This window comes from Brienomyrus brachyistius, unplaced genomic scaffold (genome assembly GCF_023856365.1).
Source record: "Brienomyrus brachyistius isolate T26 unplaced genomic scaffold, BBRACH_0.4 scaffold96, whole genome shotgun sequence".
In the NCBI taxonomy this organism is placed as follows: Eukaryota; Metazoa; Chordata; class Actinopteri; order Osteoglossiformes; family Mormyridae; genus Brienomyrus; species Brienomyrus brachyistius.
The window spans coordinates 284,475-418,496 of record NW_026042371.1 but is presented as its reverse complement, the minus strand read 5'-3'; the positions used below and the strand labels follow the sequence as shown (position 1 = coordinate 418,496).

Below are 134,022 nucleotides of genomic sequence, written 5' to 3'. Positions count from 1 at the left end.
TTGTACAGCAACAAAGAATTTGAAGCGTGCTAAAACATCTTATTTTTTTGTTGCATTTTAGCATAAAGGGTACTGTCTACCATCCATTGTTCTGTTTAGGGTTGTGTCACAAATTAATGAACAAACATGAGATCAGTATTTCACTTCATTATTTGCTTCTTCAGTAGTTCACAGGATTTACAGAAGTACAGTAACAAATATAGTAACTGCCCGAGATAAAACATCTCTTTATTCATTAATGAATTATCATGACACCAGTATGTAACTAAGACTTAGTTTGTGGTTAATTAATGCATAAGTAATAACATAATATGTACTATATTATTTGTGCCCCGTCAAGTAAACTGTGTGGCTGTGAAGATGTATGTCAGAATGTTTCTGTTCTCAAAGGAGTATTTGTGAGATGTGTAACACTGGGATGCGTGAGTGGGCACTGTGCTTTACACCACGCCTGCCTGGCACTGCATGTTCAGTCCTTGCATTTTCCCCCAGTGTGACTTCTCTCACTGTCCAAAATCACAGAGATGATCGAATCAGTGTCTGCAAACCGTCCTTGTGGTATGAATGCGTGGGGTCCTGAAAAAGGCAGGCTTCCCTTCTGGGGTGTCCTCCGTGCTGCCTGAGATCCAGACACATCCCCCCGTCCTGAATGAATGGTTTTGGAAGATTGATGGATGGATTTGGGCATGTGGAAAAAAATTGCAAGGTGCAGAAGATAAGCAGACAGAAGTGCTATGAATGCATAAGTCACTGGTAACTGTTAGGCAGCTCGAAAATGAGCACAGATCCCCTAATCCTGTGTTACGGAATCCTCCCACGCGTCACATGGGGCCAGGCGGTGTGACTTCACACTCTCCCAGGAAGGAGGCAGGTTCTCCAGCTTCCCATGAGTCTATCGTCAGTGGGGGTCGCTGCCTGAGATGGGGGGCTGGCCGGGGAGGTCCCCGCTTCCTGTGGGACTTGGTGGGTCACCCACAGCGCACGTCACCTTCTCCTGTCCATCCAGACTGTGAGGATCACCCTGGCTTCCTCTTCCTGCCAGTTTAGGGTTGCCGTCCGAGCCCAGGAATCGCTCACAGGAGTCTGCGCGGCCCAGAGGATTGCCTTAAAAGAGCACGATTCTGACGTTAATCCGACTGCATTACCAGCACAGCCAACAGGAGGCGCTGCATCACATTACAACAAACACTCCCCATGTTGTTCTAGGGTTCCTTTGGTAAATTACACTGCTTGGGGTTAGCAGAAGGCTGCACCGGTACAATGAGCAGGACATGATGAGTCACTCCAGCAGCCCTTCAGCATCTGCCGCTGACCCACGTATCCCATTTCCCATCATCAATCAAAGAGCCTGACCAATGTGCATTATTAGTGTCATCGAAATGTGACACTTCATACCCACTGAAAAATGGCAGGTTACGTGGCAGGATGTAAGCGGGACATTTGCCCTTAAATCTCACCACATGGATCTGTGTTAGTGACGCGACTGTGGATTGGGGAGGTGGGCTGACTCGAGTCACCAGATCTGACCGGAAAGACGAAGCTGTAGAAGACCACGAGCATCTCCACGATGCGGGCCTGGTGCGGGTAGTCGACCAGCGAGGACAGCATGACAGTGGTCCCAGACTACTAGCAGCTTGTGGACTTTTGCCCGTTTCAGATGTTAAAAGTAGGTACTGCATTTTCGGCAAGAAATCATTTAATTTTTTTCAAACTGCAGTATTCAAATTTTGCCACAAGAGGGCAGTATAAAGAGTGGAAAAAATAAACAAAATTGCAATACTTTTGACCACGAGATGGCAGCAAGAAAATAGAAAAATTATTTTCCCACGGTCTACTAGCAGCTTTGTGTGGTAATTGTTTGTATTAAAAATAAATTGGACCAAATCAAATTATTTTAATGAAGAATTAACATTTAAAACGGGCAAAAGACCACAAGTATGGAAGTAAATTAATGACAAAAGTCGTTGATGAAAAAAAACACGTTGAATTACACTTATCAAATAAAAAAGCATTGCATTATTGATGCTTTGAATTTTTGGGGATTGTAATTTAATATGTGTATACATTTAAACATTGAACATTTCAGCTGAAAACATTTCAGTTGTAATTTCATTGTTTAAATATTCAGTACAAAAATATTCGTCTTCCAAAATTCCGTTCCAAAACATACGTATTTTAAAGTGCGTGTTTATAATTCAACCACATGAATTCAGTTAATTTAATTTCGCCTCAAAATAAATTTGAAAAGAAATTCAGTTGAAAATATTCCATGTGTTTTATTCGCATCTTTATTATTCAAGCAGTAATATTCAGTCGTCTTATTTGCGCTTTACAATATTCAGTCCCGTTATTTTCGCTGTTTCAAATACGCTGCCAGAATTTCAGCGGTTTAAAATACGGTCCTAAATTCAACCCTCTACATCCGGGACCAGCAGGATTACTAATGGACTGCCGATAGAGTTCGTCTAACTGCTGTCCAAAATGGAGCAAGCGGGAAATACAAGTACTGATTGACTTGGCAGCAGATTTTTGTTGATTGTGTTATTTATGTTTTTTGTCGTTTACTAGTCTATCCGATAACTTATTGCGCCCCCAACTAATAGGTTTTTATGCAAGTAATTCGCTAGCTGCATTAATTATTACCAAACTTATCTTGCTTAACGTTAGATGCCTGCGGGCACCTACAAGGTCCGCTAGCTTGCAAACTGGCCAGCTACTGTAAGTAGTTGGGATGGGATAGTACTCGACTTGGAGACTGACAGGTCCGCGATGTCTGCGATGACACCAGAAGGGACCTTAAAAGGACTTTTTAAAAGTATGATATGCCTAATTAATTAAGGAAAAGACGGTGAAGATGAAACGGCATCTGACTGGGCTGGATGACACTGCCTGTGTCATCTTCCATGTATGACCCGCTACCTTACTTCTGGTTGCCCGGCGATTGGAGGGAGTTTCGGCACCGGCTTGTCATCTTCCCCCTGCTCCCCGGTTGTGTCTCAAATTTTATGATTTGGACAGTATGACTCGGCACTTAGCCATCTCTCCAGTTTGACTCTCCCTGCCGGCCCCTGGAGGTTGGGCTCCCCCTTTGAGTCAAGGTTTCTTCCTTCTATGGAGTTTTTCCTTGCCACTCGCCTATGGCTTACTCACTGGGGGCTTTGGGTGGGGATGCTGTAAAGCGCTTTGAGACGATGTAATGTTGTGATAATGTGCTATACAAAAATAAATTTGTTTGTTTGTACTTGGACTTTGTCTAACCCAAACCAAAACTAGGCTTAAAGTACTTTTACGTCTTTATTGTTCAAAATTCAGCAGATAAACGACTGCAGAAATCTTAATACCTAAATAATGAAAAGAATCTGTAATAAACCTTCACAGACTTTCATTGTATTTAGTGCTCAAAATGCTGACAAGGACCTAGAAACATTACAAGGGAATTAGAGGAAGGTCACCGTGAAGAAGAAATAGCACCTATGTAATGTTATACGAATTTTTAAAGTCAGCGTAGGAGGAAGAAGCCGCGCCCCCTTCTCTGTTCGGGTGCCTCTCCTGGGAGTCCAGGCCACTGATTCCTCTCCCCAAGGCCCTCACATGCTGTTGGGGGCAGGAATGTTTCGCCTGTCCACAGAGGAAGAGTTCCCTCTCCTGCCGGGATTTTTTTGGTCTCCTTTGTTATTCCTTCCCCCCCCCCCACCGCCGCTGCCCTTGCCCCTCGCAGAATCACCCCTTCTACTCTCCCCAAATGAAATTCTTTGGAAAGTCATTTTACATCAGCCTTTGAACGTGCATTGAACTGTAAAAGCACCCCATCTGAAACAAAATAAAGGGTTTGGGGAAGGGAGGGATGGGGTGGGGGGAGCGGGAAAGGAGGAGAATTATAATTCTTTGCAGGCCTTTGGTATTAACCCAAACACCGTAGCTGTCAGCTGCTTGCAGAGGGAGGTGCGAGGGGCAAACATTCACTGTTAATTGGCACTTTGTAAGCTCAGTGCCTTCCTTTTGTGTGGACAGGGAGAGAGACAGGGAGTGAAAGAGAGGGAGAGAGAGGGAGAAACAAACAGAGAGAGAGAGAGAGAGAGAGAGAGAGAAGGGGAGGGGAGACATACAGGGAACATGGGGGAAGGCTTGGGGGGGGGGAGATGTGGGCGTTCTTGTTCTTGTGAGTTTGTTGGTCCTCGTTGAATGTTCACTGTTCACTTCTTATCCTCCCTTAACTGGACTTCCTCTGTATGAGTGAGGCTCACATGTACCCCCATCCAAAGACTCAGCACCGATCTCCCTGTGCTGTCCCTGTGCACGATGTTTATTTTGAAACAGGAGTGACTGTTGTGTGATCTTGTAACTGTGTCATAATGGAAACTGAAAATGTGGAACAAAGTTCAAACATTTTTTTATCAAGAATTAATACACTATCAGCTCATTAAATGGGAACATAAAACTAGCTATTCGTCACAGCCACTGGCATAATAACACCAGCAGAGTGTTTTTAAGGATTCAAGATGGCGGTGCAAATTAAACTGTCACAGTGTGATTTATGGTACAGCGCTCAGAAATCCGCAATCCAGCAGGGCTCTGCTACAGTGCATTTAAACAAACATGCTTGTACAGTAAGCTCAGTTAATATGCTCTGTTTATACACTTTTAAATGAGAACATTTATTTCGGTATGGCCCGGCACGTGGTGTCCTCAATAGAGTGGACTCCCAGGGAAAATGCAACCGTGTTGAATTTCCAAAATGCGGGACAAGCATAGCACACCATTATTACTAAATAGCCGAATGCTATTACAACGCATAATCCAATAAGCAGGTTTATTCACTGTGTCTTTTTCCCTTTTATATGCTGCTCGGCACATTTAGCAGGTCAGGGCTGAATGGAAAAAACGAATGGGTGCTGCTTTTGGGTCCCACTCCCTCCCTGCACTCATTTCAACAATAAGCCGATTCAATTCAGCGTGTTTCTCAAACATATGTAAATAACTCAATTGCAAATCATCCTGAGTAAATCTCTTGGCAAGTGCCTCAGCAGTAATAAGAAGCATTGGATGCTGGGGGGCAGCATGGTGGTGCAGTGGTTAGCACTGTTGCCTCACACCTCTGGGACCCGGGTTCGAGTCTCCGCCTGGGTCACATGTGTGTGGAGTTTGCATGTTCTCCCCATGTCATTGTAGGGTTTCCTCCGGTTTCCCCCCACAGTCCAAAAACATGCTGAGGCTAATTGGAGTTGCTAAATTGCCCATAGCTGTGCATGTGTGAGTGCATGGTGTGAGTGTGCCCTGCGATGGGCTGGCCCCCCATCCTGGGTTGCTCCCTGCCTCGTGCCCATTGCTTCCAGGACAATGTAGGCTCCGGACCCCCCACGACCCAGTAGGATAAGCGGTTTGGAAAATGGATGGATGGATGTAGGGGGCAGCAGGCTGTACATCAGGTGTGGCAGAGATGGCAGGCTGCAGACGGCCACGCTATTTAAGGAAATCAACACCTTCTCCTGCTCTACACACACATTCACACACATACAGGTTTGTAATTATATCTTTGTGAGGACTTTCCATTCGATTCTATGGGGAAAACTCTAATCCCAACATGACAACCTTAACCCCCCCAGCCTTAACCTTAACCATAAGTAACCAAACAAAATACGAGACTTTTTTACTTTTTTTTGATTGCACTAAACCTAAACCACACACACACACAGTTTTGCTGCTATGTCCAATGTAACAAAATACCTTTCCCCAGCCTCTTTCTGATTTGGTTTTACTAATTAATGTGGTTAAAGGGACTCGCTGAAACTCTCATTCTTCAAGCAGGTTAGAGAAAAGAAAATCTTCACCTTCCCGTAGGATAAGGGACCGTGGGGGGGACTGGGGTGGGGGGGGGACACACCAGTGGATGGGCTTCACCCCAGGCAGGGCTCCCAATCACCCCCCCCCCCGACCCCACCCCTTGACTGCACCCATTGGCTGGTGCTTTGTCGCGGGCTCGGCCAAGCTCTTTTTTTTAAATTGGGCTCTGGGGATGTGACAGCACAGAGTGCTATCTTTGGGGGGGGGGCAGAGTGGCGAGGGGATGAGGGGGTGGCCTGCGTCACAGGATTCTGGTCTCTCTTTCTCCTGGAGAAATGATGTAAGCAACAATGGTGCCATCGCTGAAAGGACACAGGTGTCAGCCTTTGTTTTGGTGTGAATGGCTGCCGAGGGGCGGAGGGGAGCCAGGGGCCAAGGGGCCACATGAGCTGCCACACGGCTTTACGGCCCCGTGAGCCACCCCCCATTCCTCACCCTGCACTTTGGCCCGACAAGCCTTTTTCTTAGCTTTTGTCCTCTCTCCTTTCCCCCTACATGCTTCCATCATGTTTCAGCCTGTGATCGCCTCAGACTCGGGACTGTGGCTCAGCATGTCTTGGAACTCTGGCCTCACACATCTAGGGACTCTAGCCCCATGTGTCATGAGATTCTGGTCCTATTTGTCTTTGAACTCTGGCCCCTGTGCGCCATGGGAGTTTGCCCTCACATGTGTCAGGACTCTGGCCCTATGCATCTTGGGACTCCGTCCCCCTAAGTATCAGCACTCTGGCCCTATGCATCTTGGGACTCCGTCCCCCTATGTGTCAGGACTCTGGCCCTATGCATCTTGGGACTCTGTCCCCCTAAGTATCAGGACTCTGACCCTATACATCTTGGGACTCCGTCCCCCTATGTGTCAGGACTCTGGCCCTATGCATCTTGGGACTCCGTCCCCCTATGTGTCAGGACTCTGGCCCTATGCATCTTGGGACTCCGTCCCCCTATGTGTCAGGACTCTGGCCCTATGCATCTTGGGACTCCGTCCCCCTAAGTATCAGCACTCTGGCCCTATGCATCTTGGGACTCCGTCCGCCTATGTGTCTGGACTCTGCCCATCTTGGTACTCTCACCCGGCGTGTCTCGAGACACTGGGCCTGGCACAGCATGGGAATCTGTCCTTGCGTGTCTTAGGACTCTAGACCCATGCACCTCGGGAGTCTGACCCCCATGTGTCTCAGGACTCTGCCTTGCTCCTTACACATGCTTCCCCGTTAACGCTGGATGATCGAAATGAGCCACTACCTTTTTTTCATCCTTAACTTCACGACATCGGTCTCTTTCTCTCAAGCTTGGCACTTCAGCTAAACGAAACCCTCACCCCAGATGAGCGCCAACGCGGTCGGTCTTGACACATGCCAGCCGACCTCGATGCATGTTGGAGTGGGGGTTAGAGTTGCCCTCCACTGTCTTGCACTCCATGCTGCACGATGATGTTAGGAGAGGGTGAGGGGATTTATTAGCGAGCATTAGGAACGCTAATCTGTTGCAGGTGTTACTGGCCGCCATCCCAGACGCGGCCTACTCCCTGCCCCAGGAGGCCCCACTATGAGGGGGGAGGGGAACAAAGCGACCACCACCTCCTCTCCCCCATCAAACTCCCTCACTCACACTTTTGCTCCTCTGAGGCTCCCCTATGATACGCCCTTTTCTTCCATTGGATCTTCTCTTGTTCAGCCCAAAGGTTCATTGCACATCTGGCTACATCAGCATGTCAGAGGCAAAATCAAACAGGACAGTAATGGATGCATGAGGTATATTTTTTTTATGGTATATATGATTAAAGTTAAATTATAAAAGAAAGACCTTCATTAGTTACTGTGCCATAACTGTGGATACTTAGTTAATGCAGTTTAAAAAGAAACATAGAAATAAATTAGCTAATTTATCCGCTGTAGTGCCAAACATTAATTATATCAGCAATAGTTATAACGCAACATCGGTGGCTGAATTTTCTGCAATGTTGAGCATATACTTTAATTACTATATATCTAAATAATCCCTTGGTTACTACTGGACTAGAAATTTTTTAATTGGTTAGATTTTTCAGATTCTTGACAAGCAGACTATTACATTAAAGTAGTTAAAGCCTGTATTGAATCTTTTTTTTTCCAGAGGCAGAACAATAATTTTGTTCTCCCTTTTATATAACAAACAGCCTAAATACTTTCCACGTATTGCAGGCAGAAACAGAGAGAAAAGCAGCCTTATTGTTATAAAGGTCCAAGTGTTTAGCATGGTCTGCTCATTTAGGGGTGTGAATTCAGTGAAATATCAACATATTATTGCTTCTTCAGGAGGCCGTCAGATTTGCACAACAAATGCATGGCTCCCTGAAACTGTGCAGAAATCAATCAGATACATTGGCAATTAATGACTAATTATAAGCTGATGAAACTGAAATGCAATCTGAATTTGTGACACTGACGTTTCGATAGACGTCATTAATTGTATCCTATATACTACAGAAAGATATTATAATATAGACTATATAATAACGTCATTCACATTTGAATCATGCACAATAAGAGATTTCATGTTTTAAGGATACGGCTGAAACAGGAAGCACCAAGTAAAAATATATATATATATGTCAGAGAAACGAGATATTATATTAATAAATTCGGTGGTAAAGTCTTGCACGTCAATTAAAATGCTGACGTTTATATATGCTCACCATATCTTAAATACGAATACAAAATAGACCTAATTTTCAGACGAATTCAGAGCGCGCATGTACCTACTTTTCTTTGGTTTGGGAACGCTGCCCCCTGGTGGATATATTTTGGTAAAATGAATAGCCACTATCATTGTGTTACGTCAGAATTATTTGCATATTGCCTTTATCTGGACGGACTTGCATCAGTTACAATTCTGCACACAGACATTGATATTCAGCAAAGTAGTTCAGGTTAAGAACCTTTCCCAAGGTTACAAGAGACAGAAGCCCAATGAGACCAAATATTTTAATTATTTCGGTATAATCGTCCAGCCCCTTCATGGACTTATACCAAGAAACGCTCGGAGTCTTTAATGCGGTATCAAGAGAATGCAGCACTTAGTTTGGAAACAAGCAAGTCGAGAAGGAAAAATAATTATCCCACTATTATATTGTCAGTACCAAACCAGCATGCAGTATATGGGCATGCAAATGCTTTCATTAGAGTATGCTTCTCAGTTAAGTGTAGTCAGGTACGGTTCATGGTCCTAATACACCTTGACCGTAATGCCACTAAAATAACATCCACAAGACCCAGACAAAAGCAGTGCGACAAATGAGGTGCTTTAGAGGGAAAATACCTGTTTCTGTTCTGATTTTCCTGTGTAAGCTTAGGCAGCCTGTCATGTGTACATTGTGCTTATAAAATTCATTTTTATATAATGTATGCATTTATATATGAGCAGATTATTGTGTTTCTCTTCTTTCAGCGAGTACAATATGCACACTGTCTTTCTTGTGGTGGATTCAAATTGTAATGTCCTACTCCAACGTCTCTCCACTGGCTCCTGGTTAAGTCCAAGGCAGACTTTGAAATTATTCTGCTTACTTACAAGGCAGTAAAGCGTCAGACCCCTGCTTAGGTTACCGATCTGATCAGTGTCTAGTCGGGAGGCAGGCAGAGGAATGCGGAATCTTACTATTCCTGACGCGAATGAAAATACTGTTGACGGTAGAGCATTTAGCTACAGGGCTTCAAATCTGCGGGACAGAGTGTCAGCAAGTGTGAGTCATGTCCTATCGATCCCAGTATTTAAATCCAAACTGAAGACCTATTACTTTAGCTCGACCCACCATAAATAAGGGCGCCGATGCTGCTGAACATGCCACCATTCTGTCCTGTGCTTTTTCTCGGTCACCTGTCATCATCGCCCCTGGCCCACTTCATCCCTCTCCCCTCCACATGGCCGGATGCCCTGTACCTGCGGTGGTCATCAGCTGAGCTCATGCCATGAACCGAGAAGACTACCTGCCGAGCTCATGGTCTGTAGAGGACTGAAGACTGGCCTGCAGAAGGCCGAAAAAAGAGCTGACCTACAAACATCATGACAGGATCTCGGCCCATGAGTTTGAATCCCCTGGCTGACAGACTGATCATATCACCCTTCAACAAGGCCCTTAACCGCAACAGCTATGACAATAAGGTACATGAGAAATGGGACACGTTCGCTTTCCCCATGCCTCTTTTCTGGCCGTGTGAGATACTTTTGGATTCCTGTCCTACTTTTTCTGCAAGTTTGGTTATAAGTTGTGCTGTGGGTTTCCCTTGAACTGGTGATCTCTCGTGTTTTCTTCGTACTGTTGTGTAGTACAATGTTTCCCAGCCTTGTCATTGGGGACCCCCAAACAGTCCATATGTGGACTGTATGCTGGGAGGGAGCAAAAACATGGACTCGGGAGTCCATGAAGTCCGGGTTGAGAAAGACTGGTGTAGTACTGTAGATTGTTGTGATCCCTGAACTTTAGGAGGTGGGTTTATGTCAGATCATTGTTTTTGTCAGATCAAAATGGACGTACATCTGAATAGAATAATAGCACTGATTTATTTAAAGGTTTGAGAATGAGACTGAGATGGTCATGCTGTCATACAGTACAGAACGTTCCCACGCAGATACAGTAGCACTGCCAGGTGTACAGCCATCTGAAATTTATTTTACATGCAATTTTTCTTCAACTTTGATCATACGTGCAAGTCATCACAAGTTGCATAGGTTGTAAGTCAAGGACAGGCTGTTCCTTGAAAATGGTGCACCCTACTGGATACCATACTGCCTCTGGCAAATACATCACAGTAGTGTATATAGTGTGCACACGTAAGACATTACCAACATTAAATACAGTAATAATAAAGTACATTGTACCTTATTATACAGTACTGTACTTTCTCAAATGAAGGTGATTCTAATGTTTTAGCCTAATTTTCAAGAGGCGATATAGCAATTTAAAAAATCATGTATCAAGTGATGATGGAGCAATGAAAATCATGCTTTTTATACCCCTCAAAGGACAAAGGAACAATAAAAAATATAGGCTACTGTTACACATTTTGCAATGAAAACTATTACATCATGTGCCAGTGTATCATCATGTACATAACCTGTAATGAGAAAAATGTATTTATCAAAACATATATTATATCTCAGCCTATTGTAGGTACTCACTGATTTACAGCCTGTACTCGCTTGGTGTGCTGTTTGAAACTAATGAACCATTTCAGGAATTGTTCAAATAATTTTTTTTCAGACTGCAGAGATAACTGAAACCGGAGATAACAGAAATTACAAATACGTGGATCCCACTGTACTTGCATCCATTCAGTGACTTTCCTGGCCATTTTATTCAAAGCGATTTACAAGTTTTATACGCTATGCCAATTTATATTTAGCTACTCATATAGCTCGGCATTTTACTAGAGAAATTGAAGCACCTCCCCCAGCTTCTCTCCTGGGACCTGAATCATTTAGGCTATGAGGCCAAGTTGTTAATCACAGCGTTACCTAGTGTTTCGCACCACTAAACCAGGAAAAGATCAGGTTTGGCTCACCTGATGCCTTCCATGGCAGACAGGGTGTCAGTCATGCCCAGCATGCAGGAGGAGAGTGAAACATCACTCCTCTCTGTACCACCTCATGCTGCACTAACCCAAAGCAGCCATTTGTCGCAAATCCATGGACCACCGCAGGCCCCCGCAAAGGTCGTGCACACCATATCTGCAGAAGCATATACTTTGGTGGGACAGCAAATTACGTTATGGTTTCTGAGACCCAGTCTTGGCTGAAAAGTGATGTAACTAACACTCTTTGACCTAATAAGGAAGACGCAATGATGACAGACTGGTGACTCTATCCATCCGTCTGTCCGTTAGTCCGTCCATCATCCATATGTTTATATATATATGAACAATAACCCACAACTCTATTAACTTAGCATTATTAAATGCATTTAACTATATGTATGCACTACACAAGGTAATATGGATTCTTTGCTGAGATTTCTGTGTCAGTGCATTGAGGCTTATATCCTGAGCATCAAACTCAGACCTCTCGTTCTTATAAAATGAATGTGTTTTAATAAGATCAGAATATGCAGATGCCTTGATAGTACTAAGTGGTAGGCAAATGGATGCTTCAAAATATATGCAATTGCAGGAAAAACTACAAAAAAAACATTGAATGTTTGCTCTCCTTGCTGTGATGACAATTTAGATTCCAAAATGTCCTTGGTAATAACTGTAGCCCTTCTCCAATACGCCTGAGTTCCCTGTGCCCTGACACCTGGCACAGACGCTTCAGACAGGACTCTCATGCATCAAACGTGCAATAATAAAAACCTTCCCGCAGTCCATTTTCAGATGGCTTCAATTTCATGCCTTGGTGCTCTGCAGTTAAGTCTCCTGCCTAAACTGACCCTGTGAAGAGAACAGCAGCTTGTGTTTGTTTTGCAGGCAAAGCTGCGATGTGCTTAGGTGACTGAGTATGAAAGGAGAGCTCTGATAAGGAGATGAGGGAGACAATGGTAGCAAGATGAACTTCGGCAGTCAGAATCCTCACACGCGTTTTTGAGGAGAAGCTAGGGGTTGAAATCAAATTAAAGGTAATTACTTCAATTGGAGAGATTGACAGATGTTTCCTTGGACTTTGATGTAGTATAAATTGCACATAAAAAAAAACAAAATAATGAAAACTTTATTTAAACAATAGCATTTCTTTGGTTGCTGGAAAAAAATCATTACTTCCTGTTCTTAGTCCTCATCACTTGTTCATTGGATAAAGCTGTTGAAAGCGGTGAGTTTCTTTGTATATTTAAATGTACCTCTTTGGGAAATTTATAGAGTATATAAGTTAATCCTTCCTTCGGGCACATCTGAACAGCAGTTAAAATCTGAACGCCATTGGGGTTCGGTAGGTGACCGGCTCGAATCCCAGAGTAAGCAGAGAGATTTCCCCGTTGGGCCCCTGAGTGAGGCCCTTAGCCTCCAATTGTTCCAGGGACTTTGTGACCCTGGTGATGTTGCTTTGGAGAAATAAGTGAATTGTAACTGAAATCAGTTTACATGCTATGATGAAAGTATTGCTATATTTAAACAGAAAGACGTGTCTTGTCCTTGCTTTCTTTCCCTTGTTAGCAGATTTGCCAAGTTTCTCTTTTTTCTCATGACTTTTACATTTTATGGAGTTTCAGAGTCTCGCAGCTGTCCTCCGCTCCACATCGCTGACACCAACACCTCACTGCAGACACCTTTGTCAGCCTGGCCCTCATTTTCTCCCTGCTACATTTATAATTGTCTTGGCAGGTAGTCCTTGTGTTGGCAGGCAGCCCTTCATAACATAGTCAAGCCAGCATAAAAATTCATGGGCATCCTTTAAAGAAAATAAAATGTCTGCACGTAATTGTGATAATGATAAAACGTGATTATGCATGAATGCAATACTGCAGCATCAGTTTGATTTGACAGATATTTGGAAAGATTAGGAGCAGCGCAATCGAGGTTCTTCCTTAAAAGCATGTGTTTTAAAATATATGCGTGTGCACATACACACACACACACACACATATATATATATATATATATATATATATATATATATATATATATAAAGAGAGAGAGAGAGTTTCACAATCTAGATTATTCTTATTAAGTGCATTTCAAATTAATTTTACGCAATCTTTTACTTTTCTGAACCGTGTTTAATTCACACTAGAGGCCATTTAATGTTTCAATAAACATAATGATGTTGTAACAGTACAGTGTCGTACATAGTTATACATTACAGCTTGCTTAATTAACAAACTCAGGTGCAGCTCTCAATAAAAATATCTCTCTTTGTATTTGCTCTGCATAAAATCTAATTCTTGCAACTTGTACAGATAAAAAGCATGTAAAGTACACTTAGCAATTAATTTCACACAGTGCTTACCAGCATAACCAGGCCAGTATAGAAAACCAATAAAGAATATTTAATAGGACTGCAGAATTTTATTGTGAACGTGCTTGCATTTCACTATATTTGAAATCCATCCATCCATCCATCCATCCAAACTGCTTATCCTACTGAGTTGTGGGGGGTCTGGAGCCTATCCTGGAAGCAATGGGCACAAGGCAGGGAACAACCCAGGATGGGGGGCCAGCCCATCGCAGGGCACACTCACACACCATTCACTCACACATGCACACCTATGGGCAATTTAGTAACTCCAATTAGCCTCAGCATGTTTTTTTGGACTGTGGGGGGAACCCGGAGTACCTGGAGGAAACCCCACGACGACATGGGGAGAACATGCAAACTCCACACACATGTGACCCAGGCGGAGACTCGAACCTGGGTCCCAGAGGTGTAAGGCAACAGTGCTAACCACTGCACCACCATGCCACCCCCAAGGTATGTTTTATATTTTAAAAATGTATGTTTTACAAGCTAAATTAAAAAATCCATTTTTAATAATATGGTTTGGCTGAGGGAAAATACTGCACCACCATGCCGCCCCTTATTTTAAATACACTACCTCAAAATTTTGATTTACAGTGTTTTTGTTGTTGAACCATGGTGATCTTCTGCCGTCTCTGAGGGAACTTCCTTCTTCACGTCTGACCCTGCAGCTGTCAGTGGTACCCATCTCCTTTTTGCCTGAATCACTGGTGTAAAGTGGTACCATAGCAATTCTGGTCATGAGACTCATAACTTGAAGGTTATTGCTCCAATACCCAGGTGACACCTTGCTGTAGCACCCTTAAGAAAATGACTTAACCTGAACTGCCTTAGTTAAAATACCATGATTTATGAACTGGTATTTCCACTCAAGGCATCATTTCTCCTAGTACATCAGTGGTAAATGAACTTGCCTTCAGTGAGAATTCAACTTATTTTTTACCAGGAAAATGCGTCTGACCAGTGTACCAGGGCTGCCCACTGTCATGCATGTGGCGTGACACACACTTTCAGACTGACACACAAGAAATCCTACAGCAAATCTATATTCTTCCATCACAAACCTAAAATAAGCTACATCAGAAGCGTTGGGGTAGGATGCGAATCATACAGACTGTTTACAAGGCAATAAAACTGTTACATACATGTAAATACGAGAGCAGATTTGTCTTAAATTTAAAATCTCACTCCAGCCAGCTGACCAAAGTTGACAATTCTGGTATAGAGAACCACAGCAACCAAGCAGGATAATGTAGTTCATTATGATTTTTGTCAAGAACAGATTAGGTTTGACTATTCTAATCATATCACTTTACTCCACTCCTTGGTCCTCCATTACCTTTGCCATTGTCCCTATCCCGTTGCCATTTGTTACCTGACCTGTGTTTGACTGCCCTTTATACAGTGCGCATTTAGTTAATCCGATTTACAAATATGTACTTTTGTCTGCTTATGCTCTTAGCTGGTGATGTCGTGTCCCTTAGTATTTGTAATTTTATAGTCTAAATTGCCTTAATTTCGCAGATTTTCTTGTTTCATACCTAAAAATGTGCTTGCTTTGCACCTAGCATTAGGTAACGCAAATAAAATTATTACAGTTGCATTACGTATATATATTTTTTTCAATCAGAGACGTAGAACTACGTTAAACGACAAAATAACCATTTAACAAAATTTTCAAGTAGACTGTATATTTAGTTATCAACAAACTGTATATTAAATATTTAATTAATACCATCGTTCGTTGTTTACATTTATTTCCAAATACGTATATACAGTGATTTCTGAATACAAAGACTGAGATATAACGCACTGTGCATAGAAATGTCTTCAAGAGTATACATTACAGGACAGTTTAGCGGATTTTTTTTAGATTGTCAGTTTGCTAAAGAACTCATTAAGACTCTCCACTACATCAACACTTTAAAAATATATTTCAATAATTTGTAATTTGACTGTCGAATCTGCTGCTCTATTCCTTAAAATCTATTTTCCGCAGCCGGTTCACATGTCATTTTGTAAAAACTTTATTGACAGCCAGCCATGGGCATTCATTGATTTGTCCTTGTGGATTATTCCTGCTGGCCAGCTAGAAACTTTCCCAAATTCAGTCTTTGTCACGTTTTCTAAAATATTAGGGTAATACTTATTATATTGCCGTAAGTGTCTCCTTTGGGGAAATTATGGCTAGTAAACTATTCCCTTTCATAAAGTAAGTATGCATTCTTTTTCTCTTTAACACATGATGTCGCCTTGTACATATGGAAATTCTCACGAGTCTCATTTACAGTAAACTTGTAGCTAGTCAGTTTCTAAAGCACACAGCGCTGTTATTAAAATTCACATTTACTGTTTGAAAGATGATGGTTATTTCAGCCTCGTAGCGATGTGGAAATATTAGCCGGCCCTTAGACTTGGGTGCAATGCAAGCCTGCGATGGTGTATCCTGTATGTGACCATTTAAACAATAGGTTATTTGAAACAGCAAATTCTGCAGCATAATTCATCAGTACATCTTATTGTCATTGTAAAAGTGGTGCAAGAGTATTAGACGTGGACTTATGCGTACAGTGTTTAACGGTGAAGTTGTTCACACTCTTCGTATACTATTATTTTACGATATGTGAGCATATTATTTTCTGTTCTCCATACTGTGCATATGTATTACAGGTTGGTGACAAAGGTGACCGTGGCTGGGGGTGCCTGCTATGTCGCCTATGACTCCGGCTTACTGGGAGAGAGTGAGAAAGGTTCTGAAATCCTCAGCAAAGCTAAAGCCGCCATTCCCCCGGCTGTGGAGGAGTGGATGAAATACTTCGGTTTTCAGGTATAGCCTTTTATAGATGGCAGTGCCATACCGTCACCTGTCAGTATAGACTGACTTAATGCTCCAGTAAAATTAATAACATTTAAAAAAATTTATTTCTCAGCTGGGGTGGTGCAGTGGTTAGCACTGTTGCCTCACACCTCTGGGACCCGGGTTCGAGTCTCCACCTGGGTCACATGTGTGGAGTTTGCATGTTCTCCCCATGTTGTCGTGGGGTTTCCTCGGGGTACTCCGGTTTCCCCCTCCCCCACAGTCCAAAATCATACTGAGGCTAATTGGAGTTACTACATTGCACATAGGAATGCCTGTGTGAGTGACTGATGCGTGAGTGTGCCCTGCGATGGGCTGGCCCCCCCATCCTGGGTTGTTCCCTGCCTCGTGCCCATTGCTTCTGGGATAGGCTCTGGACCCCCGCGACCCAGTAGGATAAGAGGTTTGGAAAATGGATGGATGGATGTTTCTCAGCTACAAATCATCTGCCTTTGCAAATTTGCCTCTATAATCAAATATATTATAGACATTTAACCAAAATTATCAGTGGCCACTTTATTAGGGAAACCAGTTTAATACCATTTAGAACCCCCATTTGGCAACAGAACACACTGAACTCTTCCAAGCATGCATTCAACAAGGTGCTGAAAACTCATGCAGATTGGTCCATTCTGACTGCCCTTGGTAACAAGGTGTCTTAGCCATCAGATATGTGTTTTTTTATTATGAAGGGAGAACATTTTAAAATGAATTTGAGGAAGCACTTCCTTACGCAGTGTGGTCGGATGAATGGATGGACGTATTACTTTGGATATTATAATTAAGTACTTTTTAATGTACTTGTGTTGACATAATTGGAAAACCAATCCTATTGAAGATTAAGTCTTAATTTGGGAAGATTTCAGAAAATGTGGACCTAATATTCTTTGTTTATACTTTTGTGTAAAATAATGTTATGTTGGTGACCGCATCTGCTGGGTTTGTACAATTTAGCTGCTGTTTGGTTTATATGTGTTTCAGCTTCCCGCTCCTCCTAAAATAGACTTCTCCCCTACGGAAACGTGGAACTTCGGTAAGAGCATCAGAAAGGCTATTAGCATTGACGGAGTAGGGACGCTTTAAGTTAGTGAAGGCCAAATGAAGCTTCCTGAATCATTTTCTGTATTTTTTGACATCACTAGATGGTGCTCTTGGTTTGTGTTGGGGCATGAATTGAGCCCTTTGTATTGAGAGCATCATCTTGTAGTGTCAGGAAATACATCAGTTGGTTTCTGAAACTTCATTTGGCCATTATTACTTGACATGTATGATGAATATATAGAAAGCTGAACTGCGCAGATTAAATTCTATGTTTGGTAACTTTATTCATAGATTTTTATAGACGTGGCTCATATAAAGTATTACTCTACATTCTTTCCCCCCGATATGTTGTCTTTAGGAGTGCAGAAGTCCATAAGCACACTTTCGATCGCCCCCACCAAAGCGTGTGAATATACCAACAAAGGCATCCAGTACCTAAAGGATTTAAGCAAGTGAGCATTTACAGCAGAAGGTCACGGACTTCTTGGTGCCACTATTATGGGTGAAGATGTCACACACAGTCAGGTTCATTCACCATTGTTTTCTAATAAAATTGGGGTGCATTTCGAAGTCTACAATTCTTGCAAAAGTTCAAAATTAAATAACAATAAACAGAGAAAGCATTCAGGACACCAATAAGATTGATGATGTGTTTGTTTATTTTATCAAAATATTTTGCTCTGTCTGGTCCGTATTATTACCTTCCTCCATACGTGAAATCCATCCTTTTGTATTTATCCTAATTCACTCTTTTGTGATACTTCAGATGTGATACCCAGGTATTATAATTGCATGGTGCACCGAATAAGACGACAATGATGTAAATTATGACAAATTAAGGAAAATTTCTTGTTTTTTTTTCCTGAAATAAAATTGCAGACCAAAATGCTTGGGTAACATTTATAATTTATGATTTTGACAATTAAACAAGTAATTTTTTTTAGTATATCTTTGTATTGAAGATTGTTGTTTCTCCTAAAAATAATAATAATAAGTAACAGTTGGTCTTCATACTGTTGTAAATTAGTCATGGTGCCAGTTCCTGGGAGCGTATTTACTGGTATAAATATACCATTGCCTGATACTTCTGGTTTTCAGTAGTCAGTATGGTGTCACTCAGCCAACCAATACTTGTATTCTTCCTTATTCCAGAATTATTTCACCACTGTCAGCATCTCACAACTTCTGTTCCTGTCTATAATATCACTCCCTCTGATTAATGTATATTGAGAAAGGTGTAATGATAAATGCTTTTTCATTTACAAAAAGCAGACAGACAAGAAGAAAACAGTGAGTTTGATACACAGTATCAAAATTCTTCATTTTAAATTCAAACGTACTACAAGATGAGTAGTGTGATAAATAAACAGAATAAGCAATGGAAAATCCTCAACTATAATCAATTTTAAAGCCTTATAATGATTAGTTTTCATTAAATCCCTTAGCTAGTTGTGAAGACTTGCTCGTATTGCTTAATATTCCAGTTGGTGTACTGCGTTGCAGAATTTGTTAGGAGAGTTCTCATAGGATACAGTGAAATGTAATGTGTTTGCTGTACATACATGCATACATATACACTACAGTAAAATCCCGTTATAGTAGACTCGCTTATAACGGAATATCGTCTACAACGGACAAGGTCCGCTGGTCCCTGCCGTGCGCCTTTAAGAACATGCAGGAAAAGCATCGGATATAGCGGACTCGCATTTAATGGTATTTCGCTAATAACGGACAAACAATGTGGTCTCCAGGGCCGCTTTTAGCTGTAGTTTTGTTCGGCTGTAACTGACATGCAGGCTCTGCCTACAAGGCGCGTGGTGTGCCGGTGATATCCAGCGCAGAACGAGGGTTTAGTTGGCTCCTTGTTCGCAGCTCCTTCACGGGTCCAGAGAGGTTTAAGGTATAACAATGGGCACGGAAACCTGGCTTCTCATCCATACCTTTGTGCATTTTAATATGACATGCCTTGTTTTCATCAGATTTTTAAAGCATTAAATCACTGTGGGCCAGGACAGTGACACTTTTTCTATATAGTGGGGTACCTGACGTGTACTGAGAAGTTCATATTTGCCTGATTGGACATATTTCCGGGCCTGATTAGGAGTGGAAAAACGTTCGCGTTTGTCTCAATTTCTGATAAAATACACACGTATTGTTACTAAAACCCATATACGTACTTTTCTCAAAGTGGTAACAAGTCAGTAGAATCGTGTTCAGTTAAAACGAATCGAAAGCCAAATGAAGTTCTGAAGATAAGCCCCGCTAAATGAGCCCCCCCGCCCATCCCCATTTGGTTAATTTCCTTTTGCAAACATAAAACTAAAACAAACCCATATCTAGTTGATCCTATCCACTAAAGCTTTATCTTTTTAGATTTTTTTACATGCCTGTCATTTTACACTGTCTCAGAAATATGAGTAAAAATATCATTTAGGAAAATAATTAAGTAATATACTGACAATATTTCTTATATTTAGAACCTGCATTTACTGTTCTAGTGTGCTGTTCTCGGAAGCCTTTCCACAGAACGCATCATCGATATGGGGGTCTTTCCGGTGAAGCTGCCATTGTGGTAACTTTCATTATTAATACAGTTAAATAATCATGCTGCAATCACATTCGCGAATGCCTCTTACAGAGCATTACGAATTTCTTCTGGTGCATAATCTGGGGTTTTTAGCAATGGCACATTTCTCTGATTGGGATTACTTCACATTGTATTGATATTTAATGATATTCAAAGTATAGTTGTTTGCTGGTGGCTATGTTGTGATACTTTGTTTAGGTACTTACGGGCTGGTCTAAATCGATTTTTCTATCTAAGCAGCTACACTGTCTACTCAGAATGCGTGGGAAAGTATTTTTACATGTGGCTTGTACTTGTCTTGAGTTTACTGATGATGCTGAGGGATTATGTGGTTTAGGTTTCAGTATGAATAATGAGCAGAGGGGGGGCGGTATGGTGGGCCAGTCATTAGCTCTGGCATCTGACACCTCTGGGAACAAGGTTTGAGTCTCCACCAGGGTTCCATGTGTGTGGAGTTTGCATGTTCTCCCCATGTCATCGTGGGGTTTCCTCCGGCTACTCCGGTCTCCCCCTACAGTCCAAAAGCATGCTGAGGTTAATTGGAGTTCCCAGACTGCCCATAGGTTTGCCTGTGTGAGTGACTGGTGTGTGAGTGTGCTCTGCGATGGGTTGGCGGCCCATCCTGGGTTGTTACCTGCCTTGGGCCCATATCTTTTTGGACAGGCTTTGGACCCCCCATGACCCAGGACAGGATGAGCAATTACAGGAAAGAGATGGATAGACTGTAATCATCGGTTTCATCACTTTTTTTATCTCCTGATATAAAGGATATACTTATTTTTCTGTTCTGGTTTAATGCATTATAAAATACAGAACATTTTAAAATGTTGCTACCAGCTTTCTGTTATAATTCCATCTATTGCTGTGTGCCTAGATAATGTAACTCTTCAGGGTGTTTTGTGATCTACCATTTTGCTTTACTTTAAACACTCCTCATAGGTGACACCTATGAATATTCACAAAACCTGACTTTGCACCCTCATTTCCCTTCATCCATGCTGATGGACAGTTTATGCTGTATGCGTGCACCTGTATGCATGTGTCCCATGCAATTAACAAAGATACGAGACGTACCAATCAATAAAACAAATGCAGCTTAATTTTATAGTTGTACTCTTGCAGTTTTTAACATTATAAAATATGTACATCAACATTGTCTCAAACATCATCATTTTCAGAGAGTAGTAAACTAAATTAATCATTTACTCACTTAAAATATATACTTTCTCAATTAGATGCATAAATTCATGCTGTCTATAGAATATAAAATGAATGCAATGTCTGTATGTATACCTGAAAATACCTGAAATGAAAATGTCAGACTATGAAGCATTTTTAATTGTTTTTCTTATCCAGGGTAAGAACTTGGAGACATTGATATAAACGTTGGGCAGGTTTGGGTAGTCACAGTTTTTATGGAAGTTGAATGAGACGATACCCCGGGCCATGCCATTGCACACCAAGGGGCCCCCTGAGTCCCCCTGCAGAAGAAAAAGTAAACATTAATCTGAGGCATTTAAGCACATTTCATATCTCTGTTTCTTGTGCATTGAGTTCATTTAGAAATGCAGGCAAATGATCTGGGCATTTTTTTTGTGTGTGATAATATCTAGAATCCTCTCATGGAGCTGACAGACACAGACCTCGCACCTCCACCAGCGCAGATTATTTTGGCTGGAAGTTCTTTACGCTGATTTCTCCATAGCTTCCGACACTCGTTCACATCAATAGTGGCAATTTTTGCAACTTGAAGAATGTCAGCGGTCTCCCCTCGCATTTTCACGGAGCCCCAGCCAGCAACGTGGCACGCAGTGTTTGCTTTTATCGTGTTGTCTGTCGTCGGGATTGCCACGTGTTTAATCGTTTTGCTGTATTTGACGGGTTTCGACAACTCGAGACACAAAAGAAGAGAAAAGGAAATCTATTAAATAGTCTGATTAACAGTCAGCCACGTGTCCAGCTCAAGAACACTAAAGAGACCAGGGAAAAAAATATGAATTTCTCTCAATATATGTGTAACTAATCCCACTTTTTTTTTTTTTTCATTTTTAGGAACATGAATTGAAATAAAACTTTAATCAATGTTTCTAAACATAGTCATTAGGATATTTATTCTTTTTAATAATAATAAACTGCATCCTACCTGCAGAAGCATGATGTCGTTACCAGAACCAGCATCTTTATAGTCTGTAGGTTTGTAGATAGAACTACACTGACCCTGATCCCCTGGTTTGATTTTATATTATGAGTACCCAGAATTACACTTATGTTGCCCCTGTATGAAGAGAACAACATGTCAGGTCACCATACAAAGAAACAGCCTATTGGAGCATTTTGGGAAGGTGACTTAGAAGAGAAAGCAACTCACGGTTTGTCACAGTGAGCTGCAGACAATATGAATTTTTCTGAAATTAAAAATCCTCCACAATAATGTTTTCCATCCAGCTGCATGGAGGCCATGTACTGTAGAGAATTCTTCACTGCTTTCTTTCCATTGATGATTTCTCCCCTGGAGAAAAAGTAAAGGTTAGGGTTTTAGAGTCATGCGTAACTCCATACCTACTGGTACGTAAATAAGGGCTTGAGGGACTTACCAGTATGCACCAGAGTAGGCAGGAGAACAGAGAGCAGAACAAGGCGTACAGAAGACATGGCCTTAAGAAACGTTTACTCTAAAACCAGGGTTTGAAGCAGCATTTTATGTAACGGGAAGGTACGGTTATTTATGCGGTTTCCTGTGTCAGTGTTTCACATGGTCACATGACCAATTGGAGGTTAAGGGTGACTTCACTCTGCCGGCCCAGGGATTCGAATGGGCGACCTTACCATCACAGGCGCCACATCCTGACCTGCTGAGTCACACACTGAATTTGCCTGCATTCTTCCCAGTCAGTGAAAAGATAAGGTTCATTCGGAGTTAAGCTTAATCAGAGAAATGCAGGGGAGGCTGATGTCAAAGACGGGGGTACAAGTACACTACAGGGTTCCTTGGAGTATGATTTTCTTGTAGCCGTTGGAAGTCCACTCTATTTTTAAACAAATCAGAATTTTTAAGTACTAGTTTCTGCTGGCAGAAGGCTACGCTGAGCAGCAGGCTGCTTCCAGGTTAAAAATGTCTAAGACAGCAGTACACAGGAAACAGGAGACACTGGGAATGACTAGAAACCACACAGGTAAAGGGCAAAAGCCACATTCTAATGCCAGAGATGACTGTGAACTTATCCAACAGTTTCTCATGAAATGTAGGATGACATCGAGTGACCTTCCAAAGGAGTGGGAAACATTAAGTGCAGGTGTGAAGTGCAATGCTAGGACAGTTCGTATCAGGCTCCTAGAAGCAGGACTGAATAAAGCAAGGAAGATGCCCTTCATCAATGAGAAGCAGAGAATAATCAGGCTTGAGTTTGCAAAAATATATATTATTAGAAATACCAATTTATTTATAGAGCACTTATAAAAACAACCACCACAGCACACTGGATCGAAAGCCAACGAGTTATAATGGGTTTTTAAGCGACATTGAAAAACACCAAGAGATGGAGCTTGTCTCACAAGCAATGGCAAATCATTCCAGAGTTTTGGTGCAGCTACCGCAAAAGCTCTATCACCTTAGTTTACGATTTGCCTTTGGTACGGATAGAAGCAGCTGGTCTGCTGATCTAAGTGATTGAATCAGAGTTCTGCTAAATATGGAGGGGCTCAGCCATTGAGGCACTTATATACGAATTTTAAAACGGATTCGAAACTAGACAGGCATCCAGTGAAGCGAGGCTAAAATTGGTGTAATATGCTCACGCACAAACCCCTAAATTGAGAAATGAGTGAAACAAAATATTGTGCAGTGGTCTCTTAAATTTTCCACGGCTGTACATGTTGCCCTAAAGCGAGTCTTTGAAGCAGCGTTTTCTGTAACTCAAACCGGAAGCTTCAGTTATTTACGTGGTTTTCTGCGCATCAATTTCTCACATTTTTATTTTTGTAGTAAAAGCGCTTATTTTTGTGGTTCTATCCAATCGCATATATTTTGTTGCGATTGTGGGATTAAGGTGGGACCAAGTTTTTGAGTCCAAGTGCCTGGCCCCTGAAGCAGTTGGGGTTACGGGCTTTGCTCAATGGCCCCAAGATGAAAGTATTACTCATGTGGCTGAAGCAGTGTTTCTCAACCCAGTCCTCATTTTTGGGTTCTCCCTGCCAGAAGATCCACGTTTTTGCTAGGATCATGTTTGAGAAACCTACACACTGTCTGTAACGAAATAATATACAATCTGGCTACCAGATTCAGAATCATGGACACCAGCTTATCCAACATCTTGTTCCAGAACCAGGAAATTAATATGAAATTGGTCCCCCCTTTGTTGCTGTGATATCTCTGTCTCTGCTGGGAAGGTATTCTGTTAGATGTTGTAACACTGCTGATGGGATTTGCTGCCGTGCAGGTCAGGTATTGATGTTTACCACGGCAGTGCTAACAGGGCAGAAATTTCGTGAACTGATTGTTGGAAGGATCCTACATTTGAGCAAAGCGGAAGGTCAGTAATTTCTCCTGTCTGTTGATTGACATTACATTGGTGTGAGCTTAATTGAGCGCCTGTGGCAGAAATGGGTGTGGCTTAATTAACCAATTGAAATTAATAGATGTTTCCATATAACAGTGATACAAGGAAGGGAAGTCTGGTTCATACACACACACACACACACACACACACACACACACACACACACACACACACACACTACCAGTCAAAAAGTTTTTGCACTCCACAGGTTTTACCACTTTTCCATTTATTTCATAAACTGCAGTTTTTTTTTATTCTTGCTAAGCATTGGAAAATTGAGTGAACAATTATAAATGAAAATTTTAATCAAATAAAACAGGTTTCCTTTATAACATGAAAAGAGTATGTGACAGGGCATGTCTGACATCCTATTTACTGGTTGTGTGGTGATGGCGTAGTCAAATTCTAGGCTGTCCTTGAACTTTACATGCACGAGTTAACTATTTCATCCCATGAAACAGAGCAGCATTTAATGTCCATTGCTGAAAGAATGCCGCACATTTTCTCTGCTGTTATGAATTGCTGGAGGAGGTTACTCAAAATCAAAACTGTGACACTTTCTTGCTAATAAAGGTACTCAAATGGTGAAGATATTGTAAGAATATTCAGTGTATGTGTAGTAAATATTAAGTGAGTAACATGTGTAACCCACTTAAAGTGAGCAGGACCAAGGGTGTCGTGGTTCTCCAGTCCCATAGATGGCACTGTCTTTAATTCGGTTGAGCTTTTTTATCGCGATCGCCCGGGTTAACTGAGTTGTTTCTCTGATCGCGGGGAAAAAAAAAAAAAGAGAGAGAGAGAGAGAGAAGCGGCTGCAGGTGAAAAAGCTGATTTATGCATCAGGTGAGAGAAGAGAAAGAAAGAAAGAAAAAAAGGGTTTATGTTTAAAAGTAAATTTTAATTATTGTCATTGATAAGTGCACCAGAAGCGCTCGTGTTGCATTATCTAGTTGGGTTAACTTTCGAGCGATTCTCCGATTGGATTTCTTTTCTTTTCTTTGTTATATTCTGCGACATGTGATGGCGAGCCACCGATTCTATGCATTAGAGCTGTGAAGTGCCCAGCTACGTTCGAAACCAGTCAGCCTACCTCCCAGTCGGCGGATGCAGTTTTCTCCTGGGCGCAGATAAGATAGATGAGATCTCCAGTCTAATACATTTCTTTGTTTTTTTTAAACTACTTGGTTAGTATTATTATATATGTATACCAGAGAATTTAAAGTGAACTGAACTGCATATGTTCTGACGGACTATTGTAGGGAGGGAGGAATTGTTTATTCTTATTTCATTCTTATTTCATTGTTCCGAACGTGATTCTCATTCTCGTGGAATATTGTTAATAAAAAATTGTTACTGTTTTTCCCTGTCGACTAGTGGTTGTGACCAATTCACTCCGAGAGTTGAACCTAGACCTAATTACTGACCCAGATATTAAAAGCCCACATTACGGCAACGTTAAAGTGTGGGGGTGATATTAACCTTGGTTACATAGAACACTTTGTGGCGAGCCAGCCAGGAGTGTTTTGGGCACAATCAAGCTAGTCATTCCCATTTCAATGTGTTGTAATAGATATTGATACGTAAGTGAATTTATTTTATTGTTTTAATTGATATATTTTTCTTTTTTTGCAAAATAATTTATCTATACTGGGTAAATTGATTCCTGTTTCAGACATGGATATTCAACGGGTGTATGGTATTAGTACAGAGCAGTCAATTGCTTTGGTTGGCACCTCCCAAACTGCTAAGGAAGATGACATCGCTGCAACTTTACAAAGCTCAGGCAACAGTAGTAGTGCTGATGACGGTGTCGATTCTGATCATAGTGTGACACCCCTGATTCAAAGATCTAAAAAGACACTTGGCTATAGAGAGCCCCTCCCACCCCGGAAGGCTCTTCCACCAGCGAAGACGGGATTAAAACCTGTAGCGAAGGAGAGTGTTGCTCCCATCAGAGCTGAAACGTTAGACGAGGAGGTGATAAACCCGCCAGAAGTGAGGCGTATTATTGTCGAACATGTAATAAAAACTGATGTCCCTACTCAAAATCAATCCAAATGGCTACGCCCCTTCTCTGGTAGATCACCTAAGCCGCCGGGGCGAGGTTGATTTTGAAACATGGCTGCTCCATATAGAGTTGATGTTCCAAGACCCCGTCCCTATAGAAGTACAGCGGAGGAAAATACTAGAGAGTTTACTTCCCCCAGCCTCAGATGTTGTGAGGCAGTTAGGCTCCTCTGCTCACCCCAGGGACTACATGAGGCTATTGGAGTCTGCTTATGGTCTCGTGGAGGATGGTGAAGAGATATTTGCCAAATTCCTGAACACAAACCAGGACCCAGGTGAGAAAGGATCTAGTTTTCTGCAGAGGTTGCAAGTATTACTCAATACTGCAGTGAAAAGGAATGGAGTAAGACCATCAGAAGTCAACCGTCACCTGATAAAGCAGTTCAAGCGTGGCTGTTGGGACCATGATCTTGTCCTTCGGCTAGAGCTGAAAACGGACGAGTCTCTTGACTTTGCTGAACTTTTGATGCAGCTGAGGACAGAGGAAGACAAAAGAGCTACTAAACTGGATCGTATGCGCCACCATTTGGGGGTTTCCAAAGCAAAGTCCTCAGTGAATACGCAATCTGTAGCTGATTTCTCGTGCCTCTCTGACCGCAATGCAGGTATACTACAAGCATACATCTCTGAGACCGAGAGCTTAAGGAAACAGGTTGCAGAGCTGAAAATTCAGCTCAATGCCAAGGTATCCAAGAGAGAGAGGAGGCGTGAAGCAATAGCCCCTGAAGCCAGCAAGGATACATGCACACCCAGTGCTGAAGCACAGACTCACCAAGTGACTCCCCAGGCTACACCTAGAGCTCAGCCCAAGGCCTGGTTCTGTTTTAGGTGTGGAGAAGATGGCCATATTGCCAGAACATGCGAAAACTCCATCAATAAGGTTGCTGTTGATCGTAAATATAAGGAACTGAAAGCCAAGCAAGGTGAGTGGAAGGCAAGGCAGGACTCCCCTTTAAACTGGACCAGGCTCCGGTAGAGGGACATACTGGGGCCTATGAGGGGAAGAATAGTCCCAGAGGTGAGTGGAAGAACCGGAAATTCAACTGTCATTCCATCAGGCCTTATAAAGATGAATTCATGAGTGGGTTAGTTGGATCTAAATCATCGGTTAATATTACTGTTGGAGGAGTCCAATGTGAGTGTCTCATTGACACGGGCTCACAAGTGACCACAATTTCCAAGTCATTTCATGACACCCATTTAGCCTCTTATCCAGTTGGCCCCTTGGGTAACCTCCTTGAAATAGAGGGAGCAGCAGGACAGAGAGTGCCCTATCTGGGCTATATTGAAATTGACATTCTTTTTCCAGAAGATTTTACAGGAAAGCCGGAGGTAGTCAGCACGCTGGCTCTCATCGTTCCTGATTCCAGAGCCACCATTCAGTTCCCTGTTCTGATTGGCACTAATGCACTGGATGTTTTGTATGAAGGTTTCGATGAAGGGACAAGTGAGTCGGTCCTTGAGAACTGCACATATGCTGTGTTGATCCAGCACCTGCGTAGCCTGTATAAGAACAAAAGTCGGGGAAATGGCAAGGTGGGTAAGGTCAAACTTCAATGCAAAAGAAGCATAGTTATCCCAGCAGGTCAGAAAATGGTGTTGGATGGATATACGAGGAATGTCAATAGTCTTCCCGGTGTTCCCTTATTGGTTGATCTCTCCACTCATTCATGCTTACCAAATGGGTTGACCTTTTACAGTTATATCATGTCAAGCCCCAGATGGACCTCATTTAAAGTACCCATTTTACTCAAGAATGAAACGACACGTGATGTGACAGTGCCAGCACAGGGTACCTTGGCAGAACTCATAGTTCCGTTCTCTGTTTGTCCACTTACCCCCTTGATGAGTGGAGATCAAGCTGAAAATCGGGCAGCACAGTCCACTAGCGCAACTACATGTTACACAGTACACTCAGTGGCTCTAGGAGACGCCATCACTTTTGATTTCAGTGAATCCCCCCTCTCACCGGAGTGGAAGCAGAGAGTTACAAGAAGGTTGAACTCAATTCCTGAAGTCTTTGCAAATGATGACCTTGACTATGGCCATACGACTGCAGTCAAGCACAAGATCCGCCTTTCAGATCCAACTCCCTTTAAGCAGAGGGCAAGACCTATCCACCCATCTGATTATGAAGCTGTGCGGCTCCACTTGAAAGAGCTGTATGATGCTAACATCATAAGGGAATCTGAAAGCCCATTTGCTTCACCAGTTGTAGTAGTGAAAAAGAAAAATGGCAAGATTCGACTTTGCATTGATTACAGGAAATTGAACGCTCAGACAATCAGGGATGCCTACGCCTTACCAAACATTGAGGAAACCTTTACAGCTCTGACAGGATCGAGGTGGTTTTCTGTCATGGACTTGAAATCGGGGTTTTATCAGGTAGAGATGGAAGAGGAGGACAAACCCAAAACAGCCTTTGTCACTCCCATGGGATTTTGGGAATTTAATAGGATGCCGCAAGGGGTAACTAATGCTCCAAGCACATTTCAGAGGGTTATGGAAAAATGTATGGGCTCCTCAAATTTCAAGGAAGTTTTAGTTTTCCTAGATGACCTCATTGTGTTCTCTGCTACCCTTGAGGAACATGAGGAGAGGCTCATGCGAGTCCTGAACCAACTAAAAGAGTTTGGTCTCAAGTTGTCACCTGAAAAATGTCATTTCTTTATGAAGTCAGTAAGATACTTGGGACATGTTGTCTCGGAAAATGGTGTAGAAACTGACCCTGACAAGATTTCTGCGCTCACCACTTGGCCCAGGCCCAACAACATCAAGGAGCTGAAGTCCTTCCTTGGGTTTGCAGGGTATTATCGAAGATTTATCAGGGACTTCTCTAAAATTGTGAGGCCTCTTAATGATCTAACTGCTGGTTATATTCCTGCAAGAAGAAAATGCAAAACTAAGTCTTTCCTTAACACTGACCTTAAGTCACCATTTGCTGAGAGGTGGACAGCTGAGTGCGAGCAGGCATTCAGAATTCTCATTGAGAAGCTCACAACTGCTCCAATCCTCGGTTTTGCCAATCCTAAGCTGCCATATATTTTACATACAGATGCCAGTCTTAGTGGCCTTGGGGCGGCTCTGTATCAGCAACAAGATGGGAAGATGAGGGTCATTGCTTATGCCAGTAGGGGGTTATCAAATTGTGAGAGGAGGTACCCTACTCACAAGCTGGAGTTTCTTGCCCTTAAGTGGGCAATTACTGACAAATTATCTGACTATCTTTATGGGGCTGAGTTTGTTGTCATTACTGATAACAACCCCTTGACCTACGTGTTAACATCTGCCAAACTTGATGCTGCAGGCCATCGGTGGCTAGCAGCCCTGTCCAATTTCAATTTCAGCATCCAGTATAGGGCTGGTAAAAGAAATCAAGATGCAGATGGCTTATCTAGGCGCCCGCATGACTTGGATGAGACAGACTACAGTGTTAAAGCTGAAGATGATAGGGTGCTCCAGTTCTTGTCAAAGTTCCTACAGGAGGAGAGTGGGGCCACTTTTCCAAAAGAAGCGATCAATGCTGTTTGCCAGAGACACGAGGTTAGACAAGGCTTTCAGTACAGAGGACAAGAATAATCACTCATCCGTTACTGTCGAATCCCTTGCCATGGATGTAAGTGCCATCCCAGCTGAGTTTACCCATGCTGATTTACTTTCAGGGTCCAGTACCCTTCCCAGAATTTCACAGCAGGAGTGGGCTGTTGAACAGAGAGCTGATCCAGCAATCAGCAGGGTCATTGACATTATCACTACAGGAAAACGTCTGTCCTACCGTACTAGACAGAATGAAGAAAGGGAAGTCCAACTCATGCTTCGAGTCCAGGATCAACTTGTAATTGAAAATGCTGTTCTTTACAGGAGGAGGATGAATAGGGGTGAAACAATTTTCCAGCTAGTTCTCCCCAGGAAGTATCGTGAGAGAGCTTTGGAAGGTCTCCATGATCTAGTAGGACACATGGGGTTTGAGAGGACTATATATCTTGTCCGTGCGCGTTTCTATTGGCCAAAGATGTCCAAGGATGTGGATGAGAAGTTGAGGACTTGTGAAAGATGTGTACGACGTAAGGCTAAGGCTGAGAGAACTGCTCGTCTTGTAAATATTAGGACCAGCAGACCACTTGAGCTGGTCTGCATGGACTACCTGACTTTGGAACCTGATAGTCATGGCACAAAGAACATCCTGGTCATAACCGACCATTTTACTAAATATGCTATCGCAGTTCCCACCTCAGACCAGAAGGCCAAGACGGTAGCTAAGACATTATGGAACAGCTTCTTTATTCACTATGGCATACCCGAACGACTACATAGTGACCAAGGACGAGATTTTGAGTCGGCTGTAATCAAAGACCTGTGTCAGTTGTTGGGAATTAAGAAAACGAGGACTACTCCTTACCACCCACGTGGCAATCCTGTGGAGAGGTTTAACCGAACACTCTTGGAAATGCTTGGGACTCTTGAGGAGGAGAATAAAGTCAGGTGGCGGGACTACGTACAACCTTTGGTTCACGCTTATAATTGCACCAAAAATGATACTACAGGCTTTTCTCCTTATCAATTAATGTTTGGAAGACAGCCAAGCCTTCCTATCGATGTGCCAAGGTATCCTATCGGACTCAACCCAGAAAGACAGAGTAGGGTTACTCACACTGATTTTGTGAAGAGGCTCAAGGAACGTCTACGTGAGAGCTACAAGCTTGCAGTAGAGCATAGTGATAGAACCGCTCAGAAAAACAAGGAGAGGTATGACCTGAAGGTAAGAGAGACTATCCTGGATGAGGGAGACCGTGTCCTTGTCAAAAATGTTGGGGTACGGGGTAAACACAAGATAGCTGATCGTTGGAGTCGAACTGTGTACAGAATAGTTAAACGTATCAATGATTCTCCTGTCTATGTCATCACTCCTGTTAATGCTGATGGCCCTATTAGGACATTGCATCGTGACCTGCTCTTGCCTTGTGGCTTCTTAACTTCATCCACTGAAGCTGAAGTAGCTCAGCCAAAGCAGAAGAGAGAGACAGTGAAACCTGCTCAGAGTTCAACACCTGAGGGGAATGAAGAACATCCACGTGAGAGTGAGGAAGATGATTACTACTGTCCAGGGGACGTGTGGAAGGAGATGACGTTCCCGACAGTTACTGTTGTACATGAAATCCCTCAAACGTACGCCACATCCTCTTCACGTGGACAGTGGACCACACTGAGCCATGGGGACTCCAGATTGAGCCCGGAAGCTGAGGTGTTCCAACCCTCAAGGGACTGGCAATTGGAATGTCGTGAGGGCGAGGTTCCTAACTCCTCTGGAAGGAAGCCTGAAGGAGGTGGCGTTCCATCGGTTCGAGGATTCACCCGCCAGGATGAGCTCTGGAGTAGAGGATAATGCTGTGACTCAAGTCATACCTGAAGGCGAGATCACAAAAGTTTATGTGCATGGAGACGGAAAGGAGCTGGTGGGAGAAGAAGGACTTAACGACCTACTTAAAGGACATGAGCCTGAAGATACCAGAGGGAGCTTTACTGAAGAGCAGGGAGCAACGACAGTGAGGAGATCAACCAGATGTAGGGTAGAACCCGATCGACTTACTTACCAATCACTAGGAAATCCCTTGACCTTAGTCATGCACTCCATATTGAATGGTCTTGACCAGGCCTTTGCAAAGGTTTTAGACCTACCACAGACATTTCAGTTTTCGCCGCCTTTAGAGGTTGGTCGAGTGACTACTGTGTAAGTGGATAATGAGTACATGCCGGGACGCATGCACATTTAGAGGGGGTGGATGTAACCCACTTAAAGTGAGCAGGACCAAGGGTGTCGTGGTTCTCCAGTCCCATAGATGGCACTGTCTTTAATTCGGTTGAACTTTTTTATCGCGATCGCCCGGGTTAACTGAGTTGTCTCTCGCGGGGAAAAAAAAAAAAGAGAGAGAGAGAGAGAGAAGCGGCTGCAGGTGAAAAAGCTGATTTATGCATCAGGTGAGAGAAGAGAAAGAAAGAAAGAAAAAAAGGGTTTATGTTTAAAAGTAAATTTTAATTATTGTCATTGATAAGTGCACCAGAAGCGCTCGTGTTGCATTATCTAGTTGGGTTAACTTTCGAGCGATTCTCCGATTGGATTTCTTTTCTTTTCTTTGTTATATTCTGCGACATGTGATGGCGAGCCACCGATTCTATGCATCAGAGCTGTGAAGTGCCCAGCTACGTTCGAAACCAGTCAGCCTACCTCCCAGTCGGCGGATGCAGTTTTCTCCTGGGCGCAGATAAGATAGATGAGATCTCCAGTCTAATACATTTCTTTGTTTTTTTTTAAACTACTTGGTTAGTATTATTATATATGTATACCAGAGAATTTAAAGTGAACTGAACTGCATATGTTCTGACGGACTATTGTAGGGAGGGAGGAATTGTTTATTCTTATTTCATTCTTATTTCATTGTTCCGAACGTGATTCTCATTCTCGTGGAATATTGTTAATAAAAAATTGTTACTGTTTTTCCCTGTCGACTAGTGGTTGTGACCAATTCACTCCGAGAGTTGAACCTAGACCTAATTACTGACCCAGATATTAAAAGCCCACATTACGGCAACGTTAAAGTGTGGGGGTGATATTAACCTTGGTTACACATGCAAATGTAGATAATCTCACTGTGTGCAAAAACTTTTGATTGGTATATACGTGTGTGTGTGTGTGTGAGTGTATATATATCCATCCATCCATTTTCCAAACCGCTTATCCTACTGGGTCATGGGGGGTCCGGAGCCTATCCCGGAAGCAATGGGCATGAGGCAGGGAACAACCCAGGATAGGGGGCCAGCCCATCACAGACAAAAAGGACCAATGTAGTGATATTAAAAAGTTTATTTGCTTTTCAGTTCCTTTTAATCAAAACCATTTCACAAATTTCAGCAACATCTAACAATTTCTAGAAGCAGTTTGAGCTAAATTCTGCATTTGGGGACACTGTGGTTTGATTCTCTAATTCCCAGTCACTTGTTACGTGATCTGCTGCTCTGTAAGAAGATGCGGAGAAGTCGGAGGACAATGATTACGCTCCACGTAGCACATTGACGGCTGTGTGGTCTTATCACACAGAGCGAAACAGTGACAATCATGTCTTCCTCTCACAGTAAGAAAGCTGCAAGTTTGTATTGCAGCTACAAGCCTTGTACAATACACAGCAGCTTGGCCCCATGGATGCGCAGTACTGACAAAATCTCGCAGGCCGAAGATAGATACAAATGAGACAAAATTCACCTTTTGATGAGGTGGCACCGATAAAGGTTTTTTTTCCTTTCATGGGTATTTGTCCACGAGAGAGCAGCGATAACTGCCCTAATGCATAATACCATAAGATAATGATTTTCATGTCACCTTTAGTGATGGGACAAAGGCTGACTAAGAACATGTCGTTATCTACCATGTGCACGGCTGACCGCTGTTAGTCAGCAAGGCTGGTTTCACGTTGCACAGAACAAGCACGCCCTCTGCGGTTATGCACCACGGGTCTGACACGTACAGGCTCACAGCGTTTTGGCCTCTGCTTGATTAAAAAAAAAATCCCTTCATATGATTAGGCGAGATGCTCGTGACGCTGCTACAAAAGAGTGGTTTTGTGAGTAATAAACACCAATCTGCTGTGTGCGGTTTTGGAGTTAAACCACAAACTGTCTGAGATGGTTTCGCAGTGGCTTTATATGGGCTTATAGCACATGTTTACTGTCGTTTACACCATTCAAAGCTTTGCTCTCATATCCTCTCCCTTGTTAGATACTTTTGATGATGCATTTGATCCATGATAAGTACTTGGACACTTGAGTGTAGACATTGGGTATTGTGGGCGAGTTGCATTTTTTTTGCTGGTAGAATTTCACGATCCCCAAGGCTTTCTTCTTACACACCAACGGACCTCCAGAATCTCCCTGAAATGAGGAAATCACAAGAAGGACTCAAACCTCATGACTAGAATTATACAGCAAAGCTACTTTCTCAGTCAAACTGTCAAAGGGCCCAGCACTTTAGAGGGACCCCAAAACACAGTACAGGGGCCTGATCGGCAGCATCCCTGACATACCTGACAGATTCCCTTTCTATCTTTATTTCCCCCTGCACACAGCATTCGGTTTGATATAGTTTTCCATGCGCTTCTGCATGCCCTGTATGATTCGGTGGTCACGTTGGCCTCCATTAGATGTGGCTCACCACGTCCGCCATCTTCAGATAGCCCCCAACCAGCCACGCTGCACAGAGACCCACCCTTGACTTCCTGATCTTTCTTGGGGATTGCAATCTCCTGGATCGTCCTACTCCACTCAACGGCCTTCTCCAGCTACAGTCAAAAACATTACCGTCCCACCGAACCTCAGCCGAATTGCCACTCTTATCAATGTAAAAGTGTAGAGTTAACAAACATTTGATCTACACATCAAACGTGACAAAGCTGGCTAGGTTACATACCTGCAGTAGCATAATATCATTGTCTAAAGTTTTGTGGTCGTACCCAGGGTGGATGTGGTAAAACTTCACAGGTATTCTGACCGTATTTTCTTTCTTGGTAATGTCATGTGCACCAAGCACAGCAGTCAGATTGACTTGCCTTTGCAAAAAGCAAAAAATATATCACCTTACTACTAAGCATTGAACTTCGATGTGAGATCACTCACGTTACCAGAATCCCCTTACATTTCATATTGTTTCTAAGCTTATTTGGATGGTTAGTTTAAGAATTAGATTGAGAATAACTAATTGTTGGCAAATGCCATTGCCTTGACTTGCGAATTTGCCAACTCTGTGTACCTTTCCACGGTGCAGGCTCCTACCACGTGAAGCAGTGTGCCGCAGTCATCACGAAGGACTTGGACACCAAGAAACCCCTGCAGGTGTGATGGCTCCCAACTTGCAAGGAGACCATGTAGGGCCTGGAATGTGGCACAGCCTCTCTGCCATTGACAATGCCGAAATTGTTTTGGGCTGGAAGAAGCACAGCTCTTTACTTGCTTGCCGCAAAGCTGGGATCGCAAGTAGGCGACTTCACTGCTTCAACCGGAAATACTCATCAAAGGGAGACAAATGCAGTGGTACCCAATACAGACTGCCAATAGATGTATTTTATCCACACACGTTGTCTGTAAGCATGTACAGTACTGTGGAAAAGCCTTAGGTAGTCAAAGAAAGTTTGTAAAGCTATGTTTCTGGGGACTAAGGGTATATTAGTTAAGAAAATAAAACATTGGAACATATGCAAATGTACAGTAAAGCGTGTAGGATCACACATGCACATATCACAAAGCTTAAATTCCAGGTGGCCTGAGACAAGGCCTACCCTGGTACGAGAAGGCACACATCGACCTAGGCCCCAAAGGGGGGTTTGTGACCCCACACACATAGATAACCAGGGAGGCCAGCACTCCAACTTTTATTGCTCAAAGTTTAATGACCTACAGATAGCAGAGTGGATCCCCAGGGACAGGGGCCCCTCGACTTGGCACACAACCCCATCCCCCGACATCCTGCCTTACATACCACTCACCCAGCACCCCACAGAAAGTTTCTGTTAAGTTTGGTTTTGTATACCCTATGTAGTATGATGCTTATGTCTCAATATGCAAATCATGTTTGTGTGTGTGTGTCCTTAGACAGTCTCAGTTTTGTGTGCTACCCTTATAACCATGTTCACAGAGTATCAATTATTTTACCCCTCACACTTAAACACTTTTATAAATTTGAATAAATAAATAGGTATAGCTACCACTGCATATATGTTATACCAGAATAATCTTGGAAATTGAATAGTCTAACCAGGGATCTTAGTGTGCCCTAACTTTCGAAGATTCTTTTCCTTTGTCTGACAAACCTTCCCCCCCCCTTTTTTTTGCTTTGCCACATTCCTCAGCAACCCTTATCTGATCTTTGTATTCTACCATGCCTATCTAAGGGTAAGATGTGCTGATGACAAGAGAATGTCATATAATGTCGGTATAAAGGGTATACATCTGTTGAGGTGTAACCTATACTGTATACCATATATACCACATACTAGTGTGAGTAATAGAACATAACATAATAGCATAATATAAGTAATCATTAATTAATCATCACAGATGGTATTTGGTGTGAACCGCTAGGCTGGTACGGCATGTTTGGTATCAAACCGAAGGAAAATCACTCCAGTTTCCAAATCTGGTCAATGGTTACCACAAAAGTGGACATATCAAAAGTTACACCAGCCTAATGAAAATCACCATTACCAGAGAAGTCAGTCTGGTCATAAATCCCAAAAGGACTGATACCGACCCCCTTCCGAAGCCCGCCAAATGGATGGTCAGCCATTGGTCCAGGACTCGAATTCCTGGTCACTCCTAATCACGAACCTTATGCTATAAAACCTGGCACCTCAGAACAAAGCAGCGGAGAAAAAGGGAAGAAAAAGGAGAAACAAGCAGCGTTCTTGAAGCCCGTCGGTGAAGACCCAAAGAACTGCAACTCAGCCCAAGCTTCACCAGAAGAAAGAACCGGAGGGACTCCACTCCAACAACCGCTGCAAACACCGCGCCTCCCTGAGAGCCATCACCCATCAGCTCATCAGCCACTGCAACCAACTGCAAAGACCTCCCTCTTTCCTGCATCCAAGTAAACCAACTTCCTTTCCTTTCTAACAACCTAAACTGTCCTATTCACCTGCTATATTCCTTTAGGTTTATATTCCTACAAACTGCTTGCTTTGCAGAACAGTTTTTCCCTTTTCAGGTTAATCATTTTTAATCTGGTCACTGCATTTTCATGATTACATCGTTTGTGTCTTTTCCGTTATTTCATGTTTATTGTTTGTTAGGTGTAATGTCTGTCTTATGTTAGTTGTAGGAATAAATGCATGTCTTTTTACACAACTTCAGCCTCCGTCATTGAGTGCTCACAATAGTCCCTGCCTCTGTGCGATCTGGCTACTACGCTCTGGAACCTCTAAACTCGCCTGAAATATCGCGAGACTCTCTCTCATCGGCCGTGAGGGGAGCTTCGCTACCGATCGTTTACATTACCTGGTGACGCAGCTCGCTGGACGGGCCTACTAACCCAGGTTATTAAGCGATACTGGTTATTAATTAAGTCTCACATTAACAGATATCGGGGATTCGCAATTGAGTTTGGAGGAGCCGACCATTCGGCATAACAATTGGTTAATAATCAGCATTAAATAATAATTAATTAAAAGTTAATTAATTTCAAAACATATTGATGGAGATATTAAAATTTACCTGAGCTAATAATTCCTACAAGCGATAAAAGACAACAAGAATTTCTTCTGTTTTCTGAAATGGTGTAGATATCTTGTTAGATGGCTAGAACAACATCACTTCAGTTCCTAAACCTCTCTTCGGGCATAGTATTGACTAACCAAAAATCGTATGCATGTGGTCAGATCAATAAATACATGGGTTTGTTATATGGTTACGGCAAATACCGGAGTTCCTTTAGGAGAAATGGTTAAGCTAGCACACTTTGATAGACATTATCTCATAGTTTAACATCAGCGTGAAGAACATTTCAGTACACTGCCTAAGGCCTTTGTCCAATGCATGTGTGCATCTCAGTAACACAGCATCATCATAAACTGCAAACAGCGTCTTAGCCCTTGTTATTACCGATTTTGCACATCTGTTGTCCTCCAAGTAACTGAAAGGTCATCTCAAAAAAATCTAGTGCTGGGAAGCTATTGTGAGTCTAGATTGTGGTGATCGGAGAGAGATGGAACTTATGAGAACTTACCAGAAAATCCCAGTGAATGCAGCAGAGTGGTCAGCAGAATCAGACCTGTGGCCAGCATGATGTCAATGCGATTCTGAGATCGGATCCTCACACTGCAAGGAAGTGCAGGGTCTCTATCCGCCCCCACTGGAAACTATGTGTGGTTTTTGCAAGCCCTCCTGTGCAAGGTGAGAATGCAGAGAATGTCTGCACTAAGGTACATATCTTACAGCATGATGCTGTTGCAGTATGAATTTTCCTGGCAAATAAGCCATAGAGTATTGGCTTTGCCAAGATGATTAGACATGTAGACTTATTTTTCGCATGGTATAAAACGTTGCATTAGTGTATGAAATGTTTATCCTATGTCCATAATGAACATGTTGCCAACAAAGTTTTATAAGCTTTAGGAATATTCTTTGACGAAACGTCTTTCCTTAATGTAAATGAAAAAACAGCAACCTGATCTAAAAGGGAGGATGAGCTGATATTCATGGAAAATGCTTGTATTTCGTGACCCATGTCGACTCATCCCTCTCGTTTTTTTTTTTTTTTTTACTCTTTAGCTCTGCATTATTTTACTAGCTAACTAGGGTCCCGCATGCATTACGTAATGCAGTCTTTTCCAGGTATATCTACCTTCACACCTAGCCGTTCTGTCAATGGGTGGCATTTTCTCTCTGGGCGTAGCTACAGTCTGTGGCCACGGGGTGACACTGTTGCACTCAAAGCCTCACATCGCACTGCTGAGTATATGCCTGTAGTATGTGTGGGTTGTGTTTTTGAGGAAACGAAGAAAGCCACTCTAGACAGGGATGGATTATGGGTTGTGTGGGCCCCTGGCCAAAACGTTTGCGAGCCCCCCCCCCCCCCCCCCCCACCACCACCACCACCAGCACCACCACCACAACCACCACAATTCAAGGGCCCTTGGCAGCCAAACGCCCTCCCTATAGGGTCAAGGGCCCTTGTAGGCAGAGGATCAAAGAATGTAGGCCCTCTAAAATAGACAAACGAAAATATATTGTTGATAAGTGTTGCAAATTGTTTTGGGCTAGGGGCCCCATGGGCCCCCTGCACCCCAAGGGCCCCTGGGCAGCGGCCCCGCTGGCCCGGTCCGTAATCCGTCCCTGACTGTAGAGGACTATAATGTAACAAAACTTTGTTTTGGTTGGATTTCTCTGACCTCAGCAATGGCTCAGAATTTTAACAAAGTGCATAATTGTGTGCCGATTGCTCACGTACTCACCTAATTTGTCCATCTACACGACTTGGGTCTGTCCCACTTAGGCGCACGCATGGTCGGTTCCTTTCCACCTTAAAGCCTGGGAAACTTTACCGAATGCTCGTAAAACGAAAACCGGCAGACTTGTACAGATAAATGGCAGCCTGAAATATCCATTCGTAAATATACTGAGGAATTTTACGGCACACTCGCATGCATGCCACTAAAACTGCGGTGAGACAGCATTTCCCTGTTAAAAAGACAGGCGTAGGGCATCTCACAATTAGGCTGTCTTAACAGTGGAAACTGGCAGGCCGCAACAATAAGCCACAATGGCTCTATCTCCCAAAGCACTTGGCTGTCACCAGTTGTCTTGTCAATGAGTACTGTGACACATTTAATGGAATATTAATGCAATGAAGTCATGACGAAGACGGAAGTTGCAGACTGCTTGTGGACCAGCTCTCTGCAGAGCCAGTCTTCAGGCTTGTGGGTCACTGCGTATTTTCTGCAAGCAGAGCTTCACCTTATGTTACTGTTAGCCTACTGATGTACCGTTTGGCTGTATATTCAAAACAATTACCTTCGCACAACATTTTATTTTTGTTTTTGGCATATACAGTGCTCACACAAAGTCTTGGGACGCTTGCTTAATTTTGTAGAAATGTTGAGAATTTATGTGTAACATATCTGCGCTTATCTTCCTCAAAGACATTTTCTTATTGTTATAATTTTTCTGACTGACTCATTCAGGTCTGTTCTTGCCATTTTGCCATTAATTGCAATTGTAGTCACTGGCCCCCAAAAGGACACTAAACACAAATGTTTGGTGTTTTATGTAATTGCACAGGTGTTACTAATTAAAAAGCACCCAATGAAGCTGCTTGTCCATTAACTTTTTAACTCAGAACAGCTCTTTTAGAACTATGATCTGAGTTTCAATTTATTTCTACTTGAAAAGAATGTTTACTTTAAAACTTCCGATATATGTGATACAAATGTTTTCCTAAACAAATCAATGAAGTAATGATTTTCATTATAAATAACTCAGGTTATTTACGTAGATCATGTAAGCCCACATGTACAGCATTTAAGCCCATTTAGATGTGCAATATATTCACCAATTTTCTGTTTTTAGTACTTGCTATTTTGTAGAAGATGCCCCAGTTTAGACCGCAGAAGAAGAGCTGTGGGCTTAGACCGATATAACACAAGATAATTTTGACATTAATCGGCCCATCCAATTGTCCACACGGACCATGACATTAAACCGATCCGTTACAGAGTGCAGTTTCAGACTCGGCTGTTTTCCTGCTTTGTGTGTGCATGGATTGCGTCAAAGATGGGAACATGGGTGGGGTCGAAAGACCGGGAACTCTGGATGGGAGTGCTTGCTGGCGTTGGGCTATGTCTTCAGCACCATCTTTGTTCCACTGCTCAAGAAAACCTGTCTCCGTAAGATAAAGAGCTGCTAAGCCACACTAAGAATATAATTGATTTGTCTCCCGACGCCTTTTCGTCTGTAACAGGTACCAGTGGTCGAGGTCTCCGTGTGATATTGCTGTATGCAGCCGCTATAAAAGTCCTTCCATTTAGGCAGCCAGTCTCGACTAACCAAGCTTATTTAGACTTGAGGTTGTGAATCTGTCATTACCCCCTTTGATTACCCAGTCTGTCTCGAACCTTATTTTCCTGAGGAAAAAAATTATTTATGGCAACCTAATGTAGTTAGGGGAGCATGATGAGGGCCCCTATATTCTGATCACGTTTGGGCCATCGCACTTCGATCTTTGCGACCCTTAGGAGCGGCAATGAGGCGTCGTTGAAATTCTCAGTAATAAAAGGCAGAAACAATCATATTAATTGCATCTATAAAAAATATTAGACCTTTTTGAAAAGTATGATGTGTATTCTTGCAACCATTCTGAAAAAAAAGGTGTCCAGCTGATGAATAAAGAGGCACAGCGTTTTAAGAACAAACAGACGGTAACAAAAGACATCAAAAGATTTTTTCACATTTCCATGCACACATACTGGAGCTCAGTGTGGACGGATTCTGCCCTGGACCCAGCTCTGCATGAACCCATCCTGACTTCTGTTTTTTCCAGTCGCCGCAAGCCAAAGACAACCTTACGATGCTGACTGGTATCCGTCCAAAGTCTGGCCTGCTTCAATTGGCCACACTGTCTGGCCATGAGCAGCCTCCAGTGCGCTCACCACCCCCAATCCCCCCGACCCCCGCACCCCCCCCCCCCCAGCTCCTTGATTCCAAAAGGCCTTTGACACACCCGATGGCATGCGGAGAATGCCATGGGCAGATAAGCCCGGTTGTAGATCCAGTGCTACCACATACCTCCGAAGTGTCATGCATGGTTTTGGGGGGGCATGAGGCGCGTGTCCACTCGGGTCCCTGCTCTCATGTGCGTCCAGTCGCTTCAGACGAGCAGGCTAATCCACAACGTGATGAGAAGCCTGCCGCCGTTGGCCAAGGCCCCGGGAAGGTTGCGCCAAGCGCTCCCAGAGAAAAGAGTTTTTCTCTGTGAGGACAAGGGATTTTCTGAAACCTGCCATACTCAGTCGCTCTTACTGCTGTTTTCCACAGAGCTACGAGGAGTGCTTAACCTTCTTTTTAGTGTGGAATCTCAAGGTTAAAGTGCATCGATTAGCATTAAGCCGACTGACTACTAAATAAATTGCTAATGTTATCCAGTTAAACATGAAGGATTTTAATAGTATTTTAGGGATCAGCATCAATCTTTGCATGTACGCTAGTGGCCAAAATTGCAGAAGCATTTTTGGCATTATGCTTTATAAATTACTACAGGAATATTGGAGGTAATTTTTATAAACGATCAAAGAATATTACAAATATCATACATTGGATGATTAAATAAGTAACTGGAGTAACTGGAATAAAGTTCTGCAAATTGTAAGTGTTTCCACAATTTTGGACACTAGTGTATAGGACATAGTTCATGCTGTGTTCTTGCTGCTAAGAATAGGACTGTATTTGTAAAATCCCAGAAGCCTCTAGTCATTTATGCTTCAATCGTCCATCCTTCTTCCTTCTCCAATGCAGATGACTAATTTTCAGATTTAATATGGAAAATATGACACCTGTGCATGGAAGGCACTCGTATAAATGTCCTCGCTATGGTTAATTCATTATGCTGAATTATGTAGCAGGAATATTGTCCGACATGTTCTCACCTCTGACCTGACAGATAACGAGGTTCAAGGTGTACCACGCCTCATAGCAGCGGGAAAACGCCATCAAGTCAAGTCGCACCCACAACGCGGGAAGCACCGGGAAGACTCAGTACCTCTCATTACCTTTCACTGGGTTCTGAGTGTGGGTGCCCTCTGTCGTCCGGCCTGGCTCATCAGAGTGAGCAGAAAGCCATTACGTGTTGCCAGTCTGTCTACAGTTTTGGAAATGCAGCATGAGGCTGGAAATGTGCCGTACTTTTCACGGGCATGCTGGGTAATATGGCATCTAATTGCCCTTGTCAAATCTCTTATCTCCTCTCAGATGAGGGAATGCGGTGTCATTATGGCCGTCAAAATCGACAGTTATGAATGATTCATTCTTGGAAAATCCTGAAAGATTTAATCATAAACATAATTCAAATTGCAAATACGCAAAAGAAAACTTTTGTTCTAATGGTGTATTAGATAAATCTTCTCATATATTGTATTTACTTATTTATATTCATTAAAATTTCAGTTGCAGAACTAATTCATGAATTAAGGCAGATAGGTGGTCCTATCCCCTAACTCTTACCTCCCCCATCTTGACGTACGCATATGCAGATATGCATCTCCCAATTCCCTCCTCGTCTGTCCCTCAGCCTCCATTCATTCAAATAACTCAGGCTGTTTTTGTAACAAAACAAGGCCTAATCCCAAATTCAGGCAGCTGTGAATAGCCCTGGACAAATGCTGGACAAATGAGAGGGATTAGGGTAGGCCTGTGAAGGAGCGAAGCGTCCTGTTGATCTTCGGTGGTCCTGTGCTCTTTCAAGGGCGTTCGCTCTGAAAGCCCCACTGAGTAAGAGCATGCAGAGGCTGCTCTGGCACTCATTGGGCCGCAGAATGCCGGCGAACAGCCGCAATTACCCCCGTGAGCTTCAACAGCAATTTTGTACTTTCTACTCGCATGCTCACCCTCTACTCCTCACATGCAGATCTGTAGTGTGGGTGAGAGCAGTGGCCCCCATTTGAAGGGACTCAAAAGTTTTTGATTGTGCAACTTGTGGCTCCAGTACTTTTTTGTTCCAGTTGGGTCCCTCCCCAGTGGTCACTGTTTTCCCCGATTACAATAAAACAGAGTAATAGTGTTTTGCTATATTTTGCGGTACAAAGTATTACAATGACTGTCTGCACCTGGACAGGTGTACCTTGGTTTCAGGTTGCCCAGTAAAAGTCTATTAATGCTCATGTCAAGGTGTTAACTTGTTTTAATTGAGACTAGTGGCTAAGCAAAGCTACGTTAAGCATAGGGCAGAGAGTATAAGGGCAAGCAAGAGGGTAAATGGGTTTGAAAGTAACTTGTGTGTAGGAAGAGTGGTGCTGAAACCTCTCCTTCTGAAGACCCCCATTCCCACTTTCTCTCTGTGCCGCGAGACATTCCTCCTTGATTTTCTGCACTGTTTTAGGGTTTTGCTGTGATCAAAGACAGTTGCTTTGATCTTCTCTGCCAAGGGATTGCTCTTCCCCGGCTCTCTGGCGAGCGAACTGACAGGACAGTAGAGCAACAATGATAATTACAGCCTCCTATTTTGTTTCGCTGCTTTTTATTTTGAGCTGGACGCGGCCTAAATGAGCCTGCCTGTCTTAAGGCCAAGAAGTTTCGGGACGTTTTATGGCAAACAGAGCAGTGGCCGCCCACTGACGCCATTTATAGGAAGGGGCATGAAATGGGATTAATTCACAGCTTCACAGCTTTAAAGATGCCTCTGCAGTGAGGATTTTAAAAAAAAATTATACATGCAAGCAAATGAAAAATGTATGCGGTCGTCTCATGAATTTTATCTGGAAAACCAGTGTGCGTGTTGTCTTCGGTATTTTTTATTAGTTATTTGTTTTGATACTCTAAAATATTGATGGTTGTTAAGTGAGTCATTCTGACTATTCTTACTGGTATGAGTTTCTGACAAATAGCCAGTGTGAATAAATATAGGTTTAATTGGTGTTACGCTCAGATGCTCCTAAACAAAGCAGACCAAAAAACTGTTTCTGTTTTTATTTCTGGTGCAGGTTCACCGAACCCCCCTGCTGGTTCCCATCATGCCTAGCTGTCCGTCTGCTCTGGATGGAGTGCAGCTGCGCAGTTCTGAGCTGCGTCTGCGTGCAGCTCTGCTGGCTGCGAGCTCAGCCCGGGGGTCCTCTAGATGAGGGGGGAACTGCTGAATGTCACTGAGGACATGCAGGCAAACGCAAATACCTTATGTATCTTTTCCATTGTTTAATTATTGAGAACCTGATGTGTACGTCTCATGTTCACCTCAATTATAGTAACGGAAATGACCATGTTGCCCAGTTGTGTTGCTGGATCGGCATTGATTTTCTAGATAGACCATGTAATTAACCATATTTCCCCCCATTTTGGATATTCTTGATATTTTGTAGTATTGACCAGCTGCAATGCGAGTATATTTCAGTTTTCACTTTGCACAATAGCATTTTTTCTATGCACAGAATACTTTTAAGCAGCGACAGACCTATTATTAATTTTGGATGAACGTAATGTCTTACAGACCCATTTTGGACCAAGATGATAAATTTCCTTCCTTAAAGACAACAGACAAGCAAAAACATCTATTACTGTGTTTTTTTTTTCAGGCAGGTGCTGTGCTGTAGCCATACGGCATTCCTATAAAGCCTTGTAAAATGAATCCACACATAAAAATGAATTTAACCAATAATGAGGAAGTGGGTAGGTCTTGATCTCATTAACTCGGTGACATTAGGAACAGCTGAAATGCCATAAATTAAAAACAGAATGTGCATTTATCTTTTCATTTAAATAAAAATCAGATACAGCGTATTACTTGCAGTCTACATAAATAGGTACATTTTGACAGAATAATCTCAAATGGATGCATGTAGAACTCATCTTAGGTATGGCATATACTGAGTGGCCACTTTATTAGGTACACCTGCTCGTTAATGCACACAGCCTGCCCCACAAACAGCCAGTCATGGGGCTGTAACTGAACATGCAGACAATGTCAAGAGGTTCACTAACTGTGCAGCTCAGCATTTTAATAGCTCAGATGCATGATGTAAGCATTTTTTTTTTCTTTTTAACGTGGGGTGATTGCCGGTGGTCCCAGCATCTCAGCCACCCCCCTGGGATTCTCATGCACGACATCATCTGGGGTTTATAGAGAACGGTGTGACGATCCAGTTAGGGGCAGTTATGCGGCTGAAATCTCCTTGTCAAAGAATGAAGTTAGAGGAAATCGAGCCGAGTCACATGAAGTCCGTAAGTGCAAATAAATCAGCACGGTGTCAGAGTGGTGAGAAGTATGGCTTCACACAATCAAACCTGGAAGTGGTTCAGGAAACAAGAGCATGTCCTAACAAAGTCGTCACTCACTGCATATTCTTTGTTTTTATTGAAAAACGGATAAATCCACAGGGCGGCATGGTGGTGCAGTGGTTAGCACTATTGCCTCACACCTCTGGGACCCGGGTTCGAGTCTCCGCCTGGGTTCCATGTGTGTGGAGTTTGCATGTTCTCCCCATGTCGTCGTGGGGTTTCCTCCGGGTACTCCGGTTTCCCCCCCACAGTCCAAAAACATGCTGAGGGTAATTGGACTTGCTAAGTTGCCCATGTGTGAGTGCATGGTGTGTGAGTGTGCCCTGCGATGGGCTGGCCCCCCATCCTGGTTTGTTCCCTGCCTCGTGCCCATTGCTTCCAGTATAGGCTCCAGACCCCCCACGACCCAGTACGATAAGCGGTTTGAAAGATGGATGGATAAATCCACATTCAGTTTGACTGCTACTAATTCTATGTGTTCCAGTCCAGAAATATTTATTTTTAATGTTTAATGAAATACCGACACTCTCCGGATAACAATGGGGTTACGTTCCGATAAACCTATCGTAAGGTGAAAATATCATAAAAATGCATTTTAATACAGTACACCTAAGCTAACAGACACCATAGCCTAGCCTAGCCTAGCTTAAACATGCTTAGAACACTTACATGAGCCGGCAGTTGGGCAAAATCATTAACAGAAATCCAATTGTATAATAAAGTGTTGAATATCTCATGTAATTTATTGAACAACTATACACATAATAAAGTTGAAATATCGTAACACGAACCATCATAACCCGGGGAGCGTCTGTATTGCGATTGTGTCTACATGTACCCCTTGGATCTTTTGTAATGTACAACCAACATTACAGACATTTTTTTTCATCTTTTGCATACATAAAAAATGTTGTTACCTATTAAATGTTAATGTGTTGGTGGTCTTTGTCATAGTTACTAATACAGTTATTTTTTTTTTACTGGCCTCTTTTTCCCAAATCTATATGTAAATATATATCTGAAGGGAGAGTAAAATCCACTAAGTAGATTCGGTATAAAGAAATACTATATTTAATGCAGGACGATTTTGTTCAGCAGGGGCCTAAAAACAAAACCAAATAAAATGCCTGAATGTTTGTTTGTCCCATCCTACAATGAACTTGCTACTTTCCTGTCTGCCCTTGTCTGACCTCGCTTGTATATGGATCCATTCAGTTTGAACCTCTAGATTTTCCTCTTGAATTTTGAGGTATTGCAAAGGGCAGATGGTGACTTGTGTTTGTACCGCAACACCGTACCAAGGGAACAAGACAAATGAAGAGGAAAGGTAGAGTTAGAAATGGTCAGTGACATATAGAAATGGGACACGGTACAAAACAGATTGAAGTATATTAAAAGTTCTATTTGCAGCAGCTGTTTGAAAAAGGTTAGAAGAAGCTACTGATAGTGGCGATGTGGTGTAAGACGTTACATAGAAGCACCAGTGAAGTCTATGTTGGGACAAGTGACGAGTGTCCCAATCTGCAAAGTGCACAGAGGGTCTCAAAGAGGCAGGTCTAGGTTCAGGGTGGATCCCTTGATGCGGAATTATCGTGGAATACAAATCCAGAGCAGTTGGGTTACAGGGAGGCCACTGTACATTCATGTCCAGAGGTAACAGTGCACAATGTCTATTCTGGGCACACGTGGGTCACTCGTGTACCTCTGGCCTGTTCAAAAGTGGAGCAGACTCCCCGCACGTGTGTTACCTGTCTGTCTCCATGGAAGAAGAAAACTGTTGATCCAACCTTTCACAGAAAAGAAAAAAAAAAAGCAGAGCATTGATTTTGCACAAAAAGAAAAAAATCCCACCACTGCATTGCATTTATGGAATGTCGACAGACAGGCTCCCGTTTCCTTTCGATGAATGTGTCCAAGTCAAGCTTCGCCATGACTGTCTGTGACCCGGGACCCAGACTGGTACAGTCCAAAGCCCCAGGTAGACCAGTCTAGTGCAAACTTCAAGATCCCACGAAAATCTGGTATAAAACGGCCCAAAAGAATGTTACTTGTTCGCTTTCATGCGTCATGGGTCACACCCAAATCATCTGTCCTGTGCTATACTGCTGATTGACAGGACGCTTAAAAAGGAGCCATTGTCTCCTGAAAAGTAAAACCAAGACATTAATAACAACCTGTATACCCTTCATGTTCTTCAATGCTCCACTCCACTAATTATCCATTTACCATCTATTTTTACCCTTTATTATAGGGGTTTTTCGTTGTCGCTGAGCTTCACTGTCAATAACAATAGTAGACGAACTATATTTACATAATATTAGCAGCTTCTTTTGGACCATAAGCTAATGTGGAAGAAAAAAATAATTTATTTTGCCCCCAAATCTCACAAACAAATTTGTATATAAAACCCCTACAAATGTACACATATGGGTAAAGTTTGTAATAATAATAATAATAATAATAATCATAATAATCATAATGACAGTAACAATCATAATAATGACAATAACAATAATAATAACACTCGTATTAGTTAACGCTAGTAGCTGCTGAGTCTGTAGTTTGAGCTATGAAGGCAACATGGGCAGAAAATGCGTGGATGGGTGTCTCCTTCGCGCCTTGTGACCTCTCCGCGGCTTCCCCCGTCCGTTTAGCGAGACGAACATCTGCCTCCCGCCGTGTTTCCAGCGCAAGGAAGCATACGTGTTGTAGCCGTTTTCCTCAATCCGCTCCTTGAACTTGCAGTTGGAGCTGTATTTCACCTGGAAGGGGGGGGGGGTGTTAAAGTCAGGTGCGTGACTGATGCTGCGAGATACAGGTGCCAGAGGAAAAGAAAGCAAAGGCTTTGGCAGGAAAGACTGACGGAGGAATCGCAGGCAAACTGACGTATTGATTTAGCGACTCTCATGTAAAAAAAAAAATGGAAGGGGAGACTTTTTTATTTAGTGCAGTGGTTGCCAGTGGGCTAATAGTATCTCGCTGGAAGCCAGTGAATGTTGGAGGGGGGTGAAATGCAATAAGCTATTTAGCTATTTAGATTATTGAATCTATGAAATATATATCCACAATCTCAATACAGTGACAACAAAGTTGATCGTGTTTACCTTACCCTGTCAGGGGAGAGTGTCTTATCAGAACTGAAGAATGAATCGCAGGCTGATGTCACAGCAGCAAGAGACCATATCCTAACCCTAAATTAGACACTTCAGTCCAATGGACGTGGCTGAGGATCAGTGTGGGATGATGAAAAGCCAACACCGCGATAGCGTGACTCTGTCAATCGTCATTAACGTATTATTCAAAGGGAAAAGTAACAGGTTATTTCCTGATTCCGGACTCATCATCAAGCTATCCTGTTTTCCCCCGTACAGCTTAAAAATGAGAGTCTGTAACCAGTCTTATCGTTGCTTAGAGACTGATTTCCAGGAAGAGATCTCAGAGTTGTAAAACGTCCAGACGCCTGACCAGGGGCGAGCTTGTTATTCGGTGGGAAGGCATTTCTGAACAACAACTGCTAGAAAGCACGCGACGTCTTCCCCATGTCCCTTATCCACCGTGACGGAACGTATCGTTCTTCTGATTGTGGCTTTTTATTATAAGTGCTAAGAGATGAAGGGTGCAGCTCTGTCGAATTCTCACGCAACTTTACGGTACAATGCAGGCTTTAGAATTCAACAGTTATTTAATTGCACATAGTGTTTTATACTCATAAGGGTGAAAGCTAAGCACCTCTCACACATTATATATACACATCGCTGTGTTGATACATATTTCCTAGATTCGATAAACTTGGGTTTTGATAAGGGTGGAGGTAACTAAGAAGGTTATTGCATTTCATCTCCCCGCTCATATTCTATCCTTCTATGCTGTACAAGGTCTCACTTTTAGTTCACTACGCTATACGTACACATAGCATGTAAAGGCAGTTTTTCTTTAAGCACGAATAACCCAAATCTCAGATGCACTATTAACAGCTGGAGGTGCAGCTATGCCCCTGCAGCTTGGGGGGGGGTTTACCTACCGATCCGAAGAGTGTGCCTCTTTTTGACATAGCCAGGTAAAGGCCAGTGCTGACGGATTTGATTGCAACGACTCCAACGCTGACAGATCGTATTTCCATGAGACCTGAAACAAAAATGGGACGAGGGCTTAAGAACACAGTTTCACCATCAAACGACAGCCGATCATAACCACTGGACAAGTCCGTGAACAGGCAGCTTTGTGATTTCCTGAGAGAAAGTTTCAAAGAAAAAAAATGACTTTCTTTTAGAGACCACTGACACTAAGGTCTGGACACTTAGGTGCGACAGAAATCAGGCAACAAGAATGCAGCTAATATATATATTTATATATATATAGGTATAGCTAAAAACCCAAATTAAAAAGCTACTTTTTTTTTGTGAAGGACTATAACTCTGCTTTTAGATTCACACCACCATTCAAACAATACTTCTATTCTGTTGTGAAAAAAGAACAGGCTTTATATTATAGGTACTTTTTCTACAATAAAAAAAATAGATTTTTTAAAATTTGTATAGAGACACTTTACTACATCCACATCAAAAAGTGCAGTCTTTCTTGCCTGCGCCTAAAAGCGGGGTTTCTGTACTCAGAACATGGACTGTCGCGCTATTCCAGGGATCTTTCAGACCTGACAGCCCTTCCTGATGATGTGCAGGTTTGTTTACCTGGAGGCAGAACACAGCGCAAAGGAAAACTCCGCACAGTCTCGCTCACTTGGCCGGCAGCGGAGCTGTTGTTGCCGTGCCTCATTCTTTCCTGCAGGCCCTGATTGCGAACCGGTCCCAAATGTGCGGATTCCAGAAAGCCCGGCTTCATTATTGTGACAATAGGCAAAATTGTTCCTCTGATGAGTTATATGCTTATTTATTGCCTTGGAGCTCCAAAGTGAAGGTAAGTGCTTTACATAGCAAGATCTCCCACAGAAAGCCATCTGGCATGACTTGTGGAGCCTTGTTTTCTGAAGGACATTGGTTGTAGAGTCAAGTGGACCTTGAGAAAGCAACAAATTCAGTTTGAAGGGAAATTATTATTATTATTATTATTATTATTATTATTATTCGGCAAGCCTGTACTGGATACACAGTTGGAATTAATGGATAGATAATAATAACCATAATAGTACCACCCTGAATGTCACAGCTCTTCTCATAAATAGTTTTCTTGTGCTTTACCGAAAATGGAAATAAGTCTTTCAAATGGAGTGCTTCCCTCGGAGCGCCACAACTGCGCCAAGGTGCTGAGTGAGGCGCGGACAGGACGCCAGTAGGAAATGAAGCAGCAGTCTCGGGCACGAACCCCCGACTCGGAAAGCCCGGCCGGCATGGTGAAGAAACGCAGCTGTTTGCGGTGGCACTGAAGTCGTTTCCGAGCTTGGATGCTGCTGAAATCTGTTTGGGGGCGAAAAACCGAAGGTGTCCCCTCCTCCCCGTCTTCCTCTCTTTTTCATCTTTTCCCTGCTTATTTAGTTGCTGTCTTTCGCTTATTGTAACTGTCTGGCACAAGAAAAGTCACATTTTATTACAATACAGCTGACCATTTACTGAACAAACTGTAATTAACATAAGTACTAACTACTTTTTTTATGGGTAAGATTAAGGAAAACTCTTTGGTCATTAGCCTTAATGCTACCTGGTGCATTCTCTCTGTTCGTCTGTCTTCAAAATGTTCATCCTGGTCAGGGTTGGTTGGTTTTAGACAGTTAACGGCACAATTCCTGTGTACACAGGAGAATCAATGCCAGCACTTCACAGGGCACAAACACTATGGGTAATCTGGAGATGCTAATTATCCTGACAGTACATCTTTGCCAGAAAACCCACACGACACAGAGCATAGATTCTATCTCCCAGCCCTGGAGATGTAAGGTTGGACGCTAATCACTGGCCCTCCACACTGACCCGATGCATAACCTAATTTTTTAAAGCATCCTTGGACTTTGGAAATGGATTTTGTGAATGAAGTAAAACCTGCATACTGCATATCACTCTAGCGCAGAAACCAAACAAGCAAAGTCCCTCATTCCACTCTCATAAAAAGTTAGGATCAATATCTAACTCACTCTCTGGATGATTGTTACAGGCTGGTTGCATAAGAGTCATCATGTTGCTTTATTGAGAAGCAGGGCTATTGAAGCTCTGTGTGGAGACAAGGGGTGTTTTTCAATATGCGTACTTGACTGTACTTGTGTTCTTGCGTACCATCATCTTCCATTGCTGAAGTCCAGTTTCAATACCAAGAGCAAAAATACAGAGGACAGTAAAAATCCTTGGATTTCGTTCTTCCTCTGCCCTAAATTTCAAGGGTACATCAGTTGCATCCTCGCCAAACAAGACCAATTCCATGATTAACTTCGCCTCAAGTTCAGTCTTGGAAGGCAAGTTAAAGACCAGTCTTACCAAGAATGCAGTTACAATTTTTGTGTCCTTGGTATTGAGAAACATTTAATGTTTGTGATTGGTTGGGTTTGGCGTTCTTAAATCAAAAGCAAACAGATCTCCTATTGTTTTTACTTATTGATTCCTTTGTTCAATGCATTCAATGGATCTTCTATGTATGTCTGCTACAGTATGGTTCGGATGCCAAGCGCTTAGATCATCATCTTCAGTGGAACGTGGATAGCAGGTAATACAGCTCGCCGAGTGCGTCTCTCTTTTGACGTGCATTGGTAAGTGGGCCCCGTTATTTGTAAGAAATTGGGCATGAAGGTACATTCCAGCTGCACGGTGGACTTTCTGATCTTTATCCTATGGCCACAGGGCTCCAATGGCAACACTAGCTATGTTTACAAATACCGGGAGTTCGCACCGTGAGCGTGCAAACCACTAATAAGCAATTAAGCTTATCTCGCAACAGACATGTGTCCGTTGTGGTTTTATGGGGAGGGGGGGGGGTCTGTCAAGTCGAACAAAAACCACCAGGGCCTGTAAGTGTCATTAACCATAATTGTCATGCAATGTAGCTTTGAAGTTTACAGTAAACTGTGCTTCGCGTACAGTAAGTACAGGGAGACATGTGGGTTTTATTCTGCTCGGACATGTGGAGAGGATTAAATATTTTGCCAAACGAAAAATTACCCACTTGTGCCAGAGATGATAGTGTTATATGGTACACATTCTTCTTAAATTGTTGTACTGGTATTTTCCTTATTAGGCATTCCGATGATCCTGTAATTAGTCAAAACGTTTTTAGATAAAGTTCTTGCATTTCGGAACATTGAAGAGGTCACTGCTATTCACGCAACAGTCATTGAAATAATCAGTCAAGTAATGATTTCAAAGGCTGTCTTCTATATTACAAGATTTTTACAGCACTGAACGCAATGAATTTTTGCATACAGATCCAGAGAAGACTAAAAGACAACTGGACTAATAAATTAAAACAGAATCGTTAATCAGACATTTTGACCGACTAAATTGTTGGTAGTGTTTTTCTACCTTCTGCTCTTTGATTAAGGAAATTGATAATGAATATACATTTTGCCCTATCCTGTCCTTGGCAAACGCCGGTAGCCTTTGACCTTGTTTTGGCCTAAGCCACGGTGAGGCAGCTATCACACGCAAATCCCACTCTATAGATGTGTAGTCAAGTGTGGACTGACCATTTTCCCATCTTCTATGGGATTTAAAAAAAAGCACAGGACAAGTCCTTTGCCTGGTCTTTTTTGTTTTCTTTTTTTACTCTTTCACTTCTTTCTTTCTCCTTTTTTGGAAGTGAGCCCATCGTCAGATCATTCAGCCTTTCTGACCTTGAGGAAAGCAAAAGGAAGGCGGGGGGGGGGGGGGAGAGGAGCTTCACAGGCATTCTATTGTCGCGGTCGTGGTACAGGGAGGCCGTGGGGCCAGGGCATGGGGGGGGGGGGGTGGCGATGGGTTGCAGGCCTGAAGGTGGTTGTAATAAGGATGGGGGGAGGTCAGAAGACTAGGTCACCTCCGATCACCCCCCCCCCCCTGCCCCCCACTCTCCCAACAGGCTTTGTTACTTACCTGAAAGGCGGAGATACAATTGCAGAACAGAAGGAGACAAGATCTTATTAATGACCATCCTTGTGCACCTCCCCCCCCCCCCCCCCCCCCCCATTGCATCACAATTAAGACGAGAAAAAAAAATGAGTGGGAGACTAAGCTAAGATTTTTTAACCCCCACCCACCCCCCCCCCCACTCTATTCGTCCTTTTTCTCTCTAGTTTTTAATTTCTCTGCCACACCCCTGCAGCGTCCACCCTGAGTCTGGTCCTTTACCAAGGGGAGGGCTGGGAATGGCTGTGCCCCCACTGGGCGGCAGCTCCTGATTGACATACCTTTTCAATTATTTCACAGTTTGCTCGCCTTTTAAATGGAGAGGCCCTGTTGTTTTTTTTGCTCTAACCCCTCCTATTCAAAACACAAGCTTTTCATGTTGGGTCTTTTCTACTGAGGCTAATGGCTGTGACCAGCACCTTTGATCTGATCTGACCCCCCTCGGCCTACTCAGACACAGGCGAAGGGTGTGTGTGTGTGTGTGCGTGTGGGTGTGTGCGGCGTGCATCAGCGTGAAAGACAAAGCGTGCATCGGTCAAAACTGTTTCAAACATGCTGGACGACTGCCATGAGAACGGGCTCCTTTCTACGCGCACGGGTGTTCACTGAGGACGCAGAAGGCTGGTTTCCCTCGAGTGACGCTGGCACTCACAAATAACAGACACACGCTGGGAACGGGTGCAGAATAATTATGGCAATTATACATAAACAAGTTCACTATCATCTGTCCAATGGATTTTTTGATACACAATAAATGAAGGATATTCAATTTTCCATTGCATTCTGTTTTGAAAATTAAAATGATACTTTATTGCTAACTCCTATGTTGGCTACGGCTCTGACTTTCTTATCATGTACGTACGCGACTGGGCTGAGGATGAGGACTGAAAGGCCTATTTGGCTTCTTAGTTGCTGTTTAATGAGTGTCTAGTGCTTCTTAGAGTTCTAAAGAGCACCCCCCCCCCCCCCCCCCCGTTTTGTCTGGACTTGGGAAGGCCGGAGCAAGAGAAAGGAAAGCTTAACTCCACATCAGGCACTCCTACCTTGTTTGCCTCTGAAATTTAAGAGGGTCGTAAGGAGGAACACACCAAATCCCCCTTAATCTCCCGCTCTTGCGTATTTGCTCTTCTTAAAAAGCCCTGAAAACACGCAATTCTTGAAATTTCCTTTTATTTTTTATGTTTTAGCGATTTAAAATTTTTTTTTTTATCTCCAGGTTTGGTGTGTTAATTCCTATTTGCCCGCAACCACGTTTGAGGCGGAATTTGCATTGAAGAGTTGAAACCGAGCAGAAAATTATGTCGATGTCATCCTTGACATTTGAGATATTGTTTAAAACTTAAAGATTATAATCTAATTTGATTTAATGTTCACTCTGTAACTTGATCGTTAAAATATCCAAGGAGATATGACCTAAGTAAGCTACATGCTAGTAGGAATATTATTACTGCGTCAGCGTTTAAGCCAGGAACAGGCTTCAGGAGATTTTGAGGAACATGTGGGAATCAAACAGGTATCTTGTCGGTCAACGTGCCGTATTTTAATATCACTATTGACGCCACAACATTACGAATGGGGAACCTGCAAATAAAGCTTGTTTAATGAGTTTATTAAGATTTCCATATGACTGAATACGGATTTCCAATCTCTAAGAGACAAAGGTTTTGCATTGTCATTCTCACAAGCAATTTAATTGTTGCCCTGGTTACATGGAGACTGTCAGGAAACATTTTGAGCAGCTCAGTTATGATGGCAAAATACGTTTAATAGTAAGGACACTGCAATAAGCTAGCCTGATTACGACACTGTTCAGGGAGGTCGAAAGATGATACGAGATAACGCCATGGTCTCGTATTACAGCACACTGGATACTGTAATCCGCTCTAGCGTCACCACTGAATAACGCTGTAAGTTTAACTCGTACCGCTTTGCTGTGTTGCGTGTCTGCAAGACGTGACTTTTATCATGAACAAACTGCAGAAATTGTACCAATAACGACAATTTCACTACTGAATAATAATGCCTAGTTTACTTGGAGAGGCTGATCATGGATGTTCACCATCTGCAGTGACATAATATGTATTGGCTATATGTGGGGCTTACAGGAAGCTTGGGGATTATGTCACAGGGATGTGATACCGCCTGTAGTTGCTATTTTAATGAGCGGCTGTCGGAAACAGAATACAGCATTAGCACCCAAATCGACCGTGTTGGGACTTGTGGGGATCACTTACAGGAGTTACTTTACAGGAGTCTGATGGAACGAATTTGCTATATCATAATGGGTCAAGCCATACATGTTCCGTGCCCAGGCGATTGCAGTGTGGTTGATGGTCAGGTCTTTCGGCTGGGATATACATGCAATCCACAGGGCCACTGGTGATGTAGACTCTAATTAATGTGAGGCAGCGGTGAACGGCTTGGAGAAAAGTTCACAAAAGCTTAAATGTGATCATACATGGGGCAACTTTTTGAGCAGTGTTGCCGGGCAACTGCTAACCGGGTGAGACAAAGGGCAACTCATCTGGATATGGGAAAAGTTGCCCAGCATCAATCAAAGATTTTTCAAAAAGAAACTTGTTGCGCAATTTCAATGGGAAATTGTCCAAGCAATATTGCCCAGTAGCATTGCTCAGGAAGTTGCCCATGGATCATCACCTTAAATCTTACAAGCATCCGCAAGATATATCCATTCCAGTGGAATTATTTCCTGCACTGGGGGCCGAAAAGAGCCATTCCCTTCTGGGTGACTCCCTCTGTCTCAATGCTTTCTTTCCACTTGGCAGGACTGGAAAAGTCTTCAGAGCATAACCTATGGAAAGCATTTTTAATAAATAAATAAATAGAATAAATAACGTATGTGTGATGGCGCCTTCGTTTCCAGCTCATAATTTTCAAAGTACATGTTGCTTTTCCCCGCATGACTACCGTTGATAGACGTTAAAAGGTGGTGCCCGGGGTAGGTCTGGCCACGTCGCACCCTTTCCTTTATGACGTAAGACCGGACCGCCCAGCCGTTACTGCTTTGATGGGTACTCACCAGTAAAATAGGCACTCGAGTCTAATTTACTGCTGTCATCCCGACACAGAAAGGGCTATTCCTCATTGTAATTAAAGTTATTATTTTAAGCAAACCAGCTGTTTTGTTTTGTAAAAAAAGAGAAAATTCAAGGGGAGGCCGCATAGCTGTACGGAGTCTGTGAAGTCACATCTGTGAGCCTGGTTCTGCAGGTGTGTGAGGCGCGGACTGCAGGCCCGTCTGCCAGAGACGCCCCAGAAAGTTACATCCCAGTCAAATCTGATGAGAGGGGACCCCCCCACCCCATCTGTTGGTACAATATACTGGAGCCCAAGGTGATCTTTCGCAAGGGAGTCACTCTGGATTCCCAGTTCACAGTTTGTCCGGTCTTCACCGCAAAGCCTGAGTACCAAATGTGCTCATGTGTTCCCTCACGTGTGGCCCAGATCGAGGTGGGGGGGTGGTCTCATGGAGCAGAGGACACAGCTAGAATACAAAAAAAGCCTGGTTGATGCGGCATCTCCCCCGACTCAGATTCCGCCTGTTGTTCCCCTCCTCTCTCCTGCTGATGGGGCTGATAAGATTATCCTCCAGCAAAGTCCTGGTTTGTCCCTCCGGGCTGTAAGGCATCCCCGCTTGGAGGACAGACACCTCCTCACCCAGGGGCGTAGGAACTGAAGGGGACGGTGGGGGACGTGTACTCGCCAATATTTAATTAGTCTTCATTCAGGCTCCCTATAAATAGACCCTTGCCTTTATATCAGGATTCCCAGAGTTTGCATGTTTTGCTGCTGAAACATACCTTAACCTTTTTGTAAACTGCCCCCTGAGAACTAGAATTAGGGAACCCTGCTTTATATTATTCTGTTGTGTGCCCCCCCTCAATATCAAACTCTCTTTCCAACACCATTGTCCTCACCGTTCCAAGACTCACACTGAGTTTATATCAGCTCTGAAACCCTGACACATATTTACCTTACTCAGCAGATGCTTTTGGCCAATGTTACGTATATGTGAGTTCCAGAGATCAGGGTCAGACAGGGTCCCTGGTGCAGCTGGGGTTACGAACACTATTGCAGTTACTCTGCTGGGATTTGAACCAACAACCTTTCAGATACAGGCACAGAACCCAAACATAAATTATTAAATTCTATTAAATTTAGAGACTATGTTGCATCATTCAAGATTATATTTTTCATTCCTATAGTTAGATGAGAGATCAAGATGATGTATATTTTTAATACTCGCATTATACCGGCACCCCATGAGGGATGTACCCCAGCTGCATGCCCTGTGCTGCCTGGGACGGGCTCCAGGCTTGCATTATGCCGCAACTGCATTTTCATTAATAATTGTTAGTTAGGTTATAACTAAATAATAACACTTTACGAACAGGGCTGCCAGCATATGCTGTGAAACTACGGTAGATAGCTCAAACTACAGCAGCAGGTCTGATACTCAGACTGGCGAAATACTCTCACATCCCATATCTTTATTCATGAACCCCATATAAATGGAGCTAAGTGCTGCACGGTGGTGCATCCCCTTGACCCTAATCCTGACCCTGATCCTGACCTTAACCATGTTCATGGAATGATACCTACTCACACCAAATCTCCCATCAGCACCTACACTCCGCCTCTCCTTCTACCATCAGAATCATCTGATGATTCCTCCACCACATGAGAACAGTAGAATTCATGGTTCTCCACAAGAAGCACCTCAGTGGTGGAATGGACTGCCCAGCTATATCTGGTCTGCAGAATCGCTCATCACCTTCGAGAAACATCACAAGATCCATTTTTTCTGAGAAACACTCCACTAACCTTACAGACAGTCTCCAGGTAACGACTGAAGCGCGTTCCCTTTAAGTCTTTAAGTCAAATTTGTCGGTAAGTTGCAAAATAGCAATACAGTAGATGATATTAATAATATTCAGTAATAATAAATGCATCTACATATGGTACTATACTGTACTTGAGCAGACAAACCACTGAAGCCACACAATTTTTTCACCAGTGTCATATACTAGTGCGTGTGTTTCTTATTATGAATGATTGTATTTTCATTTGATAGGAGATTTACGGCAGTCCATCTGTAGTTGCAAGTTGTCCGTACGTCAGGGCTTGTACTGCCTACTGTACCACTGGCCCAATTATCAGCTTTTTTGATGCTAGGTTCTAAGGTATCTTGTGCGCGCTGCCTGCCATTCGTTGGAAGCTCAGCTAATAGCTGTGTCCCGGTAACGTTTCTGCTGCGGAAATCCAGCCAGGCTCGTGTCTGTCAGGGTCAAATTAACAGTGTGCAGAAACAACATGTCAGGTTTTCACTCTAACTCTCATGCTGTCCTCGAAAGACAAAACCCTAAACATCACTTCAGTATACACTAATTTGCACAGTCATAAATCACTGTAAAAACAGTTCATAAATCATAAAGATCATTTTATGTATATCAACAAAGAACAGTAAATAACTACCAAACAAATATTAGTTTCGTGAGGAGCTTTACCAAATTGCTCTTAATACAGATCAACATTATTATAGTCATTAAAACACCCTGGGGTGTTATTTTTAATGTTTTTTTTAAGTGAATTAAACACAACTCAGGGGTCGAAATAAGGTCAGACTTGATTACTGAGTCATATTTTGACTCAAACTTGTTTTCCGTACTGGAAAGGAACGAGCACCCTGTCCATGCTAAGTCTGGCCCGCCATCTGAACACGCTTTATAGAATATTTTACGGCTCATGTGTGCTTGGCGTAACACCATCTTTTTAAACGAAAACTATTTCAACAATTTCATAGTCAATAAAGTTTAGTAGTTTTAGCACGCTATCCCGCGAAATCGCACTAAGCTTCCCTTTGCCATCGCACACCACAAGCATCATACTCCTTATCCCACTGGACACAATCTCACTCCGTCCCCCTGCCCCCCCATTCAGATTTTATCCAGAATGCTAGCTAGATGATGCCGCTCGTTAAAAATAAAATTCCCAAAAGTTGCAGCACATGCAGCGTGATTTTGAAGTAAACATTCGATGCGATGGAAATCCCAGCCGCAGCTGAGGAGCAGGTGCTGGTGTGAGCGACTCACCGAGTACATTGGGGGGGGGGGGGTCCTACTGGCCAGCCGGTGTGCCCCCCAGGCACAGACTCTGTCCTGTTCCGCCTTTGTAAGGCTCTGAAAGGGTGCTTTGGTGGGGGGAGAAAGGGAACTAGCCAGGTCTCTGTAGGCTATTAAGGCAAATTACAGGTATCTAGTTACCTCTGTGGTGTGACCGGCTGGGAGAAGACCACAAGGGGCAAGCGGCAGAGCAAGGGTCACCAGGGGACACCAGAGCCCCTCACTGCCCGCCTCCAGCTTCTCCGCAAAAGCGGCAGGTCAAACACAGAGATCCACCGCATGCATCCATCACTGGCCGACTCCGCCAGCCCCCCCACGCAATTCCATCTTACATCATATAAAGGGAAAAACAGATGTTTCCCCCGTGCTTTGTAGATATCTACCGAAGAACAAAGCCATCACACTGAAAAATGTTTCCCTGAATTACGATATGCTGACAACCGGAGAACAAACTGCGCCGACATGTTCTACATCACAGCAGAAACAAGACGCATCACAGCAAGGGGGTGGAGCCTCCATGATTAGCATTAGTATAGGAAAAATTATCTTTATCATATATATATGTGTATGTACAACATATTATACTGGACATACTCTTCATGCTGAAATTTCATACTGAGTTTGGTTTCATATTACGGGGAGCATAACAATATTGCTAGATAAACTGTCTACTGATTGTAAAAGGGAAGTGTTTGATATTTAATCGTAAGCTTGTAAGCAACATAATATCTGTGTAGTCTACCAAATATTTACTATTATGGCAGAAGGCTTGCTAGTTTAATAAACAGTGCCATTTTTGTTTGCTGTGTACTGTACATATTTAGTTAGTTATGAGTGAAATATACTTCTCCCACCGCAAGGATATTTGTAGAATATTTTAGAATAATATTTTTCAATAATTCCCGTGACCATGTAATGATTAATATATAACGATTAATATGGATGGATAGATTTTAGCTCTATATAAGATACCATATGAATCCTTAAACATCATAAAACATACTGACAAGACAGAAAGAATTAATATTATCAACCGTAATTTAAAAATGAAAAGCCAAAGCTGCAGTCTGTTATAGTCAATGGTATATTCCACTTTCAAAGAGGAAATGTGTCATTAAAGCCTACATTTCCTGTGGTGGTAATGACCAGTCAACTTGTGTTCCTGCCCCTCGACTTTCTACTTAAACCCTAAATGTGGGTCGTCATTTCCATTCTTTGTAAATCAAAGTAAGAAGGTGAATCGACCCAGGGAATGCCGTCCTTTCTGTTCGGAGGAGCGTGGAGAGAGGTCTTCGGGTGGATGGCCTTCCCCGTCCTCTCCTATCCTCTTTCCTAAGTGTTCAGTTTACTTCAGGCCCCTATGCTGGCCTGACCATCTCCAAATGAGGCAAACTTCCGCAGAAGTCTTTCATAACCAACCACCATGCTCAGATAAGAGTCAGTTTCCACAATCAACGTGCATGGAAGGTAGTGGAGCCAGAGTAATGAATGCGAGATCAGTGCAGCTGATTTACGCACCGTGAGAGAGGACAAAAGAGCAAAAACCGTGAAAAATGACACAGTCCTCTGCAGACAAGTCAACTACAAACAGCTGTGACAAACACATCTTTTATCTCAGCAACACAACTTAGAGTTCTTGTCGTAGCTAGCTAACTTGTTAGTGGCAAAATTTAGCATTGTTTTCCCTGAAACTACCAATGTAATATAAATTCTGGGCTGTAAAAACATGGCAGCGTTTTATAAGACATTCCACAAAACCAAGGAATAATGCTGGTCAAGTGCAACGACTCATTTTACAATCTGACCCCAATTCCTTCATCCAATAGCTGATTCATCATAATTCAATGTGGCAATGGAACACTAGACAAGTCATATAACCTACTTCAGTCAGACTGTAGTTACATTACCATCAGAACACAAACTCAACAGAAAAATACAGCGTATCTTAATTAAATTTACCCGTTAACTTTTGAATAGCTATAAATGCCCACTAGCTAGGGGGCGCCAGCTGATTTCTGAAGTTTCTAACTTTCTCCTAATAATTCTTCTTAAATATATTAATTTGGATTTGTCTGTTTGATACATCAGTTAAAGATTAGACAGAATTTAGAGCAAAAATAAATGTCTACATGAACAAATCCTCAGGACACAAGCTGATTGTCACTATGAAGATTCTTCCATTTCAAAAGATGTGCCTGCAATATTTCATTGCTTCTTTAAATTTATTGATATTCAGTTACACACATGTGTGACTGACATTGGAGGAGTTATTTAAGTGTTCTTGCAAAATTATCAACTGAAAATGAATGGTTCACAGTAAATGCCTGATTGGCTGGAGGTGGCTGTTGCGATAAATTTATTGTCAAACATGCACTTTGAAACAGAGGCTCCATTGATCTGGAGGTGATGAAGGGGCTGGAATTCATGCGAGAAAACATCAAGCGCACCATTGAACGTTATTTATGTGGAATATTTCAGTTTTAACTGTTGAGAAAAATCTGAATCTTTTTAGCAGTGGTGACGCTGGAACATAATTTTAAACAGTTTTCTCTCCGTTTAGTTCACGTTCTCTTTAACAGTAGACGAAAACACTAAAATGAGTTTTTAAAATCATTTTCAGTTCAAAGGCCAAAGATAATGTCTGTATGTAAACCAGCATGATCTGACATTAATATAAAGTTGTTCTAAACAATGCAGAAGCTTCCAGATGGTGGTTTGACACTTAAATATTTAAAAAGCCGGCCCAGGTGTTACATTTGAGAATGAATTTTGGTGTAATTTTGCTCCATCCTCACTCCAGACAGCCGTTACCTGAGAATGCTGTCCCACAATGTCTGACAATGCCTGACGATTCCCTTATATACCACCAAGGTATATGAGGGGAGCCATTTGTGACATAACGATAAAATTATTAATATCGTGGGCACGTTCTACTTATTTGTTCCCTAATATTGCGTTTTATTAATCTCTTTGCTTGTTTTAATTAAATGTTTTATTAATTCGTTCCCTCATTTTCCTTAAATTGTGGCCACGTTCGACTAAACCGTTCTCATAATATGTTAAAACATGTCCACCATGTATGCAACTTTTATCATAACGTCTTCAGCGGGCTTCTGTCTTTTCATATAAAAATCATATTAAAATATTTTTTATCAACGTCAGGGGCTAAAACGATTCAGATATGTAGCTTGTTAACAGAAAACGTATGATTGTTCGTTTAATTTAATAGGAGTGGCGCATAGCGTGACAGAAGTTATTCTAGAGTAACAGATTTCAGATTGGGCATTATAAGTTAGCGTTCTGTAGGAAAATTCACAGGCAATTATGTAGACGGCATCATTCGTCACATTAACTGAAATTGCTGTCACATTAACATTGTGACAATGTTGTAAATATTGTATGTTAATATATAAGCTGTATGACTATAAATAAGGTGATATTAGCTATTAACTAATGCCTTGACCCTGTGGTCGACAAGGTTTTTTTGAATGTGGGGTGGACACACTGGCATAAAACTAATATTTTATTTTAAATGTGGGGGGGCCCAAACGATTAATTATGTAATGTGAGGGGGACACATCCCCCTCAGATTTAATGATGCCGACGCCCATGAGTTAATGAAGTGCCTCTTCGGTCGGGAGTCTGTCCACGCCTGTGTGGTAGTTGTGCCCAGGGGGGTCCTCACTTTAATCATGGTGAGGGAGAGCCTCCAGAGTGGGCATCACATCCGTCATAAGCGCGCGCCATCAAAGGGCTCACAGACAGTTACGAGCGGATCCATGGGGCGCTCTTTGAGTCCACCCCCCCCCCTCCTCCATTTCCTGCACTTTACTGCTATCAAAAGACAGGCATTACAGTCTGAGACCATTCCCGAGTGCCGCTAAATTGCTCCGAGTCGCATCTGCGGCTGGTTTGCCATCCAGACGCAACCCTGAGTGGAAACAGAACCACAGAAAACCAAAACAGGCTGAGGGGACTCCAACCGCGTGTGCCTTCATCCTTTGTTGCTTGGAGGACAAATCGTACAACCTTAATTGCAACGAAATTAGATAAATCTGAATTCAACCAAATTCTGTCAGGTTATGGACTGAAAGGCTAACTGAGCTCTTTGTCACATGTCAAAAGCAAGCTGGGCCCCTGTGTTTCATGTCTTCAATGTTGAGTTTCCTCTCGTATTGTCAAGCCGTGCGGCTGTTTTTCAGTGTGGCCCTCACGCTGAAGCCAGCGAGTAATAAAAAAAGAATCCTATGGAAATCAAATGGGAAATGGAAATGTTATGCAAGCACTTAGAGGCTGGTTAAGGCTGCAGCCGGGCGGCGTGACGCGGAGCCATGATGTGAACGTGTCATTTCCATTATTGAAATCAGACTGGCAGACAGGAAGGTGATGGGCGGCTGGCCAGGCAAATCAAGTGGCTGTCAGGCTTGTCACTCGGTCCACTGGCGTGAGGTTCTGACCCTGACACAATCCACTGGACACGAGGGGGGCAGCTGGCACTCCCCACACCCCCTTTGTCGTTATGTACAATTATCCAAATGGCGTCTCTGTCAGGAGGCCCCAGTCACTGACCCCGTGTCCTCAGGTGCCTGTCCCTCTTCTGGGTGCTGGGTGTTGGATTCTGGGACGCCTCGTTACGCACCGTCACAGGGACCTGACAGGCACTGCCTTTACAGTATTTCCCCGGAGTCCTCCCTGACGCAAATGTGCGCATCCAAATTCGGAAGTCTACAATTTCACGTGCAGCCAACATGACCCCCCTCCCCCATGCACTTTCCGTTGGAACAATCACCCCCACCCCCCATGCACTTCCTGTTGGTACAATCACCCCCACCCCCCATGCACTTCCTGTTAGTACAATCACCCCCATCTTCATGTACTGCCTATTGGTACAATCACCCCCACCCCCTATGCACTTCCTGCTGGTACAATCTCCTCTCCCCCCCATGTTCTTCTTGTTGGTACAATCCCCTCTCCCCCCCCATGCACTTCTTGGTGGTACAATCCCCTCTCCCCCATACAGCCCCCAGTCCTATGCCTCTGACCACTCACTCTGCCCTAATTAGAGAGGTGGGTACAGAGCTGCTTGCAGGGGCATTTGGAGTTTGCTGGAAGGTGAGGTCTGCTTCAAATTAGACATCAGGCTATGGACACACGCAACTTTTTCAGTTCACAATGCAGCCCTTCCTCCCGCGAGGGCACCGGCATGAACAGTACAAACGCACAGCGACACGCAGCTTTCATCCTGAACAGTTCACGTAACATGAATGCACAGAGAATCGGACCCATGAGACGGTTCCCACAAGTGTGTCTGAACGGGCTGAGCAGAGCTGTCACAGATACTTTGTAGATAAAGCTCCTCACCATGTTTGGCCAAGGTTTGGTTTCAACAGCCTTGACCAAATCACTCCCCCCCCAAACGTCCACAGTACTCCCACAACATTGGTAAGGACATGTCCATACCATCCAAAACCAAATCTACGGCCCTTTATCTAGCCTGTTGATATCACCAAAAAACTACGGTAGTAGGAGACTTCAGAAAGCACCATCATTTAACTCATTATTTCCATGTGAGGAAAGGCTGAAATCTCATAACAAAGCAGAACTTCTGCAACATCAGTGATCTGAGGTCATGGTGTAGTCAGGTATCAGGATACTTATCAGCAGTAGCCTGTAATCTCTATCACCGTGCACATGAGACATAGACCTATAAAAATTTGGGATTGTTGCCATGGGAACATGCACTGGATTACCAACAAGGATTTAAATGATTGTTGTTTAGGAGTAAGACAACAATCGGGTGAATCCCGAAACGTGACAGTGACCTTGATGATAAAGCCATGATTGGCTCCTCGGAGAGTACGCGCACACATGGCAGACAACAGCCCCCTCGGACGCACATTAGCGTCCGTTTGCATAACACGGACTCATCTGGCTAAATGGACGCCATGGCGATATTCCTGCATTTCTTCACCTTCATATTTATATATCAACTGGTCCATACAAGCAGCTTTCCTTGGCTTTAAGCCTGGGGATAATTTTATATGAACCCAGTTAACAGCAAAGGGTGGGAAGACCTAGATTTGCCCGTGTCAGACTTTGTGCGCATCATGCACTGGGTTTATTGCTTCCTTTTATGACCCAGCGGAGTCATATCTGATGCTCTGTTGGGTGGGTAATCACCTGTGGGTGCGTCGGCATTCCTGGGGCTGCCACTCTGCTCATTATTCAGCTCGCCAGTCATTCACGCATGTTAGTACTATTTTTATTTTGCTGTTGACTTTATTCAATGCAGCTACCAAACTCTACGCTACTTTAAGGAGTAACTGCGATTAGAAATCACTGTACAGCATTAGGGAATCCTTTAGTCTGGGAAACCAAACACTGATTGCATTCGTAGGTATACTTTATATAGTTTTCTTTTCCCCTTGTAGGATATGTCCCAAGTCATGCTGTCTGCTTTTATTTGACTGGGAAGATAAAATGATTCATTGAACTGGTCAGTACAGAACCATTTCAAATCTAGCATACAGCCAAGGGTCTGGCTACTGCAAACGTTGTGTAATCAGTGAGTGTATGTCTGGCTTTTTCTGCCCTGCTAGGCTGTTTGAGGCACAGCAGTAAGGCTCCGATGATAGTATTTCCTTTGGCAGTTGGGCCCAAGCTTACCGCCCTGCATGACTAACTCATGTTCCCCCAGCTGATCTAATTATTACTTGTTTTACCTCCCTCACGCAAACTAATGGTCTCGGCAAAAAAGCAGCAGTAACAACTAAAGTCTTCTTATTAGGGCAAGTAGATAAAAATCTCACCTTAACATGCAAAAAAGGTCCTGGTGTGAGGAAATCACTGATGCCAAGAGAGAATGTCTTTCACCTTAGTATCGCCTAATAACTTATAATTCATGCATTTGTCGCTTTTATGTACAACTGTGCACCATGCAGGTAGCGGCAACTAAATAATAGATTATGAATCGATACATTTAGCCTGACGTTGTCGGCATGGCCTTTAAGGCCCCCTAGAACTGATTCCGTTTTTGTCAAAAGCTCCTTTTGTGGCCTTGTGATCGGCCTCCCCGGCACGAACGTGAATGGGTTCAGTATCGTTTACCACGCTTTTGAAAGGAGGCCTCATTACGGAGCTTGTGTAGCGAGCCGCTAGACACGTCCCTCTTTGGAACTCAGACGCACGGGACAAAAACGGGGAATGGGCTCTTGGAGACAAAGTCAGACTCAGTAAACCTACTGCTGAACCCCGTAAATAAGAATAAAGGGGGCAAAGAAAGGCTTGGGACCAGACTCTAGCTGTTAACCACTAATTGCTACACTTCTTGCCATTCATGATATCAAACTCTGGTGCTAAAGGCCAGGGAGGTTAGACTAATTAGAATCTTGCTGGCACACTTCCCCTGCCCTGCCGAATCCCAGAATTCCCAGGGTGTGTGTGTGTGCATTTTACTTTATTTTTTTTCTACAACTCAATGCCAGGGAACAGCTGGCAAGGGATCAATTTTCATTGTTTTCCATTAGGTCCGGAGCTGTGTCCCCCTGTTCGGAAGGATTTAAAAGACAGCATTCGTGGGATTTCCTCCCCCCGCTGGCACGATTGCCTGACGAAGACCCCTTTGCTTGGGGCTTCTATCACTAAACCTTACATAAGACCTAATGAGCCGCAGGAAACAGTCCAGGCCTCCTGTTCTCATGCCGTTCCAGGCCCAAGCCATGTGGCTAAGCCTGTTGCATCAGTGCCGGTTCCTACCTGTCTATCCTTCAGCCAATCATTTTCTTCATCTTATGCTCCATGCTGCTGGCATTAGCTCTTCGGTCCAAACGTTTGCTCAGAGTTCTAACTGCGAGTTTTAAGATCTTTATGGTCCTTAGGGCTACAAGATTGAACTGCAGCATCTACAGTACTGCGCAAAAGTCTTAGGCAGTTAAAGAAAATGATTTTTAAATGGTCATCATGTTGGTGTAGAACTGTTATACTACGTCTGTCAAGATGTGTCACCTTAGCCATTTCAAAACTTTGCCTAAAGTCACCCCAGTATTTGCACTTACCACCCAGTACACATATATTTTTTGACTGGACCACCAGCATACCATGTTTAGCTAATCAATACCTCAATGAGTCATTTAATTAATTAATCGATCAGTCAATTAATCCCCTGAGGAGAGGTTTGGGAACTGAAGCGGTGTTCATCTAGACATCCAAGAAGATAACTTTACTCAATAACTTTTTGGAGAACAGAAGAAAGTTGCGTTAATTTTTATTGGGCTACTGTTAATTTGCCAATATTATAATATTACGTTGTTTTTTCCCTATGCAAATATATACTTACAACCTAGAAAAATAGGTTTAAACATTTTCTTTGACTGCATCAGACTTTTGCACAGTACAGTAGACAGATGACGTTTGCAAAGCAGCCAAAGTTATTTATGCTCCTAGAAACTTGGAGTACAGATTTACACCTGCATCCGTCAGAACAGAAAAATGGAGAGACTTAGAAAATGTGGAACAACTGAGCAGGGATCGTGAACCATAACGATCTCAGCCACGAGGCCCGTTTTCTGTGCTTGCCGCTACTATCAACTTCACTGCTTTAAACATGTTTGAGCAACAGTGCACCTGTGAGAAGCACTGGAAAGGTAGCTGTTGAGCTATCTATTTACTCTGTGTGCTGACCTTCCCTGCTGATTTTCCAGAGAGATGGTTGCCCTTTTCAATAAATAAATATACAACTGTTTTATTTTCCTTGCATATTCCAAAGCGGTGGACCATTTTCTTCCCATGGGTGTCATCCAAGCTAAACAAGCATATGAAATCACCGAACAAAACTCATACATCCAGCGCAGGCAAGCAAAACTCGGTAAACATGACACAAGCAGCCATAAATACTGGACAAATTAAGCAGGGGGGAAAAAGTGCTCTGGCATCCGGCTGGGTGGCAATATTTTAATGCAAATGACTTCTCCGATCGTACTGCTCGCATGACCTTATTTCCGCAGGTTGCATGTCGTGTCAGTGCCTGGGTGCCAGTGAGGCTTTTGATGTGTGGAGCCACACACACACACACCCATAAATTCAACAGTGTGTCCTTTTCAAAGTGAGATGTAAAAGGCGCGTGTACTGGACAGCTCTGCCTGTAATATTTCACGACACCCCAGGAAAAATCAGATGGAAAACAACCTTTTCCGAGTGTAATCATTATAGATGGATTTTGAGTCGGACTCAGTCTGGCCAAGGTGAGGGGAGGGGGGGGCGCGGCACAAATCATTATGTTGTTATTTTCCCAGTGGCAGTTTCATTACCCTGTAATAAGGTGGCGTGACCCCTCCCAGGGTGGTGGGCCTGAAGACAGCGTGTAATTAAGGGAGCACGACCTGTGACCCCAGAGAGGATATGATGTCGCAGGGGTGGTGCGTGGATTTCCAGGTTAGGACTCTGCTCTCCTGATCGGAAGGTCACCGGTTCAAATCCCTGGGTTTGACAATTATTTTACTATCGGGCCTCTGAGCGAGGCCCCTAACTCCCAATTGCTCCAGGGGCAACTATGTCAATTGGATAAAATGATTCACTAAATAAAGGATGCATGTCTCATTTTATGATGCATTGCAGGTTTTACATTTAATATTAACAACTTAGGAAGTCATTTTCCATTCATCTACTTCTGCTAGAACGGCCCCAAAAACGTTACATTTGAACAATTCCGTGTTACACATGATACAATCAACCAGACAAGACTAAAAGATCACACAGCAGTATCTCACGCCGAGTAAGAGTGTTGTGTCACAAAGCGCTCGAGCTGCATGGCACACACACACACACACACACACACACACACACACACACACACACACACACACACATACCCATCATCAACTATGCATGACCTGCCGCTTCTGCCCGGCCTAGTAACGGAGCGTGGTAAGGAGCTGGGGGGAGGTGCCGTGCCGGACAGAACCTAACGTCGTTCCGTGGTACGATTTCATGGGCGAAATCAGTGCTGCCACTCTGGTATCATCGATTAGCTCTGTGACACTGACATCTTTTAATTTCCTCTGTACTATCCAATATGGCCGCTGATTCTCCACACCGGCCTTTAGGAAATTTGAGAAAGCCTGTTTTACTGTATATTTGGGTTACCGTCTCCATGTCCTTTGCACTGAGCTCACCTTCCCCGTTACCCCTCCCACTCATCCCGGCCATGGGCCCCGCCATGCGCTGGCTCTTCTCTCAGCGCCTCCAGACATCGACCCGCTGGGATTGATACAATATTTTCAATTAGCAAGGGCCCGTTGACTAATTTTTACTGTTTTTACACCTGAAGGGGTTGGAAGTTGGAAGTGCGGGCTGGAAAAAGTGGGCAGGGTTAGGGCAGTGTGCAGGGGCAGGGGTAGGGGCAAGAGAAGGGACAGGAACAGCACAGGAGGGGTGACTTCAGCCACCAGGTCCAAGCAGGCAAATGTCCAGCTTTGGGGTATATGAGGGTGGGTGAGTGTGTATGGGGTGTGTGACTGTGCGTGTATTTGAGTGTGCGTGAGAAGGAAGGAGTAAGCGAGGACTCTGCGAATGTTTGAATGCCGCCCCACTGTCGTTCCCACACGCACCCGCTCACACGCCATGACCCAGGTCTCCGGCTAGCCCAATATGCGGAATCATCACAGCGTGGCTCTGACGGCATCGTGCAGCAACGCATTTCACGAACCAACCGAGCCCTACACTGAAGGAAAAGGATGATAAAATGCGAATGTGTTACTTCTTCAGACCTCCTGTGGCCTGGCACTGCTGTCTATCTGTTAGTGACTCGGCATTAAAAATTTACCACTTGTTAACCTTGCTGTCAAATCTATTATGCAATGACAGTATCAATATTAATGGAAGAGGGCAACTCTAAAAGAAAATACATTGCAATTAACTTTGCAATTGGATAGATCTCAAATTGGACACAAAATTTGACACACAAATACAAAGGGGGGGTAAACCATTGTGACCAAAGAGCTCAGCCCCGAACCCCGGATGCGTACCTTATAAGGCCGATAAGCATCTTTTGCAACACTGTGCATGATGTCTATATTTCCACTGCAGTAAATGAAGAGCTAGCAGCTGCACTGCATGTACACATGTGTGGCCACAACAGTCTGAGACACGAAATTATCTAAATTACCAAAGTTTAGCACATTACAGCACCGTCCCGCACGTAAAAAAAAAACACGTTAGAGTCCCACCTGATTCCCAAATTCATTCGCACTGGTTCGTTTAGGATAAGATGACCCCGTGTGTGCGTTAAGTTTTTTTTTTTTTTCCACTCAAGTTGTCAACAGCGTCATGTCCTTTGTCTAGAAATAGGAACAATGACACCGCTGACAGCATCCTGCTGGAGAACCGTGACTCAGGGGTCAGAGTTTGCTCCGTAACGCCGGCCGCGTGCGTGCACGTCACCCAGCTGAGAGAATCCTGTCATCTAAATGACAGCGAGTGGCTACCCAGCCGAAAGACATGCGCCATGCTGAAAATGAAAAATAATAACCAAGTAATGAGTGTTGGCGTATCACTCTGCAGTCCAGCAGTCATCTAAGAGCGATAGGAACAGCCCGGTAACATGTAAAGCAAAAGTACGTGCCAGACCCTAAGCTGAGCTTATTCCCAGTTTAATATTTCTACTGCGGTACAGGGTCAAGAACAGCACCAGATGGTAAGGACATTGCCCTCAGGGAGGTGTGCAGCCGTATTAGTGAAGGCATTTCTGGGCTGATTTATCAGCCGGCTGTAAACGTACGGGCATCGGCAAACTCAAAAAGTCTCCGGCTGCAGGTGATAAATGAGTTTGCACAGTCTGGTTTTTAAACCTCGTCCATTAGAGTTTGAGACTTTCAGTTAGATTTTCATAAGCAAATTTCCCAAACTGGAAAGTTCTCCAGGACAGCATAAAATACAGTCATGAGCATCTGTATTTTAAACAGAATAAGTATGAAATATGAACTGAAATGAGCGGATGCTACATCACTTGAAAGACGTTCCGTTCGGTCTTGACAAGTTAATCCCCGTGAAACCGAAGCCTTGTCCCCCAAACTGGCGTGGGATGTCTTTGCTCAGCCCTGTGGTTAGAAGCAGTGTTTCATTCCCCCATGGGGTGTTCTGCCCAGCCGCCGACGGTTTCCTCGTGGAGCATGCCGGCAGAACGTGCGATGGGTTGGCATAGTCAACGCCAATAAAATGCCAAGGTCCAGATAAGAGGAAACATCTTTAAACCCTGCCCGTCTAATCAACCACCGCCCCCCCCCCCCCCCCCCCCCATCCCGCCAGCCACGCCAGGATCGGCAGTCCCGGCAACTTACTGTCGGCGTAGTTTTTGCGTCGAGTCCCATCCACCTTGCCCGTCTTGTCGATGCACAGGAAGAACTTGTTGGCGGAATAGAGTCTTCGCAGCCGCACGTCACCCTCCAGGTGGTTGTAGCTGCGGGTGTGGCGCTCTAGCGTCCAGGAGCAGTTTGTACCCCCCGCCAGCCCCGGCAGAGTCTCATGGCCCGTTCCCCCTTGACCCCCCAGGGGACACTCTCCCAGGACGGTCCCGGCCACCAGGAGCAATGTGAAGCATGCCAAGCAGAAGGAGGTCGCCCCAGGGAAAAAGCGTCCAGCGGAGGGGACGGCGTCCAGGACCAAGTCAGGACAGAGACGGACAACGGGGGGCGTCCATTTGCACATGATGCGTCAGGCTCCCACGATGCACTTTGCACACGCAGAGGACATGCTGCTGGTCTGGCTGATTCTGATGTAGAGATTTGTGGGATGAACTGCGGCCGGCGAGAAGAAAGCAGAACTTGTCCACCCTGGAGTAGAGGAGGAAACTTTCAACTTCAGCTTCAAGTCTTCCTGCAAGTTTTGCCAAAAGTTGCCCCTTTTGCAACGAACCAGTTTAGTTCTTTGGAAAAAGGTTATTTGTCTTTTTTATTTTATTGCTTTATTTCTTCTTGGGGATGATTGGTTTTTGTAATTCCAGTGCAGCACCAATGTCTCAGTCGTCCTAAATGTCCGGCCGGTGATCACGTCAGTACCCCCCTCCGGCTGCCGAAATTTCTCCTCTTCTCTGATGTTCACCTTGTGGGACTCGCTTGCCAGCTGTGCTGAGCCTGGACCGGGTGTCTGTCTCGCTGTCTGAATGAAAGTTGAATGAAAAGTGAGTGAGCAGGTGATTGTGTGTCTACGGATGGAGGTGTGTCTGTGTGTGTGTGGCTGTGTATCTGTGTGTGGTGTATGCGTGTGCGTTTGAGTGTGTGTGAGTTCAGGCTAGACACAGAGAGGAGAGAGAGAGAGAGAGAGAGAGAGAGAGAAAGAGTAGAGCGACAGAGAGAGAGAGAGGAGAGACAGGGAGAAACAGTCAACATGCGCGTAAATTCTTGTGTGTGGCAATGAAATGGCTTACAAGTTGCCCGCGTCCTCTCTCCAGTGTCTTTGAGGTGTCTTTGCCTGGCCTTATGTTATATCCTGAGCAGGGCAGGGCCTTAGCAGACTTGAAAAGAGATGGGCGGGGCCTGAATCATTCATAATTATTTTAAATAAATAAAGAATGGAGCCGTTCTCCAGCGCTGCAGCCCCGTGCGACTCTCCCAATTATTTTCTGAAGTCTGCTGTTCCTTTATTGTCGCCCGAATACATCATTAATCAGTTCCAGTGCTTCACAAAGTGTTTGCTGTTTAAGAAAACAGGAACGCACAATCCAGCAGGTCTAGCTCACACGGGTCGGCTTATACGGCAACAGTCGGAGGCTTTTTGACATAGCAAATAGGAAAGCAGTTTGGCAGGGCGTACTGAGTGCTGACACCTGTATCACGCGACACTGGATACGCTTGAGTAAGTGGAAGGCTCTCTTACATTTTTAATTCATGTATTTACAAAGCACAGTTAATACACTCTGCCTTCAAGTGGCCGTCTGACCGTTTCTTTCAATACACGGCAATATACCCCATCAATGGGCATTTCCTCTGCCTTTTTCTGTCTAGACACTCCTCTCCATAAACCTGTTTGTACTAAATCACTACCATCTCTGTCCAGGCAGACAGAAGGGCAGCTCTCTGCACAAACAGTCAAGCCTGAATACTCTATATTACGCAATAAATGTGAGATGGCAACCGCAATTTTGTCTTTCTAGAGAAAAAATAAGCTTCATAGTTGTAAATTGTGACTCCTGATTTTGTTTAACATAGTCAGATGAATTGAGATGTGTCTCTTTTTCAGGGATATGCACCATCTACTGGGATTAGTGAATAAGTTCTTAATTTACTTGTGATTGCAAAGGTAACTGAGTAAAACACGAACACTCCTCTGCCCCATTCATAGCTGGACCTGCGGAAACATTGCCTGTTTAACTTAATGCTGGTTCCTTCTCTCCTTAAAGTGGACCGAACTTTTACGCAGCCAGAATAGGTCACGCCGTGCTGTCATTTGAACTCCAGGGCTCACAGCAAGTGCATTTATTTCTATATTTAGACATTCTGTATATTCTTTTTCTTCTTTTCTATTCTATTCATTGCCATCTGAAATTAGTTGTTGTCATGTAAAATGTGTAATAATACATGTTGGAACTAGAAGAACGAAGAACCGTAAGACATACCTGTAAAGAGGATGTATTAATAAGGTGTCTTTACAAGTGTAACGGAATGGTGCAATGGCGTTATAATGCATTAGTAATAAGGTGGTATTATAATTGTCAATTATACTGAAAAATGAAAAATCCTTAATTTCTTTTATTGGTGCTATAGGAACATCAGTTTTCTGCAAGTGTACAACACAGAACATGGTGATGTCAAAGTTGTAATGTCTTTAAAAATGCAGTGTAACAGATAAAACTGTTGTGATGAAAAGGTCCTTATTCAGATAGATAGATAGATAGATAGAAACTTTATTAATCCCTCGGGTAGATTCCTCTGGGAAATTCGGTAATAATTCAGAATGAAATATAAAGTTGCCACAGACACCAGTTTTCTTGCTCACTCAGAGAGGCAGTAATCAGAAGCCCCTCAATTTGGTTGTTGTATAATATGCAGAGTAAATCCTTTTATCGTATGGCTGTCGTCCCCGTCCCTGAATCCATCCCTGTCCCTGAATCCATCCCCGTCCCTGATTCCATCCCTGTCCCTGACTCCATCCCTGTCCCTGACTCCATCCCTGTCCCCGTCCCTGAATCCATCCTCGTCCCTGAATCCATCCCCGTCCCTGATTCCATCCCCATCCCCGTCCCTGACTCCATCCCCGTCCCCGTCCCTGACTCCATCCCTGTCCCCATCCCTGAATCCATCCCCATCCCTGAATCCATCCCCATCCCTGATTCCATCCCTGTCCCCATCCCTGACTCCATCCCTGTCCCCGTCCCCGTCCCTGACTCCATCCCTGTCCCCGTCCCCGTCCCCGCCTCCATCCCTGTCTGTGTCCCTGACCCCATCCCTGTCCCTGTTCCTGTCCCCATCCCTGAATCCATCCCCGTCCCTGATTCCATCCCCGTCCCCATCCCTGATTCCATCCCTGTCCCCGTCCCTGACTCCATCCCCATCCCTGACTCCATCCCTGTCCCTGTTTCCAGCCGGGGCTCCCATTACATCCACCAGTTCCTCTGTCTCTGCAATAATCCATAGCTACAATCACACACAATTAAATAAGCGTGGTGTCCATCACCTCCGAAGGCCACCAAAACAGTTCCTACACTACCGTCTGCATGACCCTGCCACGCCGCATGCTGAAAGTAAAGCCCAACCAGTGACTGGGTAAGCTGCAGGACAACTGCAAGCTGCCATCCATTTACTGGACCATCTTACAGGGAGCTCCTTAATTATTCAGTGGTAGTGCATTCAACTGAGTGAGTGAAGGCACGCCATGTGGAAAAACACTCTACGGCGGGTCAGGTATCTCTCAGCGCCTGTTCCTGCTGACTTGGGCACAATTAATCCATGGCAACTGATTACAGAGAGAGAAAAATATTCTTAAAGACAGGTTTACTGTTCAGAGGACTCTTTTGGGGTAAATATTTATATTTTTGTGTAGAAAGCTTCCTATATAGTATGTAATTCAGGTTTAATATCTATGTATAGTAAATTTGGTTGAAGCTGGGGGTCTCTCTGGAATGAAACAATGACACTCTCTCCAGATTTAAAAGCAACCCCCCCCCCCCAAGTGTCTGTAAGGTGTGCTGTGAGCTGAGAAATCTCTGCATTGGGGCAGCAGAGGAGGATGTTCACAGGCAGAAGGAACCTAATCTTTCCCAGCAGGCTTCCAAGCGGCCTGTAAGTGTATGAATGGAGATAATATCTCTGTAATGAGGCCTGTTTTGTACCATCAAAGTCTTCAAAAGGGACTGAAACTCGACCTCCCTCTTAGCGTTGACAATCCACCCGTAATAGCTCCTATTATTAATTGTTTTCTCCCTCTTGCTAACTCACTGACTCACTGCTTCTTTATCATTTTTTTTTCTTTTTGGACCGTTCCCTCATTCGCGCATCTTTCCTTTCTGACCATATGCCAGCTGCTCTGGTCTCCTTTGTTCTGTCCAGTTCTCTTCAGATTACACCCCGCGATATGCATCAGATCGCCGAATCATCATAAACCGGCAAACTATCGAGGAGTTATTCGGCCGGTTCATGTGAACTATCACGGCTGACGCGGTACGGCCCAGTATGACCCGCTTTCACTGCTGATCGCAGGCTTTCTGGAACCTCCAAACCCGGAAGGTCATCCTCTGTCTTTCCTACTGCTCTTTCATATCACATGGGAACAAAAGCGACAGTCCTTGACTTCACTTTCCATCCTCTACTCGGTGAGTGCCTTCAGTGTTTGGGTTGGCCCCAGGGTGGGCCCTTGGTGAACTACGAGAGTAGGATAACCAAATTACAACACTCAGGTTTATAACTGTGAACAACAAACACTAAATACAAACCAAATACATGAGGAATTGGGTAGCAAAATTTAATCATGATTATTGTACTCACACCAAAGTAATGGTATTTGTTTTAGCAATTGCTCATAAATATATCACATTATATACTGGGAACTAAAATAAATAGTGGTTAAATTGGAACTTTTCCGGCATAAGACTAGGGTTTTATCGTGAAAATTAAGCTCATGTTCCTGTTGACCTGTGTCAGCAACTCCCAAATCTGAAATTTCTGCCTAATTTATGTTTGTGTACTTATTTTTTTTTTGCAAACTAAAAACACATTTCTATGTTGTACTCCTGGGAAGTTCTAGGGAGTTAGTTATGTGATGTTAATTCTCTTTTTGTGATTTTTTTTAGTTACATTATCATTGTGTTATTTACCAAAATAATTTCCCAGAATCTTCCATTTTGTCTCGTCTTATTTCCTTCCTAAAGTGTGTCACAGTAAAGGCAGTGGAGTAACAGTTTGGCCACGCCCACATCCTTAAATGACTGGCTTCCTACTGCCTGTTAATCATTAATGTCATGCTAAGGTCATCATATTCTACTTTTTCAGTCATGCATTTCAGTGCACAGTCATCGTGGGATCACTGGGACATTTGTCTCATAGCGTATCTCTTACAAACATTTCACTGTCACCCATGGCATCAGTGGGACAGAAGTGCAATTTCCCTGGGACTCACTGCAATTACTGTAAAATGGTACAAAACTACTTCACTATGTACTATTCACCTTGTATATATGTATTCATACAGAGGCATTCAATGTTTTATTGGTTAATCGTATTGCTTATGTTTGTACTTTGTTATGTGTGTGTGTAGCTCAACATGCAAAGCATTTGCATGTGTGGAATCTATTTGAAGATTCTTTTATTACACTGTATGGAGTATTCAGGGGACATGCGAAATTTAACTATACATCTGTGCAATGACAATAAAAGATATTCTGTTCTCTTCTGTTCTATTCTATTCTATTCTATTCTATTATATTATATTCTAACTGCAACAGTCAGGTAAATGAAAAACAATTATCAATCATCCATAATATTTTAATACGTAAGTGTATTGGGTATATTTCAAAATTAACGGTGATATCTATGCTATCAACACATCTCATATTGTGGTATCTATGCTTAACATGTCCAAATAGAATAGCAAAACATGTTTTAATTTTAAAAGGGTAATTTTAAAAGGGGTATTTTTGATAATATTGTATGGTCAAGCAACAATTAAACATGTTCATTAGAAACAACTGAGGCTCGAGCTTTTATCAGTTACTTGGTTTTATTTTAATGTAGAAACATGTTTTAGATCATTTTATTATGGAATTTATGGAAGCTAATGAGGGAATCCTTTCTTTTTACAAAAGATGCTTTTTAAACCTTGCGATTTTAGATGACCAACTACATAAATAATACATTAAATCATTCATCCATTTGAGAATTTCTTCATCGTTAATCATTGATCGTTTTGGCCCCGAATTGAAATAAAAATTAATAGAATTGTAATAATTAATAAATGAAAATGACAGAAAATACATGAAAAATTAGAAATAAACTGATTATTTTGCGCAGATAATTTCTCAGTTCTAAATGGTAAAATTTATCATATGACTTATTGTCAAAGGATTGCTGCTGCAGTGACACCCTGAGGAAAAGTGCCGAAATGCAGCTTAACTGCCTTTGACACTAGAGGCTGGAACAGGTCTACATTAATAACAACAACAGTAACAGCAACAAGAATGATGTCAACACCAATAATAACAGAGATTATCACAATTTTTAGATCTCAACCAATAACCAAGCTTACAGGGGGAGAAAAATCACACCTGTGCAATCTTTGTAATGAAATCATTTATGAAAAAAGAAAGACAAGGAAGTTATTTTCAAATAAAATTACAACTTACACATTAAATTATAGGACATCCCCTTCCATCCACTTATCCTGGGGCCTGCATCGTGAATTAGCATTTCTTGCTTAGCCTGATAACTTGTCAGATTTAAGGTGCCCCAGTTTAAATGGACTTCATCATCATTCACTTACATTTAGCCCAGATACCTTAAATCCGGCTAAGCAAGAAATCCTGCTTTGTGACACAGGCCCCTGGTCAGGATCAAACAGAGTGACACTGAGCTTATCCCAGGAAGCACAGATCACAGGGTAGGGCTGCCTTAACAATAAGTAACTAAGCAAAATACAAGACCTTTGGCATTTTTACTTTTTTCATTGCAGTGATTTTCATTGCAGAATTTTATAAAACTGGGTTTTCCTTGTGGGGACTGAAAAAATGGTCCCCACAAGGTCAACATAGCAGGATTTTATCTCATCCTTTTTATTTTATCACTCACACACACTCAGTCATAGATTATGAGCAACTAGAAATGCCAGTTCACTTAACTGCATGTGTGAACTGCAGAAGGAAGAAACCCCTCCCTCACCAGGCATGGGGGTAACATCCTAGGTCCACACAAATAACATCACAATTCGACTTTCTGTTCTTTAAATTTCACTGTATCATTACTAACACATTCCAAGCACAACATAACTCCTTTCTGAACACCCTAACCCTCTAATAGTCTGGCCAATCGATATTCAGACAGCCTATTGTCAATTATTCTGATGTCATTTGATAATGTGACATTGTATGGAAAGTCTGACATTAAGCAGGTGAAAGCGAGCAGGTCACCCTTTTATATGATGCCTCCTGTGTCACGCCCGGCTCGTACGATCCTCGTGTGTGCCACGCCCCCCTGATTATCCACGTGTGCTTCCCTGATCGTACCCAGCTGTACCCTGTTGTTTGGTCTATTTCGGTCTGTCATTGATGTTAGCCTGCGTATGATGTTTGTCGATGCCAGTGTTCCGTCTTGCCCTTACCCTTCATTAAATCCCCGTTTTGTCCCATATTCCGCCTTCCTGCCTGGTCCTTCCTTCCCGCCTGCCCGTTCGCCTTATCCGTCCACCGCGAATCGTGACATCCTGGTACTGCTGTCTCCATTTGGCCAATACACAAATGGCCAATATTGCATGAACTTCCTGGAAAGGAAGCCTGTACTACTGTAATTTTCATCAAAGCCCAGGTAACTTTTAATAAATCCATAGTGTATCATAAGAAAACACTCAAATGTTTTTTTTCCCATTTTAAAATCTATATTTGTAGATTCCTCTAAAAAAAGATAAGCAAAAAAAATATTAGCTTTATTGAATCAGCATTATGGAAATACCATTTTAGGTTTCTGTGCAGCGACGCTGTTTGTTTTTAATCGATTTTAGATGCATTTTATGTATTTCAGAATGTAACTCATTCTGTATTTTTACATTAAAAATTACATTTATATTGATATGTAAAAGAGCTTTCACAGTAAGGCTTTTTGAGAATATGGTGTATATAAAGAAGGGCAATAAGATCTTACAGTAGGAGTTAATTATATTGTACATGTCAGGGTTTGGGGGGGCAGGGTGATGCATGCTGGGCAGCACTGCATGGTCTCAGCTCCATATAAAGGCTGACTTCCTGTTGCCGGCTTCCTGTGTAAAGGCTGCGCGCTCTGATCTCAGCTCCATATAAGGGCTGACTTCCTGTTGCCGGCTTCCTGTGTAAAGGCTGCTCGCTCTGATCTCAGCTCCATATAACGGCTGACTTCCTGTTGCCGGCTTCCTGTGTAAAGGCTGCGCGCTCTGATCTCAGCTCCATATAAGGGCTGACTTCCTGTTGCCGGCTTCCTGTGTAAAGGCTGCGCGCTCTGATCTCAGCTCCCACGATCTCACACCTAGCTGAAGTGATGTCTTTAAATCACCCATAGTGTGTCCCCTGACAGACTGGCATCATCTCCAAGGTGCCAATGATCCTACTGAATTTATGGTGTCTTAAACCTACACTTTAATTAAGCATATTTTAAGTGCATTTCATAATAATGGCGCCAAAATGGGTTTCGAAGCTGTTTTGTTGTGCCGAACAGCTGTATATAATATAAGCGAACATGTAAGGGGAGAAAACTAGAAAATGCCCACGGCTGGTTAAAGGCCCCTGCTGCCAGAGAGGCAAACGAAGTTCAGTCCTCTAAGCTCCCCTTCTGCTAATGAGGCGAGCAGCTGTCTCATTAAAGCCATCAGCTCCCTTCCAACACTTCACACCTCTCACCCGTCTCCTGGGGCAGTGTTTCCCAACCCGGTCCTCAGTGACCCCCCGACAGTCCATGTTTTTAGGAGAGAGCAAAAATGTGTACTGTCCAGGGGTTCCCAAGAACCAGGGTAAGAAACACTGGCCTAGGGGTCAAAGGTCACCTATTCCTTACAATAGGTATCAAGAAATTTTCAGCATGAGTGAAACATTATATGAGTTGAGTGCTTAGAAGGTTCCTTTGCAGATACTTCAAACAAATAAATGTTCTGATACATATTTATCGCATCGGAGACCATCTATTGTAATAGGAATTTTAGTGCACCATACACAAAAAATTTAAACTTCATTCATAATTTCTAAATATATTTTATCTTATATATATATATTGGTTTTTTCATCATTTCTGTCTTTTTACTTACAAACGATACAGTTGATTATCTTTTTTTAAAAAAAAAAAAATTAATTAATTAAGACAAAGTTAGCTAACCCTTGCTTGATGTAATAGCCTGTACTCTTCTGGGAAGGCTTGGCATTAGATGTTGGAACATTGCTGGTGGGGTTTGCTGCCATTCAGACTCACTTTGGGTGATCTTTCTGTGAGTCTGTGTGGCTGCCACTTCGCAGCTGAACTTGCTCCCAGATGTTTCCACTTCACAATCACTTCACTTGTGGTTGACCAGGGCAGCTCTAGCAAGACAGAAATGTGGGGAACCGACTTGTTGGAAAGGTCTCCAATGGTGTCCAATGATGGTGCCATGTTGATTAACCTCTCCTGCATGACCAACCATTCTGCTGCCAGTGTTTGATACTGGAGATGGCATGGCTGTGTGCTTAATTATACACCTGTATGTCAGCAATGGGTGTGGCTTACGTGGCCGATTCCTGTAAATACTACGGGTGTCCCAATACTTTTGACCATGTAGTGTAACATCCCAAGTGCCAGAAAATGAGATAAGTATTTAGCAAGAAAATTGCATGTGTAACGCTTGTAGTGCTTAAAGAAAGCCATTGCTATCCTAGTAGGTGGAGGGAACAGAGAGAGTATGCTGTGTAAACATTAAAGTCGAGGAGAATGTTTACTATTGCAGTCCTATGGGAGCAGGAGTGCTGTATGGGAATAGCACACAAGACGATACGTTTGGCTTTATTTTGACTGCACAGCCTCTCTGATGTCACCGACAGCTGTTTTGTTGAGGTCAGTCTGGTAATCTTCCTCTGAAGTCAACATGAATTGCAGTTGGGCATTTTATTCTTTAACTCAACAAAATATTGCATGTGATGCTGCAGTTATGCATCTAGCTGACATTTTCCTGATACAAAGCATTGCTTTCGTTACATGTCATCCTTTCCCCCTTAACCCTCTGATGACTCTACAGAGATTAAGTTCTTGCAGGGAATTTACTTCTGTGATGATCAATGATTAACTATTAAATACTGGATTTAATCACGCAGGCCTGTGCCTAGTTATACTCTTGTTTTTAAATTATATTTAATATTTTTCATATTTCTTATTGGTACTGCAACTGCAGTTGCACACTACTAACTATACACTATATCAAATTATTTTAATGTATTTGTTATTTTGTGGAGAAAACGACTTATAGACGGTCCATGTGCGATTGTGGGTGCTTTTTGTGGTGTGATTTGCCTGCCACCTACCGGCAACATGGAGATTATAACATCAATGAACAGAATTCAAGTCCCTAAATGCATAGAAATTCAGATAGAGTATCGTTGTGCTAATACAAACGAAGTTCAGGTTTTAATTTCCGTTTTAAGACTAAAGTGAACACGGATAAAAGCTAGTTTAACACAATCTTCATGTACTGTTTTACTGTTACCTATGGTTCCATGCCCTTCTTATATGCTGAATTGCGTGCATTATTCCTATTGGCCATGATTCCTCTTAGTTTTATTACCAGATTGTGGAGAAAACTCTCGAACTATGGACTGCTGTTAAATATTGTACAACATGCTGAAAGTAAATTTACTTTTAGCAAAATAATAAATGAATGGAAATGTTCGAATTATCCGTGATCGTCTAGCTGCGCCTGTTTGATTTTCTCCAGTTCGACTAACTTGGTTTTTTTCAAAATGGCGTCGAGCATGGAAGAGTGATAATGCGGTATAATGTTCAGAAGTTTCATGTCAACATGTCGTTGTTGAGATTGTGTGCCTTTTCCAAGTGTTTGACTGGCCGCATCTCTCTAGAAAAATTCGCCGGTCATTTGCTACAGTGTAATGCGTGTCTCAGAGCGCGAAATGACATTCATAGACGAATAGCAGGTATATCACTGTCACGATTAGTTGCATGGTTTAACCCAGACATTGCCACAGAAATGAATCTGCAGGTTGTCACGTTAAGCAACATGCACGTGATTTGGTGCATAGACGCATGTGTTGATAGGCGATATATACGTGAAACTGTTATGTCGTGTGTAATATTTAAGCAATGCAGTAAAATGTGGTTGTTTCAGCTTCCCGACAAAATACATATGAAAGGAGATTTAATTGATATGTCATGACAGCAACGTTGCTGTGAATAAATTGTCGAGGTGCATGCATTTTATATGTCACAGCGTACAGTATTTTTGATAGTGTGTTCTAGACAACGTGTCTTCATTCCATGCTCATTTAAGTCTAGATACGGTGTAATCATCAGCTATTGTGTATTGGGCATGAATGTATCGAGACTGCCGGGTGAAAATCTGTTTATGCTTAATTGTTATAATTATCTCTGAACAGAGAAACCCTGGACAGTTTTCCAGAGAAATTACTGTCCTCTAATCCTAAAGAAGGACGATGACAAGACAAGAGTTTGGAAGCAATTTCAGCTCCTGGATGGTAAATATGAAAGTAAACTTCTTACTTGAATTCAGATTTTAAGAATATATAATGTATAATATTGAATAAAAGTTAATGAGTACAATATACATAAGTTCCAGTCATTAAATGTTGGGTCAGTGGTGGTTCAGATACATACATTCTCAAGGAAGTTACTGTAGTTTTTTTACAGTAAATTTTATGTTTATATGTTATGAACAATGCAGAATAAAAGGAGCATGTTCAAATGCTCTCTTCCTCTACTAATTGAGTTGCTTTGATAAATTATCCTTCCTCTGTTGTCAGTGCTGGAAGCACGGATTCAGCAGCTTCAATCTGATGCTGTCATGGACGTGAATCAGTCAGAGGTGCAACTTCTCAATGTCCCCTCCAGTGGGAAGAGGGCTTCCACTGGGACAGGACAGAAACGGGTGCCTAAACAGGGGACGGATGCCTGCAAGGAGGGTCAGGCCAAGAGAAAGACGGGAGCTGCCAATATGCCAGTCATTAAAACGTACCCAAGCCGCTGGATCGAGAAATTAAAGAGAGAGAAGAAGAAGAATAAGACGACTAAACAGCTGCAACAAGAAGCCCCGGTTAAGCAAGTGAACATCATGACAAATGTAGAGAAGCAAAAGCTTCCAAGCACCACATTTAAAACAATTTCCAAATGTAAAAAATGCCTGGCAGCCACAAAATCAGAGCCTCCCGGGTCTGCTGTGTCTCAGGCAAAACCCACGACACAGAAGTTAGCCAAATGTGCTCTTTCCAAGGAGGCTGTAAGAGAGAGCAAGGCTGACGAGTTAGTCTCCGAGCGGCCAATTGAAGAAGGCCAGAATAATCGTTATGGAGACGCCCAACTAAACGTGTGCTGCTACCTAGAGGCCTGTGTAGTGTCTGGAGATGTGGACCGAGCCCAGCGCTGCCTGTTCCACTACCACCGCCACATCCCGCGTCGTAAGCTGCTCTCCATCAGTGCCTATAACACCATGATGAGGGTGTGGGCCAAGAAGGTGAGTCTCCAAACAGACCAGAAGATCCATTCTGCTATTGTATTTCAGTACTGTGTTTATAATGATTGCTTTCATTCTCTTGTCGCATTATTGATTGAGACTGAAAACTAGAAATGAGTTAAGCGTAGTTTGAAGATTTCTTGTCAAGTATTGCAAGGAACACAGAGGAACTTCAATGCCACAGATGCAATATAGAGGGTAGGTGCATTTGGGTGTGTGATCAGAATCGGCATTTATTTGGACAAGTATGTTCGCATATACAGGGAATTTGTCTCTGGCTGTCAGTGCTCACATACATGCAGCAGGTATAGACACTGTAAAGATTAGAGAGGAAGGAAGGAAGAATGAATGAACAAAGAAATATAGAATGAAAGACAGCAAGAATGAATGAATGAATGAATGAATGAACAAAGAGAGAGAGAAGTAGAGAAAGAAAGAAAGAAAGAAAGAAAGAAAGAAAGAAAGAAAGAAAGAAAGGAGAACAATCAGTAGTGCCGTACAAGACAAAGAGTGCAATATAAGAATAAGGGAAGAATGAATAAGTTAGAAATAGGTGATGTGATGGGGATAAGTGAACTAACTTGCCTTGTCCTTTGTCCTTTGGAGGGCTCCATGAGCCAGATCGGTCGGCTCTTCATCATGGTGGAAGAAGCCGGGCTGAAGCCCAACCTCGGCACCTACAGCGCCGCCCTGGAGTGCATGGGCCGTAATGCAAGTTGCTCCTCACGAGTCATTGGCAGGTAAAACCTATCCAACAGCCATGTGTATACTAACCTGTGCTCAGTATCCTTATCTTATCTTATCTTATCTTATCTTATCTTATCTTATCTTATCTTATCTTATCTTATCTTATCTTTTCTTATCTTAACTGGTACAGCCTCCAGAATACAGTAAAATGTCACGAAGAATATGAACAAACACCAAGCATTTCCATTAGCTTGGCTACTTGTTAGGGCAAATCACTGAATTTTTGTCGTGAAGGGTCAGTACTGTTGTAAATTATATAGCTATATTTTAGTTTTACAAATGAAAAAATAGCCACAGTAATTGCAAAATAGATTACGTGCCGTGTGGCCAAACTAGAGGGTCGACGTTGGATTGAGTATGACACATTTCAGTCGGATTATGATGGTAAAAATAGCTTGCTTATCTAAATCACATTTGTGCAGTTCTTTCTCATCCCTTTGGTCAGTCTGAGACATTAGACTGAGATTCACTCCAGCGACATGTTCTGTGTTTGATTTACCAAGACATTCCCACCACTGCTGTTGAAATGTTCTTCTTATCGCATGTTATCAGTGATCGCCACCAGGGGTCAGTATCTCCCTTCATGTGCATGGGCTGTAATGCTCACTTATTAACCCCTCCTCCCCCACCATCAGAAGAGCCACAGACTATCCTAGGCAAATATTTAATTTTTAGATTGGATGTGATTGCTGTGACTTTAACATCTTAATTCCCAGAGACTAATACTCTCAGTAATAGATATTAATGACCTCAATTAGCATCACATTCTAAGTTAGTCGTGCTTAAGATAAAGAGTTTAAAATCCGCTAGAGCTTTTAAATTTTGCTACACCTGAACCCTTACAATCTTCTTTTTTTTTCCCCAAACCATGTTCCCCTGTCATCTGTATAGTAAAGATTGTGCTGTCAGTGATTGTCAGGTTTCGTCATTTATAAACGGTTCACGGTTGTACAAATGCCTGGCCGCTCCCCCGTTGCCTTCCGAAGGTCGCCGTTTGTAATCAGGAAGGTCCATCCATTCACTCGAGTGCTGCTGTCTGAGGTCATGTTCTGCACAGAGGTGGTACAAGGGGTGAGTCTTTCAATAGGGATTTGGACGTGGCAAAGACTTTTCGTCTGCCTTCGCTCTCTGGTTACCGCATAGTTACCGCGCTTAATGCCCAGAGCAGGCGAGGCGGCCTGTTTCTGGAGCGCGTTCTTGGAATCCTCTTTACCTTTTCCGAATTTCCATAATTAGCATGTTTATCATGTCGCTCCGCTTTAATAATCAGCATTTCTGCTCCTCTTTTCCTAATCACCTTTTTCCTGTAATATGACTTAAATATAAGAAGTGATGAGTAAACCTAGACTTCATGCTGCTTCAGTTACCCAGCCTTAAGTTCCTCGCCTTTCCTGTTCTTAGTCACGCTGTCTTATGTACTGTACGGCTTCAGGTTATCATAAGGCACTGTAGATTTCAAACTCAATCCTGTCCAGCATTTATTACCTTACACAATTAACCGTCCGCTGTTTTTTTTCTTTAATTCTGGTATAAAATGTTTCCGTGCTATTTTCCATTTTATGTAACTACATGATGTTGAATCAATACTAATATTAAAGTGGTATTCTGGATTGACCTTTTCTATTCTCCATCAGTTTTACATACTTGGGTCATGTTCATCTTTTATTGCCATCACGAGAGATTAGATACATTAACTCCGGTCAGTCTGTCTTTGTAGACTGACCCGTGACGACGAGGTTCCATTTGTGTCTCAGTGAGCCCACTGTCATGCTTAATGTTCTGTATGTCCTTCTTCAAAGAGCAGACGGAAAACCTGTTAGCGGGGTCGGTGTTGAGCTCTTACTGGTGCTTTGCACTGGAATGATTTCTTCCCGCTTGCATTCAGAGGAGATTTATACATGGGTAATTCAGATCCAGAGAGTAAAAATCCAGACCAAGATTTTCTTTCAACCAACCAGTTGAGCATGAAGAGTCACAGTCACAGAGCACTCAGCTGGTTGGTTGAAACAAAATCCCGGTCTGGACTTTTACTCTCTGGACTGGAATTGCACAATTAATGCATGTATTCAAGTATAGTGATAGTGCAGGACACATTGAGTTATCAGTGCAAACTGGAGCCTGTAAGAGTATTTTAGTTTCAGTTTATGGCTGTACTATTTTGGAAACATGGATTTAAAAAAGAAATGATAAAGAAAGGCTAACTGCAGTTTATTTTATTACTGCCATGTCATTTAAAGAGTAGTATTCTCAGGGGTATGTGGTGTTATTTTTAAGTAGTCTAGTTGATACCTTGGTGGAGAGCTCTCTGCTATGTCCACGTCTCCTTTCCAGGTGTTACCCGTCCACTCCATCATTTCATATATCGACAGGGATTCTTTGCCACCTGCTTGTAATTCTTCCAGATGTGCGTCTCTAGTGGGGTCAGCGTGGCTGGTGTGTATTACAAAGAGAAGTGGCCGGAAAGAAGGATCCTGGCTCCTAGGTATCCGCCCGCGATTCCCAATTATCTGGGTGTGGTGAACTTCATGGAGATGCTTAGTCCCCTGCGTGAAGATAAACGTAGCTGCTTTCAGTATCAATGGACACGCTGGTTGGTTGCAGTCTGGGCTCTGATTAAGGGAAGCCCTCACAGGCATAATCACCCAGTAATCCCTCAGCTGGGGGGTACGCTGGGGGTGAGCGCACTGCGTTGGTAATGCTCACCTGCTCATCCAGTGCAGTCAGGGTAAGCAGGCAGAGCTGTGTGCAGTGTCACTGGATCTGTGATGGTCATCGGCTCTGCTGTAATTACCCTGGTGTGACTGCAGACCTGTTTTCTGTTTGACGGTGACGCAGACGGTGTATATACAGGAGTGCACATTCATCACCATCTCATCTGCTGTTCTCATGCCTTACGTGGTTTTCAGCCATTCTTTAACCGGGCACCGTGTACCACTAATGGGTGATCACATACTGTAAACTGGGGAGCCCACCTTCGATTGTCTTTGACTTTGAACAAAAATGTTCCCCTCGATTTTTGTAATTCTGAATAGAAGACGTTTCACTCTTGAATATTTTTGTGTATTTGTTTCCATGTTTAAACTATTGATTATAACTAGAGTCTCCCAGTACAGCAGACAATGTAATAGTGGTTGATCTTGCTAATGGTAGATTGATGTCATTTAAATGTGTAAACTCGTCTCACTGAAGTTTGAAGAGCTTAGAAATAAGTCACGCGAGTCATCTTATCATTGTCAGGTCAGGGGCTGGTCCCCCTTTTTGTTCATCTTTCTACTGTGGTTATGCTGGACTTACCTTTTCTATGTACAGTCTCCCTTTTTACAGTTTATGCACGTAAAAGAAACAGTCTCTATAGATCTTAAAACATCTCTTGTCTTTAGTATGGGTCAGTTACAGTGTATATAAGAGCCGTGGTTACAAAGTTGCCTCTGTCCACTATAGATGGGTGGTACTTTGGGACAAAAATAGTCTTATCCTACATCTCAGGTTTTTTTCCCCGAAAAAGCAACGCTTCAGGTGCTGTGCGCTTGGCTGGTCAGCTTTAGGGCTGCCGCCATTAGTCAACGTAGTCAATGACATCGTCACTGAAAATGGGTCGACATCAGCATTTTAAACTGATGGATCTTTTTTTAAAAAATAAATAAAATTTGCCTTCATGATTTCTAAAACGCTTCCGTTGACTATTACAAGTGTTTTCCTTTAATATCACTACGTAATTATGGGAGTAGTTCACATCATCTGGTACGGCGTACGACGGCGGTACCAGAGCCGCGCTGCACAGGGACAGGCGCTAATCTGGATGATGGACGGAAAGAGACCATTAAAGCACCTTAAGCGCTGTCTATTCATGATTATTAAATTAGCATTGGAACGGAGAGCTTTTTAATATCTTTTGTCCTTGTAGCTAAGCCATAAAGTTATCTGCCTACTACTTAGAATCTCCGTTGACTAAGTGTTTGTGAAAATGTTTAGGCTAAATTCTGGGTTTATTCTACCTTGATTGACGGTGCCAGTCGGTGCGTTTGTGCACATTAGACTTTTTGGGACCAGTGATGTTTTTTATGAACTAAAACTGTGAAAATTGACGCTAAATTAAATAACATTTGTGAACTGAAATGAAAATGAAAATCATTTAAAAAAAAAAAAAGTGTATCGGACTCTAACCCACAAAAAGTACCACCGTACCACCAACATCTTTTTACCTTGTTTAACCACAGTATCTCCTTTTTTTAAAGGATGATGTGGCTGCTGATCTGTCCCTTCCTTCGTTGGAGCTTCAGTGTTTAGTACTTGTGTCGCGCTCCACTAACTGAATTTATTAAGCATGAGTTTGTGTCAGAATTATACAGATTGCTAACTTTTGGGCATCACAATTAGTAGGTATACTACTAATCTGCTTGTCGATTAAATAGTCAATAGATTAATCTATAGAAAAATAGCTGTTAGTGGCAGCCATAGTCAGCTTTAACTGGAGTGTTTGTTTAAGGTTATGAAATCGAGCTGTGTTGAGTCTGGATGGTTTGATATTTTCAAAGGGAGCTTAGTTTCCGTTTTTGATCTAGCTGTAACATTTTTGTTTCGCTTTGCCTCAGAAAACATAAATATTTCTAAACCTGTGGTCAATGCCATGGTGAATTCTTTAGCACACTTTGATCAAAATGCAGTTTTTAAGACAGACATGGTATCTAAAAACACAGCGTATGTAGTTATTTTTTCTGAATCAAAACATTTTGCCATGTATACAGACCCCCAATTGTAAAACCCGGGTCCCGGAAGCAATGGGCACGAGTCAGGGAACAACCAGCCCTTCGCAGGGCACACTCACACACCATTCACTCACTCATGCACTCCTATCGGCAATTTAACAACTCCATTTAGCTTCAGCATGTTTTTGGACTGTGGGGGGAAACCGGAGTACCCGGAGGAAACCCCACAACGACATGGGGAGAACATGCAAACTCCACACACATGTAACCCAGCCGGAGACTCGAACCGGGGTCTCAGAGGGGGGAGGCAACCGTGCTAAACACTGCACCACCATGCCGCCCAATCAGTATATATAATTTTAAAAATAAAAATGTGCCTGTATAAACATGGCCTTTGCATTATTCAGAGGGATAACCTTAATATGCTTCAGCATATTTTCTACACTGTGCGCTTTGTGGAGACTTAAAATACGACAAAGTCCCACAAATTATGATATTTATCCAGCCATGGTACAGGGAGGTAGGGGGTGTGCCTCAGCAGCTAATTTAAACATGTGTGGTCAACAGTGCACCTGTGGGACCGGGGCCATTGTACTAAGGACGGGGGAGTTACTCAGGCAGAAGAACAGCTCCAGCCTAGCTAGTCCACACGTATCATGCATTTCCAAATGCCTCCAGAAGGTGGCAGTGTGCAGGAGCTCAGCTGCCCTCAGCGTTTTCCATGGTGCCATAGCATGTCCCTGTCCTCCTCAGTCTCTCCGGTTCTGTCTCCAGCTCCCTCTCGTCGTCTGCCTGGGTGTCCATTCCTCATTCATAGTCCACACGGCTGTCTTGCCACCATATGCCATTTCAAGCCAAAGGCTTTGCTTCCTCGTCCTTATCTGGGTGCTCTCCATCTGCCTCATTTCTGTGTTATCTCCTGCCCTCTTTTTGTTAGTGGACACACACACACACACACACACACACACACACACACACACACACACACAAACAGAATATGGCATAATCTCTTCCTTGTAAAAGGTTTATGATATGAAATGATCTGGGATTTGATTCCACGAGCCTTCATGCTGGGATAATATTCACATTTAAACAAGTATATCTGCCTTAATTATTTGGGCTAGTAAGTGTTTTTAAAATATCCATCAACCCAATGACTAATGGTAATTTTTTTCTAGAAAGCATTAAAATATGATTTCCTATAGAAGATAATTACTTGTTTATTCACTCTGTCTTACCAAAGATATTAAGGACAGTGGATTTTTTTCCAAAGATCTCTAGAGACTGTTTCCCCACCCTTGCTTTTACATGCGTTTTGCCTGACTTACACTAGAGGGCTGTATGGATATGCGAAATACTCACTCTGAATATTCAGGAGCTCCGTGCAGGAATTCAGATCTCTTGTGTTGCAATGATCTGTAATTCAGCACATTGCATGTGTCTGTGCGTTCTTTGTTATTGCATGTAAACGCTCGGATGTCACGCACCCTTGTTTGTAGTGGGGCAATGTTACAGCACATTTGAGTTTTAATTATGATATTGCATTTTTGTACAGCGGACTCATTTAATGAACATGCTGGCCATCAATTTTAGGTCACACCTTATCATAAAGCTACAGGATCATCACTGAGCATCATCATTTAATCTGTCAGTGGATCACCTATGCAGCTTGTATAGTATATCTCCTTAATTGAGGCCTATTATTAGTCTCTGAATTTGAACTTTCCAGCTTCTCTCTAGTTTATCTTGCTTTTCGAACATCGAGAGCTTCACTGAGGCCTAGATCTCTTTTCGTCGGCTTCCTTTGCTCTTACTCTGGTATAAATGCAGCAAGAATTCACTTGCAAGTTTTTCTGATCGCAGTGGCCACTTCTTGTCACAGCTGTAGAATGTTAGCACTTGACTCATAAGAAGGATGTACATTCTTCTTGATTTGCTCAGACTGAGGTTCAGTGACTGAGTGTTGGAAGATGGATGAGCCACATCCTTATTTGGCTGACAAACGATGTACGGAACAATCTGGCATTCAGCTCGTTGTTAGGGGGCTGCAGATGACCTTGCATATTTTTGAATGAGTAACAAGCAAAGGAGACGACGGGAAAAATGAGCCCCTGTGAAACCATGGCGATAAACAAAAGCACCTTTTCGTGCTGTGATTGCAGCGTGTTATTTTCCCCTTATTTTAAGTAGCTACTGGCAGGTAGCGTCAACTGGAGGGAAGTGTAAAAACTGGCCCGAAATCGCTTCAGATTCAGTTTATCATTACTCTAGCCTGAAATGCCATCCTTCCATCCATCCATTTTCTTCTGCTAATCTTGGACTGGTTTGCGGGGGCAGCAGTTTGAACAGGAATGCCCGGATCTCTCTCTCTCCAGCCACCTCCTCCAGCTCTTCTGGGAGTATTTGTAAGGCTGAACCCAGATACTTTGCAAAGGAAATTTATTTCTGCCGTTTGTATCCATGATGTCATTCTTTCGGTCGCTACCCAAAGCTCGTGACCATATGTGAGGGTGGGAACATGGACCAACTGGTAAATCAGTAGCTCCACTCTTCCTTTATCACGACAGAACAGAATGCGGTCTGCATAACTGCTGACGCTGCACCAGTTTGCCTGTCCATCTCCTGTTCTCTTCATGACAAGACCCCGTGATACCTGAACTTCTCCTGTTGGGGCAGTAACTTATCCCTAACTTGGAGAGAGCAGCCCACCAATTTGTGGTTGATAATCATGACCTCAGACTTGGAGGTGCTGATCCTCATCCCAGCCACCTCACACTCAGCTGCAAACTGTCCCAGTGCATGTCACAGGGACACCAGCCTGATGACGGCAACAGGACCACGTCATCTGCAAAAAGCAAAGACCCTCTCTGCTCCTTGGCTACGGCTAGAAATTCAGTCCATAAAGGTCATTATCAGAATCAGTGACTAAGGGCGGCCCTAGTGGAGTCCACCATCCGTCGGGAATGAGCCTGACTTACTGGCAGCACTGCAAACCAAGCCCTCACTCTGGTTAAACAGGGACCTAATGGCACGCAACGACTGACCCTGCACAACATACTCTCAAAGCTATAATTTTTGACCTCACTAGATGGTATTTTTTGCTTGTTTTGGGGCATGCTTTGAGCCCCTTTTTTTAAAAAAAAAAAAAACAGACAGCACCATCTAGTGGGGTCAGAAAATATAGCAAGTGGTTCATGAAGCTTCATTTAGCCATCGCTAGGCTATGAGTATTCTCATAGTGTCTCTTGGGCTGAACTTGGCCCAGAGATAAAGAAAGTTAACACCTGTATTGCTAAAGGAACCAGGTTTCCAGACAATGCCTACTATACTGGTTAAGGGTTCATAGGTGAGCTGATGTCACTCTATCTAGAGCATCTTTATTCTTCCCATACAGATGTTTGCATCAGCTGAAGCAGGATGGCCTCTCCTTGGACGACCTGTTCCAGCACTGTGCCTTCCGGCAGGATGAGAGGGAAATGGTACTAAAGGCGGTCCATGTGGTCGAACCAGATTTCCGGCCCAGTACAGACACCGCCCAGCACATCTGCTCATCACCTCTGGTCCAGGACTTTTACAGCAAGGTACTGCTCCTCCACCACACCCATGGTATCACTGGTTTCTCTCTGGGAAGATTCCACATAAGCCGCTTAAGGCTCTCCTAATTTAATCCCGTAACATGGCGTCAGAATTCACTGAAGCCATTGCTGTTTGTTGCAGGAGATGATAATGGAATCACAGACCTTGGTGATGTTTACTGTGACTCAGCACTGAGGAGTAGCAACATGAATAAAACGGATTTTGCTGCTGAGTTTCCATTTATAAGGCGTATAAAAGCCTGCTTTAGGGTTCTGGGCAGGGGGGTCGGAGGGGCAGGGATACCCACCACTTCACAGGTGGGGACCCAAGGTGACATTCAGGACGCACCAGAATTTCTGTGTACGCCCCTGATTCCGGGACTCTTTGCACCTCCAATACTACATTAAATCCTGTGTAGAGCAATGCAGTCACAGAATTTTTGCTATACACTGGAAGTACCAACTGTGTTCAAGATTATGTGTTTATATGCCCCTTAGCCCCAGATATTTATTGTTATCCAGAGATTTTAAGTTCCAGGGACTGATGGGAAATGTCAAGGCTACTCACAGGTCAGTTTTGTTCCTTGATGTAGTTTGAGCAGATTGTTGAGTGGGGATCAGAGAAAGGGTGTAAGCACCACGGACAGGGAGCCCCCCGGGGCCCAGTAGCTCTGGGGAAGATCCCGGAACACCACGGAGACGTTATCGGCAGCGAGGTGAGCCCGAGTCCTTCCAGAGAGGGAGCCTGGTGCGCTGGGCCGTGCCAGCTAGTGGCTGATTGTCAGGCCTCTCACAGCGTGTTCCCAGGCTATTTTTAGCGCAGCGGTATTATCAGGGGGGGCCGCTCGCCAGGTTCGCACGATTGGCTAACGAGCCTCAAGAGCGAGTATTTTTACCCAGGTGCTCAGCACTTCTGCGAATCTTTGATTGGTTGATGGTGAATGTGGCATGGTAATGGAGGGGTAGGGGCCTCGTTTGGAGTGTGTAAACACGAGGGCGCCTGGAGACGGCGCGGGTGGTGAAAGGGAAGCCGTAGCTGTTTACGCGGAGTGGGATTTCCGTGCTGTCGGAAATCACTTGTCGTGAAGTTAATCGGTGACAGATGCATCACAGTCCAGCTTCTGAAAACAGCCATCACTGCATTCCCATGCCTGCATCAAAGCTCCTTTTTCGACATGAGAAAATTGGCGCTTGTCTGTCTTTCTGTCTGTCCTTTGAGAAAAATGTAAGAGAAAAAAGCTGCCTTTCGGTTCGCACAGTTACAGAAGTTTGCTATTTATAGTTTAGCTTCTTGGATAAATATCAAATAAATGCCATGTTTAATTAGGACATCATTTACATTTTCCATTAACATATTTAGCAGATGCCTTTGTCTAAAGCCACGTACAAGTGAGGCAAATGGCACATTGAAAATATTCATGCTGTTTAGGAGTCAACTAGGCGTAAATGCGGCTAGACTGAGCTTACAATGAATGTCCAGGTACAAGTGTACAAGTGCAGTATTGGAGCAGGAGCTACACAACAATTACAATAACATAACAATAACCATTAACCAATTAAGAAGCTAGTAAGACTATTTAAGGGCCAGTAAGTTACAATCAGGGAATGTAAAGATCATCAGGTTTGTAGAGGAATTCATGGAACAATTGGGTCTTGAGGGAGTCTGATGCCCAGATGTGGTAAAGCAGCTTATTCTACCTTCTCACGTGGTAGAGGAGCTCCAAGCATAATATTTCAGTCCCTGAACGAACAGGAAGAGATGCATAAATGAATTCGTTAAAATAATTTGGAGTTTCACACTGGTACAGTGGTTAGCACTGTCGCCTCACACCTCTGGGACCCGGGTTTGAGTCTCCACCAGGGTTCCACGTGTGTGGAGTTTGCATGTTCTCCCCATGTCATCATGGGGTTTCCCCCCTATAGTCCAAAAACATGCTGAGGTTGATTGGTGTTACCAGATTGTTCATAGGAGTGCTTGTGTGAGAGTGATGTGTGAGTGTGCCCTGTGATGGGTTGGCGCCCCATCCTGCGTTGTTCCCTGCCTTGCTCTAATAACCTGCAGACCCCCTGCGACCCTGAATTGGTCAAGCGGTTACAGAAAATGGATGGATAAAATAATTCTCAAGCCGAAATGTACGTCTGTTTATATCATCATAGTCCTGGAAAACTAACACTTGTTCATCCATCATTTTCCATACCTGTACAAATGTATAGTGCCGATTTTTGCCCGTGATTGGCAGTAGGTGAGGAGCAGTTGAAATGCAGCGAAGTCTGTGATGCCTTTTGAGGTGCCGGGGTCATGCTTCAGGTGCTCCGCTCCCACCAGCATTTTTTTCGGAAATTGGGAACAAGGGTGACCCCATCTGCTTCCCCAGCACCACCGCTGCGGGTCACCCCCCACCGTGAGACGTGACACACACTCACACACAAGTGCGTGCATTCAGCCGCATCCCAAAGCGCCACCTTCAACACCAGCAGGTTATGGCACCCAATCCGTCTTCTTGAAATCTAAAAGAAAAAATATATGAATGCATTATTCTGTTTTGTGAAAATTCGCCTTAATGAACCAACTCATTATTTTCTTCCCTAAATCAGTGGCGGCTGGAGGCCGGCACAGTTATATTTATCGAGCTTTCTGGTGCACGTTTCCTTGTGGGTGTCGGTGACGCTCCTACCCAGCCATGATACGGGATAGTGAACTAGTTTCCAGCCTAACGCTTCTGTTTATTATGGTTCTCTTCATGCCTCCTGGAGGACAAATTGTGCTTTTCTGTCTTCTTGATTAATAAGGAGCCTACAGTACAACATCAGCTGTAATTAGATGCTTTACAAAATACTAATATACACACACAGAGCGTATGGCTGAGCCGCACCAGCAGTGTCAGCAATTTCAAATCCAGGAACAACAAATCCAGACCAGGATTTTGTTTCTACCAACCAGTTGAGTACTCTGTGACTGTGACTCTCTATGCTCAACTGGTTGGTAGAAACAAAATCTTGGTCTGGAATTGTTGTTCCTGGACCTGAAATGCCCAACACTGCCGACCAGCACAAGGGTGCATCACATGACCAGCATGGGATCCTCCCCCAGTGATTTGGTAGCATTTTGTATCTTTTGGTGACTGGGGTTTTGAATTTGTAAAAACCTTTCTTAGTTTCATTCCTTCCAGTCTCTGCAGTAGTTGTATGTTGCAGTGCTTCGGCGGTTCAAGTACAGATTGACTGAAACACTAACAGAGAATGCAGAGGTCTTATGTCATATTATCATGCCTGACCTTTTGAACGTTTTTGCATATGGATTATTAAAGCTCAAATAATAGAGCAACTAAGAACACTGATGCATAGAAACCTCACAGTATCAGATATATAAGATGTTTATTGGACAGCTGTTGGCAGTAGCTCTAATTCAGTCAGTAGATAAATGGAAATTAAATAAAAATAATAGGAATTACAGTACCTTTTATGTCCTATTGTAGTATCTTTTACACCATTTGGATTTTTCCATCTTTTTTGCATAATTAGCAATTATATTTATGAATGGCTTCTTTAGTTATTCATGAAAATGACCTCTGATTCAAGACCGTTCTTGGTGGCATGTGCTGGAGGAAGCTTGCGAAAGTACACAGCTGACAGCCACTGGTCTTGATTTAGGATATGTCACATCCTGTCTAAGATGGTGTTGGGTCTCCAAATCGGTCACTGATACCAGCAGTGCAGCTTGTTTACCAGCCTCGATATAGAGAAGAGGAATGATTATTTCAGCATGTTTCTTGAAGCTAAGGAGAAGTAATAGGCCATCCCCAGCGAATGAGCAAGCAGAAGCTAAGGAGAAGTGATAGGCCGTCCCCAGCGAATGAGCAAGCAGAAGCTAAGGAGAAGTGATAGGCCGTCCCCAGCCAATGAGCAGGCAGAAGCTAAGGAGAAGTGATAGGCCGTCCCCAGCGAATGAGCAAGCAGAAGCTAAGGAGAAGTGATAGGCCGTCCCCAACCAGTGAGCAGGCAGAAGCTAAGGAGAAGTGATAGGCTGTCCCCAGCCAATGAGCAAGCAGAAGCTAAGGAGAAGTGATAGGCCATCCCCAGCGAATGAGCAAGCAGAAGCTAAGGAGGAGTAATAGGCCATCCCCAGCGAATGAGCAAGCAGAAGCTAAGGAGAAGTGATAGGCCGTCCCCAGCGAATGAGCAAGCAGAAGCTAAGGAGAAGTGATAGGCCGTCCCCAGCCAATGAGCAGGCAGAAGCTAAGGAGAAGTGATAGGCCGTCCCCAACCAGTGAGCAGGCAGAAGCTAAGGAGAAGTGATAGGCTGTCCCCAGCGAATGAGCAGGCAGAAGCTAAGGAGAAGTGATAGGCCGTCCCCAGCCAATGAGCAAGCAGAAGCTAAGGAGGAGTAATAGGCCATCCCCAGCGAATGAGCAAGCAGAAGCTAAGGAGAAGTGATAGGCCATCCCCAACCAGTGAGCAGGCAGAAGCTAAGGAGAAGTGATAGGCCGTCCCCAGCGAATGAGCAGGCAGAAGCTAAGGAGAAGTGATAGGCCGTCCCCAGCCAATGAGCAAGCAGAAGCTAAGGAGAAGTGATAGGCCGTCCCTAGCCAATGAGCAGGCAGAAGCTAAGGAGAAGTGATAGGCCGTCCCCAGCCAATGAGCAGGCAGAAGCTAAGGAGAAGTGATAGGCCGTCCCCAGCGAATGAGCAAGCAGAAGCTAAGGAGAAGTGATAGGCCGTCCTCAGCCAATGAGCAGGCAGAAGCTAAGGAGAAGTGATAGGCCGTCCCCAGCCAATGAGCAGGCAGAAGCTAAGAATCCATAGATGCCTATTTTAAAAGAATGTATATTATGACCTATATGCAGGGCCCTCCATAATGTTTGGAACAAAGACACATTTTTTCCTTAATTTACCTCTCTGCTCCACAGTTTAAAATTTCAAATCATACAGTTCAGACATGATTAAAGTGCAGACTTTAATTTAAAGTTATTTGCATACATTTCGGTTTCACCATGTAGAACTTACAACATATTTTATATATAGTTTCCCTCATTACAGCAAAGCATATTGTTTGGAACATTTGGCTTCACAGCTATTTGTGATTCACTCTGGTGTGTTTCATTGATTCTTTAGTGCAGCGATAACATACCTAGGCTTGCTTCCACCATTTGGAAATGCAGAGTCTACACTGCAAGATGCAAACCGCTAGTTAAGCACAAACACAGGATGGCCAGATTATAATTTGGACAGAAAGTACTTAAAAGAGCCTGATGTTAGCTGAAACTTTAACATTGTTTCAGCAGCCTTCTGATTACTGGTACGGATCCCTAGCCTCAGAGCGACAACTCCGCCCTGAAATTGAGGGACTATGTATAATTATATTAAAGTCTAGAATGTGCACTTTAATCATGTCTGAATAGTTTGATTTGAAATTGCACACACATACACACCCATGGTACTGTGCAAAAGTCTTAGGAGAACAAAGAAAATGAAATGATGCTTAAATGATCTTCATGTTGGTGTAAAACTGTGATATTATGCATGTCAAAGTGTGTCAGCTCAGCTCTGCTAAAATCACCCCAGTACTTCCAGCACCCATCTAATACACCCATGTATTTTTTGACTCGACCACTGGCACACCTGACTTTTCAAGTAATTAAGTTAATTAATTAAGTGAGCGGGGGCGGCATGGTGGTGCAGTGGTTAGCACTGTTGCCTCACACCTCTGGGACACCTCTGGGAGTCTCCGCCTGGGTTACATGTGTGTGGAGTTTGCATGTTCTCCCCATGTCGTCGTGGGGTTTCCTCCGGGTACTCCGGTTTCCCCCCGCAGTCCAAAAACATGCTGAGGCTAATTGGAGTTACTAAATTGCCCGTAGGAGTGCATGTGTGAGTGAATGGTATGTGAATGTGCCCTGCGATGTTGTTCCCTGCCTCGTGCCCATTGGGATCTGGGATAGGCTTAGGAACCCCCACGACCCAGTATAGGATAAGCGGTTTGGAAAATGGATGGATGGAATTAAGTGAGCTGGTGGAGAACAGAGGGAATCCTTACTAGTTTTTATTGTTACTCTTAATTTGCATATGTTCCAGTGCTGAATTGTGTTTTTGTTCTGAGCAAAAGTGCACTTACTACCCAAATAAATAACTTAAAACATTTCTTTTGACTCCCTTAAACTTTAGCACAGTACTGTGTGTGTGTGTGTGTGTGTGTGTGTGTGTGTGTATATATATATATATATATATATATATATATATATATATATATATATATATATATATATGGCTCTTTTTGTCAGTGTTTGTGTTCTTTGTTGCAGAGGGAAGAGGCCAGATTTCCTAAACTCAACTTCAGCCTGCCTGACCTGCAGGAGAGATTCCAGCGGCAGCTGGAGTTGGAGCAGGCTGCCTCGGTCACCATTGACTCGGTGGAGGCTGCCAAACCCATTACGGAGAACCAGGCGAGGATGGTAGGTGCAGTGCCTCCGGAGAAGCTCTTCCTTACAGACGCAGCCCTGCCTCCACATCTGAAGGATGCGATCCAGTACTGACTGGTGTTCGCTGTCAGCTGAGAGGTCATTTTACCAATTCTCATTTGTTCCTGTGGTTTCTCACCCAGTGAGAGTGAGAGTTTTGAGCAAGTGGATGATCCCAGGTGATAGTGCTCAGTGATCATCTATAACAGTGTTTCCCAACCCAGTTTTGGGGTACCCCGAGACATTTTCCAACACACCTGTAGCAGGTGTTTGGTGTCCCTGATTGACTGGGAGCTGGGAGGGAGCAAAAATATGGACTGTCTTGGCGTCCCCAAAGACTGGGGTGGGTGACACTGATCTATTATAATGGAGCCTCAGAGCAGGCTGTGAATCACCTTCAGCAGTAGTGGCTGTCATGTCCTCCAAGCTAAGTGACTCAAGACTGACCTACTTTCAGATTCGGGGCTTTCATTTCCCATTCTCCTCTGATCTTATTTGCACAAACACTTGTCCATCCATCTGCTTTTTGTAGACTTGTTATCCATTCAAGGCTGTAGTACTTTTGAGATAAGTAAATTAGTGTTGGTTCATGCCCGGTCTGCAGCATTGTAAAAAGATGGTTTATTTGCCAGTGGAATGAGTGAAACTTGCTATGGTCTTTTTTGAATTTTATAATTTCTCCAGCACAGTGTGTTAATTCACACCCTTCCTATGGGGCAGTACAGCTATACTCGGAACACGTGATACTGCTGGGCCTAATGTTATAATTGCTTTCCCACGTTTCGTTCCAGTTCAATATTCCAGTCTCCAGGTAGCTAATTAGTTAATCGACTAACGCGCTGTTTCAGCGGGGGTTACTGGAGGCGCTGCGTTCCCATTGGCGCAAAGGCCTCCTCCAGGCTCTCAGAGAAGCCAAAGTGGTCCTGGGCCACAGCAGCCAGAAGAGTGGGAAGATGAACCTCTACCCGTACTTGTGTCTGCTGGACAACGACGAGTACGTGGGCATCATGCTGCAGGTACGGACTGAGTTAACACCTGCCGTTGTCCGACAGGGAGGCCTCTCCACACGCTTGCGCCATCGCGGCATCTACGTTAACGTTTCCCAAATCTCTCTATTTCCAAAGGGTCTGTGCGAATTGGCGCCCAGCGGGGAAACCCTAGTGATGTTCGCCAGCTCCTTGGGCCACAAGGTCTACAACAAGTACATCATCCAGCAGAAGAACAACAGCCAGATGGTAGACAAGCTGAGGAACATCTATAATGACTATGCTGCGCTGCTGGCCAAGGACACTGAGGTGTGTCTCTCTGTGACCAGCTCTGCTATTTATCTTACCGTTGGATTCCCTCCCAGACCAGTTATTTAATGTGTTTGAGATCTGGGGGGTGGAAGATGGGCGTGAATAGGAACATTTTGTGTTTTATTTGATTTCTGTGATTTCTGCAACTGACAGTACCACTGGCTTTACTTTGTCTTTGGGCACTTTTTTCCAAAGGCCTATTTTTGTTCTCATTCTGTTTATTAGCTTAATGAGCACTTTCTGTGTTTTTTTTATATTTTCATTAGGGTCAGATAAGTGCCAATCTAACTTACAGAAAAGGTCTTTTAAGCTCTGAAAGGGCGTGTGGACATCATTTGGCTTTATTCTACTCTTTAATTTGTTTAGTCATGTGATGTGTTGCCACGGGAACGCTGGGCGGAGCTGGAGGCGGAGCTGGCAAACACGGGTTCGGCGCTGGCAAGTGATGACACCCAGTGGCCCCAGAGCCTGATGGTGCATCTGGGGACTCACCTGGTGGACCTCATGGTGCAGGAGCTCAAGGTGCACAGTGATGTTCTGAACTCGGGTCAGACGCAGAAGCTGATCCCTGTGCTCTACCACATGTACACCTTCCGCAGCAATAGGCAGGTAACTGCTACAGCGCCACCTGCGGATTCTGATGCTCAGATGAATATTGTTATGGCTTGATGCTCAGTGAGTATTGTTATTGCTTGATGCTCAAGGAGTATTGTTATTGCTTTATGCTCAGATGAATATTGTTATTGCTTGGTAAACTGAAAGGTTTTATAAGTTTGTTTAATGTAAGAAAAGAACACTGATTGCCACCATTTATCTTCTGAAAGTGATGAAAGATATCAAAACAAATGGTTTTGTTGAAAAATCTGTAGAATTTCTCGATGTAAACTTCTATATTCATACACAGAATATCAGAGGGTAACAAAACAAAGTGATTTTACCCAAAGAACAGAGAATTTATGTCAGTAAGGGATTAGGGTAACACATATTTGGCCAAAGGCCATTTCTGCGGTGGAAGTCAAAAAGTCGAGATTTGACAAAATTCTCTCTAAATAATTAATGGAATTTCTCTGTACCAGTTTCGGCATGAAAATGTACCAGATAATCATTTTCATTAGATTTTAGGGACCATAATCAAAACCTGTTTGGTTGAGATGAGTAGAAATATTCTAATATGAATAAGACATTCTGATCTGGAAATCAAAGGTGATTCTTTGCATGGTAGTGAAACCCCGAGAGAGAGGGGGGGTCAGGAGCATATGCTGACAGCACATTGCTGTACCCACCACACGACAAAACACCTCAGTGATGAGAATCTGAGTGACAGGTGATACCTCAGCACCACACTAATCTAGATGGACCAGTTCCGGATTTTCATTTGGTGGCGTGGGATTCGAACCAGCAACCTTCCGATTCCTAATGCAGATCCTTAGCCTCAGAACCACCACTCTTCCCAACCTTTAGCAGGCGAATAAAATCCATCAGCCCCTGCATGTACCTGGATGAAGAAATCGCCTGTCAGCAGTTTTGCAAGCACTTTATCCTAATAAACTTAATACTGATGTCTGCTGTGAATTGGATCCAAACCGGGAGCAGCTCCCACAAAGGCTGTTAAAATGGCAAGAGGACCTTAAGAGGCTCAAATTTTGTACAGTTACCTGGATCCGGGTGTCCGATAGAATCCGTATGGATTGTTATCAATTCCCCTAATGCAGCGTCACGTTTCTTACGAGAAAGACGGTTCTCTGTGGCAATGGGACAGTTTTAGGAGCTGGTGGTGTATTAGTATTACAAACCTGAGTTAGTCCTGACTGACAGCAGGGGACACCCTGGATGGGATGCCGGTACATTAAGGGATATTTAATACATTTACACTTATTACACACATACGCACAGCTGAGCTTCCTGTGATGGAGGCTGATGAGTGGCAGGCTTCACCTCTGTGTTTGGGATCGGAAGGTTGCCGGCTTGAGCCTGGTCTCAGCATAATCGGGGGAGGGTTGCAACCTCCCCCCCCCCCAGTAATTAAAACCCCTGGACAATCCCCTGGACCCCCTTAAATGGGTAGAGACCTCATTTTCCCCCCATATTCAACCCAAAGGTATGCCCTTACCTTCCACCTCTTGGGACATTCATGTCACCGGTTCGAGCCCACCTTCATGTCCGTGGGCCCTTCAGCGAAGCCCTTAATCTCCCAGCTCCCTGGATGACATGGCATGTGTTGCTGCTCTCCCCTACATATGTGTCTGTGTCATGGAGAGCAAGATGGGGGATGCTGAAAAGAGGGATCCCCCGCAGGGATCAAAAAAGTGTCTATTATTATTATCATATAAACATCCAGAAGTACAGGACTTCGTGGGATAGATGAGGCGCACAGTCACAGGCAGTGGGCGACGTAAAAGGGCCGATTCCCCATTTGCAGGCCAGAAGCAAAGCAGATTCCCATTTATTTGTGTACACATCCCACTCGGTGATCCCACTGTGAAGAGCGTGTTCGATAGCAGCTGAGGCGAGTGCCGCACAGACAGGCCCGACTGTGCTGTGTGCGTAATCGCCGGGGTCGTTTATTACCCCGCGAGTCGCACGTAAAGTGGAGAGAGTGTCCTTGGAGCCGCGGTGCTGACGAAAACGGAGCGTCCTCGCAGTGTAGCTCTGATGTGCGCTGACGGAGGAGGACTGGGGTTAGCGCTTGGAGCTCATCGCTCACAGCCCCTGAGGGTGGGGCTGGCGGGGGGGGGGGGGGGGGGGGGGTGACGCTGTGATCGTACCGAAGGCTGTGCCACCGTGACTCGCAGCTTGCGTTTGTGCCGAGGAGGCCATCGCTCAGCGGCTTGTGCTGATTGGCTGTATCCCACATATGCTCTCCTCCCCCACCCCCTCACTGTGTCTGTGCTCGTCTGATTGGTTAATAACCCTGGTCACTGCTGGCTGGCACTAGGCAAAGTTTTGTATTAGCTAAACCATGGGGCCTGGTTACTGTAATGGTAAAATGAAATCTTTTGAAATTAAAGAGTAAAATGAAAGCTTTTATATTATATTACATTTCTATATTGGGCACTTTTATTCAAAGCAATGTATAGTCCCTGGAGTAATTGAGGTTAAGGCCCTAACCTTAGGGCCCGATGGTGAAATCACTCTGCCAGCCCTAGGATTTGAACCAGCAACCTTCCGGTCCTCCCTTCTGAACTGTAGGTTTTGCGTATTCTCCAACTGTATATTTATTTGCATTACGGACAGTATGGCCGCATAGTGTGTAGCGTTTTTCACCACTTCTTTCCTGGCTTCAGGTGTTCACCACCAGCTTCTCTGTCACTCTGGACTTCACTTTGTGTCTCTGTATTTGCTCCTAGTTCTCTGGTTTGCTTCCACCATCCAAAGATGTGTGGTTTAGGTCTATTTGTTTCTGAATAGCTCTCTGAAGATACTCTGCACATGCCCTGTGAATTTCTGCCATTTGTGGCCGTACATTGAGTAAGTTGTTCTAGGAAATCGAGGGATATTTAAAGTGTTTTTTTTTTTTTATTGTTCTAGGTTGGATTCATCAAACCCCATCCAGTTCTGATACAGATCCTGTCAGAGTCCATGGAGACAAAGTTGAACTTTGAGTCTTATGTGATGCCCATGCTGTGCCCCCCTTTGCCCTGGACGTCTCCGAAATTCGGGACCTACCTTCTTTCGCCCACCAAGCTGATGCGTGCTGACGATGGCGCCATCCAGCACCAGCTGCTCCTGGAGAAGTGCCGCAACACCGACCTCCATGCCGTCCTCGACTCCCTCAACCAGCTGGGCAACTGCGCCTGGAAGATCAACAAGCCCCTGCTAGACGTCATCATCGGCATCTTCAACGACAAAGGCAACGAGAAGATGAAGATCCCGCCGCCCATGTCTGAGGCCCCGGAGGTCCCCCGGTTCAACTCCCAGGACCCGTCTTACTCCTCGGCGGAGCATGCCCACCTGAAGCGTGAGATGATCAAATCCAAGAAGAAGGTGGCTGAAATGCACAGCCTCCGGATGTCAGCCCTTTACACGCTATCCATCGCCAACCACATGCGAGACGAGATCTTCTGGTTCCCCCACAACATGGATTTTCGTGGACGCACTTACCCCTGCCCACCCTACTTCAATCACCTTGGGAGCGATGTGACTCGAGCCATTCTGGTGTTTGCGGAGGGCAAGCCGCTAGGCGCCCACGGACTTGACTGGCTGAAGATCCACCTGGTCAACCTCACTGGCCTGAAGAAGCGCAGTTCTTTGGCAGTCAGACTGGAGTATGCCAATAGTATCATGGACGACATCCTGGACTCGGCAGACCAGCCCCTGACTGTGAGCATCTTTCTCCATCTGCCTAATTCCTTATCCTCCCGTTAGTCTTCCTGTCTTGCTGCATTAAATAGGAAAAAAATTATACTTTAGCCCAGTGTTTCCTAATCTGGTCCTCGGACTGACCCACAGACAGTCCACATTTTTGCTCCAGAAAGGGAGCCGAGAGGGAGGAAAAACGTGGATCGCTGTAGGTCTCCAGAGACTGGGTCTGGAAATACTGCTTTAGCCAAATGAAATTAGTGCATTCAGAAAATGTTAACCTGAATAACTGCCAAACATTTGGTATTATGTAAAAATTTAGAATGCCAGCTGATAAAGTTCTGGATGTTTTGTGCTGGTTAAATAAGCCCCAGAAGCAAAATTAGCCCACAGCTGGCTTTAGCTTTAGGCAGAATAGTCCATTGCCCACGGCTCTCGAATTACCTGCATTGCGGAGGAAGTGAGATGATCTTCAGTCTTCTTGGTGGTGGAGGCCTCCCATGAAAAGGTTTGCCTAGGGCCTCTTGAGAAGTAGAGCCAGCTCTGCCTGGGCAGACTTATTACTGTAAAATTTTATCAGTGCAAAGCACAACGATTGGAAGCTTCCGGTAAGCAAATGAAAGTCTCCCGTGTCTCCAACGCAGGGCCAAAAATGGTGGATGAATGTCGACGAGCCTTGGCAAGCCCTGGCCTGCTGCATGGAGATCGCCAACGCTGCCCGGTCTCCTGACCACACGCGCTTCGTCTCGCACTTCCCCGTGCACCAGGTGCGCCCCGTCCGCTGGAGCCTGTTGCCGCGCTCCACTTGTTGGTGACTCCACGAGGTCTGTGATCGAGATTAAGCGCGTCTCGGAGTTCAGCTGGCTGGCCTACTGAACACCTCTTAATGGTATATATTACCCTGAGCATGCGGAGCAGACGCCTTGCAGGTGTAAGCAGAATCCGTGTCTCGCTTAAAATAAGGCCTTCACTACAAAGGTCCGTCTGCAGCTGCCTCTGACATATGAGCCATTGATCAATATTACTGGGTTACGGTCCTGTAATCCCTCCCCCATAAATCACATAGGGACATCAGTGAACCAGTAACAAAAAACTTAAAGCAAAGTCTGCGCCCTCCCTTCTGTTTCTTTCGGTCTGACCCCACCCCCTCCAAAAAACCAGGACGGCTCGTGTAACGGCCTGCAGCATTATGCGGCCTTGGGCCGCGACGTGATCGGCGCCACCTCCGTGAACCTGGTACCCTGCGAGGAGCCTCAGGACGTCTACAGTGTGGTGGCACTGCAGGTCAGCCCTGCGCCGATCCCCGTCCGCTCCGGCCTCCACCGGCAGCCGCGACTCCCCTCTCCTTGGCTTCAAGCCCCTAGGACCTCGATATATGATAGTCTGTTTGTCCATTGGACTTAATGGGATTCTCTTCATTTAACGAAATTTAAGAGTAGACTGGAAGAATAAACTACAGCCCTGCTTACACTTAGTTTTAAAATGCGTCTTGGGCGGTTGGATCACAGGCAGACAGCCGAGATACATCACCGTTTACGTCTGTGTCTGTCACGCATCTCCATGGTGTCTGGCTGACCACTTCTCTTCACATTTTCTTATGGTCAATGTCACTTCTGCTAGAACGCCAAATGGCCCCACACAGTTATTGATGCCCTTAGCATTTACACTACAAAGAGACCTCATTTTGTAAAGAGACCTCTACAAAAGATATGTGCTCAAAAGCATTCCAGACCACCTCGGCGAGTGGCTTGAGTGATCAGACCACGATGCGTCTTGGTGGTCGTTTGCGCTTGTATTTATCGCTGTCTGATTGCCCAAGATGCATTTTAAAACCAAGGGTTTGATCTTTTGAAAATTAAACAAGTGAGCCTAACCTTGCAGCGCTCTCTGGATTTTCCCTGCTAGTTCCTCTTTCCCTCACCAGGATCTAGACACTCGGGTTACGACCTGCTTTCTCAATCATAAATCATTCTCTGCTAGTCCTGATCTGATGTTCTCCAGGACAGCCAGCCACACGGGGGCGGTAGAGGGGATCTCCTACACTTCAGCCGCCCTCCATATGTCCTCCTTCCCCGAATAGGTGGAGGAGTTCCGTGCCCGCGATGCGGAGAAGGGTGAGAAGATCGCTGAGGTCCTGCAGGGCTTCATCAACCGCAAGGTGGTCAAGCAGACGGTGATGACCGTCGTGTACGGCGTGACACGGTACGGGGGCCGCCTGCAGATCGAGAAGCGGCTCAGGGAGACCGACGGCTTCCCCATGGTACAGCACCCCCCCATCCCCCATCATTGCCATGTGTCCTGACCTGTAACTCAAGATGATTGCTGTGATGTTTATTGCACCATAAATGCTTGTTGACATACTTTTGTAGCTGAAGGGTCCAGCTTTGGCCCTGCTGACTTCTGCAGTGGTCTGAGATATCACTGTACAAATTTCTGTAGTCGGCCACGAATTTGTTTAATGGTTCACTGAGACCCAACCATTGAGCAGAATTTACCAAGGGAGTGCCCTCCCGCCCCAAATGGGCAAAATTTGTCAACGGAGACAACACCTGATGGTGACCCAACACAGTGGGCCTCCAAAAATTTGTAATGGTCAACAGCTGAACCTTTTGGTTGAGACTCCCTCGGTTACCCAGCCTTTGTGTACTTCCAGAATGCTGCTAGCTACCACCAGCCACCTCAGTTGTGCCTCTTCCCCGGTAACCGTGTGTTTGCAGCTTCCGGCTGCTGTCGTTCCGGTGTTTAGGCTGACATGATGCTACGATTGATTCTAGGGGTGTAACGATATGCTTAGCCCACGAGATGAGACACGTCACAATACTGGGTTCGCAAGAATGACTCTAAACGATATTGTAACAATGTTTTAAGGAAAACTTCAAAGCGGAAATATATTACTGGAAAGCAGCCTTCGCAAGATCGTTTTTCCTTTTTGACTAGAAATCCCATCATGTTGTAATATCGCGAGATCTCGTGACACCCCTACTTGATTACACTTAAGAAACGTCCGATATTAGGTCATGTGATTCACTCAACGAGGGTTCCCTGAACAAAGTAACAGATTCTAATCCCTGCCCAATAATGGTGAAGGAACAAGTACTGCAGACTGGGGACCCAAACGGTAGGCCAAAGAATGGCATGAACCCAGTGACACTGGCTGCTGTTATCACTTCAGTTACAGGGGTGCAATTACCTGAGACAATTTGGCTGTAATGATAGTAATATTGTCTCAGTGATAAAATCTCTGGTATTTTCGAAAGTCTCGGTCTTTACATTTAATTTCCCTTCTACACCGTGATGCTCCCACGCTGATATTGTAGTGGCTGCCTTCTGAAGTGTTCCTGGTGCATTACAGATGCGTCCGGCGTCTTCCATGTGGGAGATGGAGGGCGGTATAAAGAGTAGTCTGCTGCCAAAGCCATCTCTGGATAAAAGCTGTTATTCTGAGCCCAGATGCTCCCTTCTGCCGGTCCCAGCACAGCGCCCTATTGCCGACATTCTAGGCAGAAACAGCTGCTGATGTGGATAAAAAAAGAATGAGATCAAAAGAAGAGTGACTCGCAAGTTTGGTCTCGTGAAAATATTCAGGATGGATAATTAAGTTCTGCGACGTTGCTGTAACACTGAGACACACCCACATGACATGGGGGGGGGGGGGGCTGTGTATTTGACGGGGGCAAAGGGACAACGGGGAAACCCACAAGGGACATGCTGGTATCAGAGCTGGGGAAGGTGTTCAGTGATTTTGCGATCAGGCTTTGGGTTTCAACATGCGGATGGAAGATCTCAGTCCCAAAGGCCCTGGTTAGAATCTGGTGAATAAGCGAATACATTTGCGTGTCACATGACTTCACCCCCATTCCCATCTTGCAGCCACTTTCTTGCATTTTAAAATGATAACATTTTGGTTGTGACGCTTGACTCTGGGGAATCTGTGAGGAAGAGCATTTAATTTTCTGTATGATTTGAGGATTTGGTGACACTGCTCTGAGCACGCGTCCGCGTCTGTGTTTATTCTCTACGCAGGAGTATGTGTGGGATGCTTCTCACTACCTGGTGAATCAGGTGTTCAACAGCTTGAAGGAAATGTTTACCGGCACCAGGGAAATACAGGTATGTGGATGCCAGTCGGCTGAATGGCGTCATACTGTTAGGAGGACAGATGGCAGGCCACAGTGAAGATAAGCCTCTGGTCCAGACGCGCGTGGTGCCTGCTCTAGGTTTTGTTCATGGCGGGCTGAGAAGGTACAATGGTTTGGCCATCTAAAGGACCTGCCGCACACTCTTGGTGGTGCACTCCGCAAATGCCCACTCAGACAGCTTGTGCTAATTTGAAATATGACCCCCTTCGGTTGGCAGGGTTAGTTAAATGGGTCAGGTCCCGCAGAGGTGCACTGCGGTGTCTCAGAATGAGCAGCAGTTGTGCGGTAGATCGTCAACCCCACCCCCATCTCAAGCCGCCCCCCACTCACCTGCTTGGGGAGGTGGAACTTGAGGTGGAGGAGAGTTGGGGGTAGCAAGGCTCTCTGATGAATGGCCTTGGTGTTGGACGGCCGCAAGCCGCATTTGTCTTGCAGTGGGGTTGCGGTGGATGTACAGCGCACAATGGCGCTTTCGTCCTCGCTAAAGTTAATGCCAGATACTGGGCACCTTGAGCAGGTGGAATTTAAGCAAATCTTTTATATTCGTTTTCTGAAATATCAGATTAGCAACAACTTAAATTATTTTGAAGCTTTCTAACAGAACTTGATGATTGTGCAGTAAGTTAACTGCCATAAATGACTGCTAGTATCTGTAATAATATGTATTATTTGCAATATGTGATGTATTGAGGTTACGCAGGTGTGCAGGATGTTAAGATATATTTAGGGTAATATATAAAATATTAACTGGAGTTTTTTTGTGTTTCTTGCATCTTCCATAAAAAAAAAATATGTCAGGTCACACAGTTTCTAGATGATTCTTTCTGCCATCGCTGTCTGCAGACCTTGACATGCTCAAGTCCACTTTTGGCCCTATCAGTTTTGCGAAAAGTGGAAAATTTTGCTGAAATTTGACCAGCTCTGCATCCCCACCATCGACGCACTTGTGACTCGACCTGTTTAGACCCCCAAGTAGAACCTGCCACCCCCTCCCTCCAAGCTGTGCCCGTCTAGGTTACATGACAATAACCATTGAACGAAAATTCTGGCAATTCATATAGCGCCCCCTACAGTAGATTGCCTGTAGATTGCTAGCAAGATTTTCATCAGTGCTGTTTCTCTATGCTTTCACTTCATCCTGTATAGTTTAGCTGGTCTGTAACACCCAGACACGTAAGTGACCATAGCGGCGTACAGCTTGAAGCAGGAATCTTGCCCCCCTCTGTTCCAGGACTGGCTGACTGAGAGCGCCCGGCTCATCGCCAAGTCCGGCAACACGGTGGAGTGGGTGACGCCCCTGGGGCTGCCCATCATCCAGCCATACCATCGCAGCAAGAAGCTGCTGGTGAGTGTGCCGCATGCCGCATGCCCCTGCATCGTGCCGGACCGCAAGAGTGGCACTGCAACACTGGAAAATGTCACATACTGCATTTTTTTGTGCCTGTTTTGGAATAATTACTCTTTAAACATACTGTATGCTTCTTTGTGTTTTTCTGGTGCATAGAAAAGTGCCACACTGCTGAGAAGTTTAAAGTCATACATAACCTTATCTGGTAACACTTTACTCAAGTCCATGTTTTAAGTCATTTATAAACACATTCATAATGTTTTATAAATGTGGCTATACATATTTATAAAAAGGCATAACACATTATAGCTATGTTTTATTATGCATTATGACTGCCTTATGAAGCTCTCATCTATAATACACTATAGATACCTTACCTTTATAATGCAGTTATAAAGCATCTTTAATGCTTTCACCGACCATTATAATGCATTATAAAGGTATCTATAGTGCATTATAGATGAGAGCTTCGTAAGGCATTCACCATCACTTGACAAGCCCCAGTGGTTCATTGGTCAGCCTGTGTGGGGTTTTTCGGGGGGTGGGGGGATGCCATCCACTTGCCCTGAAGAGAATCGGGGAGCAGCTTGGTAAAGGTCACATGCCACCTTGTGCTGAACAGTTTGGTTGGTGTGAATCCCAGCTCGCTCTGTTAGTCGGAGCCAGGCTGGGGCAGAGTCACAGCACGCACTGTCCGGTGGAGGATTATAGGAAGCTCATGAGTGGCTAGACCAAGAGCCTCCGTACAGATACAGCAAAGTGGACTGAAACTTAGGTTATTCTGAAGGAATTAAAATGCACCCTGTCCTCGACGCCCTTTGAGCCACCGCGCTCTGCGGGGGTGTTCCCTCAGTCCTTTGTGTGAGAGCCTTGCACGCTCCACTCTGCGTGTCGCCACGGCGATTCTCCGCCGAGAGCGTGACAGGCCCGCCACCCCATCCCTCCACGCTCTGCTGCCGTTTCTTAGGTTCACTGCTTCGGTAGAAACTTCTGGCAGCGCTGATGATGTCAGAGACGCCCACGGAGGAGGGAAACCTTCAGAGTCCGTGGTGCATTAACGCAGAATTTCACCGTCTGTGTACTTTTTAAATACCAAGGTGTTAAGGTGGTATTTCTAGCTGTAATACCAAATACATGGTTTGGAAATGGAAGCGTGAAACATTTAACAAAACTTATACTGTAAAATATTTAACATATCGCTGGCCGCATGAATAATGTGATCGCAGAAGGTTAAATGGATAATTGCATCTGGCAGAATTACTGTTATTTCTGGAATATGAGTCACATTCATGTTCGTTCATGGGAAGGGGGCAAATGATTTATTACGCAACTTTTTTTTTTTTTTAAATAAAGGTAATGAAACAAGTTTCTGAAGCGAGGAATATTATTATATTGACAGTGTCTTTTAATACAGAGGGCTTGACAAGCCTTTGAAATAGTGAAATTACGGTACCCTGTGAAATGTCTAACGCCACACAAAGCAGTGAGAAATTTGCATTATTAGGCCCTTGATCCAGTGACAATGCATTTCTGATTTGTGAGAAGGCAACAGTAAGGGTTGGTACTGAGCCACACATTACAGGCGGATTTCACACCAAATTTCAAATTCGCTCACTGTACATCACAAGCTCAGTGTTTATGCATATTCCAGCCATCAGCTGTGTTCTGCCTGAAATACCAGGCTTAGTCATGATATTTTGCAAGCATGTTGCTATTTTATGTAAGTAAAATGCAGTCTCAGGCTGATACCGCGGGCTACACTTCAGCATGATCATCGTGAAATCAACATAGCATATTAGCTATGTGTGAAAATTGATTTCCCTCGGGGAGGCAGTGTGGAAGAGAGGTCTTTTGTCGTACAGTATTTTGAAATGTGGCTGGGAGAAATAATTAAGATTGGATTGAAGGGAGAGGCTGTGGGACAGCGGGAGGGGGCTGGATTGTGGATCTGCCTGAAGTCTTTGGGTCGGAACTTTCGTGAGTAATGGGATGCGTGCATTTGGGGGGTGGGTGGGTGGGGAGGGGTGTTTATTGGGTTCGCCTGCTCTGGAATGCAAATAGCCTGTACTTGCAAACATCCAGTCACCAGGGGGCGATACTGGCAAACTTAGTTTTTTTTTAAATCTTTTTGTAATAGTGACCAGGTCCTTTGATTTCTAGCTCTACAGATATTTTCAGTAGCTTGTTCTTGTCACTGGTCACTCAGTAGAAGCTCAACCTAAACTCTAGAGTTTTTGAGTTGGCTCCTTGATGGCTGTTTGCTTATGGTGCATCATCTTTCTCACTAGTAGTGAAGAAGAGCACTTTCTAAATAAATCGATGTAAAGTTCACAAATGGCTAGTTGGCGGGATCGGGAGGCTCACATGCTGTTTGGTTCAGCATTAGAATAGGTTGAAGTGACTTGGTACGATAGTTGATTCCATACATGGTGGTTCCACCATCTTGGAAACATCTCCATTACTGGAATGTACATGGACCACAGTGTCTGGTGCAGAGTTTCCCAGTCCTGGTCCTCGGGTACCCACAGGTAATCCACCTCTTTGCAAAAATGTGAACTGTCCAGTAGGGAGCTGGGAGGGAGCAAAAACGTGGACCGTCTGTGGGTCCCCTAGGACTGGATTGGGAAACACCGGTATACAGAATTTCAGTAGCTGAAAGCACCTTGTTAATGAGAGAGGTCCAGGCCAATGGCCAGACTTGTTAAAGCTAACAGGGAGGCCACAAGGCCAGTAGTAAGAGCAGGAAGGCTTTTTTGAGCGCACAGCTTGGTAACCCTTGGTAATCCTTTCTGGAGGCTAATGGGTGCATCTAATGAAGTGGTGCATTTACTGTGGTCAGCATGGAATGCAGCCAAAGCCTAATGTTTTCTTGGTTTTGCCGCTTGTGATTTTTATAAGCTCATGAGAAGCCGGGGTGACGGTGGAAAGGCCATGAGGTGATGGCAGGCGGAGTGACAGCGGAGGACATGCGGCCGGCCTGCTCTGCCCTCTCACTCTGCTGCATCGATAGGAGTTTCACTCCCTGATCGCAGACTAAGGAATCAAAAGCAAAATTTGCTTCAGTGTTTAGATGCTAGTGGAACCAGATTCTTTGAAGCCAGTTCCATAAATTGGGGTTTCCCAGCCCCCATCCCCCCAATCCATGGACAGCATTTCACTGGGTTGCAGAACGCTGGGGGTTTCGCCGAGGGGGTTGCTTTCCAAAAATAAACTATATTTTCAGTTTTTTATGCCCTCTCTCGCACCTCACGTCTGCATTTGAAAAACACAGAAACCGTTAAACTTATGAAACCCCCCATTGATCCGCAAGCGCCCCCCAAAGGCTGTTTGAGCTATAAATGATTGGAGAGTGATGCATTTTTATAAAAAAAAATTTTGAGTCTTATTTATCAAAGATGAGTTGATTAGTTTATTAGACCATATTAGTTTATTTGACCACAGTTTTGTAGCATTTCTGAAGCATTGTCCTCTTTCTTGACGTGTTGAAAGAGAGTAGGTGTTCTGATCTGCCTGCATTTGAATATTTCTTAGCTGAAAAACGAATAAGATTCAAAAATTAGGCTTATTTATTTAAAAGAAAAATCAGTTTCTGGGAGGAAAAGCTATCTGTGAAATGTATCTTCGTCTTCTCTGGCCACTAAGCACAACTCTGTCTTCCTGTTTACAGGTAAAGATGACAGATGTAATGATTTTATTTTAAGAGACCCTTAAATGAGGAGGGGCGTGTCCTGTAAACACATGTAGACATCAACATGTAGCAACGGAAGAGATTCTCATGAAATGTCCTCAGAAAGAAGTGCGATAAAAATATAGCTGGTAAATACAAGCTAAAAGGACACTGGGACCGGGCGTGACATTGATACCACGTTTGTGAGTCAGAGGCAGAGCAGTCATGCGGCTGCCTGGATCATCCGGCACCTTATTCTATATATTATTTGTTCCGTTTTATTTTGGGAGGTGTGATGTGCCAAAGGAACTGGAAGTTGATTGGGGTCAGTCCACAGGTTTCGTATTTGGAAAGACACGGAGAAGACAGACCCAAAGCTGGACGATTGGGAAAGTTCCGTTACGCAACATGCAGACTTTGGGATGCCGTCGAGTGTCGGCTTGCCGGAAAATAATTGCTTTGGTCATTCCGGAAGCCAAATTTTTGAATGAGGAATTCCGGTGTATTAGCTTGGCATTAGAGCCAAGCCGCGGGACTCTGGAAGCGCCCATCTGCCAGTCTGTCTTGTAGCTACTGCCATGTTCTGTTATATACTTGGTCCCTGTGTACTTTTTAGTTCCTTGTATTGTTCCCAGCAGCGCATGAAGCCTGCAGGGTCACCTTGTCTTTCAGATCCATTTCCAGGCCATAAGTTTTTATGGGAGGTTTATGGAATCTCCGAATCCATTGGTGACTCAGGCACTGGGTCACCCCACCCCACCCCCGTGGATTCTCCATGACCCGGTCATTTTTAAACACAGGCGACCGTGGTGTGACCCCTGCCCCCCCCCCCCCCCCCTCGTTCTTGGTGCCCTCTAGTAGATCCCAGAGATCCGTGAAGGAGAGATGGACACCTAAAATAGAGAGCCCCACCGATGGTGTCCTCGGTGAGCACAGTGGGGGCACACATACCAAACCATGGCCACCACCACTAGGCAAGGAGGACCGTGTGTGAAGTGAAATTAAACTTTATCTGCCATTTGCACAGGTGCAGGTACACTGCATTCTTTAGTTTTCACATATCCAGTTTAGCTGTCCTTTGAGAGACACCCACATATACAGCACTGGTCAAAAGTCTGGACACACCTGTTTTTATTGCATTTGTCTCTATCTTAGCTATGTTATTCACCTTATAGTAAAAGGCACCAAGGCAATGAAGTAGTACATATTGAATATTTTAACCAAGAGAAGTCTTCAACATCTCTAAATTTTCTCATATTTTAGACTTTTCAAAATAACCCCCTTTTGCTTCAATGGCATCTTTGCAGACTCTTGACATTCTTTCAGCCAGCTTCCATTTGTAGTCACCTGGAAGGTTTCTTCAGCAGTCCTGAAGGAGTTTCCACAAGTTCTGGGCACAAGTTGCTACCTTGCTCTTACTCTTTGATGAAACTCACCCCAAGGCAGCTGTATAGGGTTCAGGTTGGGGGATTGTAGGGGTCAGGTCATCTGTCACAGCATTCCACCTCTTTCCTAATACTTACTACATAACCTCGAGGTGTGCTTAGGGTCGTTATCTTGTTGAAAAACAAATGATTTTCAGTTCACGTGCCTAGACTTTTGAGTGATACTGCATATACACAGTGAGAGTAAAGCCGGGGGTCCAAGTACCACACCAGCTCATTTATCTGGGGGGGGGGGGGGTGGTAGGGCTTGCTTAAGAGCCCAGCGGATTTGTGACTATTCATCTGAGGACAGGGTTTGAACTAGCGACCTCCAAATCGCAGGCACCGAGCCCTAACCTGCTGAGCCGCACACTGCCCCCCCGGAGATATTTGCCTGGTTCGCGGTGAGCCCCCACACACTCCTGACTCCCGTCAGGGTGGCATTAGTGCCAGTCTGGCCCATGCCGTGACACCCGTCCTGCAGGTATCTGACAGACCAGGCCGGAGTGACATGTGGCTCTCCGTCACTTAGACTGGCGGGTCTCCTGGAGCACGCCTGCCTTCCCGGCCGGAGCCTGAGGACGGAGGAGGCTTTAATCTCCCTTATCAGCGCTGGCCATTCCGGGATAAGTGTTCCTTATGGAAGCTTTAGCACCCTGGGGTTGCGCGCTATAAATTGCTCTTGTGTTTTTTCCATTGTATTTTATCATGTGCCCAAGGCCCTGAGGAGTCGCGGGTGAAGCCTGACATTTTTAACGCGTCTTGCTTTAGAGTGTCAGACTCTCGCTGCAGTAAACTCTATTTTTGTGCTTCTTGCAGGGACGGTGGCCGGGGTGTGGGTTTGGAGAGGAGGGACGGGATGGGAGAGTATTTATGTCCACTCCAAAATGTCTGGGTGGCCAGTTAATAGCGTAGTGTTGCGTCGGCATAATGTGTTTTGTGGAGAAACGCCATGTTGGGGTTAAGGGTTACTTACTTTCAAGAATATTAGAATATCTTAGAATATCTTATAGAGGTTCACTTACATGGTTGTCGCTTAATTTCTGAGTGGCATAATGAATATCAGAAGCATATCAAACTTATTAGAAATTGCCATACATGGTTGCATTCTTCACATAGCCTTCCCTTGAATTATGTTGCTAATTAGTTCTTGAAAAAATTGAATGAAAACAATTCAGTCGAATACAATAATTTGAAATGATAAAATTCTTAAAATGGACTTACTGTGCTAGTTGTTTCACATACTGTTTCCCTGAAAACATAATTCAAGACTTGCCATAGCAAAAAAACATAAAGTGAAGTACCATAACTAGGCTGTAATCTATTGCAATAATCTATTGCGCTGATGAAGTTGGGGGGCGTAGCTTAGGGTACATTTTGTCACTATAGCTATAGCACCTGACACCACACAGACACACCACATCTGACCTCTCACAGCTGCCAAAGTAAGAACCTCGGCCTGCTGGCTGAGGACCAGTCGCCGTTTCAGGCAGGAAAGCATCACAGCATGGTCCACAGACAATGGCGGCAAGCTAGTGATGGGCATAGTGACGTTTCATGAACCATTTGCTGTATTTTTTTCCCTCACAAGATGGTGCTATTGATATGCTTTGGGGAATGCATGGTGCCCGTTGTTGAGGGTGCCATCTAGTAGAGTAAAAAATACTGTAAATGGTTCATGAAGCGTCATTTTGTCCATTACTGCAGCAAGCCCCGCACAGTAAATCGCTATAAAAAAATTCACCTGTACTTGTCATCTTGGTCTTTAACTTAAGTTTTGGAATAAATTCATCCATCCATCTTCCAACCACTTATCCAGTACAAGGTCACAGTGGCTCATTACCCCATCCCTGGAGAGCTTATTCAGGACAGGATTACAGTCCATCAGGGCACATTCTCGCACACAATGGGCAGTTTAGCAATACAAGTCCAAGTAAACTACATGATATTGACAGCGGCAGGAAGCCCGAATGCCCAGAGGAAAACCCACTTAAACACAACTGGGGTTCAGCAATCGAACCCACAATTCCGGAAGCTACCCGCAGAGGCCCTGTGTTTTAAAAGAAACCGACATCTTAAATCTGCAGAATTCTTCACGGTCTCAGACCTGCTCAGTCGTGCGGGATATCAGCTAGAGGAAATCTGTTGTGAGCGTGACCAGCAAGACCTCATGTTTTCTTTCATTGCATTTGATCATTTTTAGAATCGGCCAGGTTTATTTTAATGGAGAATCTCTGAATTCAATAGAGACACTGGTGGTTTAATTTCGAGGTCACTGGCAGTTCAAATGCGGTTTGATGGTTGTCATTAAACAGTTATTTTGCTCCTTTCAGTTTTTAGCTGCTTTACATGACAAAAGGATGGAAAATACGGCGCATGGATACCTATTAGGGGCATGAAATGATGTCCTTTATTTTATCTACGTCTTGCCCTTTTGGTTAATAAGAAGACTCAGAGGCACCAGGCTGTGGATGTTCATCAGTGAAGCTCATTATTGTAATTGTGGCCCGCTAATCAGATTATGGGTTACTCTTGCTAGCTGGAAGAATTTCCGTCAGCCCTGAAGCAAAGCACCTTATGGCAGAGATGACCTCTGGATTGTGGGATTATATATGTTGGGAGTCATTTCCAATTGTGTCCCCGAGCAGTGAGGAAATGCTCCCTGCACCTTTTGAGAAATGAAATTTAATTTCCCTCGGGAGTCCTGGAACCTCTGAGCTGCAGGGACCCAGAGGACAGAGGGCGTCTCTTCCTCCCCGGAGACTTCCAACATGCATTCACTAAGACCTCTAACACATCTTTGACCCAACTCCCAAACTCTGCGACTAAATCCTTCCCTGGGTGTCCTGCACGCAGTCCCGCCTGATTTATAGCATCCTTACTCCCTTCCGGAACATGCCGTACCGAGTAATATCAGCACGATGTGTCCTCCTTATGCATACAAATAACGTATACATCCACACGCGTGTGGAAATGAAATCCCTCAACGGGCTGGTCTCCGTGGTTCTCTGGTGATATAATAGGTGTGACTTGAGTTTCAAAGCCATTCGGGGGGAAAATAGATGGCAACTGCAGGAGAAAAGGCCACCGGGGCTGCTGTGTGTCTCTCGCAGCAAAGTGAATAATTACCTGAGTCTCTGTATAATCACTGCGCTTGGGGTGACTCCCACTGACAGCGGCAATCAATAACAATAACGTGATTGGCAGCCCGGGCAGGGAGGGGCTCTGACAAACCCATAAGACATTCTTTCCATTCCCCCAGGTAGGTGGTGGGAGGGGGGCTGCTCATTCTTACTGGAGGATGGCAGTGCGATTCGTTTCGAACACCGAATAATGTGTTTCTGCACAACTGTGGTAATTTTTGTGTTTTGTCAGAGGATGAATTCTTCATTATGTGTCTCCTGCAGTTCCCAACCAAATGGGCATAGACCGAGTCTGTACAAAAGCAGAGTCTCTGTTTTGTTCCCAAGGTTGTCACAGGGCAAAATATATAGATTTTTTTGAAGGCTGTTTAGGACATGAAAAGTCTTTTACCTTGAGACTTTTTAACATTTTTGCTAAGAGAAAGGATTTTCTCAGTTTTGCTGTTAGTTTAAATGAAACAGGTGTAATTTTGTGCAAATATTAGCAGCAACTTTAATGCCTTATGTATATAATACATATGAGAATGTGTATGTGTGTGTGTATATATATTTGTGAATCCCCACAAAGATATACTTACCAACCTGTGTGTGTGTAATTTTTTTTAAGAGTCACACTGCATATTTTGCTTTGCAATAAAGAGGCCAGTGGTAGCCGGACACAGAGAGAGGCATTGAAGGAATGCAGACATGCACACAGAAAGTATTCTGACAGTAGTAATGAAATGTCAGCCTGAAAGAAAGAAAAACATGTATTCCAGGAATTTTAGGTTCCAAAAACGAGGGCATATGTGGTTTCCCCGTAAGCATTTAGCACGACGGGACCCCCATCTCTGTTAGTCTTCAGCTGGAATGTGGCAGCCGACGCCACTCCTGCAGTACGGCCATCGCATGCCAGCACGCAGGACGCATGCAAGGCTTGTGTCTCTGTCAGGCTGCTCTCCTGGAAGTATTTAAGTGCTGTCTGCCCCTGGTGTATATAGTCCAAAATAACACCTGCGGCCGCCGCTCGGGGTAAATGAGGAGTGAGGGGGTTTTGGAGCTATAAATTAGATCATTTGCCAGTTTGACAGGCTAAGTGACTCCTCCTCTCTCGTCACGGTCACGGTAGGTGCAAATGAAAGTTGCCAGGTGCCGAGGGTAAATTGAGTTGCGCTGCATTTTCCAAACTGCTTCAGGGTCTGTGTTATTTATCTTAGTGCGCCGTGGTGTCACGACTTGAGGCTGGGGTGAGGATTGTCATAGTCACTCTCTGTGGAACGCAGTGAACCTTACCCCCCCCTCCTACCACCTATGCGTTTGATAGAACTAGGCAGGCTTGGGTTACTGTGACTCACTGTGGAATCAGGCTTGGGTTACTGTGACTCTCAGCCACAGGTCTGGTATGGCCATGAGAGGCTGTTTGAGGACTGTAACTCACTGTGGTATCAGACTTGGGCTACTGTCACTTACTGCAGTATCAAGCTTGGGTTTCTGTGACTCTCAGCCACAGGTCTGGTATGGCCATGAGAGGCTGTTTCAGGACTGTGACTCACTGCGGAATCAGGCTTGGGTTACTGTGACTCACTGCGGTATCAGGCTTGAGTCAATGTGACTCACTGCGGTATCAGGCTTGGGTTACTGTGACTCACTGTAGTATCGGGCTTGGGTTACTGTGACTCACTGCGGAATCAGGCTTGGGTTACTGTGACTCTCAGCCACAGGTCTGGTATGGCCATGAGAGGCTGTTTGAGGACTGTGACTCACTGTGGTATCAGGCTTGGGCTACTGTGACTCACTGCCACAGGTCTGTATTGTTATCATAGCTACGTGTGGTAGAGTACAGGGAGACAGAACAGTAAGAGATCCCGGTTGTGGAGCATGAATACAGCCAGCAGATTACCCCCCCCCCCCACACACACACACACACTTTTAGCCTGTAAGACTGAGATTCTCGCGCTCTGGGGGATTTTGTGTGTGCTGGCTTTTCACAGCTAATCCTTTAATTAGACTTAATTAGATTAAATTCTAATAGTGATTTAGTCAGTTTGATTTTTTAAGTGTGTTTCTTCTGGTTGCAATATAACAATGTGCTGTTAGGCTGCCTTCTGTGATTATACCCTTCGGACACTCTTTCCTGTTCCGTTTCCTTTGTCTCATTGTGAATTAACTCTGCCGTACTAATGAGAGAAGATGTTCCATATTCCTCTGTCTTGTCCTTCTGCTGCTCCTTCCCAATGCATTCACACACTTCAGGAGTTATACATTTTTAAATACAGCAGACACTCAGAGGGTCGATCAGCCTTCAAAAGAAGAGTTTGGTATTCAAAAGTGTATTAAAAAAAGGAAAACTTTATAAAAGATTTAGCAGGTAATTTCTACTAGTAATGTGAACGTATTCTAAATGAGTGTATGTTTGCTCAGCATGTATTATTCAGTACAGAACACAGAACAGAATATTTTAATGTACAGTAACTCCACACCCAATCCTGTAGAAAGTAGTTCTCTTTACAGCAGAGTATCCTGTGCATCCTGGGAGTTTCCTCACTCGGCCGTATCCTTCCTCTTCTCTGCAGCTCAAGAGTAACATGCAGTCTGTGCAAATCCAAGTCAACCACGACTTCAACGAGTAAGTGGCCCGTGTCAGAGGAAGGTCTGGTAGACGCCCGTGTCCGAGGGTCGGCAGCTGTCTGCACCTACGCTAACCACCGTCATCGCCGGATAAGGACAGTCTCTGTCATGCCAAGTAACACTGCACATAATTGTAATTGGAGGGAAGGTGGATAAGTCCAAAAAGTAAAAATCCAGACCTAGTTTATATTTAAACCAGCCAACTGAGTGCACTATTACTTTTACTCTTTATACTCAACTGGATGGCCGAGACAAAATCGTGGTCTGGAATTTTACTTTTTGAACCTGAACTGTCCATGTCTGTCATAGCAGGTGTACAGTGTTCTGACAGAGTTCAGATTCAAAACCCCCCCAACTTGGCAAATTCTACTATGGGGACCCATATTTCTTCCATATTGAAAGTGGGACGTGACATCTAGTTCGGTGACTCACATTAACCCTTACAAATGGTGTCCCAGGTACTTTGCCTTTTAATGTTAGCAGAGCGCTTGCCGGTAATTAGGGCCTGACGGGCCTTCGCCAAACAGCGCGTGCAGAATAACTGGGTTGGATGGGGAGCTGTGAGCCCGTCCCATTGGCTGATGAAGATCGTGAAGTTCTAGACCTTCCGACTGCCCTTGTCCCGCCTTCAGTGTCCTGAGTGCTGGTGCTTATACGCAGACTCCCTTTGTGTTACTGGTGAGAGTCATGACCTGTATTGAATTACCTAATTTTTTTCTGATTTATATTGGGGGAAAAAAAATACCAACGTGAATCTAATATTTCCTCCTTTTAAACTCCAGCTTGGTTTCTGCAGCTTGCATTACGCTAAAATGCTAAATTGACTAAACCACTTTGAATTTAGTACAGTTTGACAAGGGGATTTTTCCAACGTGATGTCAGTGGAAGGGGGGTTGGGGGGGATGGTAATGATTAAAAATTAAACAGCACTTTGAAAGAAGAATGGAAAGCAGTTAATCTCCTGCTGATTGTAGCTGGCCCACGTGTCTGGTCTGAAGGTCTGAATGTGACCCTGCATGGCAGCACATCGCATTTTTGGCGAACCGCAGCGGAAAGCGGGCGTGGAAGAGTCCGTGTGTGATGCGGCCTGCAAGTTTGGCGTGTGACTCTTCAGGCCAAGATTTTGTTTCAACCAACCAGTTGAATATAAAGAGTCATAGTCACAGAGCCCTCAGCTGGTTGGTTGAAACAAAATCTTGGCCTAGATTTGTACTTTCTGAACGTTAACTTTTACACCTCTGATTATGAGATCCTAATTAAGACGAAATTAGCTTTCTGAATGTTGAGCACATTTCCCATCCATGCTGTTAATTGGACTCCCCAATGCGTGTGACTGTTAAACAAAGTGCTTCCCCCTCCAATAGGAATGGAGCATGAAACGGTGTGGGCGTTCTTCCTTATGCTTTTAATTCCTGTCTCTGAGCACTGGAAGTCCCAGACAGAGAGCACCGGCGAGGTACCGATTCGTCCCTTAAGCTTCCTGCTGCCTTGTTTGTGTTGAGCAGGAGACCAGACATCATGAAGCAGAAGAACGCCTTTCCCCCCAACTTTATCCATTCCCTGGACTCGACCCACATGATGCTCACGGCCCTCTACTGCTACAGGTATAACGTCAATGTTTGTCCTTTTGTGTGTTGCTGCATTATTAATATATATTAAGCTATTATAAACAAGATGGCCACCAGCTGCTGAATTATGTAATGCAATTGCTTTGTTATTCTGGACGTCATCAGTTGCACCCTGAAGGCATGTTATAGCTATTGAGGAGGAGTAATAAATTACTGAAGCTTGGTATCTGTCAGAGAGCCCCTGCTCCTCGTTTGTGGCAATGAATCAAGGGGCGCAGCAGCCCAGTGTCATCTTCCAGCGCCTTTAAACAACTCAGGAAAGCGTGGAAGATACACGAGTATCCAGTGTCTTCGGTTGTCAACGTGAAAGAAGTGCAAAATATTTGTTCTAAGGCTTCGTAGCTGCTGCTTGAGTTTTGGCAAGAGGGCAGCGGAGTGCGAGAAAATCCATGAGGGGAGGTCAGAGCGGAGAGAGAGCGTGTCTGGTGTCTGAGCGGAGGGTTTTCAGCCACGGGCTCAGCAAATGGAAGCGCCCCGCCAGAATTTTATGTGTGCCCCACATTTAGCTCCCGGTTGCATCAGCGTGGGGGGGTTTCCAGCTGCCGGATGCAGGTTTAATCCCGCAGTCACCCTTCACGCCCCCATGTCCCCTTTCCAGGGCTGGCCTCACCTTCGTGTCCGTCCATGACTGTTTCTGGACCCACGCCGTCAACGTGGACACCATGAACAAGGTATGCCACCCGCCCCCCCCCCTCCCCACACCCCAGACAGTGTGACTCATCAGAAAGCGACGTGTGGGAGAGGACGCGCTTAGCAGGCGCTAACAGATAGTCCCTGGCGTCCCATCCAGCTGTCACAGCGCTTGTCGTCTTGTTTACCCGGAACAGCTGGCGAGCCGTTCACGTCTCCCTTTGCACGCGCTCCAAGCCTCCACTGCCGTATGTTTTCCGGAGGTAAATAACAAGAGCGGCATTCATTAGAATCATATTTCCCTGGTCAAAAAGTTAAGGAGCCAAACTTTATGAGGCACCATATGACATGAGTTTATGACCTTATTGTTGAATAGAAATTAATTTTTTTGTCGTATATACAGATATTCCTGGGTTACGATGGTCGGTGTTATGATATTTTGACTTTACAATGCGTAAATGGTTGTCACTTTCAGTACCTTATTCAATAAATTACATGAGATATTCAACACTTTATTATAAAATTGGCTTTGTGTTAATGATTTAGCCCAAATGTAGGCTAATGTAAGTGTTCTAAGCGTGGTTAAGCTATGGTAGGCTAGGCTATGGTGTCTGTTAGCTTAGGTGTACTGTACAAAAATGCATTTTCACCTTACGAAAGATTTACCGGGACATACCCCATCGTAAGCTGGGGAGAGGCTATATATATTTTAAGTAGTTGGAATCACGTGGGTTCATGTAAGAAGGTATCTTTTTAGGAAATGGTACCGTGTGTGACTCAGTGGGTTTAAATGCTTTGTCACTGCTCAGAAGGTTGCTGGTTGAAATCCCGGCGAGAGTGAATGTTGTATCCTTGAGCCCTTAGCATCTCCTAAAGGAATATAAACTAAAGAGTATTTTTCTTGGGCCCAGTCAGGGAACTCGAGCAGCGGTAGTGAGGCGGGACTCAGGATTGATCTGGTTGTTAAAACGCAGTAACATCGGATGAGAACAGCAGAGGTTGTGATGACCTGAGCAGGAGCATTTCACCTCTTGACCTTCTGATCCCGTCCCGCTCCCCCTCTGGGGGCTGTTCTTCCCTCCCCAAGGAACTTTCCGGCACACACTCATTCCTCTATCCTCCGCTCATTACCGCCGTGTGGCCGAGAGCTCTTTCTGGAGGTGGCGGGGACTGCCACTGGGTTTGGGGGAGGGGCCGTGGCGTGGCAGGCATTGGGGGTGACTCGGCAGCGCTGCGTCTTTTGCCAGATTTGCCGGGAGCAGTTCGTGGCCCTGCACAGCCAGCCCATCCTGCAGCAGCTGTCCCTCTTCCTGGTGCGGCGGTACGGCAGTGGCCCGCCGTGAGTAATGCGTCGCCGATACACCGCGGCCATGACTCACACTGCCGTGTGGCTGACGCCCACCGCTCACTCATTGATGCTCCCCAGCATGCCTTTGTTGTTTTTTTTTTTTGCTCGCTCTCTGATATCCACACAAATCTCACTAAAGTCGCGACCTTTCTGAAGTACAGAACCACACTGGCAATAAAATGTCGCAGCTGTATTTACTGAAATTATAAATCTAACCTTTTCCTTATATTAACTCAATTGTCTGTCTATTGATTAATTGATTTGCAGCAACCTAAATGCCAAAAAAGTCTACTGGAGAACAGGCAAATAAATCATAACCAATATTAGCATATTATAAGAGGGTGTAAATTAATTTGCAGATAAAGGGTCTTGGCTGTAACAGAGCCCCCACTTTTCCTGCAAGTCCTTTATGTCTTCGTGACCACGCCCCCTGCTGTTAGAATTAAAGATGCTCTTAAAACCAAGCTAGGATACTGCGTTTGGCTGCAGCCAGGAAGGATAGTGCCCACGTGCCTTTTGCTGTTGCGCGGGATTAATTGCTCGTTAGTGTCGGCTAATTGCAGCTTGCTGTTAGGTGCGGTGGTTGCGGCTGCCTTCTTCCATGTCATGAATAGCATGTCAGGTGGCAGACTTAGACAATCAGGATGTATTTTCTTTCCCCAGAGTGGAAAATAAGCGCTTTTTGGAGCACAGGAAAATGATGGAGCTGCTTTCTCAAGTTCCCGATACAGGTGAGTATTTTTGGGTTGGTGTTTTACCTCCCCTGTTGGCAGCTGCCTGCAGATACTCCTGGTTAATGGTTGCTGATTGGGTCTTCGCAGACGCTTCGAGTGTTTAGTGTCTCTGTGTCTGTAGCCAAGCGTGTCTGCCCAAGCCTGTCAGCTCCAGCATGTGCGTCTAAGGAGCAGCTGAAGGGGAATTATTCTGCCTGGTGAAGTGGCCTTATTCTCCAGCCCCCTGCTTGAGTCTGCAGATGTATTCTGTCTGTTGCACTTTAAGGTGTGCTCAGGGTGCGTATCACACCATCTCGCCTCCCGCCCCGGCCTGGCCCATGAGGGGTGACCAGGCACACAGAGGCTCTATTATTTGTGTTAGTTCCCGCGGCGTGCCTTCGAACCGTCTGCCGCCAGGCCTGGACCGGCCCCTCAGCCGGCGGCCGCTAATTAAATTGGATTTTCAAGGAGTCGCGGCTGAGACGGCCGACCTTGTGTGACGGGGCGTGGGGGCCGTCCTGCTGCACGATGTTCCTGGCAAGGTGACGGATGCCGCTTCGAAAGTGAAAGTGAAAGTGCCGCCTACATCCAATTACATAGAGACCTCCCTGGAAATGTTTGTTCAGGGGCGGGCTGGCAACAAAAATCAGCTAGGGGATTTTGGCGGGGGGGGGTTCCCTTGAAATATTGTTCCACCGATCAGGGGGGTATCCCCCCTTGGTATATTTTGCTGCTGACTTGGGGGAGTCCCTTTGGGATATTTTGCTGATTTTAACCAAATGGTTGGCCACCGATGATTAAATAAAGCAATACCCATTAATCATCCCCAGTGATCGACCTGGAATCATACTGAGGTCATCAGATGGCTTGGGCTCCCCTGATATATAGGCTATATAACGCTGGGGTTGGGGAAGAGAGACCACCTCTCACAAAACTGGCCCACTGGGGGAAATTCCCAAACTTCCTGATGGACAGTCCGCACCTGCACTTATCACATTATTTGGCATAAATTTACTACATTTCCGAAACGTTTTTAAATAGTACCAGTTTGAAAAATTGAAATATACTTGCAAAGCTTTTATGTTAATAATATGACCTTGATGGATATGATCTGCCCTTGTTTTTTGTTGCTAGGGGAGCTATTGTTTAAACACTTGCGCTGTCAAATGGCATTGTATAAATGGGAGCGTACATTAAGGCGATTAAGGGCCGAAGGCAAAGCTTGATTAATAATCGTCATTTTTACGTAACGGTCTTTGTTAGATTGGTAATGGAACATTCTGGATGAAGGGAAATTCAATCTGAAAAATGCATCTGAATTCGTTTTGCTTATGAGCTTGTGCTCTGCGGCCTGGGTTGGTGGTAACCATGTGCTTCTTGCCCGGTGGCTGATGCCAAGTGGCCTCTCTTCCGAATCTCTAGACATGGTGTCTCCGCTCGTCGGGAGGTGTGTGTGGGTGACGGCCGTCTCATGCCTTGCATGCGTTATGAACCTACTAATCCATCCATTCATCCATACATCTTACGACCCTCTTAATCTACACTGGGTTATGGAGGGGCTGGAGCCGATTCCAGGCACCATAACATGTGTGGTGGGGGGGAGGGGTTGCTAGTCAAATTTATAATACAATATGCTCCTGACACTTTAACATTTGATTGAGAGCATTGCAAAATGAAATACTGCTGCATCTGGGAAAAGGTTGCTGGTGTCTAACTTATTTTACAGAGAATATTGAAATTGAAATGTTCATGCAATTTCTAAAATATAAAGGATCCTGTACAGGCAACACAAAACTGCAGACATCACACACTGTGTCAGTTTTCCTAAATTCAGTCATACAAGATCTTGTATCCAGAAGTGTCAGTCTTCAGCATCGCAGTCAGTGTTTCCCAATCCGGTCCTTGAGGACCCTCAGCCGGTCCATGTTTTTGCCCCTTCCCAGCTCCCTGCCTGACAGTCCCTCCCTGGGACTGCGTGTGGGTCACCGAGGACCGGATTGGGAAACACGGTATATACCAAAGAATATGTGATTCCTGGGCAAATGGCAGACAACAGTAGAATGCATGAAGTTAAATTGAGTTAACAAGGCCTTAATTCAGATTATTATTATTCATGAAACAATTTTAGTAGAAATAAGTTTATTTTTCCCTCCTGTTTTAGGGGATTTTGATCTTCAGAATGTGAAGGAATCTACGTATTTCTTCAGCTGAGCTGAAGAATGAGCAGAGGCCGGGGCCTGCAGTACTTGTGCCAAGTCTTTGGTCTTCGCGACCTTAGCAGAATGACCACTGTGGGGGGGGGGGCTGTTCATCCTTCAGTCCGCCAAGCTGCAAACTGTCCCCTTAATGCCCCCTTCATGCTTTGACACAAGCATATGTGCGCGCACGCCATTCCCTGCATCTGTATGTAATTGTATGTTTTCTTTGCATGTTCAAGTGCGCATGCATGCATTGACCATTGCAGGTGAGTCAGGCCCCCACGGTCGATCCTGGGGGGCATGTGTATAGTCCTCACTGTCCTGTACAGGCCGCTCTCTGGGTCACATGACTTTATCACACGATGCACAGAATCCCCACATTTGCCAGTTTCTTTGGAGGGATTTCTGGATTGAACGGTTTACCCAACTCATAATGAGTGTGTTTGTGTTTTTTGAGGGACATTTCCATGTCATCCATGTTACATGTTTTCCTTCGCTGAATTGTATAGCTGCGTCTTTCGTTAAACACAAATCACAGCTTCCCAGCAAATAAATATTTTTCATTTAATGAACTTTTAGCTGCATTCACTGTAATTCATTCTTCATTTTTTAACAGACCCTGCATTATCGCTGCTTAAGACCATAAGACCCTGTCTGTCATGCATAAAAAAATATATCCTCCATGGTGTAAAAACATGGAGACTTTCTACCAGGTTACTGTTCCAGGCATTTACCGATTTTACTGATTGTAAGATTATATAATATATAAATTTATAAAGTATAAAGCGTTGGTGTGCAGTTAATCCATATAGAAATGCATTAATGAAATGTCCTCACTTCTGCTGTTTTGGGGAATTCTCTGCCCCGCTGATTGCTCACAGAAGCCACCTGTCGTTCCCAGATCACAGGGTCTGCCAAAGCCATTGCATTGAATTTTGAGAGTAAAAGACAGCTCAACAATAGGCTGGCTGTCCTGTACATAATCAATGACGCTACAAAGAAAAAAAAAACTACTCACTGCTCTGTTTCAGATTTTAAGAACAGGTTGCAGGAGCGGTGTTGTGTCTAAGTTAAGTTAATATAGACTGCCAGAAAGAAATTAATTTTTAGCAGGGCAAGTGTCAGACACAGGCATCCAGTTTCAAAGAAGATTATTAATATTTCAAATGCTATGCATGGCAGAAATGACAGGGGTGCAATTTCTGTACATTTTAAAGGCTGATATATCTAGATGCAGCAAATGCTTTCATTTAACATAATTATCCATATATAAAATATAGCATAAAACATTGTAACTACTATAAATGTTGATTATGCTTAAGTCAGGTGTAGAACATGGGAGCATTAAGAATATGCACAAAATATACACTAGTATACATACAAAGAGAAGGTGGACAAGATACTGAGAAATAATGAGAGATTAACAGCTTTTGATATCAGGCTTGTTAGAGTAGGGACAGCATTTTCCTTCAGAACAGCTTCTGTCCTTGAAATGGTATCATTTCATGTATTCTGACTTCAAGAGGAAAATCCTCTAGTTCTTTGTGGGATGAATGGGACTGAAATTTCCAGAACTGCCCATAAAACTTCAGTGGTGTTTGGATCGGGCCCCTGATAGGAGACTGACCTCATCCTTTTGTTCAGGAAAGAACCCTTTCAATATAATCATTTGTAATATAAGGACATAATGGAGGAACAGTCTTTATACCATGGGATGCATCTCCTCCTGTGAAATGGCCTCCTAACCCTTGACCATTATACGGCCATTCAAAGCAATCATCAAACCTTGTAACTTCCAAAATGGCCACCCAATCCAATAGGCATTGTGGTCTGTAAGCATTCTTTGGCTCTCTTCAATTGTACATGTCTGTATGCAGGTTGAAAGATGACTCATCTGACCATATGGTTGCCCGCCCCATAGCTCTGGGGTCCAGGTGTTGTCCTCCCTATACCAGGCTCTGGCTTTGAATACAAGCGGCAGCCCTGCTTTGTAGCCATTTTGCGAAGCTCGGGAAATACCGTTTCTGTGGGGACTGGGTCACCAAAGTGCTGATTTATTTCTGCGGTCATTTTTGAGGCTGGGCACTTCTGGTGCTTAGTGACTTTCCGGATAGGCGCCTGAGATTCCTGCCACTGAGCTCTGACCCTTGGTGCCAGTGCACTTTGTCTGCATCATGCCTTTATAGTCTATTCCCCATGACACATTTAATAATTTCACAGTTTGTGTGACCGAAGAGCCTGTAATTTGGAGAACCAGGTCTTTGGCCTCTTTGGAACATAGTTGCATCATATTGCTGCCAAATGAAGGTGCCCATTTTCGAGCCTCTTTGTGACTGATACTTACCGCTAAGTGAACGTTCAGATGTGGCTATGCAACAATGCACAAGGCCCACGGCAGTGAGCAGGGGCAGGCACCCTGCTGTTGATTTATCTGTGCCCGTCCTGCCTGTGACGTGACGTGACGCCACTGTAATCACATTCCAGTCATAAAGATACATCACCAAGAATGTTCCCAGTTGCCCTAAATAAAATTGACTCAAGCAGGGAGGAGATATGAACGAAATACAAGATATGAACAAACTACAATGGAGGCGATATGAACGAAATACAAGATATGAACAAACTACAATGGAGGAGATATGAACGAAATACAAGATATGAACAAACTACAATGGAGGAGATATGAATGACTACTAGAAATGTCCTTATGGAAGATTGTCTGTATTCTTTGTACTGTATGTGGTAAATGTAGGACAGAGCATGGTAAAAATGTATATGGTTCACAAACACACACCTATACCTTAGCTATTCATATATGGTCCAATGGAATCAAACACTAAGGGGCATTCAGAGTAAATTCTGCTGTGAGAAATGAATTGCACTTTACATTGCCATATCCAAATGGTACATAAACTATTACTTATATGAATGTCAATATTGAATGTTTATTAATTTAAATGAGACCCAGTTTAACCTTGTTCACTGTATGATTTTCTTTTTTTTAATGACCACTGGAGGCAGAAAGGCCTCCATTATGACTTTGTACACACATTTAACAGAAAACTCACGTGTTTTAACATGTTTCGCGTTAGATTCTCAGACTTTTACGCATCTATTCTTGTAATCCTGTCTCAGACCACCTATCCATCCATCCATCCATCCATCCAGGATAGGGGTGCATAACTGACATAAAAACAAACTCTCCAAGTTAAGAGCACAGCATCTCGGATGAAGGATGTGCAAACTACTGTCTGAATATTGCGGACCCACTGCTTTCGTGACTCATCTATAATGGTATTCATTGCACATACTGTATCAGCTTCTGCTTTCTATAATGGACTGACCAGCGTAGGTAGCAAGCAGTGCTACACTGCTGAACAAGGAAGTGTTCCTATTGGTGGGAGACTGGATGGGGGTGGGGGGCTGGCCCATGCTGAAGGTCATGAGGTGAGATGAGGTGGGGAGGGGGGCAGTCCTCGCCGTGCTCTGCATGGGACGTTCTGGCTGTCCGCCACTTACCTTGGTGCCGACAGCTTCTGAATCGTGACAGAGACCCTCCCAACTAAAAGCATTAAAAATCAGCTGACCGAAAGAATCCTCAGAATGATCATGTGACCAGGAAGTACGAGGCTCCACATGGGTCTTTCATGGCACCAAGACATCGATTCTGTGCTTCGTATCCTAAGTTTACCATGTTCACCATGACACAAAGATGTGGAGTCCTACAGAATTAAAGCAAGCAGACATTACCTGCTGTTATGACAATTATGCATTAGGTCTATTTACATAAACAAATCTAGCAAATCTTTCATATTTGTCTTCAGTTTGTTAAACTTTATTGCACAGTCTCAGGACCGAATCAGGGTACATTTCAGTACATTCTGTACTTCTATAACTGCGTGTGACAATTAAAGAATCTTGAATTAATGAACTGGAAGGCGACATTTTGGCTGCAGATACGTGCGACGTTCGCGCTCCTGCGTCGTCCGCATCCCCTACCCTGCTATCTGTACTCTGTGTCACATAGCTACAGGGCACCTCTCGGGATGTGTTTGCTTGTGGGGAGGGCTGTGTCTGGGTGGGGGCGGGGGGAGAGGCGGGGCCGCAGTGCCGGCCCGACTCGCCGTGTGGTGCGGGTGAATCAGAGACTGCGCTGAGGCCGCGCCTGAGCCTCCGGCATCCGCTGAGCCGCATGTCCTTGGGGTGACCTTTGTGTGACGCAGGCTGATCGACGCTCGCAAGCATAGATGCCTGACTAGTGACGCAGCACGACAATCTGCAGCAGAAACTCCTCATCTTTGGATGGGGTGGGGTTACGCCGCATGGGGAGTGGGGGGGGTGGGGGGGCTCCAAGATGGTTTTGTTTTTCTACACAGTTATTCATCCCTTAATAACATCTCAATAATAATAATAATACGTCTCATAGTACAAATTATGCTTTATTGCCATTTTTATAATACAGTGAACAAACCTTTTAAAACGTGAATTATAACTCATTGAGATTTTTAATAACCCTCTAAAAGAACATTTTCTCTGTCTTATGTGAAGGATAATTGTCATTTTCACTAACAGAAAAGACAAGTCGTCTGCAGGTAGTATACCAGTGCTCTCGTGTTTTATTGCACGTTTTTAATCACTGCATTTCTTCGCCGGACA

The 134,022-nt window shown here is 44.0% G+C and overlaps 7 protein-coding genes across 8 annotated transcripts; 4 read left to right on the top strand and 3 right to left on the bottom strand.

Moving 5' to 3' along the window:
- Positions 1-15,799: 15,799 nt before the first annotated feature.
- LOC125727405 (MICOS complex subunit MIC13-like) lies at positions 15,800-18,290 on the top strand. The gene is made up of 4 exons (XM_049004081.1): positions 15,800-15,976; positions 16,435-16,591; positions 17,603-17,654; positions 18,021-18,290. Exons 1-4 carry the CDS (start codon positions 15,948-15,950, stop codon positions 18,116-18,118), a joined length of 336 nt encoding a protein of 111 aa, XP_048860038.1. The 5' UTR covers positions 15,800-15,947; the 3' UTR covers positions 18,119-18,290.
- A 3,170-nt stretch (positions 18,291-21,460) lies between these two features.
- Positions 21,461-25,501, bottom strand: LOC125727384 (mast cell protease 8-like). The gene is made up of 4 exons (XM_049004053.1): positions 25,458-25,501; positions 22,618-22,758; positions 22,416-22,524; positions 21,461-21,730 (listed from the first exon to the last, which is right to left on the bottom strand). The coding sequence occupies exons 1-4, from the start codon at positions 25,499-25,501 to the stop codon at positions 21,572-21,574; spliced, it is 453 nt and encodes a 150-aa protein (XP_048860010.1). The 3' UTR covers positions 21,461-21,571.
- A 95-nt stretch (positions 25,502-25,596) lies between these two features.
- On the top strand, positions 25,597-35,812 carry LOC125727403 (uncharacterized). 2 transcript variants are annotated; one of them, XR_007388740.1, is made up of 2 exons: positions 25,597-25,648; positions 35,682-35,812. XR_007388740.1 is itself a non-coding variant. In XM_049004078.1 (2 exons), exon 1 carries the CDS (start codon positions 31,320-31,322, stop codon positions 32,253-32,255), a length of 936 nt encoding a protein of 311 aa, XP_048860035.1. In that variant the 5' UTR covers positions 31,021-31,319; the 3' UTR covers positions 32,256-32,848; positions 35,682-35,812. The 2 variants fall into 2 exon arrangements, 1 of the variants encoding a protein (XP_048860035.1); XM_049004078.1 differs by lacking the exon at positions 25,597-25,648 and adding an exon at positions 31,021-32,848.
- On the bottom strand, positions 34,506-35,781 carry LOC125727404 (granzyme B(G,H)-like). Its single transcript, XM_049004080.1, has 4 exons — positions 35,690-35,781; positions 35,328-35,466; positions 34,945-35,199; positions 34,506-34,792 (listed from the first exon to the last, which is right to left on the bottom strand). Exons 1-4 carry the CDS (start codon positions 35,779-35,781, stop codon positions 34,637-34,639), a joined length of 642 nt encoding a protein of 213 aa, XP_048860037.1. The 3' UTR covers positions 34,506-34,636.
- A 13,139-nt stretch (positions 35,813-48,951) lies between the features above and the next one.
- On the bottom strand, positions 48,952-73,265 carry LOC125727383 (fibroblast growth factor 22-like). Its single transcript, XM_049004052.1, has 3 exons — positions 72,899-73,265; positions 50,406-50,509; positions 48,952-49,146 (listed from the first exon to the last, which is right to left on the bottom strand). Exons 1-3 carry the CDS (start codon positions 73,263-73,265, stop codon positions 48,952-48,954), a joined length of 666 nt encoding a protein of 221 aa, XP_048860009.1.
- Positions 73,266-75,622: 2,357 nt separating this feature from the next.
- On the top strand, positions 75,623-76,189 carry LOC125727379 (E3 ubiquitin-protein ligase RNF12-B-like). Its single transcript, XM_049004042.1, has one exon. It carries the CDS (start codon positions 75,623-75,625, stop codon positions 76,187-76,189), a length of 567 nt encoding a protein of 188 aa, XP_048859999.1.
- Positions 76,190-83,716: 7,527 nt separating this feature from the next.
- Positions 83,717-130,088, top strand: LOC125727408 (DNA-directed RNA polymerase, mitochondrial-like). The gene is made up of 21 exons (XM_049004085.1): positions 83,717-83,892; positions 84,352-84,450; positions 84,736-85,442; positions 86,049-86,182; positions 94,290-94,476; positions 100,769-100,918; positions 101,773-101,940; positions 102,049-102,219; positions 102,589-102,831; positions 105,751-106,542; positions 107,166-107,288; positions 107,683-107,805; positions 108,602-108,781; positions 110,545-110,631; positions 111,892-112,005; positions 122,795-122,847; positions 124,355-124,453; positions 125,076-125,148; positions 126,355-126,446; positions 127,119-127,186; positions 129,330-130,088. Exons 1-21 carry the CDS (start codon positions 83,727-83,729, stop codon positions 129,377-129,379), a joined length of 3,879 nt encoding a protein of 1,292 aa, XP_048860042.1. The 5' UTR covers positions 83,717-83,726; the 3' UTR covers positions 129,380-130,088.
- Positions 130,089-134,022: the final 3,934 nt, after the last annotated feature.

Excerpts from the sequence above, each read along its gene's own strand:
- LOC125727405 (XM_049004081.1), top strand. The coding sequence starts at position 15,948 with ATGGCTAGTAAACTATTCCCTTTCATAAA. Across the intron at positions 16,592-17,602 it reads TGAAATACTTCGGTTTTCAG|CTTCCCGCTCCTCCTAAAAT; the intron begins GTATAGCCTTTT and ends TATGTGTTTCAG. Across the intron at positions 17,655-18,020 it reads TACGGAAACGTGGAACTTCG|GAGTGCAGAAGTCCATAAGC; the intron begins GTAAGAGCATCA and ends TGTTGTCTTTAG.
- LOC125727384 (XM_049004053.1), bottom strand. The coding sequence starts at position 25,501 with ATGGGACTGGAGAACCACGACACCCTTGGTCCTGCTCACTTTAA. Across the intron at positions 22,525-22,617 it reads GCAGCTCACTGTGACAAACC|GGGCAACATAAGTGTAATTC; the intron begins GTGAGTTGCTTT and ends CTCTTCATACAG. Across the intron at positions 21,731-22,415 it reads CTATAAAGATGCTGGTTCTG|GGGGACTCAGGGGGCCCCTT; the intron begins GTAACGACATCA and ends TTTCTTCTGCAG.
- LOC125727403 (XM_049004078.1), top strand. The coding sequence starts at position 31,320 with ATGCTTGGGACTCTTGAGGAGGAGAATAAAGTCAGGTGGCGGGACTAC.
- LOC125727404 (XM_049004080.1), bottom strand. The coding sequence starts at position 35,781 with ATGGTCTCCTTGCAAGTTGGGAGCCATCACACCTGCAGGGGTTTCTTG. Across the intron at positions 35,467-35,689 it reads GCGGCACACTGCTTCACGTG|GCAAGTCAATCTGACTGCTG; the intron begins GTAGGAGCCTGC and ends CTTTTTGCAAAG. Across the intron at positions 34,793-34,944 it reads ATAGAAAGGGAATCTGTCAG|GGAGATTCTGGAGGTCCGTT; the intron begins GTATGTCAGGGA and ends TCCTCATTTCAG.
- LOC125727383 (XM_049004052.1), bottom strand. The coding sequence starts at position 73,265 with ATGTGCAAATGGACGCCCCCCGTTGTCCGTCTCTGTCCTGACTTGGTC. Across the intron at positions 50,510-72,898 it reads ACGCAAAAACTACGCCGACA|GTCTCATGGAAATACGATCT; the intron begins GTAAGTTGCCGG and ends TTTTTGTTTCAG. Across the intron at positions 49,147-50,405 it reads GAGGCACACTCTTCGGATCG|GTGAAATACAGCTCCAACTG; the intron begins GTAGGTAAACCC and ends CCCCCCTTCCAG.
- LOC125727379 (XM_049004042.1), top strand. The coding sequence starts at position 75,623 with ATGGCTGTCGTCCCCGTCCCTGAATCCATCCCTGTCCCTGAATCCATC.
- LOC125727408 (XM_049004085.1), top strand. The coding sequence starts at position 83,727 with ATGCGGTATAATGTTCAGAAGTTTCATGTCAACATGTCGTTGTTGAGA. Across the intron at positions 86,183-94,289 it reads TCCTCACGAGTCATTGGCAG|ATGTTTGCATCAGCTGAAGC; the intron begins GTAAAACCTATC and ends CTTCCCATACAG. Across the intron at positions 125,149-126,354 it reads ACGTGGACACCATGAACAAG|ATTTGCCGGGAGCAGTTCGT; the intron begins GTATGCCACCCG and ends GTCTTTTGCCAG.